Below are 144,179 nucleotides of genomic sequence, written 5' to 3'. Positions count from 1 at the left end.
TAGCAAATGGACATTAAAACTACCTTTTTGAATGATAATCTTGAAGAGACCATCTACATGAATCGACCAAAAAGATTCATTGATCAAGATCAAGAGCAAGCTTAATCGTTCCATTTATGGACTGAAACAAACATCTCGATCTTGGAATATAAGATTTGATACTATGATCAAATCTTATGGCTTTGATCAGAATGTTGATGGTCTTGTGTTTATAGAAAATCATCAACAGTTCAGTAGCTTTCTATCCATCCATCCATACTATATATTATAACAATTACAAGAAAATAAATAACATTCATCCATCCATTCATACTATATATTATAACAATTATAATATAAAATGATGCATGACATGTTATATATGCATGCAATCATATAATATAACACTTATATTAAATATGATGCTATTGGGATTGATGTCTTAAATCTAATGTATCTCGTGGTTTATAGTTTTGTTAACATAAATTATTCATTTAATAAAATCAGAGGTATTTTATTTGACATTGAGACAATATTAATTCAATCAAATAAACTAAGATCCAAGGTTATATGATGTCACTTGAACAATATTTAGTTGACATACAGGTGGTTAATGTTCAAGTAATGACCTAAAAGGTCTACAGTAAATGGATGAAGGTTGGCTGCCTTATTCTGGTAAGATTGTGGATACGACCCACTTTGTAATTGTTACATGAGATATAAGTGTTACAAGGAATATGAACCATATTATTCATGTAGATACATGTTAGTGGAGGTATCCTATATAAAGTAGTTATACAAAGACCGAACCGTGAAATAATTAGTTTCTCTTTATAACACCATTACTTGAAGAAACTAATATTTTACTAGGATGACCATAGTAGATTTGACCTTCATTTTGAGTGAGTTGTGAACTTCTATTTATGACGACAGTCCTTTGATTTATATGGGTGAGAGTGGCCTTGATAGCCCAATACCATTTTGGGGATTTTTCTGATTAAGGAGCTAGGAACACAGCTACACAAGATGGAATTCATTCCTTCCCATTCCTTGGGAAAGTAGATAAATTGCTCCCTTAACAGCTGATTCGGATCTTGAACAATGAGGTCTCAACCTCTCACTGGCCTGAAAAGTGTTAGTTTATAGTTGGACTATAAAGTGTTTGTTCATTAGAGGAATCAGTGATACTTAAGGAGTTAGATATAACTATGAGGGTAAAACGGTAATTTGACCCAACTGTAATTATGAGCGATTTGTGAAAGGTTGACTCACTGTTGATTGGTTATATCTATAGACACAGAAATATATCTATAGTATGAACAGTGCAACTATCGGTCTTTAGTGAAGTTATTAGTATTTAATGAATATTGATTAATTGAATTAAATGAGTTTAATCCATTAATCTCATATCATTGGAGATTCTAATCTGTAGGTCCATAAAGTCCCCTTGTTAGCTCACTAAAGGATAGTAATAAGGAATGATTTAAAATTTTCAAATCAAATGAAGAAATTTTATAGTAATGAGATTAATATAAAATGGTTAATTATAAATGTGATCTATAATCCAAATTATGTAAAAGAGATATATTTGAATAAGATTCAAAATTAGATACATATGAATTAGATTCATAAAGAAATGTATACATATAAATATGTGATATTTATATGTTAATTAACTCCATATTAAATATGATTTAATATAGTTAATTAATTAATGGTTAATTGAAATAATGGAGATTGAATGTTAACATAAATATATGATATTTATGATGATTATTTAAATGTATATTAAATAGGATTTAATTTATGATTATTTAATTAATGTGTCATTTAATTAAATAAGAGTTATGTAATTAATTAGCACTAAGGGCATAAAAGGAAATTTTTGGACCCCTTCTCCATATATATACATCCTTAGAGCGAATTTTTAAAAAAGATTTTGATATAATACAAAAACCTAACCTTCATATTCTCTCTCTTCTCTCTAGAATTCTCTACCATTTTTTCTCCACAAAGTTCTTGGAGACCACATTTCCAAGTTTTTTTAATCCTAGAGAATAGCAAAGTAACCTCATTGGTGATGTCCTTTTACGTTGGAGAAGTTTGAGATTATTAATAACGGTGGAAGAAGAAAACTAGAGGAATTAACAAAGGTAAGTTGTGATTTCTCCTATTCTTCCTTTTTCAAGCAAGCATATGTCTTCTTTGAATGTTTATCCTAAAATTACATGTTTTATTTTACTGTGTTTGTTTCTTTAAAAATCGGATTTCTAAATGCAAGGCGTTCACACGCTTCCACTTGAGATTCAATCCCTTCAATTGGTATTAGAGTCAATGTTTTCTTGTATTTTGATTTTTTATTTTTTGAAACAAAATTCAGTTCATGAGGTGGGTTATTTTTTTTTTGCATTTTTCTTGAAAATGTATGAGGTTTGACTTAATAGATGCTTTCGGTATTTGGCACATAGACTCGTTTTACTTGATCTGATCATGTAAGGGCCCATTGTCTTTTTGGCATTTTACTGTAAATCGAGTCTGTAAGTCTGTGTCGCTCGTGACAAAAAGTTGCTATGAAAAAAACTAGGGAAAACAAAGGCGGAACAAGAAAAAATGGAGAAAAACAATGAAATTCGATTTTTTAGGGACAACATTTTGAGCTCTGGTTTTTCCACCATCGTTGTCGAACAAAAGAATTTTTTTTATTTTTCTATGCTTTCTCTTAAAATTTTCTAAAATCTAAGATTTTAGATTTTATTTGTTTGTAATTAAATTAGTATAATTAAATTATATTAATTTAATTATTTATTAAGGTGACAAATATCAGTCTATTAATGTCTTTTATATAATTAAATATGCATGAGATATATGTTTAAATTATATGATTTATATGTTACATATTGTATGTCATATAGATTTAAAATCTCACCTTAGGATAAACATGTTCATGCATCATGTTTAAATATAAATATTATATTTCTAGATGCATGATTAATTAGCATGCTCATGCATCTTAATATAAATGCTATATTATTTAGATGTATGGTACATTAAGCATGTTCATGCATCATACAATGTTATAATTTATAATGTATAATGACATGATGGTTGATGATGCTTAATGATTGTTTAATATACACTACCACAGAAATTGGATTATGTAACATTTTTCCAATGTCAAGTAAAAGATATACCTGACACTTATAAAAACGTCAAGTATTCGATTGTCAAATATAATGTGATAACTTGATTATGAAAAAACGTCAAGACAAATGTTTCTTGATATAATTTCCATGTCAAGAAAGATAATACACTTGACATTAGTGGTATGTCAAGTTTATTAATTCTTGACATTGATTACGTATCATATATGATAACTCTTGACATTTTTTATTTGTCAAGTGTATGTTTTTTTAAAAAAAAAAATTAAATGCCCCAATTGATATTCTCATTTTCTGCCTTGTATTCCAACAATACAATTATATCAACTAAATAAACATTACAGTTAAGATCTATCAACTCAATATATTCACTAAAAATTCCATATGTTCAAATTACAACAATATTTCTCTTTCACATGTACATGCACAAAATAAAATCTCAAATATTGCTTTTGTATACAAAACTCAACTTTCAACAAACACAAAAGTGACAAATTGTTTAATAATTAACTTCTCAACAAAGTACATTATTTAATCTATAAATTGAGCTTTGAAGTCTAAAGATCGAGAACTAAGGGTCAGGCAAGCCATGTTTAAGCAACCCAACCTGCAAAATAGAATAAATGGCTGCGATAACATCTTAAAATATAGAAATAAGTGTTAAGATACAACAATGACAAAAAGTCACGCACAAGGAAAAATGTACATGATTGGTTTACTTTATGCAATGGAAAAATATCATACTCGAAACTTAAAAAATATCTGCAACGTAAAGTTATGGACTTACTAGGATTTCATTCATTCTCTTTTGACCATATCTAGCCTCAGGAGGAACGATTACCTTTCACTGCAACATGAAGAAAGATGGGAGAGATTTGAGAAAATATAATAAATAGGAAGAATATTATCATCAAATCAAGCATATGCTAAAATTTAAAATAGAAGAATGCAGATAACTTTCCCCCAACTTTCACAACTTTTACAACTTTCAAATGAAAGTGACTTGACACAATTGTAATCCTTCAATAAAGGCAATCGAAGTGCACCTTTAATAGAAAACTAATGTAGGAATCAATGAGTAGAAGAGAATATTGGAAGTCCAATCTTATCTAGAGCAATAAAAAATTTCTATGCATGCAACATTCATTCCCACAACTAAGTAGTAGCATAACAAGTCCATGTTCAACAGAATATGAAATGTGTTAATCTTGCCAAAAATTAATCAAATATATAAAATTTTACCAAATCATAATAACAAATGAGTTTCCAAGAGTTGAGAATATAATTCAAACACTTAAAATAAAATCAACTAAACTATAAAATCCAATGTCGTACTCTAAAAGCATTTTTCAAAACTAAGTGGCTAGCAATCTTTTATAGTAAAAACCGTTAGAAATAGAATTTTTTAAATCAAAATTTATTAAAATTTTGGCAAAGTTTCCTCTAAAAATTTGATAAACTACACCTGAAAAAAGAAAATACACTCCCAAAATATTTGTTTAAATTCAACAACCAAGACTTTTCAACAAAATCCAGATTACCAGATTAGAAACACATCATTAGAATCAAATAAGAGAAAACGTGCAAGTTTTCATTTACAAATAATTTGAATCTAAGGCTAGCCACTATAGTTACAAATTTTTAAAAAATATAATAACAAAATTACAAATGCAGAAATTACAAATAAAAAAATAAGCTTCTCCCGCAAAAGTCCAGAATTATAATCTATAATCATAAATCCAAATTTAAGTTCAACCCCTAGGACCTAATTTCATTCACCAAAATAACCAATTAACTTCAAATAGATTACCCAAAGTGTGGCTTGATTCGAATGCCACTTCAAAACTATAACTAAGTAATGAGACCTACGAAAAGTTCAATAATAATGGTTACAAACCCAAATTTCAACAACTATGTAACAATTCCAAAAAAGTTTCAACGTCTCAATACCTATCAAAACATCCAAGCATCGTTAACTTTGCTGGACAGTCGCTCCAATCCTTTGAAATCTTTGAATTGAACATAAAAAATTGAAAATAACTCAATTATTAGACCAATATTTCAATGGGTAATAAAGAACTATTAATACTAATCTCCAAACTTACCAAAACCTTGATAAGATTGGTCTCAAACCTATTGAACAACAACTCAACTCCTTCCAATACTTCAATATAACACCAAAAAAGTGGCAGGTGTTACTAAGTCAATGTCAAAACCTATTGAGTGTTAAAAAATCTTCAAGAAAAACCACCAACACCGACCAAATTATTATGGACAATAATGGAACAAATCTAATATCCAATAGAAAACAATATATGTAGGATTGTATCAATACTAGCGGAAGCACAAGGATCATCTAAGCACTCAAATTCACTAATTTTGGCAAAACATAAAGCATGCGTTTGCAAAAAAAAGTGAGTTTCAAGACATACCTCTTGTAAAACTTCTTCAAAGCTCTTTCACCAGTTGCTATCTTCTCCAAATCTTGTTGTAGACCACCTCAAGATCTTCTCCACTATTCTCTTAGTGCTCTAGACTGAGTTGTGGGACTCAAAACAAGTTTGAATCAAGGGTAGAAGGAGAAATACTCACTACACAAAACTAGCTGAAGAACTCTTTCTTCAAACCAATTTTTCTCTCAAAATCTCTATAGATTGCATGCCCGATTTTCACTCTAATCTTTTCATTATATTGCAGATCAACATGCAAAGAAAAGAGTTGCATAAGTTGCAGCTCATATTTGGAGAAGACAAGGCCAAGATAATGCCATTTGAGTGAGCTACTTAGGTGATGGATAATGGAAAAATCTCTTTTTCCAATTAGTGTGTTTTTGGTTTTTACTTTTTCAATTTTATCTAAAAATCAAAATTTGATTTTATAAAATCTATTTTAATTTTAAAACATGAAACAAATTAATTAATTTTATAAATTAATTATTAAATAAAACTTAATTAATTTAATATCAAATATTAAATTAATTTTAACACATATCCATCTTTATATATTTAAATCATATTTAAATATATATAAATTCTCCCATTCCATTTAATTATTAAATTAAACACATAATTATATCTCATATAATTACTAGTTCCTTTAATTCTAATTTGAATGTTTCAAATTAACTTATCACGCTAATCTAGAGCTAGTCGTTACGAGCTAGTAGGAGACCTTGCGAACCTACAGATCATGGGATCCGAGATTAATTGGCTAAACTCATTAGACCAAATTAATCTTCATTCATTAACTAATGGGCCACTCCACTAAAGCCCATAGTTGCACTCCCCTCACTGTAGATATATTATGTCTACATGATTTAGCAATAATCAGCAAGTCGACACTTCACAGGTTGTTCATAATAACGGCTGGGTCAAGTATCTGTTTTACCCCTGAGATTACGTCTTATTCCTCAAGTCCCTACTGATCCTCTAATGAACAACTGATTTGTGATCCAATCACTAAACAAAACTCTCGCAGCCCAGTGAAAGGGTGAGACCCCTTGTTCAAGACCTGGATTTAGTATTTGAGAGAACAACCTTTTTCCTATCCCTAAATTAGGTAAGTGTGAACTTCGTCTTGCACTCTATGTCCCCAGCTATCTATCCGGTCTTACCCTTGAAATGGGAATTCTATAGAGCCGACGTTGTTGAGCCAATCCACAACTATGCAAATATAAGGGCAATCCCGAATAAACAGGAGTTCATAGTTAGCTCAGGATTAAGATCGAGTTACCTAGGTCATCTAGGTGAAATAGTCCGTCTTAAACAGTAAACAACGTTATAAAGTAAGAGTGACTTATTTCTTGATCCTGATCTTGTGCAAACTCATTGCATAGGATGCCCCCACTCTTCATGTCATAACATGTACGAATTAGGATCACATCGTATGTAGCACTTTACAACTCTTTGTAATAACTATAGAGTAGGCCGCATCCAATGGTGTTACTAGAATAAGATAGCCAACCTCATTCATGTACCATAGATCATTTTGACTATTTACTCGAACCCGATCCACTCTTATGTCTCCACAAAAAGTTCAAGTACTCATACAATAGTCATGGGTCTTAGTTTATTGAATTTAGACTTTCATACAATTTATGAAATCACTAATTGAGTATAGAAGATGTTTATTATTTTACAAACTACGAGTTTTAAAGACATAAAACCCAACAAGATATACCTGATATACTTACCAAAAATATTACTGAAATCGATATCAACCTGTTGGACAACACATTAATGTTCTCCAAATCTTGAATCTAAAGCCGAATCACAAAGAGCATCAATCAATTTGGGTAAAAAAATTATGGGTATTCAAAAATTTCCAAGAAACCCACTAAAGTAATCAAAACACATCAAACCTACCAAAACCTTACCCAAAAATATAAGATTCCAGCGAGATCGAGTACAAATCTGGGGAGATAGAGTGAAACCCGCGCTTGAATAGATTTGTTACAAAGCTAGACCTCGACGACATCTCGACGATGATGAGCGGATCTGACTGAACTGACTTGACTGGCATTGAAACTAGTAGGAAACGATTGCAGATCTGGTGTAAAACCCGAGAGGGAGAGGGACTACAGTATCGCTGCACGTGAATGGCCGATGGCGACGAGATCTCTTGGATCAAGCTAAGAAGGGAAGTCCGATTGGATGACAACGATGAGAGAGAGACGACTGATGGAGTTGCATCACGTGAGGGGAAAAAGAGATTGGACGAGGGAGGGAGAGATCGAGCGTGAGAGAGAGATCGATAAGTGGATTTTGGAGAGAGGCATTTGAGATAATTTGTAGGGTTGCTTTAGGGCATTTAACCCTTTTACTTCTTTAAAATAATAGATCCATTATTCTTGACATTTATTCGTGTTAAGTAAGATTTTTTTATACTTGACACGAAAAACGTGTCAAGTTATGGTTCGCGTGAAAATATCTAAAACATTCTGTCAATCTCCACCTTTTTAACCTTTTTACTTGACATTTTCTTTTCTAACATCAACAGGTCATTACTTGATATTTTTCCAAAGAAATGTCAAATAATTAAAAACTACAAGTGTCAAGTAATGTAGATTTTGTAGTAGTGTAAGAGTTATATTTTACAATGAAAAAGGAATTTGCATTGAGCGTGACATTACTTAGATTAATATAAACTTTATATTTGATCAATGTCACCAAATGAAAATTTATAGATTTTATATTCCATTTTTTTTTATATAACGTTTATAAGGATATGAAATTAAAACTAAAATCTATAATCAGGAGTTGCATTCAAACATAGGTCCAAATTAATTTTAAATGATTTAAAATTAATGCACCTAGACTTATGTTAAACGAGTTTCTAATGAGATTAGAAATAGGTTAATCTTTTAATTCGTTTTAATAGGATTAAAATGGACCCCGTTAAAAGATTAAAGTTATAAAATAATTGCCCACAAGGGACCTTTATCTAAGAAAGGTTCTGCTAGGCTGAGGTTTTTAAGCTAATGGAAACGGAACAACTCTACCTGGGAACTGACCTAGAAAGTGAATTGGACAAATATTTTATAAGCATTCAATAAGTGATCAATTTTGTTAAAGAGTTAAATGAATAAGATCATATATTGTTAAATATTCAATATAAGCGTTATATTGAGCAAATTAACAAAGAACTTAGCTGAAAATTGATTAGCTAGATTTTACTAAGTTAATAAACCCAAAAGGTAGAACATTTATGGGAGGAAAAAGATGTATATGATATGTCATTTTTCCACCCACGCTCTTCCTAAAAGTTCACAGGGTGAGATTTATGTTCGGCCTCGTAGTGCCTTGGGCGCACTCTTCCTTAGGAAGGTATTTGCATGGGTCAATATCAAGGTGAATGGAGAAAGTATTTATAGTAAGTGGAAGAAGAATGTAGGACAATATATCATGTGGTCTCCTTCATTAGTCTGTAATGTTTCTTTCATGTTTGACCTCGTGGTGCCTTGGGCACACCCTCCCTTAGTAAGGTATTGGCATGGAGGAAGGGCATTACAAACCCCAGAAATAGATAAGATCGCTATAGTCAATTGTTCCAATCATGTTCTTTCTTGAGGCGGACTAATTGGGGTTGAAAATGAAGTGTTACACTTACGATAAAGCATTAAGGCAGTTAATGTTTTATCGACCAAATGAATAGTAATTAAATATTATGTGAATAAGGAGTTATTCTGGGATAATATTTGATTGAGAGGGTCTCTCAGTGATAGGAATAATTGTACACCCTGAGGTGTCATTTATTCTAAATAACTAAATGTATCATTGCAATAAACAATGTTGGGTTCATTATTAGTTGTTTTTGCTAAACTGATTGGATTAAAATGAAAATTGAATTTTTAGCACAAGTGAGTCAGCTTGCAGAAGAATTGAAGAACATACTACAAGAAGCCTTGCCTTGTAACACAGAAGCACCGCGTCATGTGGGAAATTCAGGAAAAGAGCAATATCATGTAGTGGCATTGTGGAGTAAAAAGCTGTTGAATGAAAACTTTAGAGGAAATATTCTATTGATTTGACCAACCACAGAGAAAATGGATGAAGTTTCTAACCCACAACCCACTACTTAGTAATTACAAAACTTGAAAGCAACCAACCAGACACAAGAAAACCAAGAAGATGAACACAAAGAATTATCCACAAATGTTTCAACATCTAAGGTATCAATCGAGATGTAACCACCGTCGTATTAATAGAGGTTGAGAAAAAGGAATGATGAAACCGAATTTCAGTGCTTCCTAAAGGTGTGAAAACAGTTGCACATCCATATCCCATTAGTTGAGGCATTGGAGTAGGTGCCCTCATATGTGAAATTCATAAAAGATATACTCACTAAAAATAGAAGGATTGAAGCATTCGAGACCATAGCATTAACCCAGGAATGTAGCATCATAATTCAAGAAAAGATTCCATAAAAAATGAAAGACCCTAGGAGCTTTACCATCATTTTCTCAATTGGAGGCGTTGAAATAGGGCAAACCCTATGCAACATAGGGGCCTCAAAAAGTTAGGCATCGGTTAAGTATAGCCAACTATAGAATGCTACAAATGGTATATCGTTCTCTAGTGCGACCAGAGGGAATATTGGAAGATGTGTTGATAAAAGTGGATAATTTATCTTGCCTACAGACTTCAAATTCTGGATTATGAAGTGGATCGAGATGTGCCCATCATTTTGGGCCAGACATTCCTACCCACTAAATGCACATAAATTGATGTACATAAAGGAGAAATTACAATGAGGGTGAACATACAGGAGATAAAATTCAAAGTTCTCAAGGCGTTAGAGTTCCCAGATGAATTGGATGTATGTCATACTTTGGCAGTGATAATGAAGATGAAGAAAGAAAAATGGGTCAACACTCCCATACTCTTGTTATGCAGCGAACGTAACTCAGAGGAACTTTGAACCTCTGAGCATGGGTGATCAAGAAAGCAAAGTCAAACCTTTGTTGGAACAACCTCCTGCATTGAAAATGAAGCTTCTCCTCATGCATTTAAAATATGCCTTCCTTGGTGAAGGAGGAACATTACATGTTATTATCTCGATCACTTTGACTCTAAAAATGAAGTAGCATTCTTAAAAGTTTTGAAGAAGTATGTCTAAGCCATTGCATAGACAATCACGGACATAAGGAGGATCAGTCCCTCGTATTTCATGCAAAAAATCTGACTTGAAATAGGAAAATAAGGCTCGATTGAACCTCAACGCAGGCTTAACCCTTTGATGAAGAAGGTGATAAAGAAGGAAATAATCACGTGGCTGGATGTGGCATAATCTACCTTGTTTCTGATAGTAAATGGGTGAGCTCCATCTAGTGCATTCCAAAGAAAACAGGTATCACAGTAATCTCAAATTAGAATAATGAGATGATACCCACCTGAGTTATCACCGGGTGGAGAATTTGAATGGATTACAGGAAGGTAAACGCAACAACCAAAAAGGATCATTTCCTACTACCATTCATTGACCAGATGCTTGATCGACTAGCCGGAAATGATTTCTTTTGATTCTTGGATGCATATTTTGGATAGGACTAGATAATGATCACACCCGAAGATCAGGAAAAGACTACATTTACATGTCCCTACGGGACATTTGCCTTTCGATGCATGCCTTTTGGGTTATGTAATGCACCAGGCACTTTCCAATGATACATGATGGCAATCTTTTTTTATTGTCTGGAGGAATCAGTGGAGATATTTATGGACAATTTCTCTGTATTCAAAAATCCCTATGAATCATTCTTGGCTAACCTTGAGTAAGTCTTGCAAAGATGTGAAGATACCAATCTAGTGTTGAATTGGAAATTTTATGGTAAGTGAAGAGATTGTGCTAGGGCACACAGTATCTAAATCTGGCTTAGGTGGATAAAGTTAAGATCGAAGCTGTTGAAAGATTACTTCCCCTAACAAATGAAAAAACCTTGAGAAGTTTGCTTGGCCCTACTGGTTTTTATTGTAGATTTATTAAGGATTTATCAAAGATCATGCAACCGCTAAGTATGTTGCTTGAGGTAAACAGATCTTTTATTTTTTATGAAAATTGTTTACAGGCGTTTGAAAACTTGAAGCAAGCATTCGTCACGACACTTGTATTGATCACACTAGATTGGTCACCACTCTTCGAGTTGATGTGTCATTCCAGTGATTATACATGGGTGCTGCTTTGGTTCAACTCAAGAAAAAATTCGGCATCCCATTGTATAGCAAAATGCTCAATAAAGCACAAGTCAATTATACAACCACTGAAAAAGAACTGTTGGTCATGGTGTTTGCAGTAGAAAAATTCAGAGCCTACCTATTGAGGTCAAAAGTCATCATGCATACTAATCATTCCATTATTAGATACTTGATGACCAATAAAGAGGCAAAACCCTGGTTAATTAGATGGATTTTATTGTTGCAAGAATTCGATACAGAAAATGTTGACGGAAAGGGAATCGAGAATAAAGTGGCTGGCCATCTATCTTACCTTGAGAACTCATAAGTTGATCGCATGTAGCCTAAAGTCAATGCATGCTTTCCTGATGAAGTTGTGCTAAAGATTGATGATTTTAAGCCATGGTATGCAGACATTGTCAATTTTCTAGTATGAAAGCAATTCCTTGAAGAGTACAGCAGGCAATAGAAAAAGAAATTAATGCATGAATGTAAGTTCTACTACTTGGATAAGTCCAATCTATATAGGTGCGGACTCAATCACATCTTCAGGCAATGCGTTCTTCAAACTACATTCCAACGTATACTATCTCAATGTCATGAATCACCTTTTGGTAGTCACTTTGGGAGGAGATCGAACGATAGCTAAAGTCCTTTAGTGTGGGTATTACTAGCCTACCCTTATTCAGAGATGCCAGAGATTTTGTGGTGAGATGCATAACTGTCAGTAAATAGGTGATATTTCAAAAAGAAACGAGATGCCCCTAACTACAATTTTGGAAGTTGGGTTATTTGACGTATAATGAATAGACTTCATGAGACCATTCCCGCCCCCCAAATGGCCAGAGTTACATTTTGGTGGTTGTCGATTATGTATCCAAATGGGTTGAGGCTATTTCCTGTACCACAAATGATGCGAAGACATTGTCCAAATTTCTTCAAAATCATATCTTTACACATTTTGCCACCCTTCAGGTGATCATCAGCGGTGTAGGTACACATTTCATAAATCTCATCATTAGAAAATTACTGATTAAATATCGTGCACATCACAGAATAGCAAGCAATGACATACTATCCATAGACAACTGGACAAGCAGAAATTTTTAATTGCGAGATCAACTTCATTTCGGAGAAATTCGTCAATACCAGTTGGAAGGACTAGGTGCAGAAGCTTGATGAAGTGCTCCAGGCCTACTGAACTGCATATAAAATGCTTATAGCAATGTTCGCCTATGCGTTGGTACTTAAGAAAACATATCTTCTGCATTTGAAGCTGGAACATAAAGCCCATTGGGCCACCAAAAAGTTGAACCTGAACTTGCATGCACTTGGAGAAGCAAGGAAATTGCAATTAAATGAATTGGATGAATAAAGACTCCAAGCTTATGAAAAATGCAAAGATATGCAAAAAAAAGGACCAAGCATTGGCATGATTAACACATTTGTAAGAAAGCCTTCTTTTTTGGACAAAAAGTTCTTTTATTTAACTTAGGTTGCATTTATTCCTAGGAAAATTGCAGTCACGATGGTTAGAACCCTTCATAATCAAAGAAATATTCTCGCACTGAGAAGTGGAGCTGATAAACGAATAAAAAACAAATGTGTTTAAGGCCAACGAGCAAAGAATCAAACCATACTATGGAGACAAAGTTGACCGTAACAAAGTCTCCAATGAACCTGAAAAGCCTAAGTGAAGAATGGATGGATAATCCCTGCAGCGAAAATGATGATATCTCAACAGGGACGCATCCTAACTCTTTTGTCTTTACTTTATTTTTCTTTTATTTGAACTGCTTGAATTTTGTAGAAATTGGCTGTTGGAAAGTAGTGCGATGATTTGTGAATGGTTTGATTGAACTTTGAATTTATAGAAAAAATGAATGAGAGTTGTGATGAGTTGTAAGATGTGGAGAGGTGATAACCCATTACATCTAACATGCTCATCCTAGGAGAGGGTACCTAAAAGGTTTTTGACCGTTTGTGGGATTTGAAAAGACGTCAATCACGTGCATTACTTGACATGATGTCATGTCTTCCATTCATTTAATGCGCTATCATTATGCTAACATCATGCCTAAACCCACGTTTCCACTACTGCCTAAAAAATCCCTTCCCCTCCTTTCTCTTTCATTTTCCCATTCCAGATTCACTGAAACACTAAATTTCCTCTTCAAAAAAATTTTGACGAAAGCTTTGCCGACCTATCAAATCTTCTTTCATTGTCATTCTTCCATTTCTTCTTCAAAACCCTACTTTTGGATAGTCGTAAGAGCACTTAAAAGGCCCCGCCACGTCCTCGTCTTCAAAAGCTACAGCTTTTTCATCCCTTCCCCAGCCTTTCGTTGGCAATAGGAGTGGTTATTCTAAAAAATGTACTCCGACGGGTAGAAATTTCAATCGTTTGCCTTCTTAACCCTCGCTCAGAACCCATTCGTTTCCCCAATTTTCCACTTCCCTGCCTTAAGGCCAAATCTTCTTGACCTTGCCCTAAATCTTCTTGACCCTGCCCTTTTAATCCCATTGTATTTTTCCCTCAAGAATTGACCCTCCCAACATCATCCTCACTGTAAGAAGGGAAAACCCAAGTTAGAAAAACCATCGCAGGACCGCGACGAGAAATTCTATCCTAACAGTTTTGAGTTGGAAGTGCGTCCAATGCAGTCATGCGATAGTGACCTTGTTGGTGCTAGTGAGGTGAGGAGAAGGGTTGAGCAAGAAGTGTTCGGGGAAAGTTTGGAAATAATACGACCACTAGAAAGCTTAGATGATGAGGGAATGGTTAACCAGTCAAGCAAGGAGAAGACTAGGCAAAGAAAGGAAGTTTCGCCGCAAGGGCCTATCCCTGTGGCAAGTCACCCTGGAACATTGACATCTCACATGCCAAGCCCTATTAGTGCTAAGGATGGGCCCGTAATGAAGTTGTTTGCTGAGTTAAAAAAGGAATAGACCGCAAAGAAAAAAAATTATGAGGAAAAAAAGTGGGCGCAAGGCTTGAACACAAGAATTTGGAAGAAGAAGAGAGAAAAGAGAAGGTAGCGGCATCTAAGGCTGACCTTAAGAAAATAAAAGAGGAAGAAGAGGTGGTGCCTTTGTGACGAAAAAGCACCAAAACAAAGGAGATGGGTCACACCCAAGAGCACAAGAAGAAGAAGTGATTCTGCCCGCATCCTCCGTGGAGTGACTGGTGACCCAATTGGCCGAGAAATAAAATAAAACGAAAGAAAGCTTCCAAGACTTGAGGAAGGGAGCACAGAGTCATCACGGCGACTGAGTTTCAAAGAAAAGTCCGCGATGAGAATATTGAAGAAGCCGATGAAGCGGCAAAGACCAAGCCTGTTGAGAATAAAGAAATGGATAGTGTAAATAAAGTCGCAAAAAAATTTGAGAAGAAAGTGATGTGGAGAAAGGGGAAAGAAAAAAAGAAAGCTCAACGCATCACCAAAATATTAAAGAAATCAAGAAAGAGAAGAGGAATATGACAATGGAAGTAAAGAAAAAAGAGGTTGCAAAACGAAAAGAGCAACCCAAGAATAGTCAAAGTCAGGCGATAAGAAAAAAGGTTTCACCGAGAAAGAATGAAGAAAAAGGATAAGGGAGTAGGGGTTCTATTGGCTTTGAAGAAAAGAGAAAAGGAAAAAGAAAAGATAAAATGGAGGTTGAGGCAGAGAAAGTGCCCAAAAAGCGATCATCGCTACTGTTGGAGATAGGGTTTTTCCCTGAGGCCACCCAACTACCCGCATTCATAGTGAATGTTATCAGCATCATAAGATGGTGGAACTTCTGCGAAGGACCTCAAAAGCTCAAACCAAGTGCGGTACGTACATTCTATGAAGGAAACCTCATCCCTGCAAATACATCGCTCAGGTAGGTGATGAGAAACTTGGTTTCGGCATCAAGAGGATAAACGCACTGTTCAACTTACAAAACGACCCTGAAGCTGAAGGGAACAGAATAAATAAAGAGCCAACTTGTGAGGAGATGAAAGATGCATTAAGAGTGTTGGTCAAGCCAGGGTCGAAGTGGATCACCTTCTCTAAGGGGATCAGGGCACTGTCACCGCATAGCCTAACTCTAAAGGCAAATGTGTGGCTTTATTTTGTCAAGAAGAAGCTGTTCCCAACCATGCATGACAGCTCTATATCAAGGGATCGAGTAATGCGATATATTGCACATGCGATGCATCTCTATGGATGTCGGACGCATCATCGTAGCCCAAATGCGAGCTATATTTTTCAAACCTAGGGGTTAGCTATTCTTCCCCTTTCTTGTAACAAGGTTGTGCACTGTTCAAGGGATGTTTGAAGATGAAGAAGAGGTGCCCGTTAGGGGAGTCATCACCAACACTCTCCGACGAATACTAAAGGATTCACTACTTCAACCTGAGGCGGTTAAACAAGAAAAGACTAAGAAGTGGCCTTCTTAGTTGCAAACAACACCACTAGGGTAACCTCCCCAGCCTAAGAGAAGGAGGTTGGTGAAAAAGTTATTTGAACAAACCACGCCAAACACTAAAGTAGAAGAATTACTTAGTGCGCCTTTTTCGTCTATTGAAGAAGGGAAATTGATCGCACCACCTCGGGCTAAGATAAAGAAAGATCGCCATTCTCCACCTCGACTTGACTGAATAAGAAAATAAAGAAATTGAAAAAGAAAAAAATCTCCCCCATCATAGCCTGGGTGACAGACTCCTTCACCACACCGCACTGAATCTAAGGTTGAGATCATTCCTCTACCTTAAAAACAATTGATAAGGGAGTTTCAAAGAATGCATGTTGATTTGAATGAACACCCTCCAATCCTTCCAAATGAATCCTCCTTCCCTCTCTTACTGCTTGAACTAAGGGAGAAACTCCACCGCCACCACTAGAAGAAAACAAGGGCAAGACACCAATTTGTGAGAAGCCAATGATCGCAGGCTTAAATCTACCACCGCTTACTACTGATGACCCAAGCATCCTTCCTCCCAGTACTTTTCAAATAGGTGAAGGATCTGGTGAGGTTGGTAAGCATCCACCACACGTCGAAGAAGAAATTCAACACGACATTCCTTCTACACGCGAAGATGAATTAGCTAATGTGGACTTTCATAACTTGTGCAAGTTCTTGCTTGACGACCTCCAGGAACCAATCTAGGGGAGTCTTGACTAGTTTCCGCACAAAAAAGACACACTTTTGCAGCAATAATGAGAGCTTGTGCAACAATAAGTCTGTAGAAATCGAATTCCCGCGTAAGAGTGTGAACACCTTGCATTTAGACATTCGATTTTATGGAAACAAAAATAGTAAAATACAACATGCGTTTGAGAATAAATGTTCAAATAAAATATAAGCATGCTAGAAAAGAGGAAGAAGAGGAGAAATGAAAACTCACCTTTGTAGATTCCTCTAGCTTTCCTTTTCCACCATTATCAACGATCTCAAACTTCTCCAAGAAGAAAGATACCACCAATAAAGTTCCCTTTCTATTCTCTAGGATTCCAAAGAACTTGGAAGAGTGGTCTCCAAGAACTTTTAGGAGGAAAAAGGGAAGAGAATTTCTAGAGTGAAGTTAGAGAGAAGGTGGAGGTTGGAGGCTAGGATTTTATGTGATAAAAATCCCTTGCCTTAAATGGCTATAAAGATATATTTATTTGGAGAACGGTTAACACCTTCTCCAAGTATTTTCTTGTATACTCTTAGTGCTAATTAATTAAATAACCCTTATGTAACTACTTGACACCTTAATTAAATGACCATACTAAATCCTATTTAATATATACATTTAATTAATTATCATAAATATCATATAGTTTTACTAAACTCCAATATCCATTATTTCTTAATCAATTAATTAACCATTAATTAATCAATTAAATAGCTATATTAAATCATATTTAATATGGAGTTAATTCATATCTAAATATCACATATTTATATGTATACATCTCTTTATGAGTCCAATTCATATAAATCTAATATTTAAATCTTATTCAAATATATCTCTCTTACATAATTTAAATTATAGATCATATCTATAATTAATCATTATATATTAATCTCATTAATATTAAATTCTCTCATTTGATTGAATAATTTAAATCATTCCTCATTACTATTCTTTAGTGAGCTAATAATAGGACCTTATGGACCCACAGATTAGAAGCTCAAATAATATGAGATTAATTTATTAAACTCCTTTAATCCAACTAATCAATATTCATTAACTACCGATCACTCCACTAAACATCGATAGTTGCACTCTTTGCACTGTAGATATATTTCTGTCTCCATGGATATAACCAATCAATAAAGTGATGACCCTAAATAAATGTTCATAACTACAGTTGGGTCAAAATATCATTTTACCTCTATAGTTACTTCTAACTTCTTAAGTACCACTGATTCCTTTAATGAACAAACAGTTCTTAGTTTAACTATAAACTAACGCCTCTCGGACCAGTGAGAGATTGAGACCCCATTGTTCAAGACTTGGAATCAGCTGTCAAGGGAACAATTTATCTACTTTTCCAAGGAATGGGAAGGAGTGAATTCCATCTTGTGTAACTGTATTCTCAACTCTCTAATCAGAAAAATCTCCAAAATGGTAGGCTTGTTGAGTCGGCTATCATGGTCACTCTCACCCATACAGATCAAAGGACTGTCGTCATAAACAAGAGTTCACAACTCACTTAAGATTAAGGTAAGTCTCCTATAGTCATCCTAGTGAAATATTAGTTTCTTCAAGTAATGGTATTATAAAAAGAAACTAATTGTTTCATGGTCGGTCTATGTATAAACTCTTTTATACAGGATGCCCCCACTCACATGTCTTTACATGAACAATATTGTTCATATTTTTTATAACACTTACATCTCATGTAACAATTACAGAGTGGGTCGTATCCGCAGTGTTACCAAGATAAGGCACCAACCTTCATCCATTTAATGTAGACCTTTTAGGTTATTACTTGAACGTGAACCACCTATATGTCAACCACATACTATTCAAGTGACATCATATAACCTTGGATCTTAGTTTATTGAATTGAACTAATACTATCTAAATGTCAAATAAAATACCTATGATTTTATTAGATAAATCTTTTGTGTTAACAAAACTACAAACCACGAGATACACTAGATTTAGGATATCAATCCCAACAAAGTCGAGTTGCAAGAGTTTGTTCAATTCCAATCTCAACAAGTTCAAGGCCAGTAGACCTTGACGTGGAACTTCATTTGGCATCAGATGCAAAAGCAGCATGAGCAGTTTCGCTTCACACTTCAATAGATTCAAAAAGTTCTTGCACAGCTCCTTATAGGACCTACTATTCCACCGCATCTCCAACAACCCCTACAGTTTTAGAGGAAAAAGTTTTCCTTCCCCTGCCAAATGACAACAACAATGCAGGTAAAAATTAAATTTAGAGATTTCTTCAATTTTTGTATTTGATTCAATGTTTTGTATGCATTGATCACTTCATATTAATTAATTGCATTGAATGAATTATCCAGTTCAATCCATTTTCCTTGTGTCTTTTCCTTGTACTAGTTTTTTGTTTATAATTATTGTTTTCTTAGTATTTCTCCTTGCTTTGATGCGTTTTGCCGTATGACCTCAACGATGATACTTGTGTTAATCAATACCTAAATTTATTATGATAAGTCTCTAGTACTTAAACCTTAGGACATTACCTTAGGAAATATTTATCAAAATTAGTATGCGTGCACATTTTACTTCAAACATCTTTTGCAGATTTTTTTCAAGGCCATTGCACAATTCAATTTCAACAATGAAGACCTCAGTGCCTTCTAAATTTGGGGGTGGGAGAGGTTTGAGCTAAATACATTAAAAAAATTTGAAAATCTTGTTGCTCATTTAATTTTTCACTTCCATAAAAAAAAAAATATAAAAGCGTTAGGAACATACTCGTAGCTGGATGTCTGCATGACATCCGTGGAGGCAATCCAAAACGAAGATGGGAGTTATATACGTAGGAAAAAAATAATTACAACTCACTGCCTGTACTGAAAGAAAAATTTCAAGTCAAGAGTTGAGTTTGAAAGGATTGTTGCTTGTAATTGGATGTCTGCATGACACCCGTGGGGACAAACCAAAATGAAGGTGAGATGCCTGGATCTACACATAATTATACTTAATAATACAAAGAGTAACAGAGAGAAATTTTCGTAAACTTTGAACCATAAGCCCATTTCTGAAAAGAAATATAAGAAAGCCTTGAAAAAGAGTAAGGGAATTTTGAAGAATAAGCTTGCCACATCTAAGGTCTAGAAATGTTTTCATAGGAAAGAAATAAAGCTTGAAGAATGATACAAGTCAAACGAATCTTGAATTAGGAAGCACTTTGAGTGGTTTAGCTAATGTGTCAAAGTGAGTTGAGGTATATACTAAGACTTTAAATATATGCTTGAGGACAAGTATTGTTTTATTTTTGAGGGTGTAATGATTTGTAGAAATACAAATTATTTTGCCTTTTTATTGAAAACAATTAGAAAAATTTAAAGGAAAACGCATGAGTTTGACAAGAAATTCATGCAAATAATCATATCTTGTGATTATATGCTTACAAAACTAATAATTCTTGAAAAGTGTAAAATATGTCTCTTTTGGATGCAAGATTCAGATGAAATGAGAAGAAAAACTGACCAAAGAAACGAGCTGCAAGCCATGATTGTATAGAAGAAATCAACCCAGTGACCAACTTTACAATGCATAGCACCATACGATTAGATGAAATACAACAAGTAGAAATGGAAAACACGTGGGCGGTGAAAGTTAAATCAACAAAACAAGTTAGTAGCTGATGTGAGACGTTCGTAGCAGAGCCAATGGATCTCTGACGTGAGGCAGGTAACGTAGAAAGGCATGAAAATTAGTGTGAGGTGTTAAATCATCATTAGAAAGATGATGAGAAACCTTTTTCTTGACGTCTATAAATAGCCCTTTGAAGAATCGATTAAGATATAGAGATTTCCACCATCGAGAGAGGTCGAAGCTCTGTCAAATTTCCACACTTAATCTATCATAACCATCACTTCTTCAAGCTTTTTTTTTTTTTTTTTTTTTTTAAGAATTTTAAATGAGAGCTTAGAGTTCTTCTCTGAAAAAGGAGAGGGAGACCTTAACACCATTACAACCTAAGGGAGAAAGAAATTTGTGACTGGTAGCTTAGCACCTTCTACTTTAATTCTCTTTACATTCTTTTTTTTATTTTCATTTGTATTAAGTTTTTAGAGATTGAAAAACTTTAATTTTCTTAATATGAAAGCAATTACTTCCATATTTTATCCATCCATATCTATTTTCACAAGCATGAGTAGCTAAATTCCTAATGGGTTGAGAAGGATAAGTTAACATTTTTACTAAATTTTGCATAAGTAGGAGTTCATCTAATTTAATGCGTGCAAAAAAAAAGGGGCCATGAGGCCAAATCAAGAGATTGATCTGAGTAGGAAACAATTTACAACTTGAAAGAATAAGAGACTGTGGAACTCATAAAACAAGGATAGAAGTAACTTTAGAGATAAAGTTAACCTATTGCAACTAAAACTCATCGCATGCATCCTAAAGATAGGACACCATGGCTCAAAACACCGAAAGGTGAAGTTATTACTTTAAGAGTTAATTGCATGAACGCATGATATTGTATGAACACATGACTTACTCATCGCTTAGGAAAATGTTAGTGGATCTTTCTCAACCTTGTCTAATCATTGATATTTTATCCATCCTCATCTTGCACGGCTTCATTTAGCACTTGCAATTACTATCACATCCATATCATCATTCATTCCACCAGTAGTATAAGTATTTTGTTAGATAGTAAATGTTATTTTCATTGCATACTTCGGTCACAGATTAAAAAAATTAACTTTTTCCATCAAGATCAAACAATTATTTCATCACTTTTTAGTTGTATGTTCCTGAGTTCGACCTCGAATCTCACCGAGAAGTACTCTAACTAGACTTACTGTTGGGTTTAGTTAGAGAAAAAATTGCATTCAAACTAGAAATTTTATCTCACTTAGAATTAAGGGCACGACATAAGGATAATAATCATCACATCTTTCAAAATACATGCACCTACTGGCCCACATATCGTATATTTCTCAAAGAAAAAATAAAAAAGAAAGTTCATTTTTTCCGATATAGAGTTATTTTAATTATATTAGTTGATTTTAGTGGTCTTATTTAGGTTATCATGTTAGTCTACTTAGGCTTTTAAAGTTGTTTTTATTTGATTTTGACGATATATTTTAGTTACATTACCAAATATCCAGTATATCAATTAATATCTTCTAGTTTCTAAAGTTTAATAGGATTTTGTTTCTTGAACAAGAAATTTGATAGGATTTCAATGGCATGTAAGTTATACATTTATATATTATATTAATTGTATAGTGTACTTTATATTTTGTTTATCAATTGATACTAGATTTAAATAGAAAGAGAAACATAGCAACGACATTGATGATATATCAAATATGAAGACTATATCATTTAAAATAATATAACTTAAAGTTTAATATTAATGTTTATTTCATATAAGTGCTAAATACAAAATCCATTTTGTGTATGTCATTTATAACCATAGATATATCATCTTTTTTTCTTTTCAAAATGTAATATTAACTATTACATTGGTGCATCAATATAGTTTATCGTACTCTCATTCAAAATTCATTTTAAAAAATATCTATACCTTTTTTTAATTCATTTAATCTAAATAATTTAGTCTAAGAATTTAAAGTTGGAACATTAATTTTGGTTTGGTATTGATTTTTAATGTGTGCTAAAAGAAAATCTTAGCTTATTTTTGGCTTAGATACAAAATTAAGGCATTTAATGTTAAAACAATTAGATAAAGAGTAGAAGACCATTTGCTCTATATAGCAGATGCATGTGTGGAGAAATGAAGAAAAAGAGATTTATCCAAAACAACATTAATGAATGAAGTTGAACATGATACTTGGGTGCCACTTTTAGGAGAGTTTCTTTATCTTTTTTAAACACATTCATGTAGAGGATATTTTGACTACGATCACGTGGTTTTTTTTTTACTATTCAATTTGAGGAGATTTTTCACGTTAAAATTGTTTGGTCTGTATTTATTTATACTGTTTTCAACTTGTTGAATTTTGTTGAAATGCCTTCAATCTGTTTGTTGGCGCTTCGAACAGCCAAGTACGGGGTCTTGTTGATTTCGTATTCAACATATTTATTTATTTGTAGTTATTTACGATTTTGTCCCTAGGGTTTAGAGTAGTGCGCTATATAAACTTTCTAACCTTAGAGGCGCCGTTTTTTTTAATGTAATTTTAAAAAAAAACATTCTCTCAAATAATATTATTCTCCCTCTATTCGTGGATGTAGTTAACATACTGTTAGTGAACCACGTATATCTGTGTGTCGATCTTCTCTATATCTACGTTCTTTTTTGTATTCTTTAATTGTCGATTTCGTAACAAATTTCTATTAGATAGAGGAGAGACAATTTGAATAGTGATGAAATGTGTTCAACCCATCCAAAAAGTTCAATGCATGTCTTGTTTTTCAAGTCATTCAAATGCTTTAAATAATAAACCTTGATTAGTGTTGGTAATCCAAATAGTGATTAAGCAAATAGTGATTACCCAAACCAGTAATGTTGTTATTTGATCTCTCATTTGAAGCAAAGTAATATGAATGAACATAATACGATATATCGTCTCTAAGGAACGACATCTTGGATGCCCTCTCTCTTTTGTGAGGTGGGTAAATAATCAAAGGCTTAAGATTTAGTTGGTATTAGCTATTAATACTAGAGGGCAAGTAGTTTATAAAAAGATTGAAAGTTTAAGGTTTATACTATTTTTAAAGTTTAATTAACCACTTTTTAAACATATTTTAAAGTTTAAGTACTTATGAGATACAATAATAAAAATTTAGAAATTTAGTTAAAGGTAATTTGCAACCGATAGTATTTTTAGAACTAATAATTAAGGTCACGTTTACCCATGGAAAAACTAATCCATCAATGGGCCCCAATTGATTATTTTTGTTATTGTTTATAGTGCTTAATCTGGTTGTAATTGAAAATTACGTGGGATCCACTACCTTTACCCTTACCGTTATAGATATTGTTAATGAAAATTATGCATTTACCACATTTATTGTTACATTTACCTTTAATGTTACTGTTACTAGTACTGTTATGGTCAAGTAGTAACGGTAATAGTAAAATGTGACATTCATAATTTTAGGTAAACGCGATTAAAAGCAACAATTATGTTTGCGATTTAGGTCTATTACAATTCATCCATCAATGGCCTAAGTGTATCACAGCCATGGAAGTGACAAATTTTAGGAATATATTAGAATTTTATTTTTTTCTATTTTGTAGATATTGAAACTTTCGAAAAATACATGGATGAAATTGAAATTAAAATTTAAGAATAAGGACTAATATATAATTTCATATGTTAAATTATAAGCCTTGAATTAACTAGATTTTTTTTTTTTTTGAAAAAAAGTCATTTTTATTTAAATTCATGATAAAAACCGTTCAAAATGTAATTTGAAAATGTTTCAGAAAGGCTATTTTGAGTGGTCGCCAAACACTTTAATTTTTTCTAAAATGATTTATTTCTCAAAATTAAGTATTTAAAAAGTTAAAACAAATACACCATAAATTCTTGAATTTTGAAGTTTATGTTTATTTGGTTTTTAAACTTTCAAAATTATAAATTTAACTCTTCGATTTTCAATTTTTTTAAAATTCATAAATCTACTCAACACAAAAGTGAGAGTTGTTTTATTAGACATCAAATAAAAACTTATATATCTAATAGATAAACTAATATTTAAAAATTTTGAATTTATCAAAGATTTAGTAGACTCAAAATTGAAAGTTCATTGACACTTACCAAATACAAAATCAAAAGTTTATACAGTTGAAAATTCAAATATCAAATAGACATAAAATCGAAGGTTTATAAATAATTTCATAATTTAACCCAATTAATTTTAAACAAGGGAGTGTAGAAACTATAAAAAAAATAGCGGGTAAGATAATTAATTACAACACTTTTTTGTGGAAAATTAATTACGACAGATTCTTTAAAATATATTTATATTCTAAACTAAATTTCAAAAGATTAAAAAAAAAACTCAGCTGATTGTAATTACCGTTACCCTTGAGCTTAGCTTGCAATGACCCTGTCTTTAGCATCGTTCCTCCAAACTTTCTATCATCCCCATGGCTGAATCTATTCTGTTTGACGTTACTGGAAGCATTATAATCAAATTGGGTTATATTGCTTGCCAAGAGCTTGCATCGGCGTGGCGCGTGAACGATGAGCTTGACAAACTCCATGACTCTCTTTTTGACATTCAAGCCGTGCTTCTAGATGCAGAGGAGCAGCAGTCCAAGAGTCTTTCACTCAAGGCTTGGATTTCAAAGCTTAAAGGATGTTTTGCACGAGATTGATGACCTATTGGACTGAGTCCTCTTACGAAATCTTGAGACGGCAAGTTCTGGCCATAGTTCGAAGAAAAAGAAAACAAGTATGTATAGAGAAAAGAGATGATGAAGGGTTGAGAAAGAGACGAGAGACTTACTCGTACATACTTGAAGTTATGTGTGTGTTTCTAAAGAATTTGAATTGAAAATTATTATCCATGTTACGAAATCAATAATTAAATAATATAAAAAAAAAACAACGTAAAATCAACATACAGATATACGTGATTCACTAACAGTGTGTTAGCTACGTCCACAGGACAGAGAACAATATTATAAGAGAGAATATTTTATGAATATACAAATGGTGTCTCTAAGGTTAGAGAATTTATATAGCGCACTACTTTAAACCCTAAAGTTATAATCTTAAATAACCACAAATATATAAATATACTAAATATGGATTCTGAAAAGGTTTGGGGGCAACACCCCCAAACCCCAACCAAGGCACGCTGCCCTTAAATTCGGCCGACTGACCAAACAATGAGAGTCCTGTACTTGGTTGTTTGAAGTGCCAAGTAACAAATTAAAGGCGTTCCAATAATAAATAAAAAAATAGAGTTTCCAATTGAATGAAGCCTGAGTCATTCGTTCAAATAGATTCATTATAAAGTTAGCTTAGAAAGAAAAACAATGAAAAGAAATATTTGCTTGTCATGGATGATGTGTGAAAGGAGAAAAAAGAGGAAGGGTTACATCTTAAAAGATCGTTGATGGTTGGTGCAAAGGGTAGTAGAATTTTGATCACAATACGCAGTGAATAAGTTGCAAAAAACTTCTGACACTATTTTATTGTAATCTTTACAAATTTTGGATGAGTGCAATTCTTGGTTATTGTTTCAAAAAGTATATGGTTTGGAAGGACATCCATTTAATCAAGAGGAGCTTGATCAGAATTCATATTTGGTCTAAATTGGCAAGAAAAACACATCAAGGTTAAAAGGTGTTCCTCTCATGATAAGAACTATTGGAAAAGTATTAAAAGATGATAAATCAAAGAGATTTTGGTCGTCTTTCAAGGATAAGGAACTTTATCAAGTTTGGACTCAAGGACAAGACGATCTAAAATAAATGTGATTGATTCTTAAACTTGGCTATAAATACCTCCCAGTTAATTTGAAGCAATATTTTATATATTGTGCTTTGTTCTCGAAAGATTATGCGATTCAAAAGGGTGTCATAATACAACTATGGAGAGCACAAGGTTTCATTCAAACGAATGGCAATAATGACAACCTTATTGATATTGGTAATGTTTATTTCATGGAGTTGTTATCAAGGTTATTTTTTCAAGAGATTACGAAAAATGATTTAGGAGACCTAAGAGCATGTAAGATGCATGATTTGATGCATGATCTAGCTTGTTCAATAACAAATTATAATGAATACGTGTGTGGACTGGTCGAGAATGTCATTGACAAAAGAACTCATCACTTTTCATGGAAAGAATGTTATGAAGATCAACTTCTAGGACCATTATCTAAGACGACACATTTGAGGACATTTTTTATGCTAGATAGTGCACATAGTCTGCAATTGGACTTGGAAAAATTCATTCATTATTTTTTTCGATTACAAACATTGAGCTTAAACTTCTCGGGTAAAATCCTAAATGCAGATCCTTTAGAGTTTATTGATAAGTTGAAACATTTAGATATTTGAGTATTAAAGATCTTCCAAACTCTATTATAAAATTGTATTAACTTAGAGATGTTTATCCTGCACCGCTCAAGAGAGATTTAAATTGTAGAGTTCTTAGATGAATCTTTATAATGTTGCATTTGCTACTCTGCTGAACAACACAATATGTCATCTTCAAAGCCACCACATGTGGTTCAATGAAAAGGTACAATAAGATGTCCTTAATTCTAATTTTCTTTTTTAGTTTTGTGTTCATTCCTTTTGTTATTTTAACATTTCTTCATTTCTGCCTGGTTTAGCCTTTTCCCTTAGGCTTCCAAAGTTGATTTAATGCTTATTTCTTTGACCATAATTGCTTACCTAAGAGAGAAGATTGCTTGAAAGTACTTTTAACAGACCATCATAAAATAGGTAAATGATAAATATTTGTTTTCCCCTACTCAGTTTTTTTTTTTTTTTTTTAATCTAGTCTAAGAACTCTACCAATTTGGGATGTAATTATTTTGGCTGTGGTGTTCATTGGACACACTTGAGCCGTTTGAGCCTCCAATTAGCTCCAACTATTAAAATTATTTATTATTATAATAAATATTACTATTTCAAGACCCATTTATTTCAATATTTATTATTGATTACCATTTTTATTATTTTACATTTATCTTTTTTTTTTATTACGGTGTTTACTATTTCCTCCTCAAACTAAAATAGTTTGCACTTCAAACACATACTATTATAAACAAAATTAAAATAATCTAGGGAATTTGCAATGGGTAGCAGATCCTAAATATATAATTAGGGGCGTGCCTTTAACATATGAAAAATTGTAGATATGACAAAATTCTCAAATTAAAATTTTCGTTTATTCCGTATTCTAATTTTGCTCTTTTAACAAACTCATATTTTTTGGTATATCCGTTAACTATTATACCACATTTAAATATATCAATTGTTCATTTTTTTCATTAATTTATATACTTTTTGTATTTCTGTTTGCAGTAATATGAGTTATTACTCATTTTAATTTTTTTATTTGCTACATGTTTTATCCTTTTGTAGTTTTTTTTCCTTTTTAATTAATGTTATTTCTTTCGTTTTTAAGTACAAATGTACAATTGGCCGGAGAGATTCAAATCTAAAGTTCACTAACACATAGTTTAATATACTTATTTTGACAATTTGGCCATGTTTGGAATAATTAGAGAAAAAGTGTTTTTCAAAAAAATCATATGATTTTTTAAACACTTAAATAACCAGTCATTTTCAATCATATATCAAATGTATCAAGTATCTATCAATAGTGTATCAAGCATGTATCAAGAGTGTATCAAATGTATAAGACGTATATTAGTAGTATATCTAGCATATAAAGTGTATATCAGTAATGTATTGGGTGTATCAAATGTATCAGGTATATCAAGTATATTACGTGGGTTGAGTTTGTTTTTTTGCTATTTTTGCAAAAATAAAAGTCTGGGTTTGGGCCTAATTTTTTAAACTTATTTTGCCGAGTCTGCAAGAAGTCCAATAATCTACACCCCAAATATAAACTATTATAACTCAATGATAATAATTACCGATTATAATAACCAACTCAGTGCTCCAAATGCCCCATTGTAGTTCGAACTATACTCTTTACCATTGATTTTCTTTAATCGACGAAGAAAAAAGAGATTTATCCAAAAACATGATATTTGGGTGCCACTTTTAAGAGGTTTTTTTTTATACTATTAAGAATTCAAAGGAAAAGGATGTTACTTTTGAAGAGCGATCTTCAATCTCTTCACCCACTCGGAGTTTTCTTTCATAACACTGCACCAAGAGCTCCTATGAGTAGCACAGGAAATAAAGTGTGACTTTTTATAGAGAGACTGGGAGATATGGAGAGTAAAAATGTCGTAATGTTTCACCAACCTGTTTCAACTGCAGATTGTATGCATATTTAAAGAGAGAGAGTAACTACCTCTCTTCACTCTCCCACTTTCTCATTCTCTTGCAATGTAGGGGAGTTTGATTTAGTTTAATTAAATTGAAAAGAAATTAATTTAATTAAAATTTGAAATTAAATAATTTAATTAATCAATTAAGTATCTAATATTTAATTGAACTAATTTGAATCATATTAAAACTATATCTTATTTACATTAATTATAACCTATAATTTTAATATAAAGAGGCATTTTAAATATAAAAAATTATAGCAAACAATTTACAAAGTACAAAATTTGACAAAATGGGTTATACCCAGCTACAACCCAGTGAAATACCAAAAAAGCCCAACCCATACACAAAAGTTGTGCCTAATCCACCCGATCCACGCAACCCATCCTCGTGTGACATGCGATTCTTCCCTCCAACCTAATGGATTTGACTTCATCTTCTTCTTCTTCCCTCCAGATTGGAAGTTCATCGAGATAATGATAACAAACTGCAGAAATCAAATATTACATTAAACCCCAAACAGAAAACCAATCTCAAATCCTAATTTCTCGACAAGAGAAACCAAATTAATTCAAAAAAATTCGTAAAACACCGAAACCCCACAAACAAAATTTTAAAAAAGAAAACCCAAAATCAAGAAGGTAAAAAAGAATCGATTTACCCCATTTGAGAGATTCTCGAAGAAATTAAGAAGAAAATCACCTGAAGGCGTTCAATCACTGGGCTTATGGGTTTTGGAATTGAAGGTATTGGGGCTTCTTCTTCGATATTCTCCAATTTCTTGATGGATTGACAGATCAGCGACGGATAGTGATGGAACAATATCACCGGCGATCCTAAAGTTGTGATAGACAGTGATAGAACACTACCATTGTTTATCAATGATTGACCATGATACTATTCTATCGCCCTCTATCAGTTTTTAGATTCAAAATCATAATCTCTTTACAATTTAAATTTGTTGCTAACAGATGAGTTTCATTTAGTTTTCTTGTTTTTAACAAAATGTTAATTAGAATGACAATGATAGACAATGGAAGGTCAACTGAAAGATCAAGTGATAGACACACTATCACTAAACAATGGAAGGCCAACTGAAAGATCAAGTGATAAACACACTATCACTATCTATCACTAAACTTCTTGTATTTAGTTTACAATTCGGTTGCTCATAGATAAGTTTATAATGACAATGATAATCAATGAAAGACCAAGTGATAGAATACTATCACTTTCTATCACTGAAGATAGCGATAGACTATTACTGGTGTCTATTTGTGATAGACAGTGATAGTGTTCTATCAATGTCTATTAGTGATAGACATTGTCTAATGTCTATTAGTGTCTATTAGATAGCTATCATTGTCTATCGTGATAGTTTATAGATAGTTAAAAATCTAATGTTATTACTGATAAATAACTGGTGATATATATTTATTATATAATGCTCTTGCTGATAGATAATTGCTCGTTATATAATGTTATTGTTGATTGCTAATATATAAACGTTCAATTGATAGACCAAGTGATAGATTACTATTAGTGTAGAGAATAGATAATGATTTTAATGTTAATTTTATTGCTAGTTGTTGTTAGTTTTCTTGTTTTTACCAAAATGAAAATAATAAATAACGGAAGGGCAAGTGATAGACCAAGTGACAGTAATAGAAATACTATCACTATTTTATTATCTTCTAACTTGAAAACATTCTTCTCCTTGCAACAAGTTGCAGAAGTTGAGGAAGATACTAATGAACGGGAGGAAAGAAGACAAAAGAAAAACAAAAGAAAAACAAATGAAAAACAAGTGAGTGGGAAGAAGGTAAATATCGAATTATGATAGTAATTCTTTTACATTCAACAAATTTTATATTATTAACATTCTTCCACTTTCATTTCGGGTTGTTCAACAAAAAAGAAAGGTAAAAAGTATGGAAAGGTTGTTCCATGTAGAGTTCTTCCTCTAAGTTTCCATGAAGAAAAGTTGTAGTTACATTTGTGTGCTCTAATTCAAGGTCTTCACATGCTACAATAGTGCTTGACTATTGGAGAAAAGATTTATGTGTAGACAAATCCCTCCTTTTTTTTAAAGTCCTTGCTACTAACGTGCCTTTATACTTTACTTCTTCATTATTTAAACCCTGAGATCTTTCTTTTATAGACCCACTTGCAAGAATGATGCCCTTGTTAAGTGGTTGTCAATTAATTCCATGTTTCATTCTTGTGAAGTGAATCAATTTTACTTTATAAGGCTGCAAGCCATTGGTCTTTCTCATTACTGTTCAAGACTTCTTCAAAACTGCTTGGTTCTTCAACATTAGTTGCTATAGAACGACTAGATATACAATCAGCTCTTACAAATCTAGAGGGAGGTCTGATAGTTTTTCTCTCTCTGTCTCTTGAGAGAAAATAGTCATCTAGACTTTCAGGTTGACTCTCTTGTCTGTTTTCAGTGGAACTAAAGACAACAGTTAGCTGAGATTGATCATCATATTCACAGCATTCTCAAACCTTGAGTGAATTTCAACATATGAGCTGGTAAAGAGCTTATTTTGATTCTTCAAAGTGGGTTGTTTCAATTTTTCAAAATCCATGTAGGATTCATCTTCCTTGAATGTTATACATATGCTAATTATGCTTCTGTTTGAATTGAAGTCTCAAAGCTTGCAACCTTTTACTCCTTCAAGATATCCTAGGAACATACATTTTAAAGCTCTAGGTTTCACCTTACTTGATTTAGTATAAACATAGACAGTACATCCAAAAGTTCTTAGGTTTGATAGATTGAGAGGGGGAGGGTTCCTCTCCACTTTTCTTTAGAGGTTTTCATATCAATAGAGACACTAGAGCTTTTGTTCACTGTATAGGTTTGTTGTTGCTAGGGCTTCTACCTAAAACTCTTCAGGGATTTTAGCTTCAGATAGCATACACCTCAATCTTTCCAACAATGTTTTGTTCATTCTCTCTACAACTCCATTTTGTTGAGGGGTGTAGGCAATTGTTATGTATCTAGTTATTTAACACTCAAATACAAAGAGAGTTAAAGTTATTCCCTAGAAACTCCAAGCCATTATCAGTTCTAAAGTATTTAATTCTTTTTTAAGTTTGATTATGTAGATTAGTTTTCCAAATTTTAAAGCGTTCACATGTTTTATCTTTAGATTTAAGCAAATACGTCCACATATTTCTTCATCTATAAGGGATAGAAAATACCTGGAATCTCCCCATGAAGCATTTCTAGCAATATAGGTAGATGAGGTCCAAGTGCAAGCATACACTATCGATGAAGTAATAATCTTGAAGTATTCCAATTATTAAATCTCACAGGATTAGGTCGACTTTTAAATTGATTATGACTATAGCCCAATGAACCCAAGGTAACCACGGAAAAGTTTATATTGTGATAGGAAAGAAAGTAATTTAAAAATAGTAAACAATGATAGATAAGTAGAGGCAAACAATGATTCAGCCTTTTAGGTATATGACTTAAGTGATGTGGTTGCATCATGCCAAAAGTGAGTTACGCACGAACAAAAATCTACTCACATTCAGTCTTGTGCTAATTTCCTTTAGAAGGTCTGAGTAGTTAATGCCTAATGTTTCCATGGTTAGCTGGATCTTGGATAGTCTTATTTCTAGGCTCGTAGTCTTATATTCGTTTGTGACATCCGCTTACACCTTAACCCTCTCCGGATTAGAGCTCCACTAGATTGCTAAATTAAATGGCCAGTTTAACTTATCAAATTTTCTTTAAATTTAACAAAGAAAATATGTAAAACAAGGTGGTATGAAGTTCAACATTACTTAAGTCATAACAACTCTTGGACATCCACGTTGTTGAACCCCTATAAAGATTTAGCTCATGACCAATGATAAAGTAATGAATTTTATTGAATCAAAAGCCATAACTACAATATAGCATTCAACGATGAAAATAAATAAAGGAAATTACAAAAATAATTGAAAGAATAATGCTGTAAAATACAACTCTAGGATGCCTTGAGGCAAGTCCTCAAATTCCTAGTCTTTCCCTAGGTCGATTCTTCTTTTTCAAGGATGAAGCCTCACACATGTTTTCATGGGATGAGATGACCTAGAGTGATCATGCATCAAAGGAACTTTCATTCTTAGGGCTACTGGCTTGAGAAGCTAAGAAAACACCTAAGGAAATTGAATAAAATGGCAGAAATGTGGAGAAAATCATGGTAGAGTCATGGATGGAGAGTTATCCCTTGAAATGAAGAACTTTTCCTTCTTCTATAGGCCCAAAATTGGTTGAGAAGGGCTGAAATCCAAGCTCTGAGGGTTTACCAAGTGAACTCAGGGCTGAACACCTTTTTGGAACGAGAAAATCGCAACTACCATTGACTGGGTTAAATTCTGGAAAATTAGGCTCAGTGATACAGCTGCAATGAAGCAGCAATGCGACCGTATTAAATAAAAATCTCCAATCTAATCAAAATCACCAGCCAAATAGGTGGTGTGTTACCCTTTCGTGAATTTCAACCCTTTAGACTTTCCATACACACAATGGTCCTAAAAGCTAAGCCTTTTGATAACTCTAGTGTGAATCAAGTCTTGCTTCATTAATTTATTCAAACCTCTTTCACTAATGTGTGAAAGTCTTCAATGCCATAGCTCAAGTTCACTATTTTTCTCTACTTATGATAGTAGTACATACTTTGGTCAATTAACCCTCTTCACAATGTACACACCATCTGCTTTCTTCCCAACTAATATTGTTTCCCCTTGTTTCTCTATCTTCAATGTGCCACTTTCACCAATAAAGGTACAGCCTTGATCATCTAGCATTCCCAAAAGAACAAGTTTTGTTTTAGCTTTGGAACATGTCTAACATCTCTTAAGAGAACTTCCCTACTATCCGAGAGCTTCGATAACACTAAGCCTCTACCACATTCATTATTATTACCCATATAAACTGAGTCTCTTTCCTCTGATTTGTAATCAACAAACTAATTATTCTTGAAAGACATGTGGTAGGTACACCCTAACTCTAACACTCAATCTTCCTACTCAGTTTCAATTTTCATGGCCTTTTTGTTTACTACGGCAATCACCTCAATGTATTCAAAAGCCTCTTCATCAGCAGGGCCTTGGTTTCTTCCATGTTCCCTTGATTTCCTTGGCTCATCTCTTCTATACTCCATGTTTCCATTTGGATCTTCTCTACCATATAGTCTGAATCTTCAATTGTCATTGTTTCTCTAATGTTTTCCCTCTGAGGAAAATTTCTTTTAAAATGCCCTTCCTTATGACAAATGTAGCACTTCAAGGTCGGTATCTCTTTGTACATTCTTTGGTTTTTATTGAAATGACCCTTCTTCAATAGTTCTTGCATTTGGTATAAAGAGATTTATCTCCTCTTACACTCTTGCCTTCTATCTGCAGCTCCAATTCTTTGTTTCTCAAGGTTGTAATGACAACATCTACAAGCTACCATATTTCAAAGTTGACTTATCTTCCTTATAGGTATCATGAATCGAGTTGATTAGTATAGCTACTTCACTTGTAGTTCCAAACTTCTTGCCTGATTGATTAAACTCATTTGTCAGCTTTTTGAACTCATCTAAATTCTTATTGAGAATCTTGGAGTGGCTCATCTTGAATGAAAACAATCTTTCTCTGACGTAAATTTTTCTTTGAAGATCTTTCTTGTCATAAAGAACGTTTAGTTTTTGCCAAATTTCAATTATTATACCTTCGTTTATCACCTATTGAGTACATTATTAGTGAAGTTAAGAATGAGCATTCTATAGACAAATTTCTCCATATTCAATTTGTCTTCGGCACTCATTGAAGCATGTAACGTTTTTAGATCCTCCAATGCCTTCAAAGAGTGAAGCCTCCTCCTCCATTGAACTTCTATATTCAAATTTTGCAGTAGGCATTATATGATCTTGAAGAACTTGTGCTTTGATACTACTTTTTGTTCCACTTACTCCCAATGCATGCCACTTATGTGTATTAGATTCTATTTTGAGTTTGGTTGGGTTGGGTTAAAAATGTTAAAAAATATTAATTTCGGGTTGGGTCTGGGGTTACCCCATTTCAGGGTCGGGTCAACCCGACCCAACCCGAATATATATATAAATATAAATAAATAAAAGTTAAAAAAACAGTCAAATTAAAAAAAAAAAAAGAACCAGTGACCTAACCCGGCCCAACCCGAAAATTTTGGGTTGGGTTGGGTTGACCCTCCAAAAAAGAACTCATAGGGTTTATTATTAGCCAACCCGAATTTTTGGGTTGGTCCATAAAAATCTTCCAACCTGGTCCAACCCAGACTATGTACACCCCTAGAAGGGATAAAGTTCGAACTTATTTCAACTAACAAAAACACAAATGAATATAATCTAATATAATGATAGAGTTTTATTAAATGGTAAGCAAAGTTTGGAAAAATTGTATAGATGGCCCTTTTCACAAGATCCAAATAAAATCTGACGCACTTACTAGAAACATATATTTTATAACTTTTGTTTACGTCATCATGAGTGAAATTCCAAAACCAACCGCATGTATAGGTTGTTCATACTAGTTGTTCAATACATATAAAAAGACAACTTGAGAAATGCCAACCAAAAACACAAGAAAAAAGTTTCGACGAATATCGAGAGCAAGCAACGAGAGCAAGATTCAAGTATCAACACACATACACATTGAGTCAATTTTATAATTTCACTTCGTGATGGCACAAACAAAATATTATAAAATTAATTAAATATGTTTGATTAATTAAAATTAAATTAAATTCTCTTTTTATTTCAAATTTCAGAATTTCAGAATTTGAAATTTTAATTTTGATTTTAATTAATTTTGAATTAATTGAAATTAAAAACCAATGAAAGAAAAAATGGAAATTTGAAAAGAAAGTGGAAACACCCCACTTTTGTGAAGTAGGAGGTGTTTCCTCTTCAATGACACACCTTGTCCACTGAATTTCAAGTGATTGAAGTATCAATGTTGTTGAACTTCAGTGCTTGCATGTGAATTAAATATAAAATCTCTTCAATTTGAAGATGTGATGAAAGTTTTTGCAGGAGGAAATGTTCTTGCTTGCAGTGTTCAAAGTTAAACATATTCTATTATCAATAAAAATGTTATAGACATTACTTCAATAAAGTTGTTATTGAATCTATAAATTGCACTTATAATGTCTAAATCCAATAAACTAAGATCCATGGCTATTATATAAATACTTCACCTTAATGTGGAGACAAAAAAGGATCAGGTTCGAGTAAATAGCCAAAATGATCTATAGTATAGGAATAAGGTTGGATGCCTTATTCTGGTAACACTATCGGATGCATCCCACTTTGTAGTTGTTACAAGTTGTTGTAAAGGTGCTACAAACGAAGTGATCCTGATTCGTTCATGTATTGATATGAGGAGTGGGGGTGTCCTATGCAATGTGTTTGCGTAAGATCGAACCAAGAAATACGTCACTCTTACTTTTTAACGTTGTTTACTATTTAAGACTGACTATTTCGCTTAGATGACTTGGGCAACTCGATCTTAATTCTGAGCTAACTATGAACTCCTGTTTATTCGAGATTATCCTTAGATTTTCATAGGTGAGGATTGACTCAACAACGTCGACTCAATAAGAAATCTTATCCATTTCTGGAGTTTGAGTTGTTCCGAATCCTATGTTACAACCCTCCAAGGGGATAGCCATCATCGAACCACTAGCAAGGCTGACTTAAAGACGACAAGCAGGCGCAATATAGGAATCTCACGGCCCAAACAAATGGAAGAGACCGCAGGACATGTTGAAACATATCCTTCACCCACTTACTATGAACTACTTCCCCCATTCACCTTGATATTGACCCATACAAGCACTTTCCGAATGGTTGTCACTTCTAGAGTGCATGAAGCGTCATATGAATCTCATGTGTGAACTTTCTAGGGATGTGAGTGTTGAAATCAATATATCGTATATTTGATTTTATATTAAACGACTTCCCCTCATTCACCATAATCTTGACTCATGCAAACACTTTCTGAATGGAGGTCATTCCCATGGTGACACGAAGCATCGCATGAATCTCACGGTGTGAAACTCTTAGGACGTGAAAATGAAAAAAAAAAAAAATCACTTTTGATTTTACTGTGAACAGCTTCCCCTTGTTCACCATAATCTCGATTTATGTAAACACTTTCTGAATGGAGGTCACTCCCAGGGTAACACAAAGTGTCACATGAATCTTGATTGTGAACTCTTAGTGACGTAATAGCTAAAAATAACATATCGTATATGTTATTAATCTCCCACTAAAGAATTCTTAAATTCTCACTAATGTGTTCTAATAACATATCATATATGCTATTAAACCCCAACTGAAGTGTCCTATTATTTGTTTGGGTATATTTTTACTCAGGTTTGTTTCGACTAATTTAAACAACCTAAGTCTAGGTGTTTATCCAAGTATAACGTTTATATTTGGATTTAACCTACGATGTCTAGGTGATGAACCAGTTTTAAAACCTCACATCGCTCATGTATTGCTCATAAAACTAGTTAACAATGCTCAATTATTCGGCCATAATCCCCAGGTAGGAGGTGTTCCGCAGACTGTCAACTTAAGTACCCCAGCCTTAAACAGGATTATATACAGGTTGAGTTTGTAACCAAATTTTACAAGATGTCAGCCTATTTTAACTATTGAAATAAATGGTGTACTTACGTGAGCATGCAGCTTATCTTTGTTATGGATTTTAAATATTTAACTCAATTTTATAACAACTTACAAAATTTTAGACATGTTAAGCATCCACAACATGCATCAAAGGGATTCACTATTTAATATAACATTTATATTAACACGTTTGAAACCCTATACATGCATACTATATATTATAATACTTTATAACATACTTTCAATACATGTAACATGCTTCCTATGGTGAGATTTTAAATCTACATGGCATACTTTATGCACATACAAGATTTATTTAATTATAACATACATCACATGCATAAATAATTAAACATAGACTAATATGGTTTTAGTTTTGGCATTATCAAGTAAACATAAGCCTAATTATTAAAAAAAAGAAGCAAAAAATAGCTCCAAAACGCTTCTGGATCGTTCAAACCGCTCTAAACCGGATCCGAACCTCTCGAGTCGAACCTCCAATGCTAAAAAATGGGCTGAACCGGGCAAAAACCATCGAGTACCATCAAATATTGAGTATGCCATCAAGCATTGACTATGCCCTCAAGCATCGAGTATTTTACTAAATACCATCAAGTTGCTCATCGAGTACCATCGAGTATGGTATCATGCATTGAGTATTTCATGAAAGACCATCGAGTTACATCGAGTACCATCAAGTATGGCATCGTGCATCGAGTATTTCATAAAATACCATCGAGTTGCATCGAGTACCATCGAGTATGGCATCGTGCATCTAGTTATTTCATGAAATATCATCGAGTAAGTCATCGAGTATTCCATTGAGCATCGAGCATGAGGCAGTGGTTGCAAAATCCAATTCCTGCTGCTCGACCTTCTTCACTTCTTTCTTCAATTACATCCTAATTGCAACTCTAATGACTCAAACGAATTACAGACACTTAAACACACATTAAGGCCCATCAAACTAGAGTCAATTACAAGAATTACAACATAATTGAAGAGAAATAATGCCAAAACTAAAAAAAAAAAACCATATCAGTTCATCATATTCATACAACTTATGAAAAACACCTACCAAAACTCAAATTAGTGCTAATTGAGTGCTTAAATCACGCTCTGATACCAATTGTTAAGATTTAATAGCATGCAACGGAAGCAAACAAAATCAATAAGCACATTAATTGCATTTAATTTGAGTTCTAAAAGCATGCTTAAATAGAAACTTCAGAAGAGGGTTTCTAAACTACATACTTTTGATGAATTCTCCCAATTCCAAGCTACACTTCACGTGATTCCAACTCCAATTCAACAGTGAACCACCAAAAGATCTTCTCTACTATTATCAGCCTTGAATTTGAGTGGTGGAACTCCAAATTGGAGTGAATTTGTGAAGGAAAAATGAGTTTTTGTCAAGAAGAATTACACTATAAGCAAGAACTTTTAGGATTTCTTAGGGCGTTTTCCAACCTTGATTTCCAATTCGGTAGCATCGTTGGTGTCGACATCTGAGGTTTGAAAATGGAGGGTTACACTTATAGATAAGAATTTATCTCTACATTTTTTTAGTTTAAAATGTATATGGGTTTATTTCAAATAAGATTTTATGTAATTTATCGTATTAGCATTATTGTTATATAATATAAAGTATATATTTGCAAAATAACTAAATTTGTGTATTTATATGAAAAATTATATGAAATATATATCTCAATATAAACGAGCTAAAATTAAAATATGAAGTATGTATTAGTATTTGTTCTAAATACATTTGGAATAATCTCGTATATATACATAAAAAAAATAAAACATAAATAAAAACAAAGATTTGTACCCATAATTTTGCATTAAATGTAGTCCACCAAAGTTGGAGATTCTACATTTTAAATCAAAATCCAAAATCGGTAAGAAAAGGAAAAAGTATATATTTGCAAAACAACTAAATATACATTTTAATTTCAAATATATACGTATGTATACATAACAAAGTATGTGAAATATATATATCTTAATAGAAATGACATTATAATTAAAATATGTTGTATATAGCATATAACACCCTTAAATTCGTATAAGTTCTAAATACATTTGAAATAAACCTTGTATATATTTGAAATAAACCTCGTATATATACATAAGAAACAAACATATATAAACATGAATATTTGTAACAATAATTCTGTATTAGAACGAGGTTTATTTCAAAATATTTATTAAATTGTCAGATTTAGAAAATATATATTCATGATGCATGAGATTCGAACACACAACGAGGTTAATTGCACATGTCAATACCAACTCGCTCACTGATGCTTATTATTAATCAAACCTTTGTATATATTAACGACCGGTTTGGTTACATTTGGTTTTATTTTCTAGGAACTCGAAACTAATTGAATATCATCGATTTTCTCTAAGATCAAATGGAACCACCCAACCGAACGTTCATAACCCGAACCGATGATAGTTTCAGTCGGCTTAAGCGGATTTTTCGGTTGTTCAATTTTTCGGTTTCCCCTTACACCCCTACATTACCATATTCGTTCCTGAATAAAATTAAAAAAAAAATCATTAAATGAAGATTTTACCATTAATAATGACATATAATGAAATTAATTATTTTTTTAAAAAGAAAAACTCCAAATGATTATTACTAAAAATATTTTGAATTATTTTAAATATTTTGATTACAAAATAATACCAACATTTAATAGGAGAGGGAGAGTATTACAAGATTAAAATTGTCCAAAATAATCGAAAAATCTAATTTTGGAATATAATTAAGTTTAGGACATATAAATTTTAAAAAATATATATATAACTCTACTCAATACTTATGATTTAACGTTGGTTAGTCCGAGATGGCAAGGTTAGCAAATTTTCTGAACACCCCTAAATTTTCCAAAATTTGCCTGAGTTTGCACATCGGCCCGCCCAAGACCAACGTAGGCCCATTTGCTAACCCGATGGGCCAATGAAGTCGGTGACCTCCGACTTGACCCGTCCGTTAAAGATCCGACTGGAACCGGAAAACAAACCTTCAATTTCCCTTTTCATATCCATTTCTTCAAAAACAAAACAGCCCTAAACTTCACCATTCCATTCATAACCCCAATCGCCGAGCATGGACGACAGTTTTAAAGTTCGTGTCGACAGAATCTTCGGTTCTCTCTCTTCTTCATCTACTTCTTCATCCCCAGCCTTCAATTCGTCTCTCACTTCTCTATGGTGCCTTACGGACGACGAGATCGAGCGGAGAGAGTGGATCAAGGGTAAGGACGAGGAACAACCCGAACCGGAGCTCGAATCGACCTCGTTCTTCAACGGCCGCAGGAAGGTGACCGACAGGAATTCATTTGAATTCCGACACGATTTCGAGGATGACCTCGATGATTTGGACGAAAATCCAGACTCGAATGGCTCGTCTAGTAAGTTTCCTAAACCTGATGATTATGGAGATGAGGAATGGGAAATCAAGTCCTCCATTGGCCGGGACTGCACGCTTGATTATGAGGTACATCTCTAACTCTCTCTGTCTTTTTGCCCGATGTTCATTAAGAACTGTTCTAATAATCAATCTATCTTAGTTTTGCTGCTTTACGGTTTGGGAAATGAGTCGGTAGGGCTGTTTTAAGTGCAGGATTGACGATAAACAAAACTGAGAAGTCGGTATTTCGAATTTAAGCTATCTACATAACATAGTGTTTGAAATTTAATTCTATGTTGTGTGGTTAGAGACTTAGTATGTTGTGGAAACTTGTCCCCAGAGCTCTCTTATGAGGCTTATGGTTGGAAAGGAACAAGAAGATTTCTGAAGATCTTGCTACTGTTTTCTCTATTTTTTGAGCTTCTGTGAAACTAAATGAATGCTAGTGGTGCCATAGCTACAGCAAATCCTATTGTAATTACCCTCTCCTTGATCCTTGTGATTATACTACATATTGTTGGTTCATTGTGGAATATGGAGTATCATTTAAGGTTGTATCAGTCTGTCCTAAATTTGATTTGTAGGTTGCCTCCTGGAATGATAATGTATTGACGTGTAACTGAAAAATTTATGCAGGAAGAGGAAGATGAGTATGATAAAGTTGCTGTTGGCAAGGAGAAAGATGGAGATCGGTTGTATATGAAAGACATAACTGACTGTGGTATTGAAATAGGTTCATGCACTGAGCTTCCTACTTCGATGAGGAATTTCACCAGAGATCCACGGGCCAATCACTTGGCTGCAAAAGTTAGACTCAAGGAAGATGCAGAAGCTTCCTTGCACGTCTCTGAGAACGGTTCAGTAGCTATCACTGATTCTCAGAACCCAAAATCTATTCTGAAGAGGAAAGACAATCATCTAGATGCAAAATCACACAAGCGTGTTCGATTTGACCCTGAATGTAAAATTTCTCGAGAGTCTCAAGGATCTAAAGATTCTGCTACAGAAGCTAACTCTTTGCCTGGAGCTGCAGAGGTTGGCAATGAAGTGACCTTCCGATATCAGGCCACTCAAGTCCCAGACTACTTACAAAATCCATCAAGATACACGCATTATACTTTTGACTCATCCGATGAGGTAGATGAAGTGTCCAACAAGAAAGCCTATATGAATTTCCTTCAGCTGGTGAGAGAATCAAAGACGATGGAGTCGCATCAGGATGATGCTTCAACTGGTCCTCCAAAATCCATCACCTTCATCCCAAAAAAGAAAGCAGGTGATACAATAATGCTTGAAAATTCTTCCCTGCAGAATGAAGTTGGGAAGGAGCTTGTGCACCAGAGAGGCATCGGTATTGCAGCTGTGGACACACCAACAGATGATGTTTGTTCAATGGAAGAAGATGAGCCTGATAAATTAGACATTAGAAGAAACAGCTCACAGAAGCCAGGCCGCCAGTACCGAATGAGAGCTAATAAGATGGAGTCGGAGGAGGAGGCCTGAAGCCTGATTGATATAACAAGACACTGCTCTCTTTAATCACATCTTTTCCCATGGTCTTGTTTGTGTTGAACTATTCTGGATGGTCTTTTAAGGCACCTTGTTTGATGTACAATATTTTTGGGACATTGCGGCAGTTATTGACGGCCCATGTGGGATTGGGCAAGTTTACAATATATGCGAACATTTAACGGTTAAGAATATTTGTAGGATATTAAATTTAGTTGTTATTGACTATTGGACCAATCTATGATATACCCGAGCATATAAAGCTACAACCTATGACTTTTGTGGTAATTTGATATTTGTTTCCTGGCATGCGTGAATTTGGCGTCAGGAAGCAGTCTCCACTCTTTACATAATTTATCAACTTCAAAAATCATTATTCGAAACTCTTTTGATTTAAGAGAACTGTAAATATAGGCATCAAATTTAAAATTACATGCAAAAGAATAAATTGATATAATAAAATTTAGAGTCGATTAACAATATATCACTGGAGCAAGAGTATATAGATTTTAGTATATTTATTAAGTCTTTCTATTATAGTTACCCCTAATTCAAATAGTTCCACCAAACCAATTTTCCACCAAGGGGTCCGACTTTCAATCCAGTTTATCGAACTACATAAAGGTTATATTATTTGTTCGCCGGGTTTAACTCACTTTAGTTCTAGTCATCTTTTCCAAATTTCAATTGGTCAGTGTTAATAAAACTACATATCATCATTAACTTTGAAAAAGTGATGCTGTTTTTTAATCGAAAAATCTTTCTGCGGCATATACCTTTTGTGGCTGTCGTTCACTGAACAAAGTAGCTTGTTCATTGACTGCCCCCTTGGATTCCGATTCCTTCTCTATGGTCTTGTACTTTCTTTTTCTTTCCAGTGACTATGATTCTAGAAACTAAAGAAAGCCATTTTCCCATTCTCTGTATTCAAGGTGGTGAGATAGAAGCAATTTCGCAATAGAACATCTCAGTTCACCTACATATTAAATGGGAAAAATAAAGAGTAATTGGAATACGAACATATTAGGAATAAGATTTCAAATATATGAACATAACAATGACAAATCAATAACAAAACAAAAAATAAAAGTTTACACAGACTAACATCACTTTGCTGTCAATAGTTTCTGCCAACGTAGCAACAACTTATTAACATGAGATAGGAGATTCAAATTCAAATAAATGTTGTCAATGGTTTTCACAAGTCAAAAAATGAACCATATATTTTTTTTTAACTCAGTCCAGTTAAATGAAAGTTAAGTTACAGATGATGTCTGCATCAACCATCTCACAAGCTCCATCTAAACAATTGAACTATACCTCTCGATAATTCAGAGATAGATTCAAACTTTTTGTATAGCTCCTCAACTAAATTAATAATTCAGCCAACACAATAAAAGATAGCCGTAAAGTTTTATAAACGTCATATTAATAAACGCCCAATACACAGATTATCGCATCAAAACGAAATAAGGTTTGAACAAAAAACATATATCGCATTACATATTAAAACTTTCAACAGTTTTTCCCCCAAAAAATGTATGTACAACTTCTATGAGTAATAACAAAACGTAGTTTTGAGGGGTGATCTGTGTGGACGTATGATGTACCTAGAAACGAGAGAACAAATGCGAACACGGTGAGTTTGGTGATGGAATTGGGGGTGAAAAGTAACTGAAAAGATTGACTTTCCAGAACAAGGAAATAAAAACAGAAGATAGGGAAGGTACCGTAATGATGATGTACCAGAATCTGAAGGCTTTCCCTAGACTAAAACAAGCGTTTCCTACACTCAGTTGCACCACAGAAGCAGGGCATCTGTTTTATTTTCCCATCTGGACCATACACGCTATCAAGTGCATAGCCATAGTCGTATGTCAGTTCCTGCAATTAAGAAACAAATACTTAGAAGTTCCAAAATCAAGAACCTCCACATAATCTAATTAGAGAAACTTATCTTATGATGCCCCATTTGATAACCATTTGATTTTTGGTTTCTCAAAATTAAGTTTATACTCACTATTTCTAATCAGTGTTTCTTTACTTTATTATCTACTTTCTAAAATGCTTTGAAATTGTGAGGAACAAACACAAATTCAAAAGCAAAATTGAAGACAAAACTATTAACAGTGTTAAGTTTTATTTCTGAACTCAAAATTATCCTTTTAATTCTTGAAAATTAATTATATGTGTGTGTGTATACATATATTGAAAACAAAACAGTGAACAAACAGTGGCTCAAACAAGTTGTTCTGGCCACAAGCCGAGTTTCATGATATCCAAACGAGGGTGAAGGAACTTCTTAAAATTTTATTTATTCCTAATGATGAGACAACTAGAGGATAGCAAGAACAAAAGTGGACTTTTTTCTTAAGTTTTTACTTATTCCTAGGGAGGTTCCTTATTTAAGGAACAATTCTTGAACAAAATTGCATATATACCATCAGAAGCCATCAAGTTCTTAATCTAAAACAAACACAAAAGGACACGTTTATTATAATATACCTTTTTATACAAGAAAATTTAAAGTCAATTATTTTGTGCATAAATATGCCCAAAATGTGAGTTTGATGCATTTCGCTCTCAAAATTTATTATTCTCCCAATAATATGTGTCTATTTGGTATACTTAACCAGTGTTTGATACATATTGCCACAAACCATCAGATTCAAATGTTCGAATCATTTAGCCATGAACCCCAAATTACAAAGTCTTAAATTCTTTAATATCCAACCTAATTTCTTAACATAATCGCAAGAGAACCTCCTACACAACCAAATTAAACCCCTACCCTATTATGGGTCCTAACATAAGTCAACCTAAACTCACGAAAAAAAGAGATCTTATAACAATGAAAGAAAGAAAGTAGGTCTGAATCTCACTTAAAAAAGGGACTAAATAAGCATGGTTATAGTATAGTGATTAACTTCTTTTTCTTTTTTCTTTTTTTGTTTTTTAATGAGAAACATATTTCATTGATAAATGAAATATAAGGAACTTAAAAGGCTCCCTTCACCAAAAGGTGTGTTACAATAACTAATGCTAAATGGGAAATCAAAGAGGAAAGACTAGTGATTGACAAAAAGATTTATGAAAATATCATCTCTTCCTGAACAAAAGAACGAAAATCTGTTGCAGAAACTAACATGCACTGACATTTGATAGGAAGAGCAAAAAACATGTAAGTTGAAACCTGGAGGGGTGGTATGTTTTCTGCAGCAAATAGTACCACTCGAGCAAGTTTGATATCACGGTGTGAGCTCAATACACATTGGACAAACAGATTAGGTTCGCAACTATGATTGATAAACCTTGCAATATTTCCAGTGGAACAAGCATCAATGCAAAACTCTGGCACACTTTCAGATCTTCGATCATCTATACCATCCAAAGAATTGTTTTCTAGCAAGGATGCATCCTTTGAGCGCCTCTACAAGGACAGGAAAAGTAAAATATCTTTTATCACAATGGTAATAGAAAAAGAGACAGGCTGAAATAGGAATTAAAAGCTTGTATAATCTAATTTGAATATTTCAATGTTCAATTTCAATTTATCCACCTTTAGAGATGTGTTGGCTCCATGACTGTAGCCTTCTATCAATTTTCTCAACAATAGGTTCCAAAATGATAATGTCCTTGGCTTGTCAACAAAAAAAAAAAAAAAAAAAAAGGAAAAAAAAAAAAAGAAAAAAGGCAAACCAAGATATATGCAAGGCCATTGACCCAATTGCAACCAAATTAGTTAGCAATCGATGCAATAACATCTTGCATAGAATTAATGCCCATAATCTCGGATTTGCTGTAGTTGATATTCAAGCCTGATGCCTTTTCAAAATAGTTAACAAGGCCATACAAGTTTGCAACAGCGCGAGCATCCAATTCTGAAAAGAGGATGGTATCACCAGAAAAAATGAGGGGGTAGACTCGAAGAAAGGCTTCTCCCAACAGTAAGGCCTTAAATAATCACGACCCTCATTCTACTAAAACAATCCATAATAATAATAATGGATCACGTTATCTAAGGCCTCTCATAGCACAAATCTTTCCCCTGGGACAACCATTAAAAAGAATAGAGAAGTTTGATGAGGTAACACAACCCTTTATCCATTTTGCCATTTTGCTCCAAAACCTTTAGCTTTGAGGATGAGCTCCAGGAATCCCCAATCAACCGTATCAAAAGCTTCCACCACACCTTATTTCTTTCTTCTGGCACAATCTTCTATGATTTCACTAGCTATTAATAGTGCATCAAGGCATTGTCTACCTTCCACAAATGCTGACTGATATTTATTAATGGTGGAGGGTAAAGTTTTTCTTGAGGCATTCTAAGAGAACTCTAGCGATGATCTTGTATTGACAAGAGATAAGACTAATGGGTCTATAGTCTCGAACCATATGGGCATCGACCTTCTTCAAAATAAGATAGATATATTGTTGAATATAGAAAAAGGAATTTCTTCTCTGTATTTACCATTTTTTTCTCGTATATTTATTCCCTTATATTTCCTATTACCATTAGGTTGTTTCCTTGTATAGATGTTTCTCTCTAAATTCAGGTTGTGTCTTTGTAAAGAATAAGGAAGAAATAATAGAAATCTTCATGGTAATCCTTTTTCTATCATGCATAGTGATGTTTGGGGAGCCAGTAGAGTTAAAAGCATAACAGGAGCTAAATGGATTGTTGTTCGAGTCCTCTTCTCCTCAACAGTGAATAATGATTGGGTACTCCACCAATTAACATAAAAAATGTCTTCCTCAATGGAAACCTAGAAGAAGTCTACATAGATATACCTACCAATATGGAATTAACAAAAATAATAAATAAAGTATACAAACTCAAAAAATCCCTTTATGGTTTAAAACAATCCCCTTGAGCCTTGTTTGACAAATTTTTTAAGGTCGTTAAAACCAAAGGATACGTGCAACATCAATCTAATCGCACACTCTTTATCAAACATCTCAGCAAAGGGGAAATTGCTTAGTATTGTCTATGTGGATGACATCATACTTACAAAAGATGACGAAGAAGAAACAAAAAAACTGAAGTTACTCTTGGCTAAAGAGTTTGAAGTAAAAGATTTAGGCAACATCAAATACTTCCTAAGAATGGAAGTGACATACTCAAAGAAAAGTTTATGTATCTCTCAAAGAAAATATGTCATTAATCTTCTAAAGGAGACAGGTATGGTCGGGTGTAAGCCCATTTGACCTTAACTATGTTGTAGGAAAAGAAAACACTTTGGTTCATAGGGAACAATATCAAGGACTTGTTGGAAAGTTGATTTATTTAATTCACAGTCACACTAGACTAGATGTTTGTTTTGCAGTAAGCTTTGTGCATCAATTTATGAAGAACTTGACAGTAGAAAATATGCAAGTTGTTTATAGGATCCTCAGACACTTAAAAAGAACCCAGGAGAAGGATTGTACTTCAACAAATCAAAGAAAAGAAATGTAACCTTCACAGATACAGACTAGGCAAGCTCAAAAGTCGATAGAAATTAGTTACTGGATATTGCATATTTGAGTGGTAAATCTAGTCACCTAAAGAAGCAAAAAACAATCAGTTATGTCTGGAAGCAACATTGGAGCGAATTTGAGGGCCCTAGCTCAAGGAATATGTGAAGAAATGTAGCTCAAAGGCATCCTATCAGAAATAAGACTCACCATCGAAGAAGCAATGGAGGTATATTGTGACAATCAAGCGGCGATAAGTATTGCAAAAGACTCCATCCATCATAACCACATAAAAAAATTATTGAAATAAGTATTGCAATTCACTCATCAATGCATATCACTGTGCATCAATTGAATGGAAAAAATTACCTTGAATGGGCACAATCAATCAAGCTAGTCATTGACGACACGGGAAAATTTTGGTTCTTAATAGGTAAATCTTGTGCTCCGAATACTGATGATGCTGCATACAAAACATGGAGGTCCGAGAACTCCTTGGTAACAGCTTGTTCGCTGAATTCTATGGATCCTTCAATTGCTAAACCTCACATGTTTATGAAGACAACAAAGGAAGTATGGGATTCCATTCGAGAGACCTACTCTGACCATGAGAATGCTTCACAAATTTTTTAATTAAAAATTAAGTTATGTCAATCAAAACAAAGAGAACGCGATGTCACAACCTATTACAATGAGATGGTTGCATTGTGGCATTAACTAGACCAATGCAAGGAGGATGTGTGGGAGAACACAGCGGATTTCACTCGTTATCAGAAGCGTGTAGGGAATGACCGTGTGTTCATGTTCCTTGCAGGTGTTATTCAGAGTCTTGATGAAGTAAAGGGTTGTGTTCTTGGGCATCGACCATTGCCATCAATTCAAGAAGTCTTTTCTGAAGTTTGTCTAGAGGAAAGTCACCGCAAGATTATGCACATCAACACTCCAATTCTTGAAAATAGTAGTAATAAAATAGCCTTGATGACTCGTAAGTATGATCAAAGTGGAGATAAGAAGAAAAAGCCATGGTGTGATCGCTGCAAGAAGTTTTGGCATACTCGTGAGAATTGTTGGAAAATACATGGCAAACCTCTAAGATCGAAACCAAAGGCCAAATGTGCTCTCTATACTATGGTTGAAACTTCACAAGAACATCCAGTCAAATCAATTGAAACTCAGTTCACTCCAAAACAAATAGAACAAATCCTGATATTACTTAATCCTAACACTTCTCCATCATGTTCGTTTGCACAAAATGGTAAACTGCATTGTGTCTTCCTTCTCTCAACAACAAAATCTTCCCTGGATAATAGATTCAAGGGCCACAGATCATATGACTAGTTCCTCTAGCCTTTTTTCTACTTATAAACCTTGTGCAGGGAATAAAAAAGTGAGAATGGCTGATGGTCTTTATTCTACCATATCTGGTGTTGGTAATATTGCAATATCATCGTCTCTGGTCCTATCTAATGTCTTGCATATTCCCAAGCTGACTTATAATCTTATATCTGTAAGCAAAATCACAAAAGACCTACCATGCCTTGTTAATTTTTCATCTTCACACTGTAAATTTCAAGACCTGGCCTTGGGGAAGATGATTGCAGTGCTAGGGAAAGTGGTGGTCTTTATTTTTTGGATGAGGAGTCCAACTCAAATAAAGAAGCTCAAAGAAGGTCATGCCTCCAAACAATGTCTGTTTATAGTAATAATGAAATTTATTTATGGCATTTTAGACTAGGTCATCCAAATTTCTTTTATTTGAAAAGATTGTTTCCAAACTTATTTCATAATAAACAATCGTCACTTATCCAATGCGAAATTTGTGCATATGAAAAACATCATAGAAGCTCATATACTCCACATCCATATCAAGCATCTAGGTCATTTACTTTAATTCACTCTGATATATGGGGCCCATCACGAGTTAGAACATGTCATGATAAAAGATGGTGTATAACTTTCCTGAGTCACAAATAAATTGTAAAGATACTCCATCCAAAATTCCTGAATTTGACTTAGAAAATGTGCATACTCAAAATTTTCCTTAAAAAAACAGCATCACCATTCTGAAAACAGATCACGCTTGGAGTCAATGAAACTCTTTGGGCAAGTGTATGAGAGAAGGGTAAGCCATCGTGAACCTGAAGCTATCACTCCCCAGATCTATTAAGAGTCAAAACCAAGATCAGAAAATCCAATAGAAAATCCAAAACTTCCATCTCAGATCTTGATATTCCTATAGCCTTACGGAAAGGGAAACGCTTATGTGCCAAATATCCTATGTTCAATCACGTGTCACGCTCAAAACTGCCCAAACCTTTTGCTTGCTTTATTTCTAGTGTCACAAACATTCAAATTCCCAATAGTATACAGGAAGCTCGAAGCTCTAGATGTTCCGGAATGGAGGAAAGCTGTATATGATGAGATGAATACTCTTGAGAATAATCAAACATGGATGATTGAAGAGCTACCACGAGGAAAACCAACCGTTGGGTGCAAGTGGATCTTACTCCAAAGTTTAATGCTAATAGAATACTTGAACAGTAACATATGGGATCGGTTGCTAAACTTAATATTGTTCAAATTTTGTTGTCTTTTGCAACAAACCTTGATTGGCCTCTAAATCAATTTGATGTGAAGAATGCATTCTTAAATGGATATCTTGATGAAGAAGTTTACATGTTACCTCCACCAGGATTTGAAGAGAAATTTGGATCAAAAGTATGTAAGTTAAACAAGGCACTGTATGGCCTCAAGCAATCTCCAAAAGCATGGTTTGAGAGGTTCACTTAGGTCGTGAAACAACAAGGGTATTCTCAGGCATATGTTGATCACACATTATTCACAAGATTCTCAACGGATGGAAGAATAGCAATTCTTATTGTCTACGTATATGATATACTTATAATGAGTGATGATCAAGAGGAGATAACCATGTTGAAGAATAAACTCTCCAAAGAGTTCAAAATAAAAGACTAAGGAGAGATGAAATATTTCCTAGCCATGAAAGTAGCTAGATCTAAGCAAGGAATCAATGTGTCTCAACAAAAATATGTCCAAGATCTTCTCAAAGATATGGGCATGAGTGGTTGTCGGCCTACAAACACTCCAATTGATGCTAACAGGAAATTAGGAGATACCACTCAAGACTCCACAATGGATGTTCAGAGGTATCAAAGGTTAGTTGGGCGACTAATTTACTTATCACATACTCGTCTTGATATAGCCTTTGCAGTAAGCATGGCGAGTCAATTCATGCACAAACCTTTTGAAGAACATCTTGAAGCAATGTATCGGATACTCAGATACCTCAAGGGTTGTCCTGGAAAGGGCCTCTTCTTTAAGAAAGGAGATAATCGGTCTATGGAAGCCTATATTGATTGGGCAAGCTCTATAATCGATAGGAAATCAACCTCGGGATATTGAATATATGTTTGAGGAAATTTAGTAACATGGAGAAGCAAGAAGCAAAATGTAGTGCTACGAAGTAGTGCTGAAGTAAAGTATAGAGCAATGGCTAATGAGGTGTGAGATTTTGTGAATACGACGTATACTCAAAGAATTGAAGCTCGGAGTCAAATCACCAATGAAGCTTTTTTGTGATAACAAAGCAGCAATAAGTAGTGCTCAAAATTCTATCCAACGTGAATGCACAAAACATATAGAAGTAGATCGACACTTCATTAAAGAGAATTGGAGAATGGAGTAATTTGCATTCCATTTGTTGCCTCTAGAGATCAAACTACAGATTTTAACCAAGGGATTGTTCAAACCAACCTTTGAAGATCTTGTAAGCAAGTTGGGAATGCATGACATCTATGCACCCACTTGAGGGGGGTATAGAAGTTGTATTTAAGTTATTATCTTTTGTATATTTATTTGTATCTTTATTTAGGTATATCTAGTTAGTTGAGATAAGTTGTTATTTGTTTAGATAGGTTGTTATTTGTTTAGATAGGTTGTTATTTGTTATTTATATCTTTATTTAGGTGTATCTAGTTAGTTAAGATAAGTTGTTATTTGTTTAGATTTTTTTTCCTAGTTTTTAGCTACCCTAGTTTAGCCTAATTGTATCTTTAAAAGGCTTTATAGCTCTTTGAAGTAAATGAGAAATTATTATTCTACTCAAAATTACATTTACCACTAAGCCAACTCATGATGGTTGAGAATGCTCACTTTGTTTTTTTTTTTTAAAAAAAGGAAACCATACTTTTTATTAATGCATAAAAAGAAAGTACAACAGATGTGTACTTAAAAAGGAGCGATACAAGACACGGGATCAGGAGACGCAGAGAATGTTCACTTTGTTGAGAGGAAGAGGATGGCTTATCATAATTGATTGTTGATACAAGACCCAATAGGTCCCTAAGAAGTTGCTTCTGCTTTTTAGTTGTATTAGGACTCTTCTTTGTTGTTGGCATTGCCATAATAGAGAACCAAGGAGAAATTTCAGATATAAACTTGGGTCTCCCATCAACCCCTCAATGTCTGTGGTTATTAGCGTTCGTTCATCAAGAAAGGTAGGCAACAAGGATTCATTTTCTATCATTGATTGACCCACGACATTGTCGAAAAGAAGAGGTGAAGATGGATGGTGAAATTGGTGGGCAGAGGAAAGGGGTTGAGGGCTAGAAAAGTAGTAATAAGTATCAAAGCTTTCAAAGAGGGGAGGATTTGTGGAGTGTCTGATATCTGGGATAGAAAAGGTTTTGTTTTTGTTTTTGTTTTTGTATTTTTTTTAATAGAGATGGCTAGTTTATCTGGTGATCTAGCACAAACAGATGGATCTAGAAGGACAAGGTTAGGCATATGGCTGATAAGGTCTTTTGGCCTTTCGGGAGGTGAGGTTGTTAATAATGAAAGGTTTGGGCTTTTCTAATGGGCTCTTGGTGTTCAAGGTAGAAGGAGGAAGAAAGGTAGGGGTTGGGTTGTTAAGTGGTAAATGGTAATAATGGTGGAACGGTATTTGGGCCCAAAAGTAGGGAGTGAGCTTCATCTCGCGGTAAGGGCGAAAGAACAAAGGGGTTTAATGTACTAAGTCAGTCAGATGGGTGAGTACAGTCTTTTTGTCACTGTTGCAAGGCCTTCTTCCACATCATCAGTCCTCCAGGAGTCCTTTTTCTTTGCACTGTCATCATTGTCAGCAAGGATGGGACCTATTAACTCTATTCCAAGACACAATCCAAGGAGTCCTTTCTCCTTTGCAATAGCCTTCCAGAAAAGAGGCTCACTGATGGAATTCCTCCATGAACTCTCCATCATGTAGCAATGTGGTTTCCGGCCATAAAATGGATTAGTGGAGACAAAACGTCGAAGATGAGGAGGAAGGTAGCCAAACTTCAGCAGGGATAACACCGTGGAAATTGGTCTAATCTTTATCAATGCTTCCATGAGATCCATCCTCGATAAAGCCCAACATAACCCCCAAAAATGTCCAATGATTTTGAGGGTATCCTCGTTCCAACTATTTAAAGGCAAGTTCCTAATTTTTATCCAACCTCTATATGAGGGTACAACAAAGTTTCTATCAGTTGCATCATCATTCCATTTTTCAAATTTCAATGAGTAACGTCCCACCTTATACCATTCCTTAAAACTACAAAGAGTATTGGCATGTTCACTATCCTCACACCGAAGAATGGTTCAATCGGCCTGGAAAGGATTTGGTGCATAATAATGACTGATGTGTTGTAGTAAGGTCTAGTAATTTGGTACCAATCATCATGAAAAGATTGTCTAAAAGCAATGAACGGGTCGAGATTAGTGGGGTCCTTTATGAAAGGATATCTTGAGCAAAAGTGGATTTTTTTTTTATATATTTGGTGGTTGTTTATTGTCTAACACTTCTTTTTAAGAGAGGGGTCTTTTATGAAAGGATACAAGGGGTAGGTGAGGCTTCGATGGTGGGTTAATGGTGAGCTTAGTAGGTGGTGTATTGATGAGATCTACAAAAGCTTTCAAACCTTTTTTGTGGGTAACACAAGAACTAGTAACTTATTAATCCTCCATTACCTTAAGGATAGCTATTTCAACAAGGATCCCTTTTTGATTTGTTGTCTTTTCAACCCAATTATTTTGTCCATTGACTCTTGTTTCTCTAAAGAAATGTTGATTCAAGGGAGCATGTTGCAGAGTTTTGAAGCTGTCGGTCAACTAATGAACGATAGAACATTTGATGGAGATGAAGGAGCGATTTCTGGTGATCTTGGTTCTTTCTCTTCCCCATGTCTACGATTGAGTTCTATGGAGAAGTGTTTTTTCTCAATGGAAATTCTAGGCGATGGGATTGTCGGCATCTTTGTCGTCATGTTTGGTGACCGGCAAGTTCATGATCAGAGATGGTTGCTAGTTGAGTCGAATGGGCGAGGAAGAGAGACAGAACAGCTCAATCATGCTAGAGTACATTATCTAAGTCTATTTCAATTGAACTTAACATTTATAATACCCAGAGAGGTGGATGGTTCAATTTACAAAGATTATTTGTTGATTTAAAAAATGTGTCGTTCTTTTAAGTTCTTGAAATAGTTCTTCTGGGGTAGTTAAGTTCTATTCCTTCAACCAGCCACTTACAGCCAGTTAGCTACTATTTTTGTTAAACCAATGTGCTGCCATTACTATAAATATGACAGTCCTTTGTACATTTGAGGCACTGAATAAAACTGAGGTACTATTTCACTTGTATGCAACACTCTAATAGAATTTTGAAAAAAATATACACATTGTCAGAGTTAGAGATTTTATTTTCATGAATAACCGTTCATGTAAGGAATCTTGCATGGTACCTCTCGTCCACCAATGCCCCTGATTGTTTGCAAACAATCAATGTCGAAGATATAATTATTCTCAGATACATGATCAAGATCCTCTGTCCTTGCAAGTATTCCTGTGTATTCACAAACAGGTGCACCAGATGGTATAAAATCCCATGACCTAACAGCCCACCCTTTCTTTGGTGTTCGGAAAACCTGTTCACAAAAGATACAATATTTGATTTGAATCATTTAAAATTTGGTTGAATCATTATTGGAAAGCAAAATTAGGAGTATTGTAACTAGAGATCCATCCTCCAAACCTCAAGTCGATATCCGATCCCCCTCTGAGAAGTTCGATTCACACAACCAGGACCACAACCACAGTTGGGACCACATTCATAAACGACATCCTTGGCTTCTATAAGTCTAAAAATGAAAAAGCACACCCGATCAGAATCATGATAAAATATCCAAGCTAGAGAGATTTCGATATATCTGATCAAGATTCAATGGAGTCCAGACCTTCCACCATCACGCTGCACATATGGGAAGTCTGATCCATTAAGCTTAGCACACGAACATGTCCTTGAAGCGATACATGATCCTTTACAGTCACATCCATTAGCATTTGGAGGAAGTTTCACACCATGTGCAACTTTAATGGATTTACAATAAGTGAAACCTGAAATATTTTCAAGAGGATGCTTTCAGAATAGAAACTACTTTATACTTGAAAGGTGCAGAAAACTAAATGGGAGATTCAGATACACATTTTCAAGATAGAGATAGTAGAAATGAAATATCCAAAAGAATTATATTAAACATCTTGGGTTTTTGTTGAAGAACATAAGTTCTTGAAAGGGGAAAAAATTATATGGAAAATATATTGATGAAAAATATAATTTGATCAGATATCATATTTACATGTCAGAAAAGACTGAAAAGTACAGCAACAAATACCAGTATGCTTACGTGTGTAAACAAAAAAGAATAGAAGTATCAGAGTGAAAATATTTCTTGTAGTAAATGCTACAAAAAGTAAACCAAAAAAACAATGTTCAAAACAAGGATGGTGAAAAGAGAAAGGACACAGCCAATATGTTCTCCTTTCCTACCAAGGAAGAGAACTAGCAGATGAAACAACTTCCAATGTACCAGACGCACCACCAATCTAGTACAAGAATATCTAAACCAAGTCTGTAACATTGATCAAAACGACTTAATCCCATCAAACCAACTTTGTTGTTTCACTTGCCTATGGGTGCAACAGGTGGATCGTCAACCAAATTAGTAGCTGGAATAGGAATATCCTCCTGACCACCAGTGATATCCTCGCACACCAACCTTGGAGCATTTAAATAAAATAAATAATCAATGAATAAACAAAACACACATAAATGATCCTTTAATTTTGAAATAACCCTAAAGTATGTCTTTGCATTAGCTTATTTAATTTCATACCCACGTATTTCTGAAACTGACTTGGGAACCCGACCATAAATAAATTGAACCTGTCACAAGAAAAAATGTTTATATTGATCAAGGCACAGACAAAGAATATCTCCCCTCCATCATTATACATGCGCTCAATAAAGTGTATTAGGAAATCTCAAATTTGTAATACAAATGACCTAGAGCCCATTTGGATTGACTAGAGAAAAAAGTTTTTTTCAAAAAGATTATTTTTATTTAAACTCTTTTGATAAAAATTGTTGTTTCAAAAACTATTCTGAATGATTGTCAAACAACTCAATTTTTTCTAAAATGACTTATTTTGCAAATTAAACACTTGAAAAGTTAATCTAAACACACCCTAGGCAATTAACAATAGAGAAAAAAGAATGTAGGACAGGACAACATAAAAGGAAACAAAATAATTAGGCTGAGGGAAGGAAAAATAATAACAGAGAGATAAATAAAGAAACGGTTATGTACATAACGAGCATGGGCAGAAATAGTGAAACGGAGGGAGAGACTAGAGATCGTGATTAGATAGAAAAAAAGATGCCAGGTGTAATGAAGTTTCAAACATTCTTAGCTAAAAGGGATCTAGTAAAATGGGATAGCAATTTTGTTTTGTATAATAAAAACAGGGACTAATAAAATTACTTTTTCCTTCTAATTGGATATATGCAATTTTAGTCCTCTTATATAGGAGAAAGACCTTTTACAAATATGGAAAGAATAAAGCAATAAAGGATAAATATTTGAAAAGTTATATTTATATACAAATATAGAAATTCCAACACGGGGAAGCTTTTTTTTTTTTTTTTTTCATTTTTAAGAAACAAATTTCATTGTTGCATGAAATTTACAAAAGAGCAATAGCCAAAGCCAAAGGAGTTGCAAGATATTTCTCCTATTGGTCAAAAGTGAAGTGAGGTTATATGAGCTATAGAAAGATGTACATTTGCACTAAGACGACATATGAGCTTCCCTTTTCATTGGTAAAACATGTTGTGAGGTTATTAAGGGACTTTTCATTGGAAGAAAATGAAAGGATACATGCTATCCTAAAGCAAAGACAAGGGCCAATGCAAAGGAGTTTACAAATGAACTCCACTTGACATAAATCAACATGAAGCTAACGGTAGAATCTTGATAAAAAGTGTGCGAAATGGAAACAGTATTGTTAACACAGACTAAGCCATAAGAATTTTTCAAACCAAAATAGTTATTAAATCAGAGAAGTATAGACCTGGTTTGTAGTCAACAGCGCCTGTCCTTCAATCCGCCTAAGACGAAATTTAAACACAGTAAATCCAGAAATACCTTTCTCTGCCCAATACTGTATAACCTGTGAAATACAAAAGTACTTAATCAATTGAATAATAAACATAAACTTCATGCCATAAGAAGCATTAAAATCACGTAAGTATCAAGTTATTATTTTAATTGAACAATGTACGCTCACTTCTTGAAAAAGTTTAATGAACAGAGCCGAACCATATCAATCATCTAGCATCATATTTCAGGAGTCCTCAGATAATGACTATATTTGAGTAATTCGTTAACTGAAAAGCAAAAACTAAGGCTCCATTTGATAATCATTTGGTTTTTTGCTTTCAGTATTGGAAAATTAAGCTCATACCTTCCACCTCTAAATTTCTTTTCTTTTTTTTTATAAGTGTTGAAATACGTTGAATTAGCCCTAAGGGCATTTTTGTAATTTACACTATATTTGCTAAATTAGGGTTTCACCTCATTTTATTTATATCTGAGGTTGGGGTCTATTGTAAGTATGAAATTAGAATAATAAGGCCTTTTCTATCGTGGTTTTTCTTCCCTGAATTAGGGTTTTCCACGTAACCTCCTTGTGTCGTTTCCTTCTTTTCTATTTCAATAACCCTGATAGAAGAAACTCAGTCATTAAATTTGATAGGTGAAGGTACACTGGCAGACACGACTAATGTGGCTGTGATTCAAGCAATAGTTGATCGGTATCTCCAAACCTCATCCCAGGCGGCGCAGCCGAACAGCTCCAGTCGGTGCGCCGATCAGCTCCCAGACACAGCCGTTCCAGCCGAACATCATTAATGAGGGTCCCTCAACGTCGCACGCGATCGATTCTTTCACTTCACACACGTTTGGCCTTTCGACTTCGCACGGGATCGGATTTGCTCCAGGCGGCCGTGGGTTTGCTCCAACTGTCGGGTCGGGTCAAATCAGCGCGTTTTTTTCAACCCAACAGCCGATCGTCGAGCCCTCTATCCATTACCCACCGTCGCAGTCGTCTGGGAGCAACATCGATCACAGGCTGCCGTATTTTGCCGCTGGTGGACTTCCGACAGTAGCCTCTTCACAATACCATGGTGGACAACCTCTTCCTCATGTGTACCCAGTTCAACCTCAATTTCGAATGGGTGATTCCGTTGAAGAAAATCCCATGACCTATGGACAGAAACATTCCAGATCTTCTCATGGTGAACTCCAACAACAATTGGTTAGTCTCCAACAACAGATGGCCACCCTTGGAGCCAGATTGAATGACCATGATTCTTCCCCGATGTATTCAAAAAATCCGGTATCAATGTTTCCTACTCTTCCTACTACTAATCTTTTATCTGGGACTATAGGAAATTCTGCAGGAATGATCACGGGAGAGAAGCTGAATGGACAAAATTACTTTTCTTGGTCCCAAACAATTAAAATGGTTCTTGAAGGACGCCATAAGTTTGGATATTTGACTGGAGAGATACCACGACCAAATCCTGGGGATCCTCAAGAGCGTGTCTGGAAGGCAGAGGATTCTTTGCTCCGCTTGATGTTGATCAGTAGCATGGAACCACAAATTGGGAAACCTTTACTCTATTCAGCCACTGCCCGAGATATTTGGATGCAGTCCGACGGTTATATTCGAGGCGTCAGAACGCATCCCGCCTGTATACTCTACGTAAACAGGTTCATGAATGCAAACAAAGGAGCATAGATGTAACATCATACTTTAGCAAGATGTCGTTGTTATGGCAAGAAATGGATCTATGTCGGGAGATCATCTGGAACTGCCCGCAAGATGAAATTCAATACTCAAAGATAGAAGAGGTTGAGCGTGTGTGATTTTCTTGCAAGGTTGCACCTCAAATTTAATACAGTTCGGAGTTGAATACTAGGGTAGAAACCAATACCGTCTCTCATGGAGGTTTGTTCAGAGGTTAGATTGGAAGAAGATAGATCAAGTGCAATGAATGGGACGGTGTTACCACTGTAGAGTCAGCTGTCTTTGGGATGAAATCCGTTGGATCTGATGGTGACAAGCAGAATAGTAAAACACCCCCAGTGTGAGCATTGCAAAAAAACAGTGACACACGAAGGATCATTGCTGGAAATTACATGGTCGCCATCCGAATGGTAAACGTCGCCCTCCAAATGACAAGTCGAAATCTGGTCGTGCTCTAGTGAGTGAATCAGTTGAGGGGACGCACAACCTCAGACACAGCCTCCAGTGACCAACCTTGGTGATTCAGGTACCATAGGGATCGGAACAGTTGCTCAATCAAGTAACCCTCAATCTTTTAGTTTCCTTGTTGAAGGGAATGAGTTAAGGATTCTAGATTCATGAGCGACCGATCACTTGACTGGCTCATCCAACCGATTTCTCTCATACTATCCAAACATTGGAAATGAGAGGATTCGAATTGCAGATAGGTCCTTTGCTCCTATTGCTGGAAAAGATAGACTATCACCATTTCAAGGATTAACTCTACAAAATGTCCTACATGTGCCCAAAATTTCTTACAACTTGTTATCAATAAGTAAAATTACAAAAGATTTGAACTGTAGAGTTGTCTTCTCACCAGATGCTGCTTTGTTTCAGGACTTGAGCTCGGGGAAGACGATTGGCACTGCCTGATATGACAGAGGCCTCTATTTCCTTTCTGAAGATGCTTCCTCCAAGAGCTTGTTTAGGACTAGTCTTTTATCTTTTTTTACTATGTCTGAAACAAATTATTTATTGTGGCATTTTCGTCTTGGACATCCGAGTTTTCAATATATGCGATATTTGTTTCCTCATTTATTCCATAATGTGAATGTTTCTTCATTATCTTGTGATGTCTATATACGTGCTAAACAACCTCGTGTGTCTTTTGTTTCTCAGTCCTATAAACCTACCCAACCTTTTCACCTGGTCCACAGTGATGTTTGGGGTCCCTCAAACATCTCTACCCTGTCTGGTAAACGGTGGTTTGTAACTTTCATCGATGACCATACCCGACTTACATGGGTATATCTCCTTGCTAATAAGTCCGAGGTTCTACCTACCTTCAAACAATTCTATACCACTATATTAACACAGTTCAACACAAAGATTGTCATTCTTCGGAGTGACAATGGTCGTGAGTTTGTTAATCACACCCTCCAGAAAATTCTAGTGTCAAAGGGGATCATCCATCAGAACTCGTGTGCATATACTCCACAACAAAATGGAGTGGCTGAATGGAAAAATCGTCATCTCATTGAAGTTGCTCGTTCCTTGATGATTCCAGCGTCTCTCCCTTCGTACCTGTGGGGAGATGCGATTCTTACCGCAACTCATCTCATTAATAGAATGCCTTCACGAGTTCTAAAGTTTCAAACTCCTCTTAAGTGCTTCAAAGAATCCTATCAGTCTATCCGTCTTATTCCTGAGGTTCCTCTTCGTATGTTTGGGTGTACAGCTTTTGTTCATACTCATGGTCCACATCGGACTAAGTTTGCTCCACGAACTCAAAAATGTGTGTTTGTCGGGTATCCCCTTCATCAACGAGGGTATAAATGCTTTCACCCATCTTCCAGAAAATATTTTGTTACTATGGATGTCATGTTCTTGAAGATAAACCGTTCTTTCCCATTAGTCATCCTCAGGGGGAGACCACGAATGAAGAGACTAACAATTCCACATACTCCGTACCTATTAGCTTCAATCTTGAGCCTAGTCCTAATATTCCTGACTTGAGCCTAGTTCGAATATTCCTGGACCTAGTCTACCTAGTCTTGAACCTAATTCTGCTCATGCTGTACCCGTGTCTGTCCTTCCTACTAGACAAGTACCCTGGATAACATACTATAGGAAGAATCTCAGAAAGGAAATTCAGGAAACCCCTGGTGTTCCAGCAGAAAATGTCCAAGCGTCGGAACCAACTCAGGTTCAAGATCCTGTTGTTTCAGAGGAGATTCTTGAAGAGAAGTCTGAGAACATAGAAAATGATGAGACGAGCTCAGAGAAGGTTGAAATTTCAAGAGGTAATGAGGTGCTGAAAGATCATCAAGAAGATGCAGAATTGTCTCAGAAGTCTGATACTAAAGAGAGACAAACGAAAACTGATAACTATGATACCACTCTGGATATGCCAATTGCTTTGAGAAAGAGAACCAGGTCATGTAGAAAATATCCTTGGCATAGTTTTCTAACCTATAGTAACTTATCTCCTGGTTTTAAGACTTTCATTACTCAACTGGATGCTCTAGCAATACCTACCAGTGTACATGCGACCATAGAAGTTCCCGAGTGGAAAGCAACAGTAATGGAGGAAATGAGAGCTCTCGAGGCAAATAAGACTCGGGAGTTAGTAGCTCTCCCTAGAGGTCACAAAACAGTTGGTTGCAAATGGGTGTTCACAGTGAAGTATAAGTCTAACGGGACGTTCAAAAGATATAAGGCCAGATTAGTTGCTGAAGAGTTCACTCAAACGTATGGGATTGATTATTCATAAACCTTTTCCCCAATGGCTAAGTTAAACACGATTTGTGTTCTTCTGTCTGTCGCCGTAAATAAAGATTGGCCCCTACATCAATTAGATGTAAAAAATGTCTTCCTAAATGGTGAGTTAGAAGAGGAAGTTTACATGAGTCCACCTTCAGGTTTCAAAGCTAAGTTTGGGAATCATGTTTGCAAACTCAGGAAGTCCTTATATGGGTTGAAGCAGTCCCCTAGGACATGGTTTGACAGGTTCACTGTGTTTGTTAAGTCCCAAGGGTTTGTTCAGGGGCATTCTGATCATACCTTGTTTACCAAAAAATCATCCTTAGGGAAGATTGCTGTGTTGGTGGTGTATGTTGATGACATCATCTTATCAGGAGATGACACGACAGAAATTGCTAAGCTAAAACAGAGGATGGCAGGTGAATTTGAAATCAAGGATCTTGGTAGTTTGAGGTATTTTCTCGAGATGGAAGTGGCAAGATCAAAAGCAGGAATATTTGTATCTCAACGGAAATACACTCTGGACTTGTTGAAGGAAACAGGAATGACTGGATGCAAACCCATTGACACTCCTATTGAGGTCAATAGCAAACTGAAAAGCATTTCGGAAGGAGTTCTTGTGAATAAGGAGAGGTATCAACGCTTGGTAGGAAAACTAATTTACTTATCTCATACTAGGCCCGACATCTCCTATGTTGTGAGTGTGGTAAGTCAATTCATGCAGAGTCCATATGAAGAGCACATGGAAGTTATGACTCGAATTTTGAGATACCTGAAGTCCACCCCGAGGAAGGGTTTAGTGTTCAGAAACATGACACACGGAGCATCGAGGCGTATACTAACTCAAATTGGGTCGGATTTGTGACTAATAGAAAGTCAACCTTAGGGTACTGTACCTTTGTGTGGGGAAATTTGGTAACTTGGCAGAGTAAAAAACAGGGTGTAATGGTCAGAAGTAGTGCTGAGGCAAAATATAGAGCTATGAGTCTAGGAGTGTGTGAAGAAATCTGGTTGCAGAAAGTTTTATCTGATCTTCACCAAAATAGTTCGGAGCCCATGAAGCTGTATCAAGGTTGCCATCAGTATTGCGAATAATCCCGTGCCACATGATAGAACCAAACATGTGGAAATTGACAGGCACTTTATTAAAGAGAAGTTAGACTGCGGAGCTATCTGTATTCCCTATGTACCTTCAATCCAACAGGTTGCAGATGTTCTTACGAAAGGGTTATCGAGACAGACGTTTGAAGCTTGTATTAGCAAGTTGGGTCTTGTCGATATCTACGCCCCAACTTGAGGGGGAGTGTTGAAATACATTGAATTGACCCTAAAGGCATTTTTGTAATTTATACTATATTTGCTAAATTAGGGTTTCACCTCATCTTATTTATATCTGAGGTTGGGGTCTATTGTAAGTATGACATTAAAATAATAAAGCCTTTTCTATCGTGGTTTTTCTTCCTTGAATTAGGGTTTTCCACGTAAACTCCTTGTGTCGTTTCTTTCTTTTCTATTTCAATAATAAGAAACATTTCAATAATTAATGAAAAGGAGAAACCCCAAAACCCAATAGGCAATTACAAGAAGGATTTCCAATTGAAGACAAAATAAAATAAGTTAAAATGATCAAAAGGGTGCTTATCTTTGCACCAATAAAAGGCAGTAGATAAACAAAGAGTCCAAAAGAAAGCATGCAGAATAGCTAAACAAATCGATTTTTTGATACCACCAAAAGGATGACCCACAATAAGAGATGTCAAGATATCAAAAATACGATTAGAGCATGGCAAAGACCAACCAACAGCCTCCAAGATGAAGTTTGATTCAATAAAGTTGTTATTGAACATTTGGATTGCTCGTTTCGTTTTAGAAATAACCTAAATTCAATAAATTAAGATCCATGACTATTACATGAATACTTGAACTTTATGTGGAGACATAAGATCAAGTTCGCGTAAATAGTCAAAATGATCTATAGTATATAGATAAAGTGGGTACTTTATTCTGGGGACACTATTATATGTAGCCCATTTTGTAGATGTTACAATTGTTGTAAAGTGTTACAGACGAAATGATCCTAATTCGTTCATGTGAAGACATACGAGTGGAGACATTCTACACAAAAAGTTTGTATAAGATCGAACTAAGATATTAGTCCCTTTTACTTTATAACGTTGTTTACTTCTTAAGATGACTATTTTAAAGTGATGACCTAGGTAACTTGACCTTAATTCTGAGCTAACTATGAATTCCTGTTTATCCGAGTGAGAATTGGCTCAATAGCACCGACTCAATAAACCTCCCATTTCAGGTGTAAAACCGGATAGATAGCTAGGGACATAGGGTGTAAGATGGAATCCACTCCTACCCGCTTTTAAGGATAGTAGAGAGGTTGTTCCCTTAAATGCTGACTCTGGGTCTTGAACAAGGGGTCACACCCTCTCATTGGCCCGAGAAGGACTCAATTTAGTGATTCACAAACCAATTGTTCATAAGAGGATCAGTGGGACTTAAATAACAAGATGTAATCTCAGGGGTAAAATAGCCTTTGAACTAATCGTTATTACGAACAACCTGTGAAGGGTTGACTTACTAATCATGGTTATATCAACTGAACACAATATATCTATCGTGAGAGAAGTACAACTACTGGGTTTTGGTGAAGTGACCTGATAGTTGATGAATGTTGGTTAATTAGGTTAAAGAGTTTAACCGATTAATCTCAAATCGTTGTAGTCCATGATCTGTAGATCCATTAAGTTCCCACTAACTCACAAATAGATTAAATCTTAAAATAGAGTGATGAGGAAATTTGAAGTGCTCAATTTTGAATTAAGGAAATTAGTAATTATATATGATATGATTACACATTTAATTATCAAATTAAACGAAATTGGAGAACTGAATAATATTTAAAATTGATTTAAATATTAATTACATAAATAGGGATTCATGATAGTGAAATTAGTATTATATTAATTTAATATTAGATATTAAATTATTTTAATCAATTAAATTATTTAATTAATTAAATAAATTTTATTTAAAATTAACTACTTGAATTAATTTTATTTAAAATTGAAAATTGAATTTTATGAAAAATCAAACTTCAAAATCAATTTTGTTTTTGGAAATTTAAATTAAACAAATGAAAATTTGATTGTTTTTTAAATTAGAAAATTGGATTTTCCTAATAAGTGGGTTTATCCCTCTTTTACCACTTTGAATCACAATTCCACTCAATTCCTCCAAGTAGAAGGTGTCAAACTCTTGGGAAGAGTCTTGGCATGCTAAAGAGTCATAAAACTTAGCTAGTTGTGTTGAGAAATGGCCATGCAATCGGGTTTTGAGAGCTGAATTGCAGAAAAAATAGTTCTTCCCTTTCCAAGCTAAAAACCAATCTTTTTCCTCAAAGATTCCCCAAAATTAAAACTCATTTTGAATCTCATAATTCAATCTAAGGTCCAAGAGAATAGTAGGGAAGATCCATTGATGGTCCACAACTTTTGGAGTCAAAATTGAAGTTGATTTCGTGGATTAAAGAAGTTCTACAGAGGTATATCTGAAATCCTCTTTTTAGTTCTTGAACGTACTTTCTTAGTTACTAAAATTGATGAATTAGAATGTTTAATGATTTTGTTTGCTTCTGCTAATTGCATGCTAACTCCAACACTCGGATATCTCAAATAGGTTGACACTCCCTTAGTACTCTCATCATATCCAATAAAAAGGAACAAACCAAGAACAAAGTCCCAAAAATAGCTTGGGACCAATATAATGCCAAATTAATACAATCTAAATCCTGGAGCTAACACAATGACTTAATAACATAATACAACCAATAGAAACACTAAACAAAACCATCTAAATATTACTTAAAAAGAAAGATGAAGGCCTTCCAATTAAGACTGATGTCTTGTATAGAGAAATCTTCAAAAGCTTTCGAATGTGAACACCATGATGAAGCATTAAGCCAAGCTATCTCAAATCTAAACATCCTAAGGGGAAGTTTTGTCATGAAAAATTCTTTGATTTCTTTCGAACCACAACTCAACTTACAAGGCTTTTACTACATTAATCCAAATTAATCTTGGTTCTTCTTTGAACTTAGGGCCGGTCAGTAGTTGAAGAACATTATCTTTAAAAACATTACCAAGATCCCAGCTAAGGTTGAAACAATTAAACAATTGAAGCCAACAATTTTAGCATAACCGCAACTAAAAAACAAGTGCTGCAAATCTTTGCAAAGCAAGGAGGTCAACCTTGTGGAGATAAACAATGAGAGGGGAGTTTCATTTGCATTACAGATGCATAGTTGAGAAGCCCATTTAACATTATCCAAATTGCAACATTTATCCTTTGAGGGCTTTTAGTTTTCCACAAAGCCAATTCCAGCCATTTCCCAATGGGAGAGGCCGTGGAAAGATGTTTGACAAGGGATTTTACCGAAAATGAACCATTAGCTTCTAATTCCCAAAATCTTTATCAAGATTTGTTGTGAGTGATTTTGTAGATACAAGACCAACAAGGATTTGAAAATCATCTATTTCTTCTTCCTTGAGTAATCTTCGAAAGTTAATGGACCAAGACGCAAGTGCAAAATCCCAAAACTCATGGACAGCTCCATTCAGATTTAAAGAAATTCTATAGTCTTGGGAAGGAATTTTTTACAGGTATTTTATCCAACCAAGGATCATGTCAGAATGCAATTCTTCTACCATTACCAATTTTGTAGGTTGACAATGATTCAATTTTTAACCAAGTCCTTGATATGCTAATCCAAGGACTACGAAGGTTGCAAGTAACTTTTCCATTGGTATGCCACCCAAACAAGCTTCTACCACGGGTACTTTTTATAACTTGGCTCCATAAGGAATTCTCATCGTTAATAAGTTTCCACCCCAACTTAGCTAAAAGACTTGAATTCTCAATTTTCAATCCTTCAATACCAAGTCCACCATCTTCTTGCGTTCAGTTAACTATGTCCTTTACTAAATGGCTCCATTTGCCTCCCGAATGGCCTTCCCAGAAGAAATTCCTCATTAATCTTTCAACGATTAAGATCACCTTTTTTGGCATAAAGAAAATAGATATGTAATAAGTAGGGATGTACAAAAGGACAAACTCACAAAAAGTGGCACAGCCTCGTCTAGGGAGGTTGTATCTCTTCTATTTATCCAATTTGCCTTGAATTTTATCAATCACTGGCTGCCAAAATTCAACCTGTTTGGGATAATCTCCGAAAGGTACCAAGATACAAAAAAGGAAGGTGAACGACCTTGCAATTCAATCTGGACGCCGCTGAAAACTTGTTATCGTCAATATTGATGCCACATAATACAAATTTCTCCCGATTAACCTTTTGCCCTTATCTTATGCCCCTCGAAGCTTTGATTCTTCCCCTTGGCCTTCCGTTTATGAAGATTGAATATTTTGGGTTAGACACAACCAATTATTCACAAAATCCATCTTCAATCAAAGTTCTTTTCAACAAGAATTTTTTCAAGAAAAACCCAATCTACACGATCAAAGGCTTTCTCTAGATCAAGTTTTAAGATCCACCCATTTTTCTTCTTAGAACGGTAATCTTCCACCACTTCATTGGCTATGAGAACCGGATCTAGAATTTGTCTTCCTCCCATGGGAGCACTTTGAGTAGTTGCAATTATACATAGTATAATTTTCTTTAAGCGCTCAGCTAACACTTCTGCTACAATTTTGTATGTCAATGTAGTTAAACTGATTGGTCTAGAATATCTTATCAAGACAGCATCTTCTTTGTTCTTAATCAAGCTAATGAAGTTCTCCTTTACACAAGAGCTTAGCTTATCATTTATATAAAATTCCTCAAATAAATCCATGAAATTGTCTTTGAAATAATCCCAAAATTTTATGAAGAATTCTATTGTAAAGCCGACAGGTCTGGTGGCCTTGTTTTTTCCCAACATCTACAAAGCAATTCTAATTTCCTCGAGGGTAAATCCGACTACCAACATGAAATTCTGATTTCGGGCAACCTTAGGCCCTTGCAAATTAAAGGAATAACTTTAATACCCGGTGATTTGGAGTACATAGAAGAGTAGGATCCCAATATTAAGTCTTCAATTTCCTTAAAAAGACCTTGTTGATACTCCTTGATCGTTGATCAATTCTAAAATCATATTCCTCTTTTTCTTTGCGTCCAAGAAAACGATGGAAAAATTTAGAATTTTCATCTCCCAAATTCAACCAATTTAACTTGCTTTTCTGTCATAAATTTCTTTCTTCTATTTGATAAAGTGATAGCAATTCTCCTTTCAAGGAGAGTCTCATATCCCTTTCCAAAACAAAATTTTTTGGATTTTCTCCTTCTAAGTCCCAATTTTCAATTTCTTTTAGCAAAGCTCCCTTTAATCTTTTCTTTTTATACTCAAAATCAACATTTCAAGTCTTCAAGGCAGCCTTGATTTTCCTTTAACTTAGAGAAAATAACGAAACCATCCCAACCTTGTTGAACCTTCAAACTCAATACTCTTTCAATAACTCTACAGCTTTCTTTAATGTCTAGTCAGCTATTGCAATTATTAGAGATTAAGAATCTATCAAGATTCAAGCGAACATGATACAGTATTTCCTTCTCGTGACTATGTAAAACGACCGTTGTTAAGTGGAATTTCCATTAACTTTGTCAAATCGATGAAGTTATTAAACTTCCTCAGTCCTCTTATTAATCTCCCCACCTAGTGATATTAAAATCCCCTCCAACAAAGGTTCATCACAGTAATCTAAAAGTGAAAGTAATTCTGGCCAAATGTATTTTCTTTCTCTACAATCAATAGGTCCTTAGACATTTGTGATCCAACATGGTTTCTTACAAACACTCGTGCATTTCACGAATATAGAATAGCCTCCTTTTAGCACTTCAGTAACTGAAATTTTGCTTTCATCCCACATAGTTAGAATTCCTCCAGATTTTCCAAATGCATCAACAAAGGCCCAACCAATGTCGTTTGAGTTCCATAACTCCTTGATAAAGCTAACGCCAAATAAATCTTTTTTAGTTTCTTGGATCAAAACCAAATCCAGGTTTATTTTCTTTAAACTTCTTCTTAGAGCCAATCTTTTGAAGTCATCTCCAAAACCTCTTGTGTTTCACGACAGTATCTTCATGCTAGGACAACACTATAAAGGAACTCTTGCATTCGACTTCAACTTCCACCACTGATAATAGATTTTGTGGAATTTCCTTCTTATCAATAGGTTGAATGGGTGATGCACTTGCATTTCCAATCACTTGTCCTTCTCCTCATTGAAATAGGCACTATAAAGCATTATAATGGCCATCATAAGATTCTTCCTCCTCTTGGAAAGCCTATAAATCTGATTTTTCTAACTCTTCACTATTGACACTGACTATAGAATCTCCATCTGAATCAAATTTTTGGTTTTGAACGACAACTTGTTGAGATTCCGAGGTACCTCGCACAAAGATTACATTTGAGCCAACAATTTTGAAATCAAAATAAGAGAAAGAACAAGATTTAAAATGAAAAATATATGAACTAACCGGAGAGGACCTAGGAATTTGGACTTTAATGCAGCTTTCTTCAAGCAACTCTGAGTTTATCATGGATGTCTAAACATTGCAAAAGTTGTCTTCTTCCTTATGAAATGCTTTTGGAAAGGTCTGAACAAGTGAGCTTTGCTTTTAGGCTTCAATGCACAATCAAAAGATGGTGATATACCTTTCTTGGAGTAAGGGAACAATGAAACATCTACGAAAGACTTCTTCATCCCTTCGTCGAATGATGATCCAAGGACATGGTGGTTAATAAATGAAAATGACCGTTGATCTTCTTTGGATATCTTTTCACCTAGCAAGAAATTTTCCGTTGGACTCAATTGGCAGGAATTCGAAACAATTTTTCTTAGGCGGCTCAAAGTTCGAACAACCAACTGATCTTAATTTCAGCTTTGAAGAGGGAGGTACTACAAACAAGGCGACTTTAGGCATGTCTTTATGGACTTGAGAATGTATCTTAGAGATAAAGTCAATTCCAACCGTTTTATACTTTTGGCATTCCATCGAGAGAAGAACAAGGTGCTTTTTTTGAATTCCAACTTTCGTGCCTTCTGATAGATAGGTTGTTCAACTCCTTATTGTGACTGTAAATCCATCACTATCTCTTTCCTCTTTAGATTAATATTTGTGTTCACATCAAACCGGTTTGGGCTTCTGGTGTATTGCTCCTCTGTCCACAGTTGTGATATCTTATCTTCCGACGAGCATGGTGCCTGAACGTTTCCTTGATTCTTCTTAAATCTAGACACAAAGGGGTTTCTTGAGAAGTTGGTTGTATTTCCTGCTACTTCAAGGAATGCCCATTTCGAACTAACGTTGAAATTTCCACCCTTTCATCTTTCATAACTTGAATTAATCGAACCAAATCAATTGGATTTGAAAAATCTTTAACAAGTAATTCACCTTTAACTTTGTTAGAAGGATCCATTGACTATATTACCATAGTTTAGAAAAATGTTTCCACGGCTTACATCTAAAATTTCTATTGTTGCAGGCATAAATCCACAAAGATTCTTTACTTGAATTTTTGCTTCAACTACATTAAGCAGATTCGACGTTCATTCCAAATTGATTCCAATCCTCCAAAGTAGGCACTTATAACTTCAAACGTATGCATACACCAATAGTCTAAAGGTGGATTTCTTTGAAATCCACCCTCAATATTTTTCAACAATTTCGGACGACTATGCTCTAGTTTAATCCACTTTTTGAACTTCAAATGGAAATGATCAAACTCCTGCCACTTTCCTGGGTGCTCTATTAATTCTTCTAGATTTCCACATTCCAATTTTATCAAGGCACTTTCTGCAGATAAGGAGTTGATTATGATGTCGAAGTTGAAGAAAAGCTTTAACACTTTGGATATCTCAGGCCAATTATTAAATCCAAATAATCTTGAAACGATCTATAGATTGCTAAAATCTTCTTTGAAAACTTCAGTACTCTTTTGGACCCACTAACCTGTCTTGCTCTATTTTTCAACTTCTAAAATAGGGGAAGGTTGCTGCCCATTGTGAATGCTGGTGATCATGCTCTATTTTTTTAATGGTAAAACAGAGCTTCCTGAAATTTTCTTGTTTCTAACAATGACAACATAGCTGACATCTTGAGTCGAGTTATTACGCCAAAATGATGTATAATCAATTTTTAGCTTCAAGAAATCCCTTAGCATGTTAACAAAGGATTGCCAACCATAGATTGAATCACACATCGAGATGTGAATGAAAAATCTTCTTCCTGATGCTGGCCATACTACACATCTCATTAACCAACCCCATGATTTGCTAAGCTTAGACAATTTTGTTACAACGAATTCATCTCTTCCATTCCTTATAAAACAGCTCGAGATTGGGATCTTAATCATTTCTAATATGTTATCCACGAACTAGATGAGATGCAATTCAGATAGGATGAGTTGCTTGCTGACTTTTACATCTTCGACGAAAAACTTTCCAGGAATTTAGCTAAGAATTCAACCCTTTTATTTAAGAAATATGCAAATCATTATAAGAAATTGAGAGAAAATAAGCTTAATTTTCAAAAATCAAAGGCAATGGCTCCCAAACGGGGCCTAAAATACTATTGAACATGCAGGACTTTTACCTGAATCCTTGTTAGAGATCAAATGTCATAACATAACAGCAGATGAAAATAAACGATCCATCGGTAGGTGATCTGAACTATACAACTTTTCAACATGATAGTAAAAACTTGTTTTTTATTTGGAATTTGGCTAAGAATTCAACCCTTTTATTTAAGAAAGATGCAAACCATTGTAATAAATTGAGAGCAAATAGGTTTAATTTTCAAAAACCAAAAACAAAGGTTCCCAAACGGGGCCTAAAATACTATTGAACGTGCCGGACTTTTACCTGAATCCTTGTTAGTGATCAAATATCATAACATAACAGCAGATGAAAATACTTAATAATCCATCGGTAGGTGATTCTGAACTATACAACTTTTCAACATGATAGTAAATATTAACATGCTAAATAAATTGAGCACTACACTGCATGACATTGAAATAATGCAAATGTAACTGAAACTTAATACTGCTAGAATGCGCTATATAGTAGGACAGTGGTTTATTATGTCTAATTGAAAACTGTACTACCTCTATGTGATAGGACTATTGAATCTAACGAATAAAGAAAACTATAGAATCTTTCATGTTAAAAGATTAGAATCTTTCATGTTAAAAGAAGTACCTTATACAAGCCATCATATGTGTAAAGTTTCCCACAGTAACTAGTAGCTGATTCATGCCCCCGGACCACTCTAACTGGGACAGCTTGCTCAATACAATTCTGGATTTAGGGGAGAACCAGTCAGACAAAGATCTAAACTTAAAACCACAAAAGCTCCACAATACAACCAAATGCGTAGATTGAGGAACAAAGTTAGAAAAGTAGTCTTCACAGAGGACATCAAAAACGACAAAATAATAAATTGTTCATTATTTCCTTTATTGTGAAATTTTATATTGTACTTATTGTATTATATTTGCTATATTTTATTCTTTCCTTATTTGTAATTGGGTATTTCTTCTATTTAAGAAACTCTTTCCTCCTAAGATTAATAAGAGAAAAAATAATGTTTTTTTAGCATAAATAAACATAAGATCTTCAAACTACCTTAATAACCTGCAAAAAGGACACCAAAACATCCAACGATTAAATTACATAATAAAAATTTAAGACAATGGAAGGATCTGAAGTAAGCTCAATGGTTTTATTAATAATGAAAGTAACAACTATCATTCAGAAAAAATAAAAGAATACAAGGGCATATAAAAAACTATACCCACAAGAAGGGAGCTCCTCTATACGAAGGGACTCCAACTATGAAACAAGATGTCTATAGGAAATTACAGAAATCCTTTGAAATCGAAGTCCAAAGAAAAACATGAAAATGAACGAGGGACCAAACATCCGAAGGGTCCCTCCATTTCCCTAAACACTCTCCCATTCCATTCACCTCACAAAACCCATAAGATCGTGCCCACCCATGCACACCATAAAAAACAACCTTTCCTCCCAAAAAGCGAATTGAGCAGAAACTCGTTGATCATAGCACTGACGTCTCTATGTCGAGCAATCATCAAACCAAACGTCTGAAAAAAGAATCCCGAACACGAATCACATACAGCACCAGAGAATATGGTCCAAATCTTCCTCCACCTTCCGACAAAGAATACAACAAAAAAGCCCAACAAGCGAAGACATCTTCCTCAAAAGCCTATCCAACGTGTTAGCTCATCCGTTAAGCACCTACTATATAAAGAACTTCACCTTCCTATAAATCTTAATCCTCTAACAAACCAAATGAACAAAAGAAAGTACCCTTAACCCCCTTAAACAGGCACTTGAAAGGGTGAAGGTCATGTTTACTAACAATGATCTTATGCCACAGAGAATTAGACTCAGAGAAAAAGCATCAAAGCCCCTTGGCTAGTAAAGCATTGTTTCACACCCTAAGATTCCCAATTGCAAGACCACCTAAGGACTCCAACCTTTCGATGATCTCAAAACTAACCAAATGTGATCCTTTGCCTTTTCCTTCTTTTCAACCCCTTCCCAGGAAGTCACACATCACTCCAAACTCTTACACACCTCACAAGGAACCCTAATGAGGGAGAAAAAATATACAAGGATACCAAAGCAGATTTGATCAAAGTAAGTTTACCAACTTTAGGGAGAAAAAGAAACCTTTCTTCCACGAAGTTAACCAATTTCAAACTTTATCAACCATTGGGTCCCAAAGAGCAGTAGACTTTGGATTACTTCCAAGAAGAAGACCAAGGTAAGATGAGGGAAGTCTGCCAAGTGCCAATCTCACATCCAACCACATTTGCCCAACTTCTAAGCTTCTCCTCATCACAATTAATTCCCATAATACGACACTTTCCCCTATGAATCTTCAACCTCAACATCTCTTCAAAGAAAGCAAGAACATGATTTAAGATCAAGAACTATCCTTTCAAGAGCAAAAGAATAAAGTATCATCAGTAAATTGGAGGTGAGATAAGATAACCCTATCCTCCCCCGCCTCAAAAGGCTCAATAACATTGTCAATGCAAGGTCTTAAGGAAGGAAGGTATCCTTCTAAAGCTTGATTTGTAAAAGGCTTATGACAAGGTTGCCTGGGCCTATCTAGATGTCATTCTTGAGCTAAAAGAGTTTGCCCAAAGATGGAGGAGGACAACGAAGAGTTTTGTCAATTTTATGTCTTATTAACTCCTTACATTATAGGTCCCAAGAGTTACACAATTCCACAGACTACATAACTCCTTAGAGTTCACAACTCCACTCCTTACCTTAAACGCCCCCTAGAAGCTTTTGGCATCAACATGTGTCTTCCTAAAAAGATGGATAGGTGGCTTTTGGAAGCCCTTAGAGATTGGCCCTCAAATGTAAACCAAAAAGAGGTTGGGTGTGCTACACATGCTCCCTTATGGGAGCTTTGGAAATAACGCAACAAAAGGATTTTTGGAGATAAGTCCTCTTCTTTTGTCAATTTTTGTAACCCTGTACAAATTACTTCTTCAAGGTAGACTCTTAGACACAAGGTCTTTTTTTTTATAATTACAGCCTTAGCCAAATCCTCCACAATTGGGAGGCTTTGTTAATTTAGTTCTCTTCGTGGAGAGGTTTCTCACTTTTCTGCCCCTAGATTGTTCTTTTTGTGATTATTACATATTATCGTTTCGTATAAAAAAGAAATAATATTTACACACAAATAGTAGAAATTCCAGCACTTCTCATCCTTCTGTGATCATAAAAAGCTATATTCATTCCTTAAATTTCATTAACTCCCTGAACCTAATCTAGTTACATAAGATCAAAGAATGTAAGAAAGTTCTATTTTTAAAAAAGAAATTGTGAACATACCTTGAGAGCCAAATTACCACGTTCCATTTTTTGATCCTGGATCTGACGTTTATTGCCAGTTAAATTGTGCCCTCCTTGACCAGTGTAAATGACATCCTCGGCATTATCCAAATCATCCTCATACATGCCCGATAAAACTATGGCCACCGCAAGTGGGAAGGAGTAATTACTATACTGCAATTATTTTCAAAAAGAAAAAAAAAATCCTAAGAAATTGTCATGGATAATTAATCAAATGAAAAGAACCTAATCCTAAAGAATATTCTTTATCATACTACTCTGGAGTCGGTCACTTAATATGTTTGATATTGAGATCATATGAAGGAGACAACAACAAAAATTAAATGATAATTTTTTTTGTCCAAGTGAAGCTTTGTTTCAACATTTGTCTCCATATTATTTTTTGTCCTTTCTACCACATATTTAAATGATAATTTTTTTAAAAAAAAGGAAACGATTCTTTATATTAAAAGAATTGTGAGCTAAAGCCCAAAGTACAGGAGGATCAAACATAGACTTAAGGATCAGCTAGCACACCCGAACATCTCAACTAGGTTGACACTCCCTTAACGCCCTCATCATTTCCAAGAATAGAGAACCATGACTAATGTTGGGAAGAAGCCAAACATAAAACAAACAACATAACAAGGCCCAAACAGTGGCCGGAAAGAGAGAGAACTATAAAGAAAATGGAACAAAAGAAAAAACAAAGCTGAAAAAACAAGAGAAAACAGCAGCTGATGAAGCTAAGATCCACCAATAGGAGGGGAAATAAAAGCTCTCCAGTTGAGGTTGAAATCCATAATACTGTAGCTATTAAAGTATTTGGAGAGGGTGCACCAAGAAGAAGCAAGACTTGGAGAGGGTGCACCAAGAAGAAGCAAGACGACAAGCAGATTCAAGGCGATCTTGACACCCAAGAGATTTATCATTAAACACCCTCTGGTTTCTCTCAAACCATAAATCTGTCAATAGAACTTTAACCGCATTAAGCCAAAGTAAACGGATGGCATTCTTAAAGCTTGTTCCAACTAAAAGTTGCTACACATTTCCCCGAAAGTCGTCGCTCATTACCCATGATAGATTGAAGATGGACAGTAAATTCTCCCAACACCAAGCTGAGTATGAGCACAAAAAGAAAAGGTGGAGAGGATCTTCGCTAAAATGAAGGCACAACGGGCATATAGAAGGGGAGAGGCAATTAAAGGGCAGTTTGCTTTATAAAACAGAAGCAACATTCAGCTGGCCAAAGAGCATTATCTAAATAAGGATGCTAACCCTTTGAGGGCTATTCGTCTTCCAAAGGGCCGAGAAGAGAGATTTATCCAAAGGGGAGGAAGGGAAAGGTGGCTTTTGAGAGAGTTGACCGTGAAACTGCCCATGGCTGATATAGATCAGCCCCTTTTGTCGAATGCATCTGAAATTCTCCTTGCTGCAATTTTCCCAGGCAACTCTTAAAATTCAAGCACCTCGTCATCTTTAAGTAATCGGCAAAATGAGATTGACCATGAGGCCAAAAGGATGTCCCAATGGTCAGCTACGGATCCTTTTAGAAAATGGTGATTCTGAAAAGACTTGGAAACAAGATATTAAAGGGAGTCACTCCTTCCCAAGGGTCTAGCCAAAACGCAATCCAGCTGCCATTTCCTAACTTGAATGTGGCCAATGACTCAACTTTCAGCCAAGATTTCGAGATACTAACCTAAGGGCTTCTTAAACTCCTACCACCTTTGCCTGCCATGTGCCAATTAAAAGAATCTTTACCATGAATGCTTCTGATTACCTTACCCCAGAAGGAGTCCTCACCAAAAAGAGAAATTTAATGAAACAAAACTATGAAGCTGTAAAATGCAGCACTATGGATATCTTCGATTGCAAACCTTCTTTCTTTTAATGAAGTTGCTCCTGGTTCTTGAATCATCTATATATAGTATTCTTTTTGGTGTAAAAATATACAGCCACAGCTACAACTTAAATTTCCTAGCATCTTATTGGAGGAATCTTTTGTAATCTCGGTTATGGCCCATGTAACTCTTTGGATATTTCATTCATTTATGGAATTGTTTCTTATAAAAAAAAGCAAAAAATGAAGTTGCTTCTTTTTATAAATGGAAACTATTACACACATTACCTGTACAATACCTCCAATATGATTTTGTTATATATAAAACAACCACTTTCATTGAGGGAGAAAAAAGAAAGAATATCCATATACAAAAAACCAAGCTGACAAAAAGGGGACCAATCAAACAAAACATTGTCTATAGAATAATTGCCGACAAATTTCAAAGTCAAAGCCAAAAGAGAAATATGAAACCTAATGAGCCCCAAACATCACTAGGCTTCTTATCTAACCTCCTAAATACTCTATTGTTTCTTTCACCCAAAAGATCCCATATGATAGCACACACCCTTCCCAACCATAAGAAATTACCCTTTTATTTCAAGAAAGGGTGGATGGAGGAGAAACTCTCCAATCATATCACATGATGTCCCCTATGATAGGCATGCATACAGAGTGATGGATTCCCAAAAATATGTAGCAGGCTAGCAACTGTGGTTCCAATCAATATGATGTAGCTTCTTATTGACTTTTCAATCTATTTTATCTAAATATTGCATTTCTCAACAAAAATCATGAAAAGTTCTATGAGCTTACTGTTGACAGTTAATGTATTTTCCCTAGGGGCATTTTAGTCTTTTCACATTTCTCTACTTAAGGTTTGCCCTAATCTATTTATTTGTTGGGTCTGTGATGTTTGTAGTGTGTGGAAATTAATAATAATTCTTCTATCGTGGTTTTTTCTCCCTGGTCTAAGGTTTTCCACATAAACCGTGCATTCTTCTTCTTCTTTTCTTTATTTCAATATGATATCAGAGCATGGTGACAAAACCCTAGCCGCTATAGAAGAAAATCAATCATCAACCCTAGCAATTGATGGAAGTACAGCAGAAACGATTAATATCGTCGCTATTCAGGCTGTCGTCGACAGGTATCTCCGAAAAATCCTCAATCCGATGCAAACACAGCCGCCGCAAGGAGTCCAGCAACTGATCGAAGCTAATCCAGCCGCATCGCAAGTGTTCAACAGTCGATCAAAGCCAATCCAGCTGTGTCCCTGTCCGTCGTTGGGGTCTTCGAGCCATGTCCGATGCTGACTAAATCGGACCAACTCCAAGCCCAATCAGAGCCCCAACCACGATCCGAGCCAATCACGATCTTCCACCAGCAGAGCCCCAGCCGCAGCTGACCCATCCAAGCTCTGCGTCGTTCCAACCACCGTTCCAATCGTTGTTCCAACCTTCAGCCATCGACTATATGGGTGAAGCATCATCTTCTTTTTCCTGTGGGCAGAAACCACCTACATCAACCCCCTCTATTCCTGCTCAACATAGGCCGACTGGTCATGGTGCTTCAAGATTGATGGGTCTATCTCCAATTGGGGTCCAACAACTAGCTAGTAGCAACAAATTGTTGCTCTTGGGGTTGTTCTTGGGACCGCCACAAATCTTCAGACAAATCCTGTTAACTCAAACTTTTCTTCCAGTCTTCCACTATATTCGAAAAATCCAGTAACAGCTTCCCCTAATTTACCTACTACAAATATATGGATCTATGGGAAATTCTACAAGGATAATTACAGGGAAGAAGCTGAATGGCTAGAATTACTTCTCTTGGTCTCAGTCCATCAAAATGGCCCTCGAGGGGCGACATAAGTTTGGGTATCTAACTGGTGAGATACCAAGACCGAAACCTGGAGATCCTCAAAAGCGCATCTGGAAGGGAGAAAACTCCTTCCTCTACTCTATGCTGGTTAACAGCATGGAACCTCAAATAGGAAAACCCTTACTATATTCTGCAACTGCTCAAGACATTTGGGATGCATTATAGAAACTATATTCTAAAAGGCAGAACGCATCACATCTGTATACCTTGCAAAAACAAGTTCATGAGTGCAAACAAAGGACCATGGTGTGACTTCTTATTTCAATAAACTATCTTTACTATGACAGGAAATGGATCTGTGCCGTGAGATTGTCTGGGATTGCTCATGTGGCAGGGTTCAGATTGAGAAAGTTGATCGTGTTCATGACTTCCTTGCTGGGTTGAACTCCAAATTTGATACTGTTCACAATCGAATACTGGAGCAGTGACCGATACCGTCTCTCATAGAGGTGTGTTCTGAGGTCTGATTAGAGGAAGATAGGTCAAGTGCTATGAACAGCTCTGTGGTTACTACTATTGACTCTGTTGCGTTTCGTGTGAAGTTATCTAGACCTGATGTGACAAGCAGTATGGTAAATCTCCTCCAATATGTGAACATTACAAGAAACCATGGCACACTAAGGATCAGTGCTGGAAGCTATATGGTCAACCCCTGAATGGAAAATGTCACCCTCCGAATGACAAGTCAAAATCTGGCCGAGCACTCGTGAGTGAATCTACTGATGGTGCGTCACAGTCTCAGATGACCAACCAAAATGACCAAGTACTGTTGGGGTCGATACGATTATCCGGTCAGGTACCTCTCAATTCTTTAGTCTTCTTATCGAGGGAAAAGAATCATGGATACTGGATTCTGGAGCAACTGATCAATTTCTCTCATATCTTCTGAATCTTGGTAATGAGAGGATTCGGATTGCAGATGGGTCCTTTGTTCCTATTGCAAAAAAGGGTCATCTTTCTCCCTTACAGGGCTTGACTTTACAGAATGTGTTGCATGTTCCGAAGATATCCTACAACTTATTGTCTATCAGTAAAATAACTAGAGACTTAAATTGTTGGGTTGTTTTCTCACCAGATACTGATTTGTTTCAGGATCTAACCTCGCAAACGACGATTGGCACTGCCCGACATGATCGAGGTCTCTATTTCCTTTCTGATGATGCTACCTCTAGGAATTTTTTTGGACTAATCTATTATCCTCATTTTCAACTTCTGAAAAAGATTATTTGTTATGACATTTTCATCTTGGTCACCCAAACTTTCAATATATGAAGTATTTATTTCCCCATTTATTTCATAATGTGGATGTTTCTTCTTTGTCATGCGATGTGTGTATAGGTGCAAAACAGCATCAATTTACCTTCCCTTCTCAGCCTTACAAACCTTCCTAACCATTCCATCTGGTTCATAGTGATGTTTAGGGTCCTTCCAGCATCACTACCTTGTCCGACAAGCGTTAGCTTGTAACTTTTATTGATGATCACACCCGTCTCACGTGGGTGTTTCTTCTCACTGACAAGTCAGAAGTGGCGTCTATTTTCCAACAATTTTACACTACAATAGAAACACGGTTTAAAACCAAGATTGTTATTCTTCGGAGTGACAATGGTCGGGAGTTCGTTAATAACACCCTTCGCGAGTTCCTGACTTTGAAAGGTATTGTCCATCAAAATTCGTGTGCTTATACTCCTCAACAAAATGGGGTGATTAAATGGAAAAATTGTCACCTCATTGAAGTTGCTTGGTCCCTCATGCTCCTTGCATCTCTTTCCTCGTATTTATGGGGAGGTGTTGTTCTAACCGCAACCCATCTGATTAATTGGATACCCTCCTGTGTTCTCAAATTCCAAACCTCTTGAATGTTTCAAAGAGTCTTACCTATCCACGCGTCTTATTCCTAACATTCCTCCCCGAGTGTTTGGATGCACTGCTTTTGTCCATAGTTATGGTCCTCACCAAACTAAATTTGCTCCTCGCGTTCAGAAATGTGCCTTTGTCGGGTATTCTCTTCACCAGTGGGGTATAAGTATTTCCATCCGTCCTTAAGGAAGTACTTTGTCTCTATAGATGTAACATTGTCTCTATGGATGTAACATTCCTTGAGGACAAACCTTTTTTTCCCGTTAATCCTCTTCAGGAGGAGAATACTTGTGAAAAGACTACCTCGTCCACATATTCTTTTCCTATGCACTTTCTTCCTAAGCCTATCCTGGATACAAACATCATTGTTCTTCCTACTAAACAAATGCCCTGGATAACATACTACAGGAAAAATCTTATAAAAGAAATAGCGCCTCCTGTTGCTCCACCAGATACTGTCCATGAATCTGAACCGGCACCAACTGAGGTTTAAGGTACTTCTATTCCTAATAGTACTGATGAGTGTGTTGAGGGTGATGTGATTGAAAGTGATGAAACTGATAAGATTGTTCCAGACAATGACAAAACTGCAGGTAGTAACGAGTCATCAGGAGAAATTCAGGAAGATGAGTGCTTGCCGCAAGTAAGCAAGTGTGATCATCGTTCTCTTACTAATGAGAGGTCTGGTAAAATAGGAGATTATGATGCCACCCTTGATACACCCATTGCTCTACAAAAAGGGACTAGGTTGAATTTACTGTGACACCAAGGTTAACATCTTAATAGCTCAAAATCCAAGAATATAGAACTCCCAAAGGTAGTGAAAAAGAAGATAGAACCATAAAACAAAACAAAATCTTAAAGCAAATTCAAACAAAGAGAATGGCAAGAAACAAAAAGGACCCATGAAACCAAAGCTCGGCTCCAAAGAAAACTTGAACAACAATCACAACCAAAAATAAGAACCAATACATTTTGTTATCTTCATTGGGTCTTCGGAGATTCTTTCAAAGAATTGTATTTTAAGCTATAGTTGGTACTCAAGTGAAGCTTCATTCCCATTTGCTTTGGCTTATGGAAGCCTTAATTGGTGAATCTTGCTTTGAGAGGACTCGAAGGTTTTTCTTGTTAAATCCCTCCATTGGCTTGATCGTTTTGAAGTTGCAAGGATTTTTTGGTGTTCTCTTTCTAAGTTTTATGTGAACTTTTCTATTCAAGATATTTGTATATTTGGGGGGCTTTATTTTCTGATTAATCTTAGTTCTAGTGCATGGTTCTCTTGGCATTATTCTTCTTAAGTTTTCTAGTTCTTCATTTTGTTTTCTTGTATTTTGAGCAATAGTCTCTTTTCATTTTATCAATAAAAAGTTGTGTTTTCTTTCAAAAGAAAATACAAGACTCTTTTCAAACCATGCTGACAAAACATCTCAAAAATCAAAAAATAGGTATTTAAACCATGCTCGACAGAACATCTCAAACATTAAGGGAATCAAAGAAAAATGAAAGAACTAACCAAGGGGAGGCTCAACTAGTGTTATGGCTACTTCCTAGTCTCTCTTGGTGCTTCAATCACATTAAACTGAAAAGAAAATCCTCCTTTACATCCATAACAGTTGCACATGTTAAGCATCAAAAGTTTTAAATTTTTTACATTTTTCTCACACAGCATTAGCTAGACTCTTTTCAAAATTACTTTGTGATTTATTTTTAATGTAATTACATGGTTTCAAATTAATTTAAATGGCCACCCCCTAAATAAATATAGCTCAAGGCAACATGAAAATATTATACAGGTATTATATGGGTGTGGGAAGCCTAAAATTAGAATGTCCTTGTTCAAATGTGCACACAAATTATTTCAAATGCTTGAACTGCTAAACAATATGATGTGCTGTAAAATCTCAAGCCCTTAACATTTTCATAGCTCAAACCCATATAACAACGACCCCTTAAATGAGTTCAATTCAAATTATGAGTAAATCTACTGTTTGTTTGTGTATGTTTACCCCCAAAAAAATGATGATAATAACTATCTTTAATGATGCTGGTCCAAAATAAAATTGGTAAAATATACAGCTCTTAAATAAGATGTGATGACAATGATGATACCAAGACAGAATGATATTCATAATGCAAATAGATTATCAAATGAAGCAAATTGGAGATTCCTTTTACCATTTTGCTGTATGACTGCCCCATGTAATCAATTCCATTCAGCCAATGGCTGTGAAACCCAACAGCTACCATTTCAGCCCTTGAATAGAACCGATGCCCAATATTGATACCTGCTACAGCATATTAATTAGTATATGATATCGTAAATAACTTAGTTATAAGACCTGCAGTTATATTGTTTTCTAATTTATATTCTTTATTTTAGGGGATTAGTAAATGGGCATCGGTAAGGTGTTTTTCTCCCGAACATCAAGTGACCAGATGGTATCAGGGCACCAAGATTTTTCCTACAACCATTAGTATTTTCAGAACTAAGATTTGGAGTTTGGGTCACCTTTTCAGAATAACAATCAGTCATTTATCTCCCATACTAGAAGCATCTTAAGCGTCATCTGAAATCCAACCACTGGAGAACTGAGAACACGAGGTGCATACAACCCAACAATCTATGTGGTTCACCCCACATGGCAACATGTTTTAACAGGACTGCCTGTGTGTAAAGGCACACACAACCAACATTCCGAGATTTGGAGATCCGATCACCTTTTTATACTGTCAGTTAGTATTCTTTCATGCATGAAGAGTAGTTTTCCATACAGTTTTTTTAAAGAAAAATATCAAACTAAGTTTTCTTTCAACTAGACTTCCAGCTTCATTTGAGAATGGTAAAAGCCCTAATTCAAACATAGACATCAAATAAATAAATATAAAGGTAAAAGAGCCGGAAAACAAAATACAAAGGTGAGAAAGAGGGAGTAATTTTCAACATTTTTCATGACGAATCATTGAGATATAATGAAAGAATACAAGAAATACTTATACAATTTAAAAAAAAAAAATCACAAAAAGGGACCAAAAGGACCTTAATCAAGAGAAATTAGACCCTATCAAATAATTACAAAAAGGCTTTGTTACAGAAGCCCATAAAGACAAAGGGTCAAACCTCACCGATGATCTCTCAAGCCCTCAAAAAATACTATTGTTCCCCCCACTCCAAATTAATTCTCCAGAAAATGGCATGCACCCCAGCGTGCCACAAAGTGATATCCTTGGAAAGTTTGTTACAGTTTCTTTAGAAGAGATTAATGACTTCAATAATATCAGGAATGATTCAAGGCTCTATCCTCTAATTTGGTGTTGTGTTCTTTCCTTATCCAAATGGGACATAAACACTGCTGCTGCATATTATAACATATGTAGTTTCTTTTCCGGAAAAGGAAATGAGATCTTTCATTGATATAATGAAACGAGTCTAATGCTCAAAAAACAAGAAACCATAACTAAAAATAGAAGATAAATCTAAGTTAAACAGAGAAGATAAAAGCATTCCAATTCAAACTAATATCATGAATAGAATAATTTGAAAATGCCTTGGAATGATGGGCCGACCAAAATCTGAAGTATGTTTTCCCAAATAGAATTGGTAATGCTTCACTGAATCTGGAAGAATGAGAATAGATAGGTTAATTAGGCAAAACTATGTTGCAAAGAGTGATTCGGCCTCCTCGAAATAACTTACATCTTTTCCAACTGTCTAATTTTGTGAATTAATCAATGATTGGCAACCAAAAGGAGACTTACTTAGGATAACCACCAAGTGGTAAACCATAATAAATAAAGGAAAGCTTTTCCAATTTACACTTCAGGCGAGAAGAGGTTGCAAAGACATTGTCTTCATCAATTTTTTTTTTTTTTCTTGAATAAGAAACGACTTCATTGATGAATGAAATAATACAAAGAGATACAAAAAGAGGGCTCTTTCAAAGGAAGTACAAAAGGAAAGTTCAAAGTGCAACAAAGAGATAAACAAATGACTTTGAAGTTTTAGGGGTTGCCATTGATTACAACAGAGTAATAAAGTTAAACGTAAATCCAAAAATCCTCGGTGGATTTGAATATTCGATGAAGAAACTATCATGTCTGTCCACCCAAAGTTCAGATCAATATTGCACAAGTGTTGTTTGTCCAAAAACATACCAGGTTCCAACAATAAGTTGGTCCCAAAAACTCCTTTGTGTCGTGAGGGTTAACCATGATCCATTAATATGTTCTGAAACAAGCAGAGAGCTTGCCTTCATCAATATTAACACCACACAAAGCTGATTTAAGTTTACTTTCTGAACCTAACACCACTCAAAGAACTCAATAGCGTGAATGAGTGAATCCAGCAGAGCATTCTCAGCTTTGCAAAATAATAGAGTGTCATCCACGAACTATAAGGTTGATACATGTACTTTATCTTTTCCAACGAGAAAACCTTTGTAGACCCCATTCTTATGCACAAGAGAGTTTAAAGCATTCAGAACTTTGCTAACTAAAAGGAAAAGAAAGGGGAAAGGGAATCCTTTTGTCTACCTCTAATGGCATTGATACGGGCTCAAGGATGGCCATTAATAAAGACCAAGGAGGCATTTGGAGGAAAGAGTTGGTTACTATAGTCCTTATGTTTGAAGTGTATACTATTTTGAAATAGTAAACACTATAACATATAATAAAAAAAAAATGATGAATGCTAAATAATAAAAACTGCAACAGATAGTAAATACTATAGAAAATAGAGGTTTTGAAATAGTGTTGACTGTAGCTAATTGAGGAATACAAAATAGTATTTATTGTAACAAGAGATGGTTATTAGTCTTAGGATAATCTTTGCCCCAAACACACCCCAAATATTTGGGTTCTCATATGCAAAGATCGATCCATTTTGACCCACTTTGGACTAAAGTTCATTAGAAAAAACACTTTTTCAAGAAAATTCCAATCTAACTAATCGAATGCCTTTTTCATGTCCAATTTGAGAGTTCACCTTTTCCTTTTCTTTGATTTATAGTCCTCCACCCCTTCATGATTGCAAATGATTGAAAGTCCGTGTTTTATAAATGTTCTTTTTTTAAAACGAAAACAGAACTTTTCATTGTTATAATGAAAAGAGGTTGTTGCTCAAAATACAATGAAACAAAATAGCAAGAAAAACACGAGAACATAAAAGAGAAAGAAAGATCAGTAGGTGCACCAAGATATCTCAACTAGGTTGACCCACTCATAGCACCTTCATCATATCCTTATACATGAGTTCCAAGGAGACTTTTAAGTACATGATTACACATACTATGAAGATCTCTTTTTTAGACACCTTTGACTTTAGAGTGGATGTCAGACCAATACTATTCAATTGTATTTATCTCTTTCTCTGTTTCTCAATGAGAATGGTGGTGGTGGAAGGGGGAATTCTGCATTTTCAAAATTATCTAAAGAATTGGGACCGATGCTTATCAAGTTAAAACTATAATAATTTGAATATCTCAACTACCTTCCGTTTCACTCACCTTGTAATAAAATCAATCTAAAAGAGTTCTATTAATCTCCTTAGCTTGGGGTTGAATTCTTACTAAATGGGACCATGCATGGTTATTGCTACTGCTGGTTACTTCAATCTACTCAGATTTTTTGTTACTTGATTAGCTTTCATTAAGACAAATGAAGTACAAAAGAAGAAACCTACGAAAAGAAATAGTTCAAGGATGCTAGTCCTTGTGTGATCTAGGTAGATTTTGCCTTAAACTGAAAGTAACAAAAATGATCGTTCAGTTCTTTCAATATTTTCATATGTGCACCACGAAGCTATCCCCCATCATCCATTCACCACAAACAAGGCCAAACCAACAGTAAAAGAGAATATTTTCAAGAGCAATAAACAACCTGGAACGTTGCCAATTCTTTTCTCATGGTTCAAAATTTCATTTGCCTCCAACATCTGTAGTAGGTTTTAGAAACAAGAAAAAGGCAAAATGAGTGAGGGGACATTGAATTAAGTTACAAACTTTCCATTATCATGAGCATAAGAACTCATAAGCGTAAAAACTTTCTAGAAAATTAGATTCATCTATTTTATCATTATTCTTTTGCTGTAAATTAACCCTCCCTACCCAGTTTTTTTAAACAGGAAACAAAAAAATTCATGGATGAAATGAAAAAAAATTAATGCTTAAGCTGACAAACTTCACATGGAGTGAAATAAAGAAAGCAATAAAAGAAAGCATAAAAAATAAGTGATCTAACGAGCATAACAAAATAATTCAGTGATTCCGAAAGAAACTAAGAAAAACCAAAGAAATCCAAATACCACTCTGGAATCACCAAAACTAAAAAGTGACAGCAACAGAGGTTGAAGGCAGCTAGAAACCACAAGGCCAAGAACACCAAGAACCCAAACTCCAACACAGAAAACAGAGAACAACTGTGTGAATATGGATGCACCTTTTTTTGGACAACCAATTATTTTTTACCCAAAAATCTCTTTAGGAGGAGATTTCCAAACTTTGAAGATAATTTTCGGAACACTTCTACTCCCCTTCCTAGTATCATTTGTCCTAGATCGCTTTGTCCTTTCATGTCAAATTATCTTTTGTACAAAAGATAGTAGATTGATCATAGAGTTTTTACTTCTAGGATAACCAACTTTTTTTTCCCAAGGAATATACGGGAGGCCTTGAATAATTCTAATTGAAAAGAAGTATTCTAGAGGAGATGAGTGTTCTAAAACAAAACGGCACAATGGACATTGTAGATTTACTGAAGAATAGAAAAACAGTAGCATGTGGATTTTTACTATAAAATGGAATGTCGATGTAGTGTTGAAAAGTAAAAAACTAGATTGGTTGCTAAAGTATTTACTCAACCCATGCAATTGGTTATCATAAAATGTTTGCCCCTGTTGCTAAAACTAAATCGATTAGAAAAGAATGTTGTTATATGTTGTTGGCAATTTAGATTGACCTCCACCAACTTGATGCTAAGATTGTGTTTCTCAATCAAGATCTAGAAGAAGTATTTATGAATTTACCTCCAAGGTTTAAGATGGATCTTGAAAATAACAAAATGTGCAGATTGCAGACTAAAGAAATCTCGCTACAGCCTAAAACAATCTCCTAGATCATTGTTTAAACATTTTGCATTCATTAGCTATGGTTTTCTTCAAAGTCCAGTAGATCATACCATGTTTCATGAGCACAATAGAAATGACAAAGTTGTTGTGCTGATTGGATATGTTGATGATATTATCCTCACATGTAATGATGAAGACAATGATAGGCCTCAATTGACTAAGAGGGAATATGCTCGGCAAAGAAAGAGAGGCACGACCATGGGACAAAATGGGAAAAATGATGGAGCGTGAGAATAATCATGTACTTCTGCTACGTAAGGATGAGAAAAGGTGATTGTGTGGGCCCATAGGAATTTTGTTAGTAGGCCCTCGAATCGACCATGATACTTTTTGCCGATCTATAGTTGACCCAAGCATCAACATACATCAGTCCGCCTCCGTGGGATCCCTTTTCTTCTCCTACATCCTTTTGGGGGCAACTAAATATCTCAGGGCCCCAACCCGTAGGGTTCTATCTTCCTCTGCTTGCACATTCTCGTCTTCTACTTGAACAGCTTTGCCTTTCCAGTCCGAAGCTAACCAGAATCGAGATCACACCATTGAATTTTGACCGAAGGTAAGGTCAGTCAATGTGCGCCCATATCATTACCCTCAATTTCAAAAGGATGGCAGCTAGCAATTTTGTGTTGACTATCGCGCCCTTAAACAATGTGACAATACCAAATAAATATCCGATCCTGGTCGTGGATGAATTGTTAAATGAGTTAGATGGCGTCATCATTTTTTCAAAGATCAATTTAAAGTCGGGATACCATCAAATTCGAGTCACTTCTATGGACATTTACAAAACAATGTCCCGAAGTCATGAGGGGTACTATGAATTTCTTGTGATGCCTTTTGGCTTTCTTTAAGATATACTTAGTTATAGCCCTTCGATTCAAGATCATGCACACCATTTGGCTTTGGTCTTAGAGATTTTGACTTAAAATCAATTGGTGGCAAATCCCAAATGTGCTTTTGCAGGTACTACGGTGGAATACCTAGGGCATCTAGTGTCTACTAAGGGTGTGTCAATCGATCCTTTCAAAGTAGAAGCTATGCAATAGTGGCCTACACCCATAATAATTAAGGAATTGCATGGTTTCTGGGGATTGATGAGATATTACCACAAGTTCATGGCTCAATATGGTGTGATCTCTTTCCCATTAACTCAACAACTAAAAAGGGATTTTGTGGAACGAGCAACAAGCTTTTGAAAATTTAAAGGTTGTTATGATGGAAATTTTAATTTTGGGACTCTGACTTCAATATTCCTTTTGAAGTCAAAATAGACACCTCCGGCATCGAGGTGGCTGCAATGTTAATGCAAAACAAATAACCAATTGTTTCCTTTAATCGAGCCTTACTCCAACACAACAGATGAAAGCTATGCATGAAGGGAAGCTGATCACCATAGTCTTAGCAGTGCAAAAGTGGCATCCCTACCAATTTGGCCGATGGTTCACAACGCATACTAATCAAAAAAATTTGTTGAAACAACTGGTAATGGCCAAAGAATATCAAAAATGGCTCGCCAAAATGAGATATTGTGATTGAATATAAGTGCAAGATAGATAATACAGAGGTTGATGCTCTCTCACGATTGCCGACAATCATGGGATTGAAGGCTCTAAGCATAAATACGAGGATTAATAGCACTGTTTTTCCACCCAAATTGAGCAAGATGATGAGTTAAATAAGTTGTGCCAATCAGTACGTGAAGGGGATCAACATCCATCGAGATACTCTATTCAAGGAGACCTCTCACTCACTCATTACAAGATCCACCCAATCTTTCGCATCTCACAACTTCACAAGGTTGTCGAAACTGAACTCTTCATTTATATATCTATGATCTTTCCCTTCATCTCACATCGCAAGACACAAGAAAATCGTAGATATATAAATGAGGAAAGCAATCTCCATCAATATGAGACTTTTGGGTAAAACCAAAAACAAAACCACTAGGGATTGTGCTTAAAGTGAACAATATTATACCATTGTTGAAATTGTGGAAATTATAGGGAGCAGATTGGGGCCCTTTTCTGTCAACTCCAAACGGAATAATTATACTTCTGTTTGATACTTCTCTACTTCCTAGAGTGAGAAACTGTAAGTTAATGTGCAAAGCCAACAAATCAGTCAAACAAAATCGCATGCTAGATCACTCATGAAATCCTCGATTGAACACCGAGGGTTGAATTCAATATTAACAAAAAAAAGAGAGAGAGAGAGAGAAGGTTCTAGAGGCTTCATGGGTGCAACAACTTGCCTTAGAAATTGCCTTCAAATCTGGTCGCTTAGATTTGTTTTTTGTGTCTTCTACAGGAGCCTCCTTCTGTAAAAACTTCAAGTAATTAGCAATTTTTATTGCTTAGACAAATATTTTTGGCTTGAACAAAGAGAGTCCGTTCCAAAATATCCAAAACATAAAAATGAGAGAATGATTTAAACCCCCAAAAAAAAACGAATCCAAAATCAAATATTAATGCTGTACATAGTATTGGTGCTTTGATTTTATTTGATGTGTACACAGTATCGGTTCTTTGATTTTCTTTGATGCGACTAGTAATTCGAGATGATAGAATTTGGAGGCAGCCATTTATTCAGTCTGATATAGATATCTTTTGTTGTCAAATGGACAAACAATTCTTACCGTAGGACACTCAGAGAAAGACTAAGATTGAATTTCATGAATGATAGAAGGGCGACACAGAAGCCTACCTTAGATTTTGACTTTTTGGAAGCTTTTTCAGCTACTTCAGCTTTTTTGCACCTCTTTTCCTCTTCCTTTTGGTTTAGATAAACATACAATAACCAAAAGTTAGCTGACTATAAACATCAATATGCAAAGATTTCAAAATAACTTCAGGCAAAGTAATATTTCCGGTTTCCCCACGACGAACCTGTACAAAATGAAGATAGTACTTGTTGAACAACCTGAGAGTCTCCTTCACCTTGACATGGTCACTCTTCTCAACCATATTACCCGGACCAACATCGTCGCCAGTTCTACTCTTTTCTGGCGCACACACTTCCATCGGCTTACTCGCATCACCGTCTTTAGATTTAATGACGTCATTGGATACCGGAACAACGACGGCCTTATCTTCCACCACCTCGCCCTTACCTTCCCCCACCTCATCCTTGACGCTCGAAGCATTACGCTTACGTTTTACCTGGCTTTTCGTCTTCTTCCTTTTGCTCCCACTGTCTGGTTCATCAAGGAGCTCTGCTCTTTGCCGCACTAGAAGTTCCTTTTCAGCAGCTTGCTTTATCTGAATTCTAGCACTCGTCCTCCTCGCGGGAGAAGGAGATGGCATCTCCGCATCTCCCCCCGGTGGGGCAGCAGCTTTAGCATTCTTTTTCCCATGCGTAGCTACTTTAGAGCGTTTGGGCTTCTCCTCGGGAGTTACTGGAGAATGCAGCTCTCCATTGGCAGCAGAACGTAGTACCCGCGACTTGACAACCATGTTTGAGCTCAAAAAATCATAAATCTGCGGGAATACACAACACGAATGGCTGAATAAAGGTAAAAGAATAGGAAAAAGAAAAGAAAGACGACATTAAAGAGGAAAGAAGTAGGAGAATACGCAAAGGGAAGAGTTGAATGGAAGAAGATGGGAGCGTATGAAGGGGAAGAAGAAAGGATTTTAGGGATTTAAGGAGTACTGGAAGAAGAAATGGCGCGAGCAGTTGGGTAGTGGGGTTGAAAAGGGAGTGAGGGTATTCATTGCATTTGTAGTTAGAGGCGCAGCGCCCCCGATGGATGTACGGACAGTGATCTGTGATTGGTAAATGGGGGAGTTTGGCGCTGCATTTTGTGTGCCAAAATTCTGCGATTCCCGCTTCCCATTTTTTGATCATCTCCCTCGCCGCCCGCCCCCCCCCCCCCGCGTCCCATCCCACGAAGGAGAGAGAGAAAGCCGGTCCACACTCAAACCTTTGGACCACGATCTGAACCGCTACACATTTTCGAACCCATTTAATTCTTCAACTTTATTCATATATGTATATTTTTTGTTTTAAACAGGTCGTTTCGGTAAACTGATAAATTGTGACTGTTTTTTTTTTTTTTTTTCCAAGTATTTTGGACATATTTTTTCCATTTTATTCAATTTTATCTATATTTAGTTTTTAGCTTTTTCTATGAGCTTTTTGGATTAAAATAATAATGATGAATTCATGAGGATTTTTTTTTTACCTGGAGTGGACCTGTCACATCATTGTGGATATATGTGGAGACATACTCATGACTTAGGGACTTAGCCATCTAATAGAATCCTTGATTGTTGAATAAGAAGTGATAGGATTTTGTATGAGACAGTCAATGTGCTCCTAATAAGACAAGTTGGGTTGTATGAGAATAAACTCTTGTTGAAGCTCAAGGGGGCATTTTGGGCAAAGACTATGCTAAGACCATAAGAACCACCTTGAGTATATACTATTTTATAATTTTCAATTAGCTACAGTTAATACTATTTTGAAACCCTATTTGCTACAATATTTACTATTTGCTACGGTTTTTACATTTTACATTCATTTTTTTTATTTGCTACAGTATTTGTTATTTCCTCCTCAAACTAAAACAGTTTACACCTCAAACACATACTATTATAATCCAACCTAAAATAATACACAAACTATTATAATTCAACTATAATAACCTATGACTATAATAACTCCTTGCCCCAAACCCTTCCCAAGAGTTTGACATATTATACCAAAGTCCCACGTTGAAAAAATCATGGGTATATAGAAAACCACAAGAGCATATATCCAATGAGAAGAGTATCATATCATTATAGAGATATACGAAGGATCCATATCCAATAAATTAACACGAAAGTAACAATGTAGGTATAATCCTTCATGGCATGATATTGGACTAAGTTTTTCTTAACCAATACAATTAGAGTATGATTCATCTAGTTCCCTATTGAATCATGTGATCCCTTGTAACATTTAGGAACCTCGAGCTTAGAGTTTGAGTGTTGTGAGATATAGTATAGATGGCACGAGTGAGCAACAACAACACGAAAGTCCTTGCCTTTGGGTGTTTCTGTTCCACACTTGTCCAACATGCTCATAAACTCTCATGACCTCTTTTTTTTCTGTTTCACCAAAAGATCTCGTACCAATCACTTCAAAATCACTTTCAAATACGCTCTTAATTATTAAACAAATATTTTTCATTGTATGAAAAAACATGCTTTTTTTATAACACGTTATGGTGGAAAATTCAGGTATTTTGGTCAAGAGTATATGTTGAAATTAGCATGAAAATCTATTTAAATGTTTAAAAACTGAACACAAACTTAGAGTGTATTTTGTTTAACGTTTCAAGTATTTAATTTTAAAAATATCATTTTAGAAAAAATTGGCGTGTTTGATTTAACTGCTCAAAGTATATTTTAAAGGAAGATTGTTTTAAATGGTAAAACTGCTGAAAATAGTTTCAAATATAGTAAAATATCATTGTTGATAGACCGCGATAGACATATCTATCGCGGTCTATGACTGATAGATAATAATATTTTGCTATATTTATAAATAAATTGACTTATTTTCTTTATTTGAAAATAGTCATATTTGTTTATTAAAAGAGTTTTAAAATAATTTTAAAAAAATATCTATTCGGTATTCAATCCAACAAATCTTTTATATTGAATAACTAAACTCCTAAATTTAAAACCGAACGTGCCCTTACCCCAAACCTACGGACAATTGAAGCAAATTTAAGATGCAACATAACATCAATCCATTATGAAATGTCAAATTTCATTTAAAATTAGAACATATTGAAAAACTCCAAGCTATGTGAAGATCCTACCTTATGAATGACAGCGGTTGTTCTTGATCCGATGATAATTTCGTGGCAATAAGGAATTTTTCTCTAAATTACTTGAGTAGTAGCATGGCAAGTATGTGGGTGGGAGGAGAGAATTTTTGTACATATATTCAACTCCAACAAAATTGAGAGAATTTTTTAGAAAGAAAAATGACAGCGGAAAACAGGAAAAGTCAATTTGAAGAAATGTTATATTTATAGACTAATTTGTGACCGTTTGAATAGTCATGTCCTTTTTTCAACATGGTTAACCATGAAAAGATGCATATGTTCATAAAAGAACCCAACTTGTGGAATTAAAAGGATGCAACTCTTAACAAAGAGTCACATATAATTTATTCCAATAAATTCCCAATAAATAGTAAGTTGACAAATCAAGATTAAAGATAAAAGAAAACGTTTAGTATTTCTCAATGAAGAACTTGCATCAAGATAAGTAGTAAAAACTTTGAACTTTCTCTATTGCACATTGATGAAGTTTACTTGGTTAATCGATGGACTTGATACCTTGAATTGTCAATCATTTTAGAGTAAACCAGGTCACTAGAAGTCACGCAGTTTTTCATTATGATAGAGTTTACCCTCATAATCTGTGTTCATTTTGACTGTAAACACTATATGGTCTCATGAGTATTTTAGAAATGATCCATTCACACTCACATTTGTAATCTCTATAAAGAGCATCGTATATGCTATTTCCACAAATAACCATTTAACCACTTGTAGAAACTATTAAAAGCACAATGCTTACCTAAGACCACAATTGCCCTCTCACATCATCCTTAAAATGGGTGAGAGATCAAAATTTTAATGCAATAATTGAGTTGTCCAGAGATCGATCTGTCTGTTAAACATAACTTAGAATCCTAAGTTGGGTTATCTCTATGGTTAACTTTAAAGAAACGGTATCACGTGTCTAAAATGGGGGAGGAGATTTGAAAAAGGTCTATTTCTTAACATATTCTTAAAAAAAAAAGCCTAAATTTTGAAATAAGGGTGTTGCCATTGGGGTAGTTGCAAGGTGTTATGCCCAAATTGTCCTTTTAAGTACCCTGTATCCCATTTACCATCTCCCATTAGGAACGAAATTTGTTGATGTATAAAGATATATTTAAGAAAAAAACTACCAACTATATACAAACATTTGATTATCTATTATTCCAGGGATTTCGATTATTTTCTAAATGATGCATATAATATCGGGCATACTTTTATCAAAATAAACTAAAAATATTTTATAAGGAAACTCCAATATATGATATAATTATTATAATATATTTGATATATTATATTATTTAGTATATATGAGAGGAAATAAATATTTGAATATGATTCAAATATTAATTGTATGTATTGGATTAATATGATTAAATTTAATATACATGTAATTTATATTAAAAGTCATTGGTGAGTGAAAGGAAACTATAGGTTATATTGTATATGATACATTATTAAAATTATAGGTTATATGTTATATTTGATATAACATATAGTTTAATATATATTATATGATAAGGTAGTTATCATATGAATATATATTAAATTATTTATTAAATAAATAAATAAATTTATTTTATGTTATTTTATTTTCGTCCGAGGGAATTTCACGTGAAGATTAGATCTTCAAAAGTTAGGGTTCTAAACCTTTCTTCTTTTTCTTTTTATTTGTTCTAACATGCTTTATTTTATTTGTTAGATGCGTAATTTTGTTTATGTTTGTTATAAATTTAATGTTCTGTGAAATTTGAAAAAATTGAGACAATCTGCTTCTGCTAAATGGCCTTAATTGGATCATTCAATTGGTATCAGAGCAATTGATTTTGATCTTAATTTTTCCTATTTTTCCAGAATCATTTTTACCATTCATGGTGAGATTTAAGCAATTTGTCAAATTTTCATGTGATGATTGTTTTTTTATGGTTTTTTGAAATTATTGGATAATTTCGGGATTGACACTGTTGATTATTGCTTTGAATTTACTTTTTGGTATATAAAGATTTTTTGGGCATATTTTTGCAATAGAATCTGTAACTATTAAGTCCTTGAGTCGTTCGTGTGTTTTCCGTGCCGGTCTAGAGAAAATGGGACCAAATTCGGCGGAGAAACGGTGGAGAACGCGATTATACAATAGGGACTATACCGCAGCATTGCAACGCTTCGAGGCAGAAAGAACCAACCAACTTTAGTCCGGTTCGGTTCGTGACTCACTTGATTCTATCAGTTTGAGCGATTCGGGTCCGGTTCGAAGGCTGGATGGTTCGGTTTGAGTGGTTCAAGACTTGGTTCACTTGTTTTTTAACTAGTTGATAATTATTCTTGCAATAGTTAGTTTCTTTGGTTAATTAAATTAATATAAGAGTTATATTAATTTAATTAATTTGTTTAGTATCCAATCCTGGTCCAATAATTTTTTGTTTATTAATTATGCATTTGATGTATGATATATATACATGCATATTGTATGTCATATGGTATTAAATCCCACCATAGGTTATGCATTTAATATCGTGCATCATTTATATGGTTGAATATACGTATGGATGTATGTTAGAGTTTATTTTATTACCATATTATATAATTGTTATATATGTTAGTAATGAAATGGAATTGCATGAAGCATATAACCATTTTAGGGTAATTTATAATTGTTAATATTACCCAAGTATGCTTAACATGCAATGTATGTTTTTATTTATTTCATTGGTTTATAATTAAATGAAATTAGAAATTAAATCAATAATTCAGAATTGCATGCAAACCTTAAGTTAAGATCATATTTTAAAATTGTTTTAAAACATGATTCAGATAGACCTAAGATCACTTTTCTATGAGATTAGAATTCTAAGTTTAATCTTTTAATCGATTTAGGCTATAAGGGATCTTTTGTCTAAGGCTAGTTTTGTCTACGCTGGTATATTTACGTTGACGGAAATGTAACACCCCTACTTGGGAACTTACCTGGAAAGGTGAATTATATTGATTTGTTACAAGCATGCAATGTTTGATTAAAATTTGTTAAGGTGTTTAATAGACCTTAATCAAAATTGTTTAACTATCCAAAGGCAAGTGTTGATTTTAGTAAATTAAACATTCACTTAATTAAATTAGTAGCTGAAATTTCCTAAGTTAATTAACCTAGATAAAACACTCAGTGGGAGGAAAATGGGGTATATGATACTTCATTTTTCCTCTTCACATTTCTCCCTAAAAATTCACACCATGATATTTATACTCGGCCTCAAGGCACCTTGAGTGTCCCCCTACGGATGACATTTGTATAGATCAATATCAAGGTGAATAGAGAGAGTGTTTATAGTAAGTGGGAGGGGATGTGTGACAACACACTCTCAGTCTCTTTCACTAGTTTGAAGTAAAGTTTCATGCATGACCTCGTGACACCTTGAGTGTCTACCTAAAGGGTAGCATTTTTACATGACGCTTTATTCAAACTCCATAAATGGATAGGGTTACTTTAGTATCATGTCCCAATCGGTTTTTCCCTACGGTTGGCTCATTGGGGTGAAACTTTAGAATCTAAAATGAGGGTTTATACTTACAAGAAACGTTAAGCGAGTTTAACAATTTTTGGATTGAACAATGGTGGCTGATAGTTACGGTAACAATGAGTTGTTCTATCTATTGGTTGAGATTGTCTCATTCCAGTGAATGGACACCTGATCACCCTACGGTGGCTTTTATCCTACCTCACTGAAACATCATTGCAAAATGATGTCATTTAGGGTACATTAGACTATTTTGCTAAAATTGATTGGTCTGTCTTAAGTAGTTTATTGCAAATAGACTAATATAAATAATTTATATGGTTTCGACAAACTTATTTCAATATGACTTTCGCAATGCTTAATTTACTTGCCACTGACAAATTAACAGGCGAAAATTACACTTCTTGGAAAAACACAGTCAATATAATCCTAATCATCGATGACCTCTGTTTTGTCCTAATGGAGGATTGTCCTCCCATTCTAGCTCTTTATGTTGCTCAAAATGTTCGAGAAGAATACGAGCAATGGACACGGGCAAACGAGAAGGCCCGAGTGTACATCTTGATAAGCCTTTTCGAAGTCTTGGCCAATAAGCATGATTCCATACTCACGGCTCATGAGATTATAGAGTCCTTAAGGGGAATGTTCGGACAACCATCCGCACAACTCAGGCATGATTCTCTCAAACACATCTTCAATACCCGTATGCAAGAAGGGGCATTTGTTCGATAACATGTTCTCAACATGATGATCCACTTCAATGTCGCAGAGATGAATGGGTTCACCATTCATGAAGCCAGTTAGATTAACTTCATTCAGGAATCTTTACCTGAAAGTTTCCTACAGTTTCGTAGCAATACTATTAACTACAATCTAACCACTTTGCTCAATGAGCTACAGACCTTCCAATCCTTGATAAAAACCAAGGAACATAAAGGTAAAGCAAATATTGCTTCATCCTCTAAGAAGTTCCACAGAGGTTCGACCTCTAGGACAAAGTCCGTGCCTTATTCTTCCGACACCAAAAAGTGGAAGAAGAAGAAAGGTGGAAAAGGGAAAGCAAACCTAAGTTACTGCCCAAAAGGGTAAGAAAGCCAAGGTTGCAAAGGGAATATGTTCCCATTGCAACCAAGAGGGTCATTAGAAGAGGAACTATCCCAAATACTAAGCAAAAAAGAAGAAAACCTAGTAAGGTAAATATGATTTGCTTGTTTTAGAATCTTATTTAGTGGAGAACGATGATTTCGGCCTGGATAATTGATTCGGACACCACTAACTATGTTTGTTCTTCATTTCATGGAATTAGTTCCTGGTGGCAACTAGAAGCTAGGGAGATGACGATGCAGGTTGAAATTGAGCACATCGTCTCAGCTGTGGCAGTGGGAGGTCTCTAATTACTTTACATAATAAATATATTTTGCAAGAAAATATACATATAGTTCCTGGTTTGAAGATGAACTTAATTTCTGTAAAGTTTTTATTAGAATGAAGTTATTGTATATATTTCTCTATAAATAAAGTGTTTATTTCAAAGAATATTGTCAATATTTGTTCTGCTGAACTGGAAAATAATCTTTATGTGCTAAGATCGTTAGCAACTACCTCCATAACACTGAAATATTTAAAACTACGGTAACTCAAAATAAAAGACTTAGAATTTCTTCTGGAGAAAATGCCCAACTTTGGCACATGAGATTAGGACACATCAATCTCAATAGGATTGAGAGGTTAGTGAAGAATGGACTTCTCAGCGAGTTAGAAGAAAATTCTTTATCAGTGTGTGAGTCATGCCTTGAAGGTGAAATGATTAAAAGATCTTTTACTGGAAAAGGTCACAGGCCAAAGGACCCTTAGAGCTAATACATTCAAACACAACAATGAATGTAAAACAAAGATGAGGGTTATTTCATCACCTTTACTGATGATTATTCAAGATGTGAGTATGTTTATTTAATGCAGCATAAGTCTGAATCATTTGAAAAGTTCAAAGAGTTCAAGGCAGAAGTTGAAAATACATTAAATAAAACAATTAAGACATTTTGATTTGATTGGGGTGGAGAGTTTTCGGATCTAACATTCCAGAACTATTTAATAGAGCATGGAATTATATCCTAACTCTTAGCATCTGGTACATTTCAGTAGAATGGTGTATCAGAAAGGAGAAATTGAACCCTGTTGGACATGGTTTGGTCTATGATGCGTTATGCTTCCTTACTTGATTCTTTTTGGGGTTTTGTAATACAGGTTGCAGTGTATATTTTGAATTGTGTTCCATCCAAAAGTGTTACAAGAACACCTTTGGAGTTATGGAATGGTCATAATGCTAGTTTACATCATTTCAAAATATGGGGTTGTCCAACATATTTTCTTAAGGTAAATCCTAAGAAACTGGAACCTCGTTCAAAATTGTGCCTATTTGTAGGCTACTCCAAAGGAACGAGAGGTGGTTTCTTCTTCGACTCTAAAGAAAATAAAGTGTTTGTGTCGACAAACGCTACTTTTATGGAAGAATACCACATAAAAGAGCCCAAGCCCCATAGAAAGGTTGTGTTGAATGAACTTTCCAAGAAATCTAATGAACCTTCAACAAGAGTTGTTGAAGAACCCAACACCTCAACAAGAGTTGTTGAAGTTGGATCATCTAGTAGGTCAAATCCACCTCAAGTGTTGAAGAAGCCTCGACACAGTGGGAGGGTTGCATACCCACCTGTCCGTTACATGGGTTTAACAAAAATTTTAGCTATGGTACCAGACGAAGATGTTGAGGATCCACTGTCTTACAAGAAGGCAATGAAGAATGTTGACAAAGATAAGTGGATCAAAACTTTGGATCTCGAAATGGAGTCTATGCACTTCAATTCGGTTTGGGATCTTGTAGATCTACTTGATGGGGTTAAACCTATAGGTTCCAAATGGATCTACAAGAGAAAACAGGGTGCTAATGGAAAGGTGCAAACCTTCAAGGCTAGATTAGTGGCAAAGGGTTATACCCAAGTTGAGGGAGTCGACTATGAGAAGGCTTTCTCACCTGTTGTCATGCTGAAGTCTATTTGATTCCTTTTGTCCATGTCTCATATTATATGTAAAACATGAACCCTACTTTCCCTTTTTAAATATGTTTTTTTGTGAGTTTAGTAAAGTAAAGGGGTTAAATATTTAAGTTACTTTGGAATTATGGGAAATGGTTAAAGGATAGGATTTGAAGAAGGAAAATGTTTAAGCATGGGAAACTTGGCTCTTGGGTACTTATTAAGCTAGCCTTGCAAAAATAAATTTTGGCTAAGTGTTGGTCGTAAAAATGGTGGCTAAGCATCACGTAAGCACAAGGCAGACATCAAGTAAATGCCATTGAGCATTGAATATGTGCGACTGAGGAAGGATCGTGCATCGAGTATGTGTGGCAGAGGAAGGATCGTGCATTGACATCGAGCATTGAGTATTGAGTGTTGCATGAGTGATCAGCTTTAAACCCTAATTAATCTAGACAGTTGGCTTAATTTTGGCCCTTAATCTCCACTAATGGGCGTGGTGGCTTAAGGAGATTTTATGCAGAAGGTTGGGCTGTGGTATAAAAAGAAAAAGGGAATTTAAAAGCTCGATTTGGACAATTCCTCTGGGAAAATCAAGAAATCTTGGTACCATTGGAAAGCTCTGTGAGTCTAGTTTCTAAAGTCGAGCCATTAGAAGGAAGTCTCACCGGAAGAAGGTCGGAGAAGGAAGGAAGTAGCGAAGGGTTTTGTTTTAGGGAAAATTCGAGCCATCAATGAAGAATTTAAGATCCAGGTCGAAGCACATGAAATTTGAAGCTAAAAATTTAAGGTAATATTGTTTATCACCATTATAAGTAAGTTTGTAGAAGGAACTTTTGCAAGATAAGATTTGGGGTTTGAGTTACATATTTTGGAAGTTAAACCTAGAAATTATTGAACAAGCAAACAGCTATGTGGATTAGGGCCATTGAGGAATATTTAAAGTCCCAGATTAAACCACGAGGAGTTTTACACTGATATTTTGAGATAACATTGTTAACACAATTCTGAGCATGATTGAAAAAGGAATTTTCTTAAAATGAGTTATGGATTTCGAGTTGTTGACATTAGAAATTGAATCTGAAATTTGTTGGACGCAGGCAATTACTTACTAAACATGAGTTTGACACCCTAGAAATCCTACTAAGTATTAGGTATGGGCATTAGAAAGGAGGCGACCATATGAAGTTTAAGCCCTTTTAAATTCAACTAAGTACTTGACGCTTTAAGGTAAGTTACGAACAATTGAAAGCGAAAGGAATAAATGTGAGCTTGGTTGAAAATAGTAGTCCCAAAAGGGAAACCAAGGTAGTAGCTAAATTATTATTCTTGTGTATTGGAGCAATGCCCATTGGAGAAGCCTACCAAGCCTAAAAAAACAAGCCTAAAGACTCGTGAGTGACTAAATGTCTTCAAAACTTTATATATTAAAAGTCATGCGTTCCAAATGAATTTCATGCTAAGGTTTATGTGTTTTCCAAGCAACTAAAGTTTATACATATGATATTTGAGATTGCATAGAATTTCTTAAGTATGACGTTTCAAGTTATTTAAGTAAGTTTTACTAGTTTTAGCGCATGTTAAGGCTTAATGTTAAGTATTGTAAAAGCTAAGTGTTTATATTTCATGAAACATGCATTTTGAAATGGGACAATGCATTTATAGTGAAATTTAGGTAAATGCTATGCTTAAAGCTTTATTTACACATGTTTTCTATGAATGGTACGATTCTAATAAGCCGGATGATGCTATGCTTAAAGCTTTATTTACACATGTTTTCTATGAATGGTACGATTCTAATAAGCCGGATGTCGAAGGTATAGAAGGTATCCGAGGAAGTACCTAAGATGTTGACGGTACTTAGTTATTACCACGTGCACGTAGGTAGTTTAGTATGAGAGGCCGAAGTATGGGTCTCCTGGCCACAGTTCATTATAATGGGACCGAAGTATGGATTTCATGGCCATGAATGGACATTGGGAGCTTGAGCTATGAATGCTTGTTCTCAACTAAGGTTTGTTAATATGTACAAAATATGATGTATGTTTAATGTATGTTTCTACGAAAGTTTCTTGAGTCCGATTTCAGCATGTCTACATGTTTAATATGTGTATGAAATGCGTGAGACGAGCTGTTTTTCTATAAGTCACTCGCTGGGCAACCAACTCACCATTTCTCAATGTTTTTCTTTTTTCCAGGTAGTGGTCAGATTCCCCGAGGTTGAACCTGTTGCTGCTTGCTACTCAAGACTCGACTAGGAAGGAGAAAGCTTAGGTTAAAGCTTGAAAATAATGTACACATGTTGTGAGAGGAGTCAAGGACTAGTGAATATGTTTTGGGACCCATTATATTTGTTCTTGTGTTTTTTTTGTTGGATGTATGTTTTGTTTGTCATTTCTGAGTTTGTAAACAAGTTGCTTTATCTGGTTCAAGTTATAGATTATTGTGCCGCTAAGTCATAATTGCATAACAAGGCTTTAAGCAGGTTATATAGGTAAGATAGGCAGTAAGTGCTGGCGAGTAGGTCGGTAACTACCGTCGTCACATCACCTTACAGGTTAAGAGGGTAAATTAGGAGGGGGTGTGACATTGTGACTATGAGATTTGGCAAATGGACGTCAAGACTACCTTTCTGAATGACAATCTTGAGGAGATCATTTATATAGAGTAGCCCGAAGGATTCATAACCCAAAGTCAAGAGCAAAAGGTTTGTAGGCTTAATCGGTCCATTTATGGACTAAAGTAAGCTTCTGGATCTCGGAACATAAGTTTGAAGATGTTGGGGTTAAATGCCCTAAAGTTTCGTGTCCTGTAGTTTATAAACAGTTTGTACGAACGCTTGTAATGTATAATATATGATATTTACTTCACTTCTTGATTTTGCTCATTTGGATGTTTTATTTGCTTTACCACAAACTAATAAACTAAAATCTCTGGTTGTCTTTATGTAACTTAAGTATGTATGTGGTGACATACAAGTGAATCATGTCTTAAGTGATAACTACAATGGTCTGTAGTATATGGATATAGGAGGGAAACCTTATCGTGGTAACACTACGGATGCGACCCGCTTTGTGGAATAGTTACAAGTGTTGTGATTTGTCACAGATGGTCTGATCCTGATCATTCGTGTAGGGGACATGCGAGGGGAGGTTTCCTATACAAAGAGTTTGTATAAGACCTGACCAGAAGTGTTAATGTCTCGTTATATTACACCATTCATGACAGAGACTTCACTTTACTAGGATGACCATAGGTAATATGACCTCAATCTTGAGTAAGTTGGGAACTCCTGCCATTGAGGGCAGTCCTTTGATTTACATGGGTGTGAGTGGCCAGGCTGCCGACTCAAACCTTCCACTTTGGGGATTCGTCTAATTTGGGAGCCGGAAACTCAGCTACACAAGATGGAATTCACTCATTCCCCAAAGTAGGGGCAGTAGATAGATAGCTCCCTTAAGAGCTGATCCCAAGACTTGAATGATGTGGTGCCACACACCATTTTATGGCCCGAGAGATGTTCACACATAGTTGGACTATGTTATATTGTTCATTAGAGGGATCAGTGGTACTTAAAGAGTGAGATGTAACTACAGGGGCAAGACGGTAAATTGGCCCAACTGTACTAACGAGCATCTGTGAAGGGTTATCGTACTCATGATTGGTTATATCCGATGGACACAAAAATATATCTATGGTAAAAAGAGTTCAGCTGTCGATCTTTAGTGGAATGCCTGGCAGTTAACGGATGGTGGATCTTGTGGCTAAAGAGTTTAGTCAGCTATTCACGTATCGTTGAAGCTTCGAGCCATAGGTCCATAAGGTCCATTTAGTAGTTTGGATACAAGTTGAGAATAAGTTTTTTAGTCAGTTTGAAATGTTTAAATTGACAAGAGGGAGTTCGATTATATATGATATAGTTGAACTGGTTAATTATATATTATATGATTGACTAAATGTATGAGATATATTATTTTAAAGGAAATTGGATATAAATATGATTTATGTCATGTAGAGGAGAAAACACTATAGTTGATATATGATATCAAACTATAGGTTATGAATATAATATGATTATATTTATTATTTTATTAATTGGACGGTTATGAGATAATTGGCCTGCGTTTTCTCTGAATTCGTGCATTATTGAGAAGTTCAATTCAGTTCTAGTAAGTAAAGAATAAAATGAAAATGGTTTTCATTTTGCAAGAGACACGCATAATTGCTCATGGTGTGATAAGCATCTGATCGCATAATGTTTGAGAGCCTATACGATAACGCTTACCATTCACTAGACGATCGCACACCTACACACCTTTTCCTAAACAATCGCTTACCTTTTCATAGACGATCTCTTAGCGCCTGAGCATAACTAAATGATCGTATAGATGATCGCTTAGCTTTTACTACACGATCGTGTACCACGCACTAAACGATCAAGCACCCGACTATACGATAGTCTTTCCATTCTCCCACGTGCTTGATCTTTTGTACACGACTACCTTTCCTCCTCACCTCTACCAAATCCGAACAAAAGCCCACCCTTTGGATTCTCACTCCAAGAATACTGAGGGCTCCAAGTGGTGGTGTCGTCCCCATTTGCTGTTGTTCGTGCAGAGCTGTTCGTGGTAGACGATTGGAGAGTATATAAACGATTACTTGCTGGTCTACTGAGAGCGAGAGGTCGTTTGTGAAGAGAGCGAGATTTCAAGTTAAGAAAAGTGTTCAACTGGTATGTTCTCTCGGTCTCTTGTTTTTATCCTTTAAGCATGTCAGTGATTTAGTGTTATCAATGTATATATGTATGTTTGAATATATATGTGAAAATTCTGTCACAATGAATTGGAAAGATCCACTTCCGCTCATAGGTACTCTTGTATAAGAGTTCCTTAAGAAGGATCTCTTTTTACATAAACATTTACAGTAAAGCATACAGATTATGCACTGTAACTTAAATTATAGCAGGCTTTTGAATAAAAAACAAGGTTTTAGAGATTATACCTCCGAAGAACCCTTCTTCAAGTAAATCTTCTGTACTGTCACGAACTCTCCTCGAGTAAACAGCAACAAAACTCGAACCAAAAAGAAGACACAACCACTTGGTTACCTTGGTATTCTCAGGGTGAGAACCTAGGAATAGTGGGCTCTGGTTATTTTGGTTAGAAGAGAGTTTGTGGTTTGGAGGAGGAAGACGATTGAAGGAAGAAACTTTCTATCGCATAGAAAAATGCTTCAATCGTTTAGGCGATGAGGCTATACTATAGTGTCTACTTTTTGTCGTGTAGAATCTTACAAAAAACGTGTAATAGTTTACTGGGAATAATAAAATCATATTTCATTTATTCCCTTTTCCATAATAAACCGCTTAACCTCTCACTAAGGTGGTTAGAGAGAAAAGAGGGATTAATTATCAAATAATTAATAATATAAAAAAATATGATAATCAACTTATCATATTGTATTTATAACCTGTAGTTTTAATATTACATCATATACATTATATAAGCTATAGTTCTTTTTCTCTATTTTATGACATTTAATATAAATCTTAAATTTTATTCAGAAAATATATTTGAATCAGAAAATATTACATCATATACATCATATTTATATTAAATTTTACAACTATTAATCTTATTCAGAAAATATATTTGAATCATATTCAAATATTTGTTCCTCCAATTAAATATTAATGTATCAAATACATTATATCAATTATATTATATATAATTGAATCAATTTAATTATATCATATATAATTAAATTCCCTCTTATTAATTTGAACAATTCAAATTAACCCAAAAACTTATTATCAACTAAATCATTTTAAGTTACAAGGGGACCTTATGGACATGTAGCTTGAAGCTCCAACTGTACGTGAATAAATAATTAAACTCTTTAATTACATTATCCACCATCCATTAACTGTTGGGCACTCCACTAAAGACCGATAACTGCATTCTTTGCACTACAAATATATTTCTATGTCCATTGGATATAACCAATCAACAGTAAGATGACCCTTCACAAATTGCACATAAGTACAATTGGGTCAAATTACCGTTTTACCCCTGCAATTACATTTAACTTCTTAAGTACCACCGATCCCTCTAATGAACAATAGATCATAGTCCCACTATGACTAAACCTCTCTCGGGCCAAGAGCGGGTGTGGCGTCATATTGCTTAAGACTCATAATCAACCCTTAAGGGAGCAATGTATCTACTTACCTCTGCTTCGGGGAAGAAGTGAATTCCATCTTGTGTAGCTGAGTTCCCAACTCTCCAATTAGACGAATTTTTAAAATGTAGGCTTGTTGAGTCGGCGATCTGGCCACTCTCATCCATACAAATCAAAGAACCGCCCTCATAGGTAGGAGTTCACAACTCACTCAGGATTAAGGTCATGTTACCTATGGTCATCCTAGTGAAATGAAAGTCTCTATTATGAATGGCGTTATGTAATGAGACTAAACATTTTATGGTCTGATCTTATACAAACTCCTTTATATAGAATATCCCCGCTCGCATGTCTAATACATAAATGATCAGGATCAGTTCATTTGTAGCACTTTACATTTGTAACACCTACAAAGCGGGCCATACTCGTAGTGTCACTAAGATAAGGTACCCAACCTTATCCATACACTACAGAACATTTAGGTTACTACTTAAACATGATTCACCTGTATGTCTCCACATGTTTAAGTTACAACGATAACCTGGGATGTTAGTTTATTGGTTTGTGGTTAATGCAACTAAAATATCATATATTTCATAGACAAAGTGAATAAAATACCAAGTACTATTAATCACATAAATGTTTGTTCATACAAAATTTACAAATTATAGAACTCTACGAGATTTAGGGCATCTACCCCAACAATCTCCAACTTGTCCTAAAGCTAGTAGGGTGTACAAGATAATCCAATTACAAGTACACAAAACAATTAACTAGGGCATAATACGCCCAGTACAAGATCTCCCACTTGCCCTAGTCCAACCGTGGTTTTTCCCATAAACCTATACTCTGCAAGTGACATTGTAGTTGTGAGGGCCTTCGTAAACGAATCAACAACGTTGTGCTTCAAAGCTATCTTCGTGACAATCACATCCCCTCGATGCATAATCTCTCGGATAAAATGCTATTTCTGTTCAATGTTATTGTCGTGTTTATGACTCCTAGGCTCACCAGAATTAGCCACGACGCCACTTATCACAATAAAGTGTGATGGGCTTTGACATGTCTAGAAAAACTTCCAGATCAGTAAGGAATTTCTTGAGTCAAACGACCTCCTTAGCAGCTTCACAAGCCACTACATACTCAGCCTCCATGGTGGAGTCCACGATGCACCCCTGCTTGGTGCTTCGCCATACTACAGCTCCTCCGTTAAGAGTGAACATTGATCCTGAAGTGGATTTCCGAGAATCCCTATGAGTTTGAAAATCAGAGTCTGTTTATCCTATAAGGATCAAATCCTTAGAACCATATACAAGCATGTAGTCCCTCGTTCTGCGTAGATATTTGAGGATGTTCTTAACGGCTGTCCAATGATCATATCCTGGATTAGACTGATATCTACTGACTATCCCCATTGCATAGCAGATGTCAGGTCTAGTACATAACATCACATACGTTAAATTGCCTACGACAGATGCAGAGAGGATCTGTCTCATTTCCTCAACCTCTTGAGGATTCTTAGGGCACTGTTTCTTAGACAATGTAACTCCATGCCTGAAAGGCAATAGGCTCTTCTTGGAGTTCTGCATCAAATACTTGATCAACATCTTGCCAATATACGATGCTTGAGATAGTGCTAGCATTTTGTTCTTTCGATCTCGAAAGATCTGAATACCAAGAACAAACTGAGTCTCTCTCAAATCTTTCATTTGGAATTAGGTTGGTAGCTAGTTTTTAAATGTCGTCAGTAAGCCTACATCATTCCCAATGAGTAGGATATCATCTACCTACAATACTGAGAAAACTACTAAACTGTTGATGATCTTCTTGTAGACACAGGGCTTATCAATGTTCTGATCAAAGCCGTAAGATTTTATCGCAATATCAAACCTTATATTCCAAGATTGAGATGCCTGTTTCAATCCACAAATGGACCGATTCAGCTTGCAAATCTTTTGCTCTTAACCTTGGACTATGAATCCCTCGGGTTGCACCATATAAAAGATCTCCTCAAGATTGCTATTCAGAAAAGCAGTCTTAACATCCATTTGCCATATCTCATAGTCATAATATGAGGCAATGGATAGAAGGATCTGGATAGACTTTAACATGGCAATAGGCGAGAAAGTCTCCTCATAATCAACTCCTTCTACCGGGGTATAATTCTTTGCCACCAGTCTAGCCTCGAAGGTTTGCACCTTCCCATTATCACTCTGTTTCCTCTTGTAGATCCATTTACAACCTATAGGTTTAACCTCATTAGGTTGATCTACAAGATCCCAAACTAAGTTGAAGTACATAGACTCCATTTCTAGATCCACAACTTTGATCCATTCATCTTTGTCAACATCCTCCATGGCCTTCTTATAAGACAATGGATCATCAACCTCACTATCGGCTACTATAGCCAGGATTTCAGTCAAACTTATATAGCGAATAGGTGGGTTCGCAACCCTCCCACTACGTCGAAGTTCTCTCAACTTTTGAGGTGGATTTGACCTACCAGATGAACCTACTTCAACAACTCTTGTTGAGGTAACAGGCTCTTCAACTACTCTTGTTAAAGATTTAGTAGTTTCTTTAGAAAGCTCATTCAATACGATTTTGCTTCTAGGTCTGTGCTCCCTTATATGATCTTCCTCAAGAAAAGTAGTATTTTTCGATACAAACACAAAGCCGAGCATGGATTTCATGGTGTGAACTCTTAAGGACGTGAGAGCTAATAACTATATATCAAATATATTGTTAATCTCCCACTAAAGTGTTCTAAATGTTTGGGTATTTTACTTAGGTGTATCGGCTAATTTTGAACAACCTAAATCTAAGTGGTTTATCCAAGTATAACGCTTATAATTGGATTTAACCTACAATGTCTAGGTGATAAACCATTTTATTACCACACATCGCTCATGCAAGCTCTTAATCAGTTAACAATGCTCAATCTTTCGGTCATAATCTCCGAGTAGGAGGTGTTCCATAAACTGTCAATTTAAGTACCCCCAGCCTTAGACAGGTTTATGAACTGATATGAGTTTGTAACCGAATTTTATAAGGTAACAATATATTTTAACGATTAAAACTAGTTGTTAACCTAAGTGAGCTTGTAGCTGTTCCTTGTTATGGATTTTAAACGTCTAACCCAATTTTATAACAACTTACAAAATTTTAGACATGTTAAACATCTACAATATTCAACAAAGGCATTAAATATCTAATATAACCCTAACATGCATACTATATATTATAACGTTTATAACATACTTTTAATGCATGTAACATGCTTCCTACAGTGGGGTTTTAAATCTACATGGCATGTTGTATGCACATACATGAATTATTTAATTATTACACACATCACATGCATAAACAATTAAATACTAACGGATATGGTTTTAGTTTTGGCATAAACAAGCAAACAAATGCTAACTATTACAAACAGCTTCAAAATCGTCTTTGAACCACTCCAAACCAAACCCAATCATCTTGAACAGGACTGGATAAATCTGAACCGAACCGGCCAAAAACCCTTTGAGGCTGAACTGGATTGGACCTCGAGAAAATCGATCGAACTAGCTGCTCTTGATCCAACCTCAAAATCTCGCTAAGATCGATCGTGTAATACTAAATACTATCGTCTAACACCATCGCCTTACATTGAGAAGAGGTACACGATCGCTTAGTGTCTTCTGTCTATCGCATAGTGCAATAGTTTAGCTCTCGGGTAAAACTACACGATCGCTTAACACCATCGCATAGCACTTCATGTCATCGTTTAGTGTCCGCCATAGCTATACGATCGTGTAGTGCCATCGTATAGCACCTCCAACGCATCGTTTAGTTCCCACGTAAAGCTAGACGATCGCATAGTGCTATCATATAGCATTTCAATGCATCGTTTAGCTCCCGCAGGTAACGATCGTCTAGCGTCCAACATCACAACGACCAACTCCCATTGCTATCCGATCATCTAGCTTTTCTTCACATCGTGTAATGCCTGGAACTAGACTATCGTTTAGCAACTGAACCTCAACGACGATTTTGAGCAAAAGCTGAAAAACTAGAAACAGTAGCTTGACCATCTTCACTTATTTCTTCAATTATAGCTTAATTTCAACTCTAATGACTCCAAATAAATTATAGACTCTTGATAACACATATAAGCTCATGAAACAAGAACCAATTAAAAATTTAATTGAGAAATTAAAGAGAAATAAAATGCCAAAACTCAAAAAACCATATCAGTGCATCAGTTTCATATATCTCATGAAAAACACCCACGACACCAAAATTAAACCGAATTGAATGCTTATATGATACTCTGATACCAATTGTAAGAGTGTTCAACATGCAGCGAAAGCAGCAAGGATCAATAAGCATTCAAATTCACTAATTTTGGCAGAAACTAAAGCATGCTCATCTAAAACAAGAGGGTTTATGATCATACCTTTGTAGAACTCTTCAAGATCTCGATCAGCAACAGTTGTCTTCTCCAAAGAACATCGTGAACCACCTCAAGATCTTCCCTACTATCCTCTTGGAGCTTTAGAACGAGTTGTGGGACTCAAGAACAGCTTAAAACTATGGAAAACTAGAGAAAAGCTCAGTACACCAACTTCCTTGAAGAACTCTTTTTCAACCCGAAATTTTCTCTAAATCTTCTTTATTTATTGTAGGTGAACATGTAAAGAAGAATGTTGCATAAGTTGCAGCTCATTCTTGGAGTAAATGAAGATGAAGAAATGGTGTTTGTGTGAGCAAGTAGAAGATGGGTAATGGAAAATCTCATTTCTCCATTTGTGCATATTTTTCAGTTTTTCAATTTTTCTCAAAATCAAAACTGATTTCAAAATCTATTTTGATTTTAAAAATAAGAATTTAATTTTATAAAATTAATTTCATAAATTAATTTTTAAATAATACTAATTAATTCAATATCAAATATTCAATTAATTTTTGCACAAATCCATCTTCATATATTTAAATCATATTTAAATATATATTATTCTATTCTGTTTAATTCTAATGGGTCACTCAACTATAGCCCATAGTTGAACTGCCTTCACTGTAGATATATTATGTCTTCTTAATATAACCATAATCAGTAAGTCGATCCTTCACAGTTTGTTTGTAATCACAGCTGGGTCAAGATAACCGTTTTACCCCTGTGAATATATCTTGTTCCTTAAGTTCTCATTGACCCTCTAATGAAAAATTTTGATTCATAATCCCTATAAATCAAATCCTTTCTCTATCATGAGAAAGCGGGGCTCTGATTGTTCAGGACCTGAAATTAGTACTTAAGAGAACAACCTATCTGCTATACCTAAATCGGGTAGGAGTGAGTTCCATCTTGCAGGGCTATGTCCCCAGCTATTCATCTGGTTTCATCCCCAAAATGGGAGGCTTATTGAGCAGTGTTGTTGGACTACTCTCACCATTTGCACATCAAAGGATAATCCCAAACAAGCAGGAGTTCATAGCTAGCTCAGGATTAAGATCAAGTTAACCTAGGTTACTTAATAAATGAAATAGTCAGTTTTAACAATAAACGGTCGTTATAAAGAAAAGTGACTATTTTCATGGTCCAGTCTATATGTAAACTCATTGCATGGGATACCCCCACTCACATGTCTCAATATGAACAATCTGTGGATCACATCGTTTGTAGCATTTTACAACTCTTTGTAACAATTACAGAGTGGGCCGCATCCAATAGTGTTACCAGAATGAGATACCCAATTTAATCCCTATACTTATTAGACTATTTAGGCTATTTACTGTCAACTTGATCCTGTCTATGTCACTACATAAAGTTACAGTTCAGACTATAGTCATGGATATGTTTATTGGATTTTCATAATAGAATGCAAAATCAACAATTTATTATTATTGATAAATAGAATGTTTAACATGAACTGCGAGTTCTAGGACATTCTCAACACTTAGGATTAGCCTCAAGCACGTTTTTTGGGTAACTCTAGATTCTGAAATGACATAAACTAGTTTTGCGACCATTCCATAACTCCAAAGGTGTTTTGGCAACACTCTTGGAGGGAACACAGTTCAAGATATAAGCCATTGTCTCTACTGCACAACCCCAAAACGAGTCAGGAAAGGAAGCATAAGTCATCATAGATCAAACCATGTCCAACAGGGTTCGATTTCTCCTCTCTGATACACCATTCTACTGAGGTGTATCGGTTGCTGAGAGTTGGGAAACTATTCCATGTTCTATCATATAGTTTTCGAATGATGAATCCAAAAACTCTCCACCTCGATCAAATCGAAGTGTTTTAATCATTCAATTTAATGTGTTTTCAACTTCAGCGTTGAACTCTTTGAACTTGTCAAAGGACTCAGACTTATGTTGCATTAAACAAACGTACCCATATCTTGAATAATCATCAGTGAAAGTGATAAAATATTCATAACCTCACCTGGCTCCTATATTCATCGGACCACAAAGGTCACTAGCTTTAGAGGCTCTTTGGCCCTATGAACTTTTCCAATAAAAGGCCTTTTTAGTTATTTTGCCTTTAAGGCACGATTCACACACAGGTAAAGAAATATCTTCTAACTCGCTTAGAAGTCCATTCTTCACCAACCTCCCAATCCTATTGAAATTAATGTGTCATAATCTTAGCTGCCAATGTTGGACATTTTCTTTAGGAGAAATTTTAAGTCTTTTTATTTTGAGTTACAATAGTTTTAAACATCTCTATATTATGGAGGACATTTTTTGCTAATGGCCTTAGCACATACAGATTACTTTCCAGTTGAGCTGAACATATATCAACACCATTTTTCGTAATAAACACTTTATTAAATGAGAAAAAGAGTTGATATTTACATTCAAGCAGACACTTTAGAGAAACTAAGTTCTCTTTAAATCGGGAATTACATATACATCATTTAGAACGAGAAATTTATTCTGTAAAGTCAACCGGAGACCTCCCATTGCCACAGCTGGGACAACGTGCCTGATTCGAACTCACATCGTCATCTCACCAACACCAAGCTGCCGCTAGCAATTAATTCCTTGAAATGAAGAACAAACATGGTTAGTGGCCTTAAAGTCAATAATCTAGACGGAATCACCATTCTCCACTAAACAAGTTTCCAAAACTAGTAAATCACATTTACTTTGTTTGACCTTCTTTTTCTCTGCCAAATATCTTGGGCAGTTCCACTTCTAATGCTCGTCCTGGTTGCAATGGAAACATTTTCCCTTATCAACCTACATTGGTTGCCTACCCCTTGGAGCAATAGGTTGTGGGTTAGCAGGCGCCTTCCCCTTACCACCCTTCTTCTTCTTCCATTTTCTAGTGCCGGAGGAAGAAGATGCAGACTTAGTTCCAGAGGTTGAACCTTTATGGAACTTTTTGGATGATTAAGCAACATTTGCTTCACCAACCTTCTTCTCCTTGCTTTTCAGCAAAGATTGGAAAGTCTACAACTCATTGAGTAGAGTTGTAAGGTTGTAGTCAACCCTATTCAAAACAGCGTTGTTAACGAAATGAAGGAAGTTTTATGGTAAGGATTCTAGAATAATGCTAACCTGGTTGGCCTCATCGATGCTCGACCTGTTCATCTCCACCACGTTGAAGTGGACCATCATGTCCCCTCTTTCATCCATGAATTGAAGATGTACTTTAGAACGTCATGCCTGAGCTGCACGGACGGTAGTCTGAACGTTCCCCTCAGGGACTCCATAATCTCGCGTGTAGTGATCATGGGCTCATGCTTCTTGGCCAAAACTTTGTTAAGGCTGGCCAAGATATATGCTCGGGCCTTCTCATTCACCCGCGTCCAGCGCTCATATGCTTCTCGAACGTTTCGAGCAGCAGTAGGAGGTGGAATAGAAGGACATTCCTGTGTAAGGATGAAGTGGAGGTCATCGATGATCAATATCGTGTTAATGGTGTTTTTCCAACTAGCGTAATTTTCACAGTTAATCTATCAACGACAAGAAAACTAAGGGTAGTGGTAGCTAAATTTAAATTGCTGAAAAACGAACAAACTTAAATAAGTCTACTTTCATTAAACCATTTTTAGAAAACCAATCAAGTTTTAGCAAAATAATCTAGTGTACACTAAGTGACATCTATTTTGCAATGATGCTTTAGTGAGGTAGGACAAAAGTCACTGTAGGGTGATCAAGTGCCCCTTCACTGAAATGAGACAACCTTAACCATTAGACAGAAACAACTCTTTGTAACTGAATCTAGTAGTCACCATTGTTCGGTCCAAAATTTGTTAACATTCTTAACAATTTTGTGTAAGTATTACCCCTCATTTTAGGTCCTAGAGTCCCGCCCTAATGAGCCAAGCTTAGGGAAAAGCCAATTAGGACAAGAGACTAAAGTAACTCTATCCATTTATTGAGATCAAATAAAGAGTTCTGCAAAACTGACATCCTTTAGGGGGACACCCACGATGTTGGGATTGGTGTCCTAATTATCCCGATCCATCAACTTTTATCTAATGTACATGAGATGTATGTTTGTTTATATGTCATAACGTATGACATATAAATTTAAAACCCACCTTAGGTTATGCATTTGTTCATACACCATCTTTATATTATAAGTGTTATAATATAGTAGATTGCATCATTAAATTACATTAAAGCATGCTCATGCATCATATAATATAAAAGTTATATGTATGCATGTATTAAGCATATTCATGCATCATCTTTATATTATATGTGTTATAATATAAGGGTGTATGAGAGCATGTATGCTTGGTTCATTACTTTCTTATATAAGAGTTATATAAAAGTACTGATGAATGAATAATGTATGAAGCATGACACTTAGGCTTATTTATAAGAGTTATGGATGCCTTATGAATGTGTTGCTTTGCATTGTGGATGGTTTTAGTTGTTTCTTTTTATAATAATTATAATGAAAATTAGAACTAAAATCAATAAGAAAGAATTGCATGTAAACTAGGTAAAATCATGTTTTAAAAGGGTCTTAAAATTTGATTGAGATAGACCTATGTTCATGGTTCAAATGAGATTAGACACCTAAGTTTAATCTTTTGAATCGGTTTAATATGATTAAATTGATTTAAATAAAAGATTAAATTTGTAATAAATCTATCTATAAGGGACCTTTTGTCTAAGGTTGGTTCTGGCTAGGTTGGGGTATTTAAGCTAACTAAAATGAAACACCCCTACCTAGGAACCTACCTGGAAAGGTGAATTAGATAGATTTGCTACAAACGAGCAACAGTTGATCAAAGACTTCGTTGAAGTGTTTAATGAATGATGATCAAAAGTTGTTTAACTTTCCAAACTAAGCGTTACTTTTGGGTTGGGTAAACCTAAACAGTCACTTAGTAAAAATCATTAGCCGTGTTTTTCTAAGTAAACTAAACCCTAGGTTTTAAAATACTCAGTGGGAGGAAAAGATATATATGATATTTCAATTCCACTCACATTTCTCCCTGAATGTTCACACCTGATATTCATGCGTGGCCTCGTAGTGCTCTGGGAGCATCCCCCTTCGGATGGTGTTTTCATGAGTCAATATCAAGGTGAACGGAGAGAGTATTTATAGTAAGTGGGTGAAGGATGTGTGTCAACATGTCCTGTGGTCTACTTAATTGGTTTGCACCATGAGACCTTCAGATCATAGACTCGTTGCAAGAATGTTTGAACGTAAGTTCTCACTTTTTTAGCAAAAATGGATGGATGACAAAGAAACCAATAGTATTAGTTCCCAAGATAATCTACAATCTTTTTTAAATGTCAAGGGACTAAAAGAGAAAGCAATTGTTGCTGAATTAGATAAAGTTCATCGACGAAAATTGTTCTCTGAAATGGAACTTAGAGCTTATATAGGTTCTAATAATGATCCCTCTACTCTTCAGAAGAGGAAGAAGTTTAAAGATAGTAAATGTGATTTATTTGTCATAGAGACGTGTTTGGTAGAGAATGATGATTCTGCCTGGATACTTGATTCAGGTGCTACTAACCATGTAAGTTCTTCGTAACAAGGATTTAGTTCCTGGAAAAAGTTGGAAGATGAAGAGTTGATTATTCGAGTCGGTATTGGTGAGGTTGTTTCAACTGTTGCTATAGGCAGGCTGAAGTTATTTTTGGACAAGAAACGTTATCTGTTACTGGATAATATTTATGTAGTTCCTCATATCAAGAGGAACTTAATTTCAGTTTCTTGTCTGATTGAACAAAGTTATTCCATCTCATTTTTTGAGAATAAAGTGTTTATTTTCAAGAATGGTAGGGAGATTAGTTTTGGTTCAATGGAAAATAACTTATATGTACTAAGGACGTTAGTCATAAAAGCCTTACTTAATACTAAAATGTTCAAAACAACAACAACTGCAAAAGGCCAAAGGTTTCTCCTAAGAAAAATGCCCATATTTGGCATCTAAGGTTAGGTCACATCAACCTCAATAGGATCGAGAATTTAGTGAAATGTGGTCTTCTAAATGGTTTAGAAGAAAACTCTTTATCGGTATGTGTGAATCATGCCTTGAAGGCAAAATGAGCAAATGACCTTTTACTAGAAAAGGTTATAAAACCAAGGAAACCTTGGAGCTTATACATTCATACCTCTATGGTCCGATAAGTGTTAGGGCTCGAGGTGGGTATGAATATTTCATCTCTTTCATATATGATTATTCAAGATATGGGCATCTATACCTACTGCAACATAAGTCTGACACTCTTGAAAAGTTCAAGAAGTATAAGGCTGAAGTTGAAAACTTGTTAGGTACGAAGATAAAAACCCTACGATCTGATCGTAGGGGAGAGTATATGGACTTAGAATTTCAGAACTAGATGATAGAACATGGAATCAAGTCTCAACTCTCGACCCCAGGTACACCTCAGCAGAATGGTGTATCAGAAAGGAGAAAAAGAACTATGTTGAACATGGTTCGATCTATGATGAGTTATACTCATCTTCCAGACTCATTTTGGGAATTTGTAGTGGAGACTGCATTCTATATTTTGAACAATGTTCCCTCAAAGAGTGTTTATGAAACACCTTTTGAGCTATGGAGAAGCTGTAAAGGTAGTTTATGGCACTTCGGAATTTGGGGATGTTCAGCCCACCTGCTATTAGCTAACCCTAAAAAGTTGGAACCTCGTTTGAAAGTTTGCCTATTTGTAGGCTACCTCAAAGAAACGAGAGGTGGATATTTCTATGATCCAAATGAGAACAAGGTGTTTGTGTCAACAAATGCTATCTTTTTGGAAGAAGACCACATAAAGGATCATAAACCACGAAGTAAACTTGTTTTAAATGAGATTTCTAATGAGACTACTGAGAGTTCAACAAGAGTTGTTGAACAGACTGATAGATCAACAAGAGTTGTTGATGTCAGTTCATTTAGTCAACCATCTTAATAGTTGAGATTGCCTCGATGTAATGGGATGGTTGCAAACCCACCGGAATGCTACATGAGTTTGATTAAAGCCCAAAACATCATGTTTGATGATGGAGTTGAGGATCCATTGACTTATAAGCAAGCAATGGAGGATGTTGAGAAAGATATGTGGATTAAAGCCATGAATTAAGAAATGGAGTCTATGTACTTCAATTCCGTCTGGGAACTTGTGGATCAACCTGATGGGGTAAAACCTATAGGTTGTAAGTGGATCTACAAAAGGAAAAGGGATGTAGATGGAAAGGTGCAGACTTTTAAGGCTAGACTCGTGGCAAAGGGTTATATCCAGGTTGAGGGAGTGGACTATGAGGAAACTGTTGGGATTGGTGTCCTAATTCTCCCGAAGTTTCGTAGTTTGTAAACTGTACACATTGTTATGAATAAAATAAGAGTTATTTTATTTGGCATTTGCTCATATCCAATAAACAAAGCTCCATGGTTATTGTATATTAGCTTAAGCATGCATATGAGATATACAAGTGGATCATGCCTTAAGTGATAACCTAAAAAGGTCTGTAGTATAAGGACTAAGAAGGAATACCTGATCCTGATGACACTACGGATACGACCCGCTTTGTAGAGGTTTGCAAGTGTTGTGAACTACTATAGATGGTAGATCCTGACCTATGAAGCAAAGATACTTCATGCGAAACAAAGAATCCATATTAGAAACGTATTGGATGCCAATACTTCCAGATACTTTTCAGATACGTATGTGACACGCGATTTGACGTATTTATTTCTACGCGTACTTTTTTTTAAAGAAAAAAGACAAGCAACTCATCTAATCTTTCCTAATCTAAAACTAGGCAACCTATTTAAAAAGCTCACTGCTCGAGTCCAAAACTAAAGCGAAAAAAATAAATAAATGACCAAACCCTAGAATCATCTAATCTTCATCTTCACATTTAAGTCCCCACAAAGTCCACCAAAATATAAACCATGTGGATATCTTCAACAATTCAATGAAGAAGTTATTCGTTTAACTTCATATTTCTCGTTCTAGTCCTCTTCTTCTTCTTTGTAATATGAGTCACTTTTCTATTGTATGTTATTAACTATTGTACTTCAACATCTTAGATGTTGCTTTTTTTGTATTGTATTTTAGTGTTTGTATTCTATTTTGTGCTATTGTTAACTTGCATACTAAATTTATCTATATCCTAGATTTTTTTAAGAAAAAGAAAATGTATCTTCAATGTATCAGTATTCTCATTTTTTTAGAAATATATATGACGTATCCTTAGACGTATCCGTATCTTAGTTTTTTAGAAATTGACGAATCACTGTATCTGATCGTATCCGTATCATGTAACCGTATCTATGTCTGTGCTTCATAGATCCCGACGATTCATGTGGAGACATGCAAGGGGGCTATCCTATATAAAGAGTTTGTATAAGACCAGACCACAAGATGATTCGTCTCTTTATATAATGTCGTTGATACTTGAGACTTACATCTCACCTTAACGACCATAGGTGACATGACTTCAATCTTAAGTGTTTTGGGAACTCCTGCCTTAAGGGTGGTCCTTTGATTAGTATGGGTGAGAGTGGCCAGATTGCCAACTCAACATCCCTACCTTTTTGGGGATTTGTCTGGTTTGGGAGTTGGGAACTCAGTTACACAAGATGGAATTCACTGCTTCCCGAAGCAGGGGTAAATAGATAGATTGCTCCCTTAAGGGCTGATTTCGGGTCTTGAACATAGTGTCCACAACTTCTCTTTGGAAGAGAGGACTCAGTCATAGTAGTACTATGACTTATGTTTATTAGAGGGATCAGTGGTACTTAAGAAGTTAGATGTAACTACAGGGGCCCAACTATACTTACGAGCGATATATGAAGGGTTATCGCACTATTGATTGGTTGATATGGACACAAAATATATCTGTAGTAAGAAGAGTGCAGTTGTCGGTCTTTAGTGGAGTGCCTGACAGTTAACGAATAGTGGATCCCTTGACTAAAGAGTTTAGTCAGTTATTCACGTATCGTTAGAGCTTCAAGCTACAAGTCCATAAGGTCCCCTTGGTAGCTCAATGGATTCAAGTTGAGAATCAGTTCTTGGTGTTGATTTGAAATGTTCACACTTCTAGATTATCACATTAAGAATACCAAGGTAGCCATTATGGTGGTGTCTTACTTAACTCGACTGAGGTCGAGGTTTTTGGAGGCCGTTCGTTGGGTTCGTGATCTTGGAGATCATTGAGTTCGTGTTCATTGTGATCGTGCTGTCTTGTGATTGTTGTGTTCGAGTGTTCGTATGTTGCTGTCTTGGAAACTGTTTGAATGTTCATGATCGAGGGAGTTTGAAGAAGAGTCTTCAAAGGTATGTATAATCTTTCCCTTGATTATCTGGTAAAGAATGGTGTAATATCGTATTGTGCATGACCTGTATGTTTCCATTTCTGGACTGTAATTATTTATGTTCAATTTCGAATGAAATTTCTAATGATCATTTCAATGCTCATGGAAATCCTCATGTATGTTTTCCTTCAATTGGTATCAGAACTAGGTTGTTCTAATATTCCAAATTTCATTTCTATTTTGAACTTTTTTTTTTATAGTCGTGGTGGGTTTTTTGCATTTGTGTTTAAGTGTTAAATACGTTGTGGATGGTGTTGATGAAGGTTTATGGGTTAATTGCCTGTATTCAAAAGCTTTCTTTTGAATACAAAGTGTTAATTTGTAAGTACCCCCGTGTTTTTAGGCATAATTGACATGCAATCGTGTCTGTAATTTAAAGTGTTTGAGTTTGTCGATTCGTTCGTGATGATTTTAAAGCATGGAGATACGGTTCTCAGCGAGGAAGAAGACCAAGAGTTGGTCGTATCGTGTAGCCTCAGGTAAACGATTGTTGGGATTTAGCTAAACGATTGTTTCGATTTTTCTACGTGATCGTGTAGTATTTACTAAATAATCGATTAGCTAATGCTAAATGATGGGGATAAAGTGTTTACTCTATCGCGTAGCAGTGGTTGCTCGATCGTGTAGACGCTAGAGGTAAACGATCGAATGGGAGCATATAATGCTCATCATTTAATAAAAGACACACACATTAAACGATCGTGTAGTTAGCATGCTTCATCGCATAGTCATTGACTATATGATCATGCGGTATACGATACATAGGCGTTCGCTCAGCGATCGTTTAGACGATTCTGCTTCACCGCATCGTTGTCATTTAGATGATCGTTTAAGGTTTTCTTTATGCGTTGTGCGCTGCACGATCATGTACCTCATACTTCATCACATAGTAAAAGGTACACAATCGTTGCTAAACGATCGTTTAGCTCTGAAAGCATTGGTAAACGATTGAGTAAAACATTTACTCTTTTGTGTAGACGATTGCATGGTTTTTGGTACACGAGCAGAGGAGATGCGGACTTCGACTTGATGGTTCGAGACCCGGTTCGCCTATTTGAACCGGAGACTTTTTGTTTTTGTAATAGTTAGCTTTTAGTTTTGTGGATTTAAGGCTAATTAACCCGGTGCATCAACTTTTTCTTAATATACATGAGATGTATGTGGTTTATATGGCATAATGTATGACATATAGATTTAAAATCCACCTTAGGTTGTGCAATTATTCATACATCATGTATTATAAGTGTTATTATATGGCATGATGAAATTACAAGAGAGCATGTGCATGCATCATGAATATAAGAGTTATATTTACACATGCAGTAAGCATAGTCATGCATCATCTTTTTATTATAAGCGTTATAATATAAGGGTGAATGGAAGCATGTTTGCTTGGTTCGTTGTTGTTTTGTATAAGTGTTATATAAAAGGTAGTAATGAATGAACAATGCATGGAGCATGACACTTAGGTTTTTTGTAGGCATTATGAATGCCTTGCATATGATTTCTTTGTATTATGAATAGTTTTGATTGTTTCTGTTATAAGCGTTATAATAGAAATTAGAACTAAAATCAATAAGAAAGATTTTCATGCAGACTTAGGCAAACTCATGTTTTAAAAGGTTTTAGACCTAAGTTCAAGGTTCTAATGGGATTAGCAACCTAGTTTAATCTTTTTAAATCGGTTTAATTGGATTAAATTGATTGACATAAAAGATTAAAATTGTATTAAATCTATCTATAAGGGACCTTTTGTCTAAGGTGGGTTCTATCTAGGCTGGGGTATTTAAGCTCACGGAAATGGAGCATCCCTACCTGGGAACCTATCTGGATAGGTAAATTAGATAGATTTTCTGCAAGTATGCGACAATTGGTCAAAGACTCTGTTAAAGAGTTTAATGGATGATGATCAAAAGTTGTTAAACTATCAAGGGTAAATGTTACTCTTGGGCAAATCTAAAAATTCACTTAGTTAAAATTCTTAGCCGTGTTTTTTCTAAGTAAACTAAACCCTAGGTTATAGAATACTTAGCGGGAGGAAGAGATGTATCTAATATGTCAATGATTCCACTCACGTTTCTCTCTGAATGTTCATGCCGCGAGATTCATGCTTGGCCTCATGGTGCCTTGGGAGCATCCCCCTTTGGATGGTGTTTGCATGAGTCAATATCAAGGTGGACGGAGAGAGCATTTATAGTAAGTGGGTGAAGGGTGTGTGTCAACACGCTTTACGATCTCCTTCATTGGTTCGCACCGTGAGTTCATTCTTGTAGTCCCTCTTGGCACCCTGGGAGCGTCCCCTTTCAGATGGGATTTGTGTAGTTGGTCAATATAAAGGTGAACTTCAGAAATGGATAGGGTCACTTTAGTTTTTGCCCCAATCGGATTTTTTCCCTTTGGATTGGCTGCTTGGGGCAGAACTCTAGAGCCTAAAATGGCAGGACATATTTACGGGAAATTGTTAAGTAAGTTAATGATTTCTTGACCAAATTAATGATGACTAGTCATGATAGGAGCAAGAGTTATTCTGGTATTAAGGACTAGTTGAGAACGTCTCAATTCAGAGGAGGGATAAATTGACCACTCTTCGGCGACTTTTGTTCTAAACTTTTGGAGCGTCATTGTGAAACTAGATGTCGTGCCTGGGCCCTGAACCCAACCCGAAAATGAGCAGAGGATAACCGGAAAAGGCTAGGAAAGATTCGATCCATCTCAGAGAGATGACTTGAGATTCCCACAAGGACAGGTAGCCGGAATCACGACAATGAAATCTCGATACTGTGGGATTAGTCGTCCCTCGAGTGGGGCTCTTTTTCTTTTGAGGAGGCAAAGTCGTCCCCTCTACTGATCAACCGACCATTCGTCAATGCCCAGGAATCCGCTTGACATCTCAGCAGCGGGATTGGATACCCATATCTGATCGAAGTTCCATTTTAGTGCCCCCTACTATAAAGCGAGCTTTTCTAGGTGGGTCGCTTCGCGCAAGACATTGATTAGGACCAACGGGTCACACGATAGGTGCACAATTGACTTTGCACGCTCCATCCTTTGGCCATTCGCCTATTGGCTTAGTAGGTAAGCTACCTTGATCCGCCTCTGATTTCGATTAGTTATGCTCAGCACCTCCAACAAGCCCTAAAGTCTCTTGCCGCCTAAATCTCCGCCAAGAAAGCGCAACTTTATGTTTAATCCTATGTGCCCAGAGAATGCTATGCGAGTGAAAATCTGACCTTTAGCAATGACCGAAGCGTTCTTGGTCTTACCGTGCATTCATGTAGCAATATTTAGATTGAATGGACGTAGAGGGAATAAGGTCTAGTTCCGTTTTTAGGGTGAAAGCCTCGAAATCGAAAAAGACACGGGGTTCATGTTAGTTTTGTTAAACCGTATTGGATGTTGTATGTTTTTTAATGGGTATTTGCTTAAAACCTAACATAGGTCAATGTGTTTTTGTTTTCAGCAACATATTTGATTTTCCGTTAAATGCCTCTAGTTTGACCGATTTCATACCGTGGAAAGAGTTTTATAAAACGTATTTCGTGGTAAATGACCTCGAGTTTGTCATGGTTGAGAAGTGTCCTCAAGTCCCGACCCTTGATGCACCGCGAAGTGTTCATAATGCATATGACGTGTTGATGAAGGCTATTTCATTGGCTGGACTTCACATATTGGCTAGTATACCTGATGCTTTGGTTAAAAGTGTTGAGAACATGGTCATTGCATGTGAGATCATAGACTCGTTGCAAGATTTGTTTGAACGTCAGTTCTCACCTTTTGAGCACAAAGGGATGGATGACAATACAAGTAGTGTCAGTTCCCAAGTTAAACTCCAGAAAGAGAAAGCATGTGTTGCTGACTCTGTTGAAGTTCATCGACGAGAAGTGTTCTCTAACATTAAACTTGGAGCTTATTTAGGTTCTGATACTGATCCCACTACTCTCTTAAAGAGAAGGATATCTAAAGACAATAAATATGATTTATTGGTCTTGAAGACGTGTTTGGTAGAGAATGATGATGATTTTTCCTGAATTCTTGATTCGAGTGTTACTAACCACGTTAGTTCCTCTTACCAAGGATTTAATTCCTGGCAAACGTTGCCACAGAGAGAGATGACTCTTCGAATGGGTACCGGTGAGGTTGTTTCAGTTGTTGCTGTAGGTAGGCTAAAGTTATTTTTGGACAAGAAACTTGATCTGTTACTAGATAATGTTTTCGTAGTTCCTCATATCAAGAGGAACTTAATCTCAGTTTCTTGTCTCATTGAGCAAGGTTATACCATCTCTTTTTTTTTAGAGTAAAGTTTTTATTTTCAAGAATGGTATGGAGATTGGTTTTGGTTCAATGGAAAGTAACTTATATGTACTAAGGTCGTTAGTCATAGAAGCCTTGTTTAATACTGAAATGTTCAGTACGACAACAACAGCTAAAAGACCAAAGGTTTCTCCTAAGGAAAACGCGCATCTTTGGCATCTAAGGTTAGGTCATATAAACCTCAATAGGATTGAGCACTGGTTGAAATGTGGACTTCTAAAAAGTTTAGAAGAAAACTCCTTGCTGATGTGTGAATCATGCCTCGAAGGCAAGATGACCAAACGACCTTTTATTGGAAAAGGTTACATAACCAAGGAAGCCTTGGAGCTTGTACATTCAGAAATCTGTGGTCCAATGAGTGTTAAAGCTCGAGGTGGGTATGAATATTTCATCTCTTTCATAGATGATTATTCAAGGTACAGGTATCTCTACCTAATGCAACGTAAGTCTGAAAGCCATTGACAAGTTCAAGAAGTATAAGGCTGAAGTTGAAAACTTGTTAGGTAAGAAGATAAAAACACTATGATTTGATCGTGGTGGAGAGTATATGGACCTCAAATTCCAGAACTATATGATAAAACATGGAATTACGTCCCAACTCTCAGCCTTAGGTACATCTTAGCAGAATGGTGTATCAGAAAGGAGAAACAGAACCTTGTTGGACATGGTTCGTTCTATGATGAGTTATGCTCATTTTCCAGACTCATTTTTGGGTTTTGTAGTGGAGATTGCATGTTATATGCTGAACAACGTTCCCTTGAAAAGTGTTTATGAAACACTTTTTGTGTTATGGAAAGGCCGTAAAGGTTGTTTATGCCACTTCAAGATTTGGGGGTGTCCGACCCACGTGCTTGTGACTAACCCGAATAAGTTGGAATCGTGTTCGAAAGTTTGCCTCTTTGTAGGCTACCCCAGGGAAAGAAGGGTTGGATACTTCTATAATCCGATTGAGAAAAAATATTTTTTTTCCCACAAATACTATCTTCTTGGAAAAAGACCACATCATGGATCATAAACTATGAAGTAAGCTTGTTTTACGTGAGATTTCAAGTGAGACTGAGACTACTGAGGGTTCAACAAGAGTTGTTGAATAGACTGATAGATCAATAAGAATTGTTGAGGTCGGTACATCTAGTCAACCAGCTCAAGGGTTGAGACTGCCTCGACATAGTGGGTGGGTTATGAACCCACCGGATCATTACATGGGTTTGACTGAAGTCCAGAACGTCATTTCTAATGATGGGGTCGAGGATCCATTGTCTTTTAAGCAAGCAATGGAGGATGTTGACAAAGATGAGTGGATTAAGGCCTTGAATTAGAAGATGAAGTCTATGTACTTCAATCAAGTCTGGGAACTTGTGGATTAGCTTGATGAGGTAAAACCTATAGTGTGTAAGTGGATCTACAAGAGAAAGTGAGGCATAGATGCAAAGGTGAAAAGCTTTAAGGCTAGACTCGTGGCAAAGGGTTATACCCAGGTTGAGGGAGTGGACTATGAGGAAACTTTCTCACCTGTTGTCATGCTCAAGTCTATCAGAATACTCTTGTCCATAGCGACATTTTATGATTATGAGATATGGCAAATGGACGTCAAGACTGCCTTTCTTAATGGTAATCTTGAGGAGACCATTTACATGGCTCAACTAGAGGGGTTTGTAGTTTCAGATTAAGAGCAAAGAGTTTGCAAGCTTAATAGGTCCATTTATGGGCTGAAACAAGCATTTAGATCATGGAAATTAGTTTTGACAGTACGGTCAAATCATTTAGCTTTGATTAGAACGTTGATGAGCCTTGTATTTACAAGAAGATCATGAACAACTCATAAGCTGTTCCCTGGTATTGTATATGGATGATATCCTACTCATTGGGAATGATGTAGGGTTTGTGACCGACATTAAGAAATGGCTAGCCGCCCAGTTCCAAATGATAGATTTGGGTTAGACGCAGTATGTTGTAGGGATCTAGATCATTTAGGATTGTAAGAACAAGAGGTTAGCCTTCTCTCAGGCATCATACATCGATCAAATGTTGATTAGGTACAGTATGCAGGATTCCAATAGGGGTTTGTTACCCTTCAAGCATGGAAATATCACTTGATTAGGGAGATTGTGCATCGCGGTGATGTGATAGTTACGAAGATCGCGTCAGAGCACAACGTTGCTAATCAATTTACAGAGGCTCTTCTGACTAAAGTGTTTGAAGGTCACCTGCAGAGTCCGGGTCTGCGGGACATACGACATCTTGTATAAGACAAGTGAGAGATGATACTGGGGTATACTGTATGCCCTTGTTTATTGTATATTGTACTTGTATTTATCGTGTATTGTACATTAGTCTCCCGAGGCATAGAACAAGTAGGAGATTGTTGGGATTTGTGTTCTAATTCTTCCGAAGTCTCGTAGTTTGTAAACTGTACACATTGTTATGAATAAAATAAGAGTTATTTTATTTGGCATTTACTCATATCCAATAAAGAAAGCTCCATGGTTATTGTATGTAAACTTAAGCATGGATATGAGATATACAAGTGGATAATGTCTTATGTGATAACCTAAAAAGGTATGTAGTATAAGGATTAAGAAGGGATACTTGATCCTGGTGACACTACGAATACGGCCCGCTTTGTAGAGGTTTGCAAGTGTTGTGAACTACTACAGATGGCAGATCCTGACAATTCATGTGGAGACATGTGAGCAGGGGTGTCCTATACAATGAGTTTGTATAAGACCGGACCACAAGATGATTCGTCTCTTTATATAATGCCATTGATACTTGAGACTTACATCTCACCTTAACGACCATAAGTGACATGACCTCAATCCTGAATGTTTTGGGAACTCCTGCCTTTGAAGATAGTTCTTTGATTAGTATGGGTGAAACTGGTCAGATTTCCAACTCAACATGCCTACCTTTTGGGGGATTTGTCTGATTTAGGAGCAAGGAACTTAGTTACACAAGATGAAATTGTCACACCCCCTCCCCCCCCCCCCCCCCCCCCCCCCCCCCAGACCACTCTTTTAGCCTAGGAAAGGGCATGACTGCAACAGTTATCAATCCTTTGGCTGACACTTACTGCCTAATAATTCTTGCAGAATAACTTTGATACCAAAATATAACTCATATACAGTGGAATATCTTTAGGCCAAAAAGTTTCTTAATTAAAAAACATAACATATTTAGAGTCATTACAACACTAGATTCACAAGTCCCAAACCCAAAAAAAACCTAGTCCCTATATGAACAATAGTAACATGTGTACAATATTAATAGTAACCACTTAAATAAACGGGTTACAGATCTCTTTATCCTTTAGTGGAAGAGTAGATGCAGAGCTATCTTCAGAGGATTTGACCATTGCCTGTGGGGGGAAAAGAAAACATTTGAAAACGGGGTGAGCTTGTGCCCAGTGAGTGACTTAAGAAAGATAATTGATTCTCATGCAAAAATCTCAATAAAGAGTTTAACTAAAATATAAGCTTCTACAGTACTTGTACCGTAGTATAAATATTTTCCAAGCATATATAAAGTTGTTTTAATCATAAAATAGCAAAACTGTTTCTCAGTTGAGAATAACCCCACTGTGGGTAAAAACAATCCCAACACCAACTGCTAGTCAAGAGAGAACCCTTTTGCTCAATCTCTGACTTTAACTACCTACGTGCACGTGGCCATACTAAGTACCGTCATACCTTAGGTACTTCTGCTCAGAAACCTTCTCAACATCCTTTAGTATCTGGTTGGTTTGGTACCTTCTCAAACATCCTTCAGTACCAATAAATACCTTCTCAAACGTCCTTCGGTATCTAGTTGGGCGGATACCTTCTCAATGTCCTTCGGTATCGCGTTTTAAGTAAATCTAGTCATAAATGACTTTCTCTTTAAAGCATGTAAAGTATAACACATATGAAAACATGGCTTTAAAGATATAATGCATGCTGGGTATTTTTAACACATAAATAGTTTTTCAACAACTTCTCATGCATACGTTTAAAACATAACTCATGGTTTGCTTCGAATCACTTTGTAAAACTAGCTGGCATGATAATAATCTTCTCTAAAACATGCTTTCTATAAACATTGTAATAAAAAATTTTAAGAAAATGTTTTAGTTAAACATTTTAGCCACTCACCTTGATTGCTTAGGGGCTTTTCACTCTAGTAGTTTCCTTTTCTACCTCGGGCTCCCTTTTCACCCTTAGAATCCAGATTCAAATTATAGCTTAAATTACTCATAGTTATAAACCTTATTTTGAGATACTTCCTTCTACAAACATATTCTAAAATGTCTCAGGAAGCTTACCCTAAAATTTGAGCTCATAAATTCTCGTGGTTTGGCCGGAATTATAGAATCTTCAAGACTGACCCAAGCTTATTCGTCAGCCTGACCCTTCTGTCTTCTTCTCAGTTTCCAGCCCGATACCTTCAAGTTTTTCCTCTGCCAGCCCTACCCTGAAAACTAGACTTTCAGAGTTTTCATGTGGCTTTGAAATAACTCCAAACGCATGAGTAAATTGGGAGAACTTCTCTTCCCAATTTGATGCTGCTTTCCAGACTTCACTGTCCAATGCATCCTCTGTGAAATCCTACAACCAACGCATGGATTTTGGCTCCAACGCATGGTTTGCTCAACTCACTTACTCTTTTTATTTTATTTTTGAATTTTGATCTACAAATGAAGTCTTTTAACCTTATTTATAGGCGTCCAAACCTTCTCCAAATTTGACACCACCTACTTGGCTGCATGTCCAAGTGTTTCTCCCACACACTACCAACACATCATTTTGATCATAGCAATCTAAGTGTCTTCCTCCTATGTAGCCAATGCATGAGCTTCCAATCTGATGCAATCACCTCAAATTCTTAAGGCTTAAGGCTTCCTCCCAAGAAGACACATGGTTTGATGACGTTTTCCAGGTGATCTCATCCCTTGTATGCGTCCAACTCTTGGATGTTCAACGCATAATCCATACTCAATGCATAGCCTATAATCAACGCATAGCAAGCCAATTCACTATCATTACAATCTAACTTAGCCATCGCAAGAGCTAGCCATCACTAACGCATAGGGTGACCGTCCATCCTCGACGCATGGCTCATTTGGTAGCATCGCATGGCTTTCTTGGCATGGGCGCATGGTGCTGGCTACTAACGCATGGGCATGCTGCATAGGCTGGCCGCTAGACGCATGAGCGTGCGGCATAGGCTGGCCATCGCTCGCTCACTCGGCCGCATGGGCATGTTTGGTCGTATGGTTGTGCGAGACACATTGATGCTTGGGAGGGCGCTTTGACGTATGGGCGTGGCCGCTCGACAGGGTGCTCAACGCATGGGCGTGGCCGCTCGATGCATGACAGGGGCATCTGGCTAAGGCTGCTTGACGCATGGGTTTCCTTCCAACGCATACCTTGCCTACCCTTGTACCTTCCAACGCGTCACCTCCATTTTTCCTTTTTCAAAACTCCACTCTTTTCTCTACCATTACACATTTTCCACATCAACCTACTCACCACACTAGTCTCAACAGAGAACATACTCAAGTAGAGAAATTAGGATTCAGGGTTCACTGGAATTCACTCCTTCCCCGAAGCAGAGGTAAGTAGATAGATTGTTCTCTTTGGAAGAGAGAACTCAATCATAGTAGGACTATGACTTATGTTCAATAGAGGGATCAGTGGTTCTTAAGAAGTTAGATGTAACTACAGGGGCATAATAGTTATTGGCCAGCTGTACTTACGAGCGATCTATGAAGAGTTATCGTACTGTTGATTGGTTGATATGGACATAAAATATATCTGTCGTAAGGAGAGTGCAACGGTCAGTCTTTAGTGGAGTGCTTGGCAGTTAACGGATTGTGGATCCCGTGACTAAAGAGTTTAGTCAGTTATTCACGTACCGTTGGAGTTTCAAGTTATAGGTCCATAAGGTCCCCTTGGTAGCTCAATGGATTCAAGTTGAGAATCAATTCTTGGTGTTGATTTGAAATGTTCAAATTGACAAGAGGAAATTCGATTATATATGATATGATCGGTGTGATGTATGAGATACATCAAGTGGAGGATTAATATAAAGGAGATTTACATTAAGTACTATGAAATAGAAAAAGAACTGTGGTTTATATGTTTCATGAGATGAAATATTAAAACTATAGGTCATAAATATAGTATCGTAAGTTGATTATCATATATATTTATAATAATATTAATTATTGGATAATTTTATTTTTTTCTCTAATAACCAATTGAATGGGAGGTTATTGGTGGTTTCATGGTAACCGTGAGATAAAAAGAAAAATGTTTTCCTAAATTTAGTAGTTTTTTTTAGAGGGTTTCCATTCTCGGAATTAACTCACGGATCGCTGTCAAGTGAGAATTGTTTTCACTAAACAATAGCTGAAAGAGAGATTAAAGGATCGTGGAGTGACACTATACGATAGTTCACTCAGCTGATCGTAGCTATACGATAGCTTGCCTTGTTCTAAACGATTGGGCATTCGTCTATACGATAGACTCATGTCATCTCTCACTTGCTCAATTGTTTACACGATTGTTACTCCTTCGGTCTCTTCCTCTAACCAAGTCCACACAGAGCCCACACGTTTGGATTCTCACATCGAGAATACCGAGGTAGCCATTGTGGTTGTGTCTTACTCAACTCAACTGAGGTCGAGGTTTTGGAGGCCGTTGGGTTCGTGATCTTGGAGATCGTTGAGTTTGTTTCGCTATGATTGTGCTGTGTTGCGGTCGTTGTGTTCGAGCGTTCGTGTGTTGCTGTCTTGGAGACTAGTCGAACGTTTGTGATCGAAGGAGTTTGAAGATGAGTCTTCAAAGGTATGTATAATCTTTCCCTTGATTATCTTATAAAGCATGTTGTAATTTCGTATTATGCATGACCTGTAAGTTTCTGTTTCTTGACTGTAATTGTTTATGTTCATTTTCGAATGAAATTTGAAATGATCATTTTGTTGCTCATGGAAATCCTCATTTATGATTTCCTTCAGAAATTTTCTCACCTACTGTCATGTTGAAGTCTATCAGGATTTTCCTGTCCATAGCCATATTTTATGATTATGAGATATGGAAAATGGACGTCAAGACTGCCTTTTTTAATGGTAATCTTGAAAAAACCATCTACATGGCTCAACAAGAGGGATTGATTGATCTAGATCAAGAGCAAAAGGTTTGCAAGTGTAATAGGTCCATTTATGGGCTGAAACAAGCATATAGATCTTGGAGCATTCGATTTGATAGTGCAATCAAATCATTTAGCTTTGATCAGAATGTTGACGAGCCTTGTGTTTACAAGAAAATCATCAATAGCTCAGTAGCTTTCCTGGTGCTGTATGTGGATGATATCCTACTCATTGAGAATGATGTAGGTTTTCTAACTGACATTAAAAAGTGGCTAGCCGCCCAATTCCAAATGAAAGTTTTGGGAGAGGCACAATTTGTTCTAGGGATCCAGATCATAAGGGATCTTAAGAACAAAAGGTTGGCTTTATCTCAAGCATCGTATATTGGCAAGATGTTGATCAAGTACTCGATGCAGAATTCCAAGAGGGGTTTATTACCCTTTAGGCATCGAATTATTTTTTTTAAGGAGCCATGTCCTAAGACACCTCAAGAGGTCGATGAATCGAAACGGATTTCCTATGCATCGGCTGTTGGAAGTCTCATGTATACAATGTGATGTACTAGACCTGACATTTTCTATGCAGTAGTGATTGTCAGTCAATATCAGTCTAATCTAGGATTAGATCACTGAATGGCAGTTAAAACGATCCTCAAGTATCTTCCGAGAATAAGGAACTATATGCTTGTGAAGGATTTAATCCTTACATGATACACAGACTCTGACTTTCGGACTGATAGAGATTCCCGAAAATCGACATCATGGTCAGTGTTCACTCTGAATGGAGGGGCTGTAGTTTGGCAAAGCATCAGGCATGGATGCATCGTAGACTCCACTTTGGAAGCCGAATACGTAGCCACTTGTGAAGCTGACAAAGAGGTTGTTTGGCTTAGGAAGTTCCTTACCGATTTGGAAGTTGTTCCAAATATGTCTTTGTCGATCACTTACTATTGTGAGACATACAAGTGGATCATGCCTTAAGTAATAATCTAAATGGTATGTAGTAGATAGATAAAGGAGGGATACCTTATCCTGATGACACTACAGATACGACCCAATGTTTAGATATTATAAGTGCTATAAAGTGCTACAAATGGTTTCATCCTGACCATTTATATGGAGACATGTGAGTGGAGGTATCCTATACAAAGAGTTTGTATAAGATTGGACTATGAAATGATTTGTCTCTTTATATAACGCCGTTGATAATTGAGATACCCAGGTGGAGGGAGTTGACTAGAAGGAGACTTTCTCACCTATTGCCATGTTGAAGTCTATCCACATCCTTCTATCCATTGCCTCATATTACGACTATGAGATATGGCAAATGGATGTCAAGACTACCTTTCTAAATGGTATTCATGAGGAGACCATTTATATGGTGCAACCTAAAGGATTCATAGTCCAAGGTCAAGAACAAAAGGTTTTCAAATTGAATCGGTCCATTTATGAGTTGAAATAGGCGTCTCGATCTTGGGACATAAGGTTTGATACTACGATCAAATCTTATGGCTTTGACCAAAATGTTGATGAGCCTTGTGTCTACAAGAAAATCATCAACAGTTTAGTAGTTTTCCTAGTGTTATATGTAGACGATATCCTACTCATTGGGAATGATGTAGGTTTACTGACTTCAGTTAAGAACTGGCTAGCGACCCAACTCCAAATGAAAGATTCTGGAGAGGCCTAGTTTGTTCTTGGGATTCAAATCTTTCGGGATCAAAAGAAGAAAGTGTCAGTGCTGTCTCAGGCATCGTACATTGACAAGATGTTGATTAAGTACTCAATGCAGAACTGGAAAAGAAACCTATTGCCTTTTTGGCATGAAGTTACATTGTCTAAGGAACAGTGTCCTAAGACACCTTAAGAGGTCAGGGAAATGAAACGGGTCCCCTATGCATCTGCCATTGGCAGTTTAATGTATGCGATGTTATGTACTAGACTTGACATCTGCTATGCTGTGGGGATAGTCAGTAGATATCAGTCTAATCTAGGACAGGGTCACTGGACTACACTCAAGAACATCCTCAAGTATCTCCGGAGAGCGAGGGACTACATGCTTGTGTATGGATCTAAGGATTTGATCCTTACTAGATACATAGGCTCTGATTTTTAGACTGTTAAGAATTCTAAGAAATCCACTTCAGGATCAGTGTTCACTCTTAAAACGAAGGGGATGTAGTATGGTGAAGCTGCTAGGGAGGTCGTTTGGCTCAAGAAGTTCCTAACTAATCTGGAAGTTTTTCTGTACATGTCTAGGCCCATCACCCTTTATGTGATAATAGTGGTGCTGTGGCGAATTCCAAGGAGCCTAGGAGTCACAAGCGCGACAAGCATATAGAGCGAAAATATCATCTCATCCGCGAAATTGTGCATCGAGAGGAAGTGATAGTCACGAAGATAGCTTCAGCATACAACGTTGCTAATCCATTTACAAAGGCTCTCACGGCTACAGTTTTTTAGGGTCACCTATAGAGCATGGGTCTACGAGACTGACCGCGACTGGACTAGGGAAATTGGGAGATTTTGTACTAGGTCTTTGTGCCCTAGTTTATTGTTTTGTACTTGTATTTATCTTGTACACCCCACTAGCTTTAGGACAAGTGGGAGATATTTGAAGTTGATGCCCTAAATCTCGTAAGGTTCTGTAGTTGTAAACACGTGTATGAACAAACATTTATGATGTAATAATATGAGATATCTTCTTCACTATTGTTTATGAAATATGAGATATTTTAGTTGCATTAACCACAAACCAATAAACTAAGATTCATGGTTATCATTGTAAGTTAAACATGTATGTGGATACATACAAGTGGATCATGCCTTAAGTGATAACCTAAATGGTCTGTAGTGTATGGATAAAGGAGGGAAACCTTATCCTGGTGACACTATAGATACGACCCGCTTTGTAGATGTTACAAGTGTTGTAAAATGCTACAAGTGATCTGATCTTGGTCATTCATGTGGAAACATGCGAGCGGGGGTATTTTATACAAAGGAGTTTATATAAGATCGGACCATGGAATGTTTAGTCTCGTTATATAACGCTGTTCATGATAGAGACTTCCATTTCACTCGGATGACCATAGGTAACATGATCTCAATCCTGAGTGAGTTGGGAATTCATACCTATGAGGGTAGTCCTTTTATTTACATGGGTGCGAGTGGCTAGATCGCCGACTTAAACCTACCACTTTGGATTCATCTGATTGGGGAGCTGGGAACTTAGCTACACAAGAAGGAATTCACTCCTTCCCTGAAGTAGGGGTAAGTAGATAGATTGCTCCCTTAAAGGCTGATTTTGGGACTTGAACAATGTGGTGTCACACATTCTCATGGCCTGAGAAGTGTTCACTCATAGTAGAACTATGATGTATTGTTCATTAGAGAAATTAGTGGTACTTAATGAATTAGATGTAAAATGGTAAATTGACCCAACTGTACTTACGAGCGATTTGTGAAGGGTCATCGTACCGTTGATTGGTTATATCCAATGGACACATAAATATACCTAGTGCGAAGAGTGCAACTATCGGTCTTTAGTGGAGTGTTTGGCAGTTAACGAATGGTGGATATCATGATTAAAGAGTTTAATCAGTTATTCACGTATGGTTGGAGCTTTAAGCTACAGGTCCATAAGATCCCCTTGGTAGCTCAATGGATTCAAGTTGAGAATCAGTTTTTTTATTAGTTTAAAGTGTTCAAATTAACAAGAGAGAATTTGATTATATATGATATAATTAAATTGATTCAATTATATGTGATATAATTGTTTTGATGTATTAGATAATTAATATAAATATAATTTATATTAAATGCCATAAAGAAGAATAGAACTATGATTTAAATATTATATATGATGTGATATTAAATCTGTAGGTTATAATGATAAATTCGTTATTATATTTATTTATAATAAACAATTATGTGATAATTGTTTGGTTGGTTATTGTCTCCTTTAACCGTATGAGTGGGAAGCTATTATCAGTTTTAATAATTGAAGAATAAAAGTGAAAATTGTTTCATTTTTCATAATCGCATAACATTCTATCGAGAGAAGAGAAAAAGCTATATGATAGCCTTGGAGAGAGTGAACGACGAGCGAGTTTACTAGACGACAACTTCTCGTTTACTAAACGATCGATTACTCACTCTATATGATAGACTTAAGCCTTTCTCCCACTTACTCGATCGTATACTTCCTCCTTCCCTCTATCAAATGCACACAGAGCCCACACCTCCTGGATTCTCACACCGAGAATACCAAGGCAACCAAGTGGCAGTGTCGAGTGTCACCTACTCGATTGGGTTTGAGGATCTGAAGTTCGTGGAATTCACTGGTTGTTTGTTGCGTTCGTGCTCGTGATCGAGTTTGCTGGGATGCGTGACTGGTGTAGATAGAGGGAATACTTGAAGAAGAGTTCTTTAAAGGTATGTCACTCGATTCCCTTTGTTTTAATTGAAAGCATGTTGTAATTTACTCTATAATGCATAACTGTGGTTGTATGTTTGTAAATGTTTTATTTTTTCACAATGGGTTTGGAATGATCTTGCTTCCACTGAATGGTTCTCTTGAATAAGAGTTCCTTCAAATGGTATCAGAGTCAGGTTATTCTGATATTCCAAATCCATTGATATATTAAATTGCATTTACATTCTTGGTGGGTTTTAAGCATGTCTACATTACGTTTAAGTGTTAGATGTTTTTGTGGATGTGAACTAATGAAGTTTTTGGGATGATTGCTCCTGTTTGTTTTTTTGTTTTTTTTGTCTTTTGTCTTTTTGTTTTTTTGGTTTTTTTTTTTTATTTTTTTTACATTTCAAAGTTAATTTGTAAGGGCCCCTGTGTTTTTTGCCATATCTACTTGCTATCAAGTCTGTATTCAAAGTGTTTGAGTCTGTAAGAGTCGCTCGTGATGAAGCTTCAAGGCATGGAGATGCAATTTACTTCGAGGAAGAAGAAGACCAAAGGTTGGTCAGATCGTGTAGCCCAGGCGAAACGATTGTTTAGATTAGACTAGATGATCGTGTAGAAAAGCTCTACTCGATCGTGTAAAATGATCGTATGGCTGATGCTACGCGATCAAGTAAAGAGTTTACTCGATCGTGTAAACGTGGGGTAAACGATCGTAGAATATGGGATACTCGTTGCAAGGCAAGGCGCACACCAAAACAATTGAGTAGGCTAGCATGCTTCATCGCATAGTCACTGGCTACTCGATCACTCGGTAAGTGTTACTCGGCGCTTGCCTCTCGATCATTTAGATGATCATGTTTTATCGCATAGTTGTCATCTACTCGATCGTTTAGGTAAGTGTTATACTCCATATGCTGCAAGATCGAGTGGCCTTCATGCTTCATCGCATAGTCAAAGGCACTCGATCCATGCTACACGATCGTGACTACCCTACCAACGTTACTCGACGATCACACGAAAAAGCTACACGATCAGGGAGCAAGACTTCATCCGGGCGATTCAAGACCCGGTTCGCCTGTTTGAACCGATTGACTCGATGGTTTATGTAATAGATAGATTTAATTTTCGATTTTTGAAGCTAATCATCACGGTCCATTAATTTTGGTGAATGTACATGAGATGTATGTTTAAACTATACGTCATATAGTATGCCATATAGTTTTAAATCCTACCATAGGTTATGCATTTATTCATGCATCATCTTTATATTATAAGAGTTACAATATAGTGGCTTGCATGATTAAATTACTCTGAAGCATACTCATGCATCATATAATATAAGAATTATAATATATGCATGCATTAAGCATAATCAAGCATCATCTTTATATTATAAATGTTATAGTATAAGAGTGTATGAAAGCATGTATGCTTAGTTCATTACCACTTATATAAGAGTTATATGTAGTAATGAATGGACATTGCATGAAGCATGACACTTAAGTTAATTTATAAGAGTTATAAATACCTAGTCTAGCTTAGCAATGTGGATGGTTTTAGTTGTTTCCTTTTATAAGAGTTATAATGCAAATTAGAACTAAAATCAATAAGAAAGACATGCATGCAAACTTAGGCTTGAATCATGTTTTAAAAGAGTTTTAAAATTTGATTGAGATAGACCTAAAATCACGATTCTAATGAGATTAGAAACCTAAGTTTAATCTTTTAATCAGTTTAATATGATTAAATTGGCTAATAAAAGATTAAATATGTACCAAATCTATCTATAAGGGATCTTTTGTCTAAGGCGGGTTCTGTCTAGGTTAAGGTACTTAAGTTGACGGAAACGGAACATCCCTACCTGGAAACCTACATGGAAAGGTGAATTTGATAGATTTAATACATGCATGCAAATTTGATGATAGTCTGTTAAAGTATTTAATGGGACTTGATTCGAACTTGTTTAATTATCAGAAGCAAACGTTGTTTTTTTAGCAAATTAAACTCACACTTAGATAAAATAAGTAGCCGGATTGTCTAAGTTAATGAATCCCTAGGTAGAATATTCAGTGGGAGGTACTTGGGGTATATGATACTTCACTTAAACCTCTACACGTTTCTCCTTAAAGTTCACACCGTGAGATCTATCCTCGGCCTCGAGGCACCCTGGGAGTGTCCCCCTAAAGGATGGTGTTTGGGTAGGTCAATACCAAGGTGAATGAAGAGAATGCTCATATTAAGTGGGAGCGGGACATGTGACAACATATCCCACGGTCTCTCTCATTAGGTTGGATAACGTTTTGTGCATCGCCTTGAGGCACCCTTAAAGTGTCCCCCTAAAGGATTGTAGTTTTGCACGACTCTTTATCTGATCTCCTGTAAATGATAAGGTCGCTTTAGTCTCTTGTCCTAATTTACTTTTTCCCTATAGTGGGTGCATTAGGGTGAGACTCTATGGCCTAAAATAAGGGGTTACACTTACGTGGAATTGTTAAAGGTTAACATATTCTGGACCGAAAAATGGTGATTGTTAGAGTCAATTACAAGAGTTGTTTCTGTCTAATGGTTGAGAATGTCTCATCCCAGTGAAGGGACACCTAACCACCCCACCGATGACTTTTGTTCTGCCTCACTGGGGCATCATTGCAAAATAGGATGTCATTTCACTTAAAGCACATTAGAACTATTTTGCTCAAACCTAAAATTAGTATTGAAAGTGGTAGTGCAAATAGACTTATTAAATCTGTTCATTTTTTTCAGCAACTTTAAAAATGGCAACCACCACTTTAGCTTTATTATCTGCTGACAAACTGACTGGTGAAAACTACACTAGTTGGAAAAACACGATTAATACAATTATTAACATTGATGACCTGGGATTCGTCCTTATGGAGGAATGTCCTCCTATTCCGACTCAAACTGCCGCTAGAACTGTTTGAGAGGCATATGAGAAATGGACACGGGCAATCGAGAAGGCTCGAGCTTACATCTTGGCTAATCTGAATGACGTCTTGGCACAGAAGCATGAGCCTATGGTCTCTGCACATGAGATCATGGGGTCCCTAAGGTGAATGTTTAGACAACTGTCCGGGTAGCTCAAACACAAAGCTCTTAAGTGCATCTTCAACTCCAAAATGGAGGAGGGTACATCTGTTCGAAAACATGTTGTGAACATGATGGTCCATTTTAACGTGGCGAAGATGAATGGGGTTCGCATCGATGAGGGTAGCTAGGTTAGCATTATTCTGCAAACGTTGCTAAAAAGCTTCCTTCACTTTGTCAGCAATGTTGTGCTGAACAAAGTTGATTACACTCTTACAACACTCCTCAATGAGTTACAAACATTTCAATCCTTGCTGAAAAGTAAGGAGAAGAAGATTAGTGAGGCAAATGTTGCTTCATCATCTAAGAAGTTCCATCGAGGTTCGACCACCGGAACTAAGTCTACACCTTCTACTTCCAACACTAATAAGTGGAGGAAGAAGAAGGGTAGTAAGGGGAAGGGGAAGGCACCATCTAACCCTCAACCTGCCGTACAGCGGGGTAGGCAACCAGCGCCGATTGAAAAAGGAAAATGTTTCCATTGCAACCAGGATGGGATCTGGAAGCGGAACTGTCCACGCTGGTTGAAGGAGAAGAAGAAGGCTAAGGCCAAGGCAAAACAAGGTCAATGTGATTTACTAGTTTTGGAAACTTGTTTAGTGGAGAATGACGATTCTGCCTGGATTATAGACTCTGGGACCACTAATCATGTTTGTTCTTCTTTTTTGGGGATTATATCCTAGTGGCAGCTTAAGACTGGTAAGATGACAATGCGAGTAGGCATAGGACACGTCGTCTCAACTGTGGTAGTGGGAGGCCTCCAGTTGACTTTACAGAATAGATTTATCATTTTACATGATTTATATGTTGTTCCCAAGTTAAAGAGGAACTTAATTTTTGTAAAGTGATTGATTGAATGTAAATATACTCTCAACTTCTCGGTGAATAAAGTGTTTATTCTGAAAGATGGTGTTGAGATATGTTCAGCAAAACTGGAAAACAATTTGTAAGTGCTAAGGCCATTAGCAACAAATTCCCTCTATAACATAGAGATGTTTAAAACTACCGTAACTTAAAATAAAAGACTTAAGGTTTCTTCTAAGGAAAATGCCCAACTTTGGCATCTTCGATTAGGGCACATCAATCTCAATAGGGATGAGAGGTTGCTAAATAATGGACTTCTAAGCGAGTTAGAGGAAAATGCTTTACCTGTGTGCTGCCTTGAAGGCAAGATGACTAAAAGGCCTTTTACTAGAAAAGGTTACGAAGCCAAAGAGCCTTCAGAGTTAGTGCATTCAGACCTTTGTGGTCAAATGAATGTGCGAGCCAGGGGAGGCTACGAGTATTTCATCACTTTTACTGATGATTATTCGAGGTATGGGTATGTTTATTTGATGCAACATAAGTCAGAATCCTTTGAAAAGTTCAAAGAGTTCAAGGCTGAAGTTAAAAACACATTAGATAAACGGATTAAAACACTTCGATCAGATTGGGGTGGAGAGTTTTTGGATTTTGAGTTCAAGAACTATATGATAAAACATGGAATCATTTCCCAACCCTCAGCACCTGGGACACTGATGCGTTAATTTTATGAGATGAAATTATGGAATGAGATGCGGTGATGGAATTGCGTTGAGCAACAAGTTTTCTCAGTGGAATCCAAGTATAAACCCCAAATTTATCAACGCAAGCCTTCATTGTTATAAACTTAATGCTTTATGGTCGCAATCTAACATATTTTATCAACGCAAACATTCATTGTTTAATAACTTAGCACTGTAATAACGTGCATTTCTGCTTGTTATCACACCCCCAAATTTAAACAATGCTTGTCCTCAAGCATAAGGTAAAGATTTCCTTTAGCAAGTCGACCGCAATCTCTTTTCCTAGATTTCTCAAGGATACTTCATTCAAATCTTATACACCAAAATTTCCTTAATTTTTATTCAAGTCTCTTCTTAAAATATTTCTAAAACCTAGGGACCGCAAGTTTAACATTTAAAAGGACTTTTCTAGATTCCAGGACATCGCATAATTTATTTCAAAAAGAACTTCTTTTTTCACTAGGGTGTTAAATGATTTTTATCCTTGCATATTTTTTACATTGTTATTTTTCTCTAACTTTGCGCTGATCCAAGTGTCTTGCCTTCATTTTGGCTTGCCCCCATGTGTGTCATGCGGACATTTAACTACAAGCAAGGCGCTCTTTTTCATACTAAACTCATCCTACTTGGCAATGGAGTTGCGGTCATTTATTTATGCGTTGATCCTGGCAACTTACTTTCATTTTGGCTTACCCCCATGTATGTCATGCAGACATCTAACTACGGGTAAGTGCCCTTCACAACTTAACTCTTATCAACATGGGTTTACCCATTGTGTTGACATGGGTTTACCCTTAATTTTTATTCAAGTCTCTTCTTAAAATATTTCTAAAACCTAGGGACCGCAAGTTTAACATTTAAAAGGACTTTTCTAGATTCCAGGACATCGCATAATTTATTTAAAAAAGAACTTCTTTTTTCACTAGGGTGTTAAATGATTTTTATCCTTGCATATTTTTTACATTGTTATTTTTCTCTAACTTTGCGCTGATCCAAGTGTCTTGCCTTCATTTTGGCTTGCCCCCACGTGTGTCATGCGGACATTTAACTACGAGCAAGGCGCTCTTTTTCATACTAAACTCATCCTACTTGGCAACGGAGTTGCGGTCATTTATTTATGCGTTGATCCTGGCGACTTACTTTCATTTTGGCTTACCCCCATGTATGTCATGCAGACATCCAACTACGGGTAAGTGCCCTTCACAACTTAACTCTTATCAACATGGATTTACCCATTGTGTTGACATTGAAGTTGTTATTCTCAAAATTTCCTCTTTTTTTTTTTAATTTTTTTTTTGTAGAGCTAAAAATAGCAAGGTTGAAAATAGATACCTCACCCCCAAATTTAAAATGCGGCAATGTCTTCATTGCCAATAGAGTAAAAGAAATCATGCGTGTTCTTAGAAAGTTTGGTAAAGGGTCAGTTTGAAAGAAAGCTATCAGACCACTAACTTCTAGAAATATTTCATGAGGTGACTATCCTAAAATTAAGCTGACCCTGATGTATACGAAAAAAAATAGAAGCATGTTTTTCTTCATTGAAATCATAATTGGCAAAGAGAAAGCATGCGGTGACTTACAAAATTTATCCATGTTAAATGATTGCGGTAATCAAAGAGGATGCAGTGATAAAATTTTCAAAATTAAAATGCAATGCGATAATGCAACATTTGGAATAAAGTCAAGGAAGAATACAACCCCCAAATTTGCGTTGTCGCCCGCATTGTTTGTTGACACATCCTGCTTTGCGGTGATCTTCTTTTTTTGGATTGCGGTGATGGAATAAAGTAGTTGCGTCTTCGTGTGGCGCCTCCACATTGTTCGCTTCGATCATTTGCAAGAAAAACATCGAGAGGGTCAAATGATTTTAAACAAAACAACATCTTTTACAGCAATCGTTCAGCACGATCGCATTTTTTTTAGATAAAGAAAAGTGCAAATATATAAACAATAACAACAAAGTGATTGCGATAATAGATAATAACAAGATGATGAAAGTTCATGAAGTATTGATGCAGAAAAAAGGATATTCAAAAGAGTTGTGTCCCTGATGAGGTTGAGTCATATAGTAGCTCAGGGACCGCTTATTCTAAGTTGGGCTTTTCACGTCCACGACGGCTTTTTCTTCTCTTCTATGTCCTTTAGAATCTTGACTGCCTTAATTGGAGCTTTTCCCCATTAATGTTCATTATAATTTCCCCTTTGCGCACATCAATTTGATCGCGACCGGTCGAAAGGAATGGTCGTCCCAATATGATGGGCGCATCTTCGTCTGCCTTATAATTGCAAATGAGGAAGTCTGCTGGCAAGTTGAATTTATCAATTGAGATTGTGACATTTTTCAGCTCTCCTTCAGGATGTATTCGGGATCTGTCCGCAAGCAGAAGAGTCTCTGTCATGGGTATGAGTGTGCCAATACTTAATCGTTTGAAGATTGATAGCGACATTATGTTTATACTCGCCCCAAGATCATATAGTGTTTGACCACTATAGACCCCTCCAGTGGAGCATGGTATCGTGAAGATTCCTGGGTCGCACATTTTTTGTGGGATCATAGCATTTTGCGTCACTGCCACTATTGTGACCTTGTCTTCATCATTTTGTTTCTCTTTAATCTTTGCGGAGTTGGTGGTAGCTGAACTTCTTCTGTCTCATGTTCTGAAGGCTTGAGGGTGGACGCAACTTCGGGGTGCATTTTCTCGAAGTTTTCTGAACTATAGGTGAACGAGTCCTCGGTTGTCACCGCATTCAAGTTGGTCACGATGAGTTCCTCCCTTACTTCTGTAGTCATTTTGTCGTTTAGCACGGAGACTACTAAGCATTGTTCCTTCTCGGTACCCCCAGCGTTGCGAGGAAGCTCAGTTGAGCTCGGCAATGCTCCTTGCGGTCTATTTTTCAGTTTGCTCGCAATTTATCCCAGCTGAAGTGCGAGATTTCGAATGGACATTGCTTGATTTCGAAGCACTGATTCATTTTTCTCAATGTACTACTTCAACAATCTCTCTAAGGACGAAGATTGCAGTGTTTTCGAGCTACTAGCTTGACTATACGTTGGACTGTTGTTTTGCGGGAAAAACTCGGGTGGTCCTCCTTTTTGCGCCACTGGTTGAAAGCTTTGTTGTTGATCTTTCCACGCAAAATTTGGGTGGTTTCTCCACCTGGGGTTGTATGTATCGAAATATGGATTATTCTTTATGAAGCATACTGACTGCGGGTTTGCTGGGCATTCTTCCATCGAATGAGCATCTCCACAGATGACATAACTTGTGGTCGTTTGAGCAATTGCATTGACCTGCCCTTTCTTCTCTCCCGTGATGTTAATTGCGATGCCTTGTATCAAACTCATCATCAGAGTCATTTGATTTTTAAGGGATGCGATGGCCCCGTTGTTTACGTCACTGTCTTTAATTCTTAATCTCTGATCGCTTTTCCACCAATCCTCGTGATTTTTGGAGATGCGATCCAGTATACTCTTGGCCTTCTCATATGTTTTGTAAAGTAGACCACCAGCTGTTGCCGTATTGGCAACGGTCTGTGAAGCAGGGTTTAGTCCTTGGTAGAAAATCTCCATTTGCAGGCAGTCTGGTAAGCCATTATGTGGACAGTCTCTAACCAGCCGCTTAAACCTCGCCCAAGAATCACTAAGCGATTCGTCATTTTCTTGTTCAAAATTTGTTATTAATTTTCTTCTCCTAGCATTCTCGGTTGGTGGTAAATACTTCTTCATAATCTTTTCCACCACTTGTTCCAACGAAGTTATCTCTCCTGGTTAAAGAGAATATGTCCATTTTTTTGCCTC

At 35.8% G+C, this 144,179-nt stretch overlaps 2 protein-coding genes and 1 pseudogene across 9 annotated transcripts; 2 read left to right on the top strand and 1 right to left on the bottom strand.

Moving 5' to 3' along the window:
- The first annotated feature begins 25,886 nt into the window (after positions 1-25,886).
- On the top strand, positions 25,887-26,976 carry LOC150038504 (disease resistance protein RGA2-like; annotated as a pseudogene).
- A 13,621-nt stretch (positions 26,977-40,597) lies between these two features.
- LOC120073362 (uncharacterized) lies at positions 40,598-42,758 on the top strand. The gene is made up of 2 exons (XM_039026171.2): positions 40,598-41,070; positions 41,620-42,758. Exons 1-2 carry the CDS (start codon positions 40,681-40,683, stop codon positions 42,484-42,486), a joined length of 1,257 nt encoding a protein of 418 aa, XP_038882099.1. The 5' UTR covers positions 40,598-40,680; the 3' UTR covers positions 42,487-42,758.
- A 241-nt stretch (positions 42,759-42,999) lies between these two features.
- SUVH4 (histone-lysine N-methyltransferase, H3 lysine-9 specific SUVH4-like protein) lies at positions 43,000-91,501 on the bottom strand. Of its 8 annotated transcripts, none has more exons than XM_090316743.1 (17): positions 91,112-91,501; positions 90,425-91,015; positions 90,243-90,308; positions 89,791-89,856; positions 86,294-86,348; positions 82,595-82,704; positions 74,833-75,006; positions 72,151-72,249; positions 57,397-57,495; positions 56,160-56,209; positions 55,954-56,042; positions 55,221-55,380; positions 55,019-55,124; positions 54,729-54,911; positions 45,686-45,922; positions 44,223-44,376; positions 43,000-43,468 (listed from the first exon to the last, which is right to left on the bottom strand). In XM_090316743.1, exons 2-16 carry the CDS (start codon positions 90,989-90,991, stop codon positions 44,263-44,265), a joined length of 2,175 nt encoding a protein of 724 aa, XP_090172869.1. In that variant the 5' UTR covers positions 90,992-91,015; positions 91,112-91,501; the 3' UTR covers positions 43,000-43,468; positions 44,223-44,262. The 8 variants fall into 8 exon arrangements, with proteins under 8 accessions (XP_090172869.1, XP_090172876.1, XP_038882063.1 ...); XM_090316750.1 differs by having other exon boundaries at positions 44,239-44,376; XM_039026135.2 differs by having other exon boundaries at positions 91,191-91,440.
- Positions 91,502-144,179: the final 52,678 nt, after the last annotated feature.

This window comes from Benincasa hispida, chromosome 1 (assembly GCF_027475165.1).
Source record: "Benincasa hispida cultivar pf3 chromosome 1, pf3_genome.v1.1, whole genome shotgun sequence".
NCBI classification, from domain to species: Eukaryota; Viridiplantae; Streptophyta; class Magnoliopsida; order Cucurbitales; family Cucurbitaceae; genus Benincasa; species Benincasa hispida.
The sequence above is the reverse complement of the archived record's forward strand: the minus strand, read 5'-3'. Positions and strand labels throughout refer to the sequence as shown.

What these genes read in the sequence shown, in the direction of transcription:
- SUVH4 (XM_039026135.2), bottom strand. Translation starts at nt 91,385, where the DNA reads ATGATCAAAAAATGGGAAGCGGGAATCGCAGAATTTTGGCACACAAAA. An exon ending in ATTTGAAGGCAATTTCTAAG is followed by an intron (nt 86,349 to 89,790) that starts GCAAGTTGTTGC and finishes AACCTACTACAG; the next exon opens with ATGTTGGAGGCAAATGAAAT. An exon ending in AAAACATACCACCCCTCCAG is followed by an intron (nt 44,377 to 45,685) that starts GTTTCAACTTAC and finishes TCTTAATTGCAG; the next exon opens with GAACTGACATACGACTATGG.
- LOC120073362 (XM_039026171.2), top strand. Translation starts at nt 40,681, where the DNA reads ATGGACGACAGTTTTAAAGTTCGTGTCGACAGAATCTTCGGTTCTCTC. An exon ending in ACTGCACGCTTGATTATGAG is followed by an intron (nt 41,071 to 41,619) that starts GTACATCTCTAA and finishes AAATTTATGCAG; the next exon opens with GAAGAGGAAGATGAGTATGA.